General features: G+C 40.0%; 8 protein-coding genes across 8 annotated transcripts; 5 read left to right on the forward strand and 3 right to left on the reverse strand.

Moving 5' to 3' along the window:
* Nucleotides 1-10211: 10211 nt before the first annotated feature.
* Nucleotides 10212-29272, reverse strand: LOC310939374 (poly(ADP-ribose) glycohydrolase). Its single transcript, XM_083904111.1, has 16 exons — nucleotides 29157-29272; nucleotides 28240-28988; nucleotides 27620-27742; nucleotides 27136-27222; nucleotides 26827-26901; nucleotides 24038-24130; nucleotides 23163-23317; nucleotides 21212-21291; nucleotides 21037-21097; nucleotides 20789-20864; nucleotides 19459-19606; nucleotides 15519-15597; nucleotides 14905-15013; nucleotides 12619-12724; nucleotides 11519-11647; nucleotides 10212-10722 (listed from the first exon to the last, which is right to left on the reverse strand). Exons 2-16 carry the CDS (start codon nucleotides 28918-28920, stop codon nucleotides 10547-10549), a joined length of 2178 nt encoding a protein of 725 aa, XP_083760237.1. The 5' UTR covers nucleotides 28921-28988; nucleotides 29157-29272; the 3' UTR covers nucleotides 10212-10546.
* A 1738-nt stretch (nucleotides 29273-31010) lies between these two features.
* Nucleotides 31011-39546, forward strand: adam9b (ADAM metallopeptidase domain 9b; the record flags this gene model as incomplete). The annotated part of the gene is made up of 18 exons (XM_083903662.1): nucleotides 31011-31077; nucleotides 31436-31542; nucleotides 32160-32236; nucleotides 32585-32777; nucleotides 32891-32953; nucleotides 33052-33123; nucleotides 33211-33380; nucleotides 33464-33554; nucleotides 34080-34210; nucleotides 34673-34844; nucleotides 36305-36394; nucleotides 36486-36681; nucleotides 36807-36918; nucleotides 37622-37802; nucleotides 37979-38065; nucleotides 38160-38265; nucleotides 38501-38630; nucleotides 39429-39546. The coding sequence occupies 18 exons, from the start codon at nucleotides 31011-31013 to the stop codon at nucleotides 39544-39546; spliced, it is 2163 nt and encodes a 720-aa protein (XP_083759788.1).
* A 1329-nt stretch (nucleotides 39547-40875) lies between these two features.
* Nucleotides 40876-43573, forward strand: pstk (phosphoseryl-tRNA kinase; the record flags this gene model as incomplete). The annotated part of the gene is made up of 6 exons (XM_083903663.1): nucleotides 40876-41097; nucleotides 41841-42096; nucleotides 42682-42883; nucleotides 42979-43054; nucleotides 43147-43240; nucleotides 43323-43573. The coding sequence occupies 6 exons, from the start codon at nucleotides 40876-40878 to the stop codon at nucleotides 43571-43573; spliced, it is 1101 nt and encodes a 366-aa protein (XP_083759789.1).
* A 1008-nt stretch (nucleotides 43574-44581) lies between these two features.
* Nucleotides 44582-47442, reverse strand: LOC310938961 (zinc finger protein Pegasus-like; the record flags this gene model as incomplete). The annotated part of the gene is made up of 3 exons (XM_083903615.1): nucleotides 44582-45507; nucleotides 46058-46246; nucleotides 47307-47442. 3 exons carry the CDS (start codon nucleotides 47440-47442, stop codon nucleotides 44582-44584), a joined length of 1251 nt encoding a protein of 416 aa, XP_083759741.1.
* Nucleotides 47443-48053: 611 nt separating this feature from the next.
* acadsb (acyl-CoA dehydrogenase short/branched chain) lies at nucleotides 48054-54355 on the forward strand. Its single transcript, XM_083904112.1, has 11 exons — nucleotides 48054-48100; nucleotides 48625-48787; nucleotides 48871-48971; nucleotides 49127-49333; nucleotides 49487-49657; nucleotides 50354-50479; nucleotides 50556-50648; nucleotides 50735-50824; nucleotides 50925-51062; nucleotides 52740-52839; nucleotides 53268-54355. Exons 1-11 carry the CDS (start codon nucleotides 48068-48070, stop codon nucleotides 53342-53344), a joined length of 1299 nt encoding a protein of 432 aa, XP_083760238.1. The 5' UTR covers nucleotides 48054-48067; the 3' UTR covers nucleotides 53345-54355.
* A 3414-nt stretch (nucleotides 54356-57769) lies between these two features.
* On the forward strand, nucleotides 57770-58863 carry hmx3b (H6 family homeobox 3b; the record flags this gene model as incomplete). The annotated part of the gene is made up of 2 exons (XM_083903842.1): nucleotides 57770-58049; nucleotides 58268-58863. The coding sequence occupies 2 exons, from the start codon at nucleotides 57770-57772 to the stop codon at nucleotides 58861-58863; spliced, it is 876 nt and encodes a 291-aa protein (XP_083759968.1).
* Nucleotides 58864-60414: 1551 nt separating this feature from the next.
* On the forward strand, nucleotides 60415-63659 carry bub3 (BUB3 mitotic checkpoint protein; the record flags this gene model as incomplete). Its single annotated transcript, XM_083903357.1, has 7 exons — nucleotides 60415-60496; nucleotides 61218-61412; nucleotides 61837-61906; nucleotides 62034-62185; nucleotides 62731-62889; nucleotides 63073-63250; nucleotides 63439-63659. Exons 2-7 carry the CDS (start codon nucleotides 61218-61220, stop codon nucleotides 63657-63659), a joined length of 975 nt encoding a protein of 324 aa, XP_083759483.1. The 5' UTR covers nucleotides 60415-60496.
* Nucleotides 63660-77312: 13653 nt separating this feature from the next.
* On the reverse strand, nucleotides 77313-94898 carry LOC310939302 (uncharacterized protein). Its single transcript, XM_083904013.1, has 7 exons — nucleotides 94721-94898; nucleotides 94344-94477; nucleotides 93678-93778; nucleotides 93046-93194; nucleotides 91913-92141; nucleotides 90800-91020; nucleotides 77313-78567 (listed from the first exon to the last, which is right to left on the reverse strand). Exons 2-7 carry the CDS (start codon nucleotides 94463-94465, stop codon nucleotides 78400-78402), a joined length of 990 nt encoding a protein of 329 aa, XP_083760139.1. The 5' UTR covers nucleotides 94466-94477; nucleotides 94721-94898; the 3' UTR covers nucleotides 77313-78399.
* Between the last annotated feature and the right edge of the window lie 14477 nt (nucleotides 94899-109375).

Here is a 109375-nt window from a genome sequence, read left to right on the forward strand (position 1 = left end):
AAAAAAATTAAAAAGGTGTGCTTCGCTAAGTGCTTTAGTCCCTGGTGACCATTTGTCCCAGTAATATCGTCCCTGTGGAGCAGAGCTGTGTGAGGTGAAGAGGAGAACAGAGGCGCTCGGTGACAGCAGCAGCAGCAGCTTCCCGGAGCCCACAGCTGCCAGTGGCTTCATCACTCTCAGGACTCCAGTAACTTAACCACACGCCATGGAGCGGCGCCCGCTTACTGACTCCGCCAACTGCAGTGACCTATCATGAGGAACGAACGCAGCTTCAACAGATGGGTGAATGGAGGTGTATTCGCACGCTCGTTTTGATGAAAGGAAAGACAGAGCTTCGTAATTATGATGCTAAAAGTTGTTCTTTTTCCTCTGCGTTCAGGCGACACAAGAGACGAGCTTGCCTGATCTGTTCATCATTCTTGTTTTTATGTGATTTTTAAATGGCTATTTTACCAAAGTGCAGTTTTTAATCATAAGGTTTGTTAGAATTTGGATGAAATAGCTTCAATCGAGGAAATGCAGATGATTGAATGTTTCTTGTATTTACTTGTATTACATTGGCAAATACATTGTACTGTTTACATTGTATACACTCTGTAAATACATCCTTTACATATTTTGCTGTGATGTAAAGCTGTATTTCTATTATTCCACTCTTTGTTTCTTTAATATCTTTACAACACAAGGTGTTTAAAACTGCGACATCACGTGTCAAACTCAAGGTCCGGGGGCCACATGTGGCCCGCCACGTCATTTTATGCGGCCCGTGAGTGATTAACTGGTCTTGGTAATCTGTGTTAAAATAGGTCTGTGCTGCTTTAAGGCGTGCGTGGACCATAAACTACATTTCCCACAATGCATGGCGATTGCGTTACCCGCAAAGTGTTGTCACCGCCACTAGATCGGAATGTATCATTGTATATGCATCATGCGACGAGTGAAATTGAATAAGTAATAAATACAGAAAGTTATTTATTTATAATGGAGTAGTTACCTTTATTTTACATTATATTTGGTTACAATTAGTTACAATTATTCTGTATGACAGTTACATCTGGCCCTTTGAGGGTAACCATTATGCTGATGTGGACCTCAGTGAAAATGAGTTTGACACCCCTGTGCTTCATGGTATACCGTTTATTATTTTGGCTGCTGTTGTAACACCACAGATTATTAGAGTATTAGAGAGCATGATGGATTCCACAGAGTCTTCAAATGCTACTTTGCAACAACAACACACAGATCTAAACTAAGTAAATGAATACAGACTGTGTCACTTTTTTCTACCTCTGCTGGTGAAGCAAACAGTTCCGTGGGGGGGGGGGAACGCACACATCCTGATCAACAAACACATTCTGCTGCATGGATCACAGGGGACTCTCCTGTGAAAGAAACTGATCCCACCACAAAGAAATATTGTCAGAAGTAAAAATTAGAGACATTAAGAACTTAATGGGCCTCACAGCTGTGAAGTTACACTGTATGGCCAACTTTCACACTCAGATTCACTTCATGTACCTTCTGTACATTCTTGAGCTCATTTGTGTTTATTTGCTTCCAGGGGGGCTGTGGAGGTAGATGAAGGAACAGCAGAGAGGGAAGCGAACCGGAGCTGTGAAGTAATGGCTTCATTTTTAATGAGCGGCTGGGGATCGCAATATGTGGTGACAGAGAGGGTCCCTCTGCTGCGTCTCTGTCACAGTGGAAAGGCTCATCCTAAATCTCGCTCTTATTGCCTGGACCGGTGCGGCAATATGTCACTCCAGAGACAGAACTTCAGGTTTTTATGGGTGCTTGGGTAATTGAACAGCCAGAGGTAAAAAGGTCTAATCCACGTGCAGTGAAGGTGGAGAATCCAAGCTGAAGTACTGGTGAATCTCTGTTGCCTTTCATTCATAGTAGTTTGTCAATGAGATGTTGGCGTGTTTGGCACTGGAGTGATGATTTCATCTCGGCTACATGTGTCCTGGTGTAAATAAGCCTGTCAGTTTAGCTACTAGTTCATATGTAATAGAGGACGGGGACTGAGGGATGGTGGCGGAGCCGCTTTATGGCCCCTCACACCACCACTTGTCAGGGAAAGTGGCCGATGAGACATCTCGGAATGGCACGACGAATAGGCTTTGTCTCCACAGTTTACAATTACCCAACACGGAGACGGACTCTATGGCATCTTCAGTCTCTGAGCTGACTGAGAAATATGAGCTGACACAGACTCACTGTTGCTTTTCCTTCCACACCCAAAAAACTGTCCAGTATTTTTTTAGGAGCATGTTATTGGCAGAAATGTAAAACTCCAATAAGTGCGTTTGTATAAATATATAATGACATTTGGTGTTCATAGCCTTAAGGCCTTTGCACACCGGAGGAGTCTTTTTCTGGTAAAGCATTTTTAGGCTACGTTTACATGATGACGGTCTGAACAGAAGACGCAAAAGTGCCGTTGCGGCTTCGACAGGAAATCTGCGTGCATATGGTGATGCAAAAGTTTGTGGAATTCGATTGGGTATGCATGCCAGGCGGCTAGGTGGTGCTGTGATACGCCATGTCTGAGCGCATGCATAGAATCTCCCTTCTTCTCTTATCTGCACCGCGAAAACCAAAAACATGGCTCCCGCTGGTAATAAGAATAATTTCATCTGGTCAGGCAAAGAAGTGGACTCTTGTAAGATTATTAGAGTTGCCAGAGCAGCTTGAAGGTCCGACGCATGGAAATTAGAAGTTTATTTCCCTGTACTGGCGCATGTATGTGACGTAAATGCGTACGCGACGTGAGCAGATCTAAGTTTTGTGTCTTGGCAGTGTAGACGGAAACGCTACAGTGGAGCGTATTCAAGTTTTCCACTCTGAAAGGTGGTTTCAGATTTTTGCGTTTTTTAAGGCTTGTTATCAATTAACATTGTTTTTTAGTGTGTATCTGCGACATTACCTCGTTTATGAAGCCCTGAAGGTTCGAAACAAACAGTTCAGCCACTGCTGAGAACGCTTTGAGGTATTGTAATCTCGGGCTCAGCGAGATCTCTAAAAAAAAAATCTTCTGGTTACGTAAACAGCATTTCTCCTGAACAGCAGAACCTCCTGGCCTCGGATATGATTAGATTTCTACACATGGTAGAAAAATTGGGTAAATAAGTCTGAACTTGTTCATGTATTTACTTGTCTGTAGATAAAGTGCAGACTATTCCGTTGATTGGGCCCAAATGTCATTTAATAAAGGTCGAGTGCTTTTGGCCATTTTTCTAGAATAACTTCCAATATCTGGCAGTTTTTCCTCATTTTAAATGAGAAAAGACAAAAAAAAGGTTGCATTTTTTGAGTCTCTCAATGTTTCTTTGTCTCTCAATGTGCAAAAACAGGCCAACAATGTAAACTATGTGCAGGTGTTCTTCCCACTCTCTCACACAACGTTGTGTAACGTGTCGTCAGCGATACGCTCGGTTTTAAAGGGTTAAACACATGATGGGTAACACTTTCAGCACAATATCTACACAACATCTATATCTTATTACCTGTATATTAATTTGGAAAACAGCAATGGCATCGCTGTAGAATTATTGTAATGTCACAGGTTTCCTCAGTGGAAGTCCATCCACAGAGAGGAGGGAGCTGCCTGCATGTGCCTTTAAAGCTCTTCACTATAACATTGGCAGAGTGGACCTCAAGGCTCTGCCATGCACTGGTCTTGTTATAGAGCTGTCAGTGTAAGAGTGGCAGCTCATAATGCAACAGTTTTCATCTCCTGGACGAGGAACAGGAGTTTAAATGAAATGGTGTAAGGCTGCGAGCACTTGAGTCCATTTGCCTCCATGACTGTTATTCAGTTTGCTGTTTTTTCCGTGAAGCTTTAACAACAGTGTTTTTTAAAAAACTGTTGTTTTTTTCACCAGCCAGGCTGCACGGGGGGCTGAGGATTTCCTGGTTAGAAAGTGAATCCCTGCTGGGTCTTTATACTGAATGTTAATTGGATTTAATCTATGAAAGCCCTCCGGTCTGTACCGAGACATCCTTTTTAATCAAAACATAAATGAGACATGCGAAATAGAAAGCACATATCATCACTCTGGGGGATTAGTGACCTCTAATTAAGATGAAAAGTACACAGATAGATTATTTCATCTTTGCACTCTGCTTACTGTGTTGTTAATGATCAAGTACTTAATTCAGGATCAACACAATATATGAAAGCAAAAGGGTACATGGAAAAAATAGAGACAATAAATGTGTGTCAGGGTCTGTGCGAGGTACACACATCGACAAATTGGATTTTCAGAGAACTACGGTGGCCTGGTGGGTTGTTGGAGCGTGATCCTTGTATTAAGAACAAATGAAAGGGTTACTCTAAACGACTTTGTGCACTGGACGCGCTGTGACTATACTGGACAAAAGTGTGAATCCCATGCATATCAATCGCAATGTGAAGAAACTATTAAATTATGAGGACGTCACAACCTTTTTTTGTCTTTTCTCTTTTAAAATGAGGAAAAACTGCCAGATATTGGAAGTTATTCTAGAAAAATGGCCAAAAGCACTCGACCTTTATTAAATGACATTTGGGCCCAATCAACGGAATAGTCTGCACTTTATCTACAGACAAGTAAATACATGAACAAGTTCAGACTTATTTACCCAATTTTTCTACCATGTGTTGAAATCTAATCATATCCAAGGCCAAAAGGCAGTCTCCTTTGAAATGTTTGGGAAGCATCTGCCTCTGGCACCTCTGAAACCCTTAGAGAGAAAACAGTCTGATGTGATAACATGGCCACGTTCCCAAATATCAGCACCTGCATTCATCCAAACACACGCCCTTCTGCAAAAGCAATGCTAGACTTTAAAATATCTTGAATTAAAGACATTACATTGCATTTAATTCCCCCTTAAATTTGCTTAATTTTGAAGATTTTTTTGCCAGAGACCTGGGAAACTATTTTTCTCATTTGGAAATGATGATCGGTCTTAAGCGGACACGGAGCAGATGGCGTTCTGTGCCTCATGGGTGGAAGGATCAACAAGTGTTCAATTAAAGGCCTGAAGATGCTGTCAGCTCAAAAACAGATACCAATTTAGACATTCAGCACACCGCTAAATTAATTCATACCTGATACCATTGCCTGGAACTGTGTATTTGTTAAAATAAATTGGTTCAACCTATTTACATTTTCAGGAATATGTGGATTGTCCATTAATTAACAGCGTTTGCCACTACAGTACAGAGATTATCATCCCTCTACAATTGCCTGTCCAGCTTTTTTTTTCACTAAGCATGCTGAGGGTGCCAAGATTTTGACAGAATAATATAGTCTGAACTGAGGAATGATGGCTTGCACATTTTATTCCTATAAAGGGCTTCTTCTTCTTCTTCTTCTTCTTCTTCTTCTTCTTCTACTGCTTCACAAGCTTCTGTATCGCGATCCCTGCCACTCCTTTCCCTCATGTGTGAGCAGCAGTGGCCTTGCTCCATCTTTCATTCAAGCTGAGTCGGCATCAATCACGCCACTCAAATGATAGATAGGCAATCTAATAACACTAGAAGCAAAAATAACTTCACTCACTCAATCCTTGACCTTACAGAGCGGAGTCGTCAGTTTGGTTAAAAGCCACAGCTATCACATAAAAATGGATTTTTCTTTTGGATCAATTGCAGTGGAAACATTTGAACTAAAATGGCCATAGAAAGCTGTCTCTAATGAATAATTGCTGTTGTTATGGATTTATACACAGCCTCCGCCTCCGCCTCCGCCTCCTCTACAGCAGGCCATATTTAAAGCGGGCTTTCCGGCTGCAGGTTATTTAGACTGAATAAAAGACAACGCAAGCAGGTTTTTTTTTTTTTCTGTTGTTTTGGAGCAGTGAAGGAACTGCCTTTGGACGAGGAACCATCTCAGCATGTGTCGAGCTGGAGGGAAGACACAATTACCATCAAACGGTAGCGACGATGCCACTGCTGAGGCGCCACACAGGACACAGAGGAAGTGTTGAAACATTTAGGTCATGCCGGGTTCAAAGACTCACAGATGCAGTGTGAGCTGGGGACACGTTCATGTGACATTCACATTCAGACCTTAATATCAATCTGAGGCAATCTGATCACAAGTGGATAAAACACAGAGAAAATATTTTGATGTGATTCAAGGATGTTTATGGCTTTTCCTCCTGCGTGTGTGAACGTAAAATTACCCTCAGGTCGCCTCCTGAGCTGAGCTTTTTTAAACTTCTCATTGATTTATTTTTATATTATATTATATTTATATTTATAAGAACTGCCACTATTTGTTTTGTAATGGTAAGTAAAAAACTCTTGCATGTTTTTTTTTTTTCAATCTTTAAAGCGGCCATAAAGTGGTCTATCGCACATATATGTGAGTTATGGAGGTCTACTTACATACATGAACTTGTTTTTATGGGCAAAAACCTCCTAATTGCAAGCAGATAGAAATCTCACCCCCCCCCCCCCCGAAGCTCTCGTCAGCCGCGCTGTTTCAGACTGAAATCTCACCCCCATAAGACAGACTGTGTTGTGATTGGCCAGCCAACAAGAGTTTTCTCAACTGTATTGTGATTGGCCAATACCTGGAAGTGATATAATTAGCACACCAGCTTTCAGAAGTGCAGCTCCCCCTCTGGAACGGTGGATGCACTGCTACTCATTATCAAAACATGATAAAAATAGCTTCGTCACGACTCCCCGCCGCAGTCCCTTTTATGACTTTGACCCGGAGTCCGACACAGAGTCAGAAGACATTGTCGCTCGTGAAACACCTCCATAACAGACGTTCTTCTTCTTCTGCGGTTCAATGTACGCAACCGGATGTGCCCGAACTAGTGCCCGGAGCAGGAGGAGCCACTGTTCAGGAGAACTGCTGTTTACGTAATCGGAACGGGTTTTTTCAGACATCTCGCTGAGTCCGAGATTACAATACAACACAGTGTTCTCAGCAGTGGCTGAACTGTTTGTTTCGAACCTTCAGGGCTTCATAAACAAGGTATTGCTGCAGATACACACCTAAAAAAACAGTTTGAACTCAAAAGTCCAAGCCCCTTTCTTTAGACTTCCCTCCGAAGCTCCGCCTCCAGAGCACAGGAACGCGCAAGGAACGTGCAACGAACGCGGATTCACGAGTTCTGCGCGGCATCTGTAACTATCGGTACTTCTCTGTGACGCTTTTGTGATGCCGAAAAACAACAAATACATAAATTTAACCTAATGGTCCTGTAGAAACAGAGTTGTTGTCGCAACCGTTAAAAACAGCACCGATGTTCACTCTGGTCTTGGTCTTGTCACCTTTTCTGCCATAACGTAGCTTCAACTGTCTCGTTGGAATTTTTGTTTATAATTGACGTGAAGACGATGACAATTTTCCACATTGTGGATAATCAAGTTTAAACTAACCTAACTCAAAATCACATTTTGATTGTGTCTGCATCCAGATGCACTTGTGATGATGGTCCTGTCAGAAAAGAACTTGGGCAAGTGTTTGTTATTAATCAGAGTTGGTGTGAACTGTAACGATCGTCTTTGATCAGTTTGATGTCTAACATAAATCTGAGCAGGTGACTTCAGTAATGGTATCTAAAAGCATCTACGGGTTTATTTTTAAACCCGTAGATGCTGAACTGCTGAACCTAATTGAATATTAGTGTTTTTTTCAACTAAAATGTGAGCAGCACGGCCTTTTGATGACAATAACTCAGGACTAATGTTCCAAGATTAGAAGCATTTGCAAATTAGTCGGTGATGCCCGAGGTGTACGTGCAGCGTTCATCTTTTTTCATTGGATTGGATTTCACTGTGGAAGCAACAAAATAGGAATAATTAGCAGAAGAGAGCTCATGACACCGAGTCCTATTTCTGTCTCGTGTCTTCAGTCCAAACAAACTGTAAACCACAGCTCCCAGGGTTTAATCACACATATTAATATTCAGTTGATAAAGCCTTTAATCCGAGGCCAAAGGAACCTCGGATAACTCCTCCAAACACAACAGGGAGTTCCCACTGATGATCAAAAATGACAAGGAGAGTAAATAGCTGAAAATGAATTTAAATAGGCCTCCACATGTATAATAGAGCACAGAACTGACCTTGTTTTGATGCATAGCGTCAGTGTAACGTCTATATGTTCCAGCTTCAAAAGGAATGCAGTGAACTAGTTGCAAGCATTTTTTCATAATTTGAGAGCAGAGAGACAATCATTACTGTAATGCTCTTCTGTGTATGATCATCTAGTTCAAGTATTTACAACGTTCATCACTTGGGCTGTGATCAGCTGACTGCTGTGATTTCATATTCATGCCTTGACATCTAACTAGACTACGCTGAAGAAATGGCATTTAGCAAGTGGATTGTTACTGTAAAATGGACATTTAGCAATTTGTAGCAGAGAAAAAAGTTTGAATCTTCACTGGGACAACAGAGGATGCCCTGTTTCCCCTTCATAATTTGCCTTTTTTAATAAACATTAGCAGATGCCAAAGTGTTAAACACCTTGCTGTGTGCAAGCCATGAAAGTGGAAATGGAATTGAGGTAGGGCCTCGTGATTTTGGGGAAAATACATGCAACTTATCTGATGATTTAATTTGCCAATCGAAATATTGATCTCAGCATGCTGCACAGTTGAGAACTTAAATATATTATGATATAGATATAGATATACTGTATGTGTATCAATGTTTTTCATTTTCACATATCATAGATTGATCAAAAACACCAATTATTGCAGCCTTTGCAATTTATTTATATAATTCTGCATAGGATTGTTGGGATATTTCTCTGAATAAATGGCAAATGTAACCTGCTGGTGGCTTAAAGATAAAGTCAGGAGGTCACAGAGGTTCGGATGTCACAGAGGTATACGAAAAGTCATGAAAGGGAACGGAATACTTACAGAAAGTTAGTAAGTTAAAATACAGCGGAGCATTTAAAGCTCAAATCAATCATTGCTCTTCATTATTTTCTCCCGTTCTACTCTACTAAGTCATTAAAGTTCAGTCGTATCTAATATCGCTGCATTATTTGCTTAACTTTTCGATTCACACGCGTGGAATAGAGATGTTTAATACATTGTTTGTGTTCATGACTTTATCACAGATGTCAGCTGAAAGGTCAAAGACACACACACACACACACACCAGGCTCACTGCTGAGGAATCAATCTGTGATGAATCCCTCTGTGTGTGTGTCTATGTCAGATAGACACACAGTGAGTGAGACTCCACCAAAGGCTGTTTTTGAACTCAGCACGCTACAAAGAGAGACCCCCCCTTGTACAGGTCCTGATTCCATGAAGGCAGCCAGCACCAACATTAGGTACTGTATCCGCCTCACCCTCATTCACTCACTCACACACAGACTTCCAGGATAAAGCTCATCTAACATTTAAGCAAATTGTCAATAATCTCGTATCGACCAATTAATCTTTAAATGTGCTCATGAGGTTATTGTATGCTTTGGTTGTACATTAAATATGTTATATTGTGCCAATACCATTCAAAATGTCTAAAATGACCACATATACGTGACTAATGTGTCAAATGTCATCGACTGAACACAATCTTCTCCTCTCACGCAGCTTCTTCTGGATGCAAATGAAGCCGTGTTTTGTGTGAAATCACACAGGAGCCCCAGTGCCTGACTCATGCCTCTGACTGGATGTTCTATGATCTACTCTTTACTTAATGAGGTGCCATGTACAGTTTATATAAAAGCGATGACCTTATTAAACCGTGAGTGAAAGGGTGATAGCAGGGGGAACAATAAATGGCAAGGGCTGTATGGAAACTCATCTCGTCTGTAACGTCTATGGGACAAGAAAGCGGCGTTCTAATTGTGTGGAGATGTATCACTGACTCTTGTGCTTCAGAATGTCATTCGTGTAATAAAATGGGAATATTCCTTTAATGTGAAAGCAAGTCATTTTTATTAAAGTGATTTGAAAAACAAAACTAAACCCAATATCAGTTATTCCAACACAATCAAACAATTTAAATTATATATTTTAAGTGCAACTGTCTTAAACATTTATCATGTCAAAAATAAAAATAAAACGGCTTTACAGCAAAAGGAAAAATATTTTTTTATTATTATCATTATTCAAACCATTTTCTGGAGTCCACTTCAAGCTTTAGAAACCCTGCTCTTGTTATTCTTTTCCTTTAACTCAATTTCTGACAGACCAATTCAATTAGTCTGGATATGTGTGGGTGTGAAAAAAAAAAAAAAAAAGGCAGCATGACAAACTCTGAAGATGGATGGCAACCTTTGCTTCACCATTAAAATCACAATTGTGTCGCACTGACGCTCCATTCATTGGCATATTACCAGCGGCGGGAAAATGAACACAGCTCGGACTCCGGCGACAACAGGGTCACAACTAATCAACTTTTGCATTTCATTTGTTTCTGGAACACACCAGCCTTTGCCTTTGGTCTGGCTGTGGTGGAGACCACAGGAAAATGTTAAATTCAGCTAAAAGCAGAAAAAAAAAAAAGAGTCCAATAAGTGTTTCATTTTCCAAAGATAAGACTCGGTGACTCATCGTCCACCTGACCTTAACAGCAGTCTGTGGGGACATGTTGTCTGGCCAAGTGGCTGTCAGAATCATCGGGTTCCAGGGAGCCGCTGACCTGTTGGTAGATGAAGGAGTAGAGGCTGACGTCAGGGCGCCGGCTGAGGCAGCTCCTGCACACTGAGCTGTAGTACTGCCCCAGAAGATCATACACCTCTCCTGTGACGGAGAAAAAGAGACCGTTTATTAGGGCTGGCAAAGAAAATTGAATAATTGATATATCGTGATTAGGCAAAGTGGAAACTCTAAATTGGCTGTAGGTGTGAGTGGATGGTTTTTTGTCTCTATGTGGCCCTGTAATGTGTATGACACCATCTTTTGCCCTACTGGCATCATCACGTCTTTAACCCTTAGTGCAGGTGCACCCATGGTAATTTGCCATGGGAATAATACACAACTGATTATATGGACATCCTGGGTGTGTGTGTTTATAGTTCACATAAATATAGTATGTGGAACTTTCCAGCACTTATTGAGCGTGTGCAGTGCGAAATTAAAGCGTGATTGTCATCAAAGCAGTCATCATCAAAGCTTTGTTGACCAAAGGAAGGCAAGGAGAACCGGACAAAAAAATAAACTGTGGCTGAATTTCTTAACAAAGACAGACACAAATCTCACTTCTGCTCGGTGAGTGGACTTGTTACCATTTTAAGCTAGCGATCTTTATGCTAACGTGTTAGCAGACTTAATCGTCACACAAACAACAAACAGATGGATTATTCAGCGACAACATATTATGTTGTCTAACCTCACCACAGTGGTCTGCCATGACAGCAAGTGTTATTAGTGGTATCCTGGTGTCATGGTTTCAAATACTTTTTTTGGACAAAAATCCTGTGTGTAAATACTGACAGATAGTGTACGAGATTAATTAACTCACAAAATGAATATTCAGTGGTGTAAACACAGATGCGTATAAACAGAGAGCATGCGGGGATGGTTGTTATAGCCTTACCAACGCTGAGGTTCCTTTGAGTGAGGAAAGAGTGCATGTTGTGGACATCTGTCATGAGCTGGCTGTCACCAAAGGTGAAGTAGGCGACATCTCGACCCGCCTCAGCAGCTGCCAGCATCTGGATGAGAGCTGCAAGGCAAAGACACCGGTGTTAAATCTCTAACAGCACCAGAGACTGAAACTCTGCGTTTGAGATGCCGCGTTGAAATGTAGCGTCTTTATTTTCTAGATTTGCTCTATAATCTTCTCCTTTAGAAACACACTTCAGTTTAATGTAACGGCTCTCTGTGTGTGCCAGCCTGTACAGTAAAAGGTAAACAATCGGGGGAATAGGCCTCACCCCCACTGAGAACCCTGGATTAGTTACAAAGAGAAGCCAAGTCTGGCCCCAGAGAGCTGTGAATATTTTAAGAGACTGGAAATATGTCTGCTGATTAATGAAGGTTGGGACGGTGGCAAGTTAATGAGCAAAACTGAATCAACATTTTCAGAGCTAAGCTGAATATGTCAGCAATTTCTCTCCCCCACTTTTGTGCTTTCTACAAAAAAAAAGTAGGCGACAATTAAAAGAATAAGTGACTGTGAGAGGCCACAGAAGGTAAACCGAGGAGGAGATCAGCATCTGAATCAAGAAAGCTCCTCCCAGGAGGCATGTCATTAAGCAGACAGTAGGTGATTGTGCCTATGGAGGGCTGTGTCTTGCCTCACCTAATTAACAAATGTACAGCAATGTACACATATAAGAAGAAGGTGAGACGCAGAGCTAGAACTGCAAACTGTTATCGTAAACGATCCTTCGGCTCTCTGCTCAGTGACAGTGATACAAGGCACAGACAAAGCGCTGTGACTGACTGATGGACCTGAGCAGGCGATCAATTCCTCTATTAATGAAACATATTAACTTTGTCATTTGATCAATAAGAGGAAGGCAACGAATAGGCTTTAAGTAAAGGAATGCACTCCCGGAAGACAGATGGATGCCCACACTGATCTGCTGGAGCTTTTCAATCAGAAAGAGAAGGACTGCCTTGACTGCAAAGTGTGCAAAAATGATCAGATCGTGTTTCTCCAAAAGACAGAAGAGTTACGCCAGTGCTTACCTTTAAGTCGTGTGTCACCTCCAAAAACTCCACAGCCCCAGTTTCCAGTTGCCACTGCTGCAAGGTGTTGGCTTTGCTCCTCGGGACGAGCAAAGCCACAGTAGGCCTGAATGATGACAGAGTAAAAAAAAAAAGAAGAGGGTTGAAGGCAGTAAATCAGGTCAGGAAATTAAACACAGTTCGACATGATAGGACAAGTGTTCTGTAGCAATGGGATAAGCACATCATAAATTATTTGAAAAATGTTTGAATGAACAGAAAGATTCACACTACATGTAGTTTCACATAATTGTTATTTTAAAGGGGTCATATTTTACCCTATTTATTCAATTTAAACTAGTTCCCTGGTGTCCAAAATACCATAAGAATGAAGAACCACAGCAGTTCAATCACCCTGCCAAAACAGCCCTGTTCAGAACGCTCGGTTTAGTAGTATCTCTTTAGGTCCACCATAAAAAAAAGTAAAATGAAAATTGGAAACAGGAAATGACATCAGCCACAGAGGCTACTGGGATCTACCAGCAGTTAGCATTTGGAAAAGTGATCATTTGCAGGCTCTAGCAGGCACATTGCTGTATATAACGTATCCACTGGCCAGATAAATCGTCTGAGGCTGGAATTTTGTGTAGGACTCTGTGCTGCACTGTGGAGCCAAGAATAGAACTTTTCGCGGACTTCACAGACTTCCGGTTTTCGGATACCGTTGCCCACGCCAGCGCTTGCGTGATTTTAGGACAAATCGGATTTAGCGCGTGTTTTATCTCCTGTACTTAGACTGAGGAGGACCACAAAAACATAAGTCATCTTTTTTCACACTTTGCCGACTGATAGGACCTCCAGAGTCCAGAATATAAGGATTTAAATGATTAAAAAGTTGATTTTGCATAATATGTCCCCTTCCAGAGTCAAATGACAATGTTCATGTTCCTAAGAGTTTGGTCACTGTGTTAAAGACTGAGAACACAGATTCCGACTCATAATATCTGACCGTCTAAAAAACATAGTAGACACCGAGTGTATTTCTATTCATTATTTTAGATAAGACAGTTCCTTTGTCATGTTTCTGCAAAAACTGCACGTAGGTAACCAAGAGAATAAGACTTACATGGGTATAATATAGATGCAGATGGTGGTGTTCTTCCATCACCATTACACAGTTTTAATTGTATTTTTTTTACAGTTTTTATTTTAATATTAAAATAATAGAAACTCAAATGAAACAAATATAATTCAATTAGCTTTACAATAAACAAAGCCCTTCTGTTAACCTGGATGTTTCAGGGTCACAGAACTGCCGTCAAATGTAAAGGCTATAAACAAAGCAAAGTAACAAAAGTAATTTATTGTGCGTGACACTAACATTGAGCAAAATGGATTTAACATATACTTTTCAACATGGTGGACAAAATGTGCATGTGACCAGGTCCATGTCATGCATATGTTATATCACACGACTGGCACGTTATACACGTTATATCATTTTAAAGCGGCACATTTCTTAATGAAAGATTTTATTTGCACCGGACATTTATTTTCACGTTGCAGATGAAGTAAATTGTGAAAATGAATTGTAAGAGCCCATCCTCCTCCTGACCGGTCATAAATTCTCCATGTGAAAGGGCAGACATGACAGTCAGCTAAACAACATTGGAAACAGGATTGATCTCCATGTTGGTACATTCCTCACACGCCTGTCAGAGTTGTCAAACTCCTCCATGCTTTGTGACAGCAGACTTGACAACATTAACATCTTGATTTTCTATTACAAACGACCATCTATGACTGAAATAACAGCACATGCGGAAGGAGTCCTATTTGTAAGATATGTGTTATGTAAATTTTTAATAATTGAGATTAATCGCTCAAAGATCAATTATGTTCATTAAAATTCATTCTGGACCTAATGGACAGTGTAATGAATAAAATGAAGCTTATTCTCGACATAATATGACGACTCATCAGTCTGTATGACACATGGATGACACTCATCTATGAATGAAATATTTACACAGAGAAAAGTGAACATGAGTCAGTGTCAGTGTGTCTGTTGACATTTGTGCTCTGAAGACTGTTTTCTAATTATTAACACGACTGATTCACTCCAAAATCACAAGATCAGGATATCCCTGGTGAGATTAAAAGATTAGACAACATCCCCAAAGAAATCCAGAGGTCATGTGTTGTAACACGCATGAGTAAAGAAACCAAACAGAAAGACAAGAGACAAAAAACACAAATCAAGTAGAAAAGAGATTAAAAAGGAGAAAAAAAAATAAAAAAAATAACCTTGTTAAGTTCTCGGTTGATTCTCTGTGGACTAAATTGTTCCAGAAAGTTCCTGAATTGCAGCGCATCGATGGCAACGATCTCTGTGCATCTTCTCTGCCAGTCATCTCTGAAAATAATCGACAAAACAAAAGTGGGGATAAGTCGAGAAATAATAAAAAAGCAGAATATTAAGTCGTTTTCTATGGAGGCATATTTATTTGCATCGCATCGTTTGAAAAGCAAGGCAACTCAAAGTGCTTTCCACAAGATATAAAAAAAAGTAGTATGAGATATTTAACTGTTAAGAAAGTATCTTCGTGGTACTGTTTTTTTCTGTGTTTTTTTTTTACTTTTCGAGTGGACTGACCATTTTCAAAAGAAAATGTTGACAGTATTAATCATCCCCTTGTCTGAAAAAATGGCAGCATTTGCTAATTAGAATTAATTACAAATTAAAGGTCATTATCTTTGCTGCAATTACTCGCTCTTAACAGTCAGGTCATTTTCGCCAAATTCAATAGGTTTTATCCTCTGGAGACCACCGTGTCTGAATTAAGATCAAATGACCACTGACCTGATTACAATGTTACAAACCCCTTATGGACATAATTAAGGCTTTTGAAGAACCCTACCTTGGAGTAGTGTCTTGGTGGCTGCTCTCCCACTGGTAGGTCTGAGCGTAGCCTGTGTATTTGCTGTACTGCTCCGTGCCTGGTGGTTGAAGCAAACGTGGATATTGGTCACACACCATACTATTAGAAATAAAATTGATAAATAGAACCATATAAGGTTCTTTGGCCCTTTTTGGTTCTCCTATGGAACCCTTAATGTTACCAATAACACCTTTAAAACCCTTTATTCAGGAAAGGGGTTTTAAAGGGTTCTCTGGATCAAAATGGTTCTTACTGGAACCATTAGTTTTACCAAGAGCCCTTTCTTTGGGAAAGGGTTTTTCAGAAGCAAATGGTTCCAAGTAGAATCCCTTGTAGAACACACCTAAGAGTGCTTCCATCTTCCATCTATGAAAGTTTGGTTTAATGAATGAGTCAAAAGGATTTCAATTGTGCCGTAATGATCCCCATGTAAATACAATCGATGAGTTTTGACTTGATTAGATAGAGATTAATAACTTTGGAGGAGACTGACATTGATATTTTATTAGCAATGGAAAAAATGTGCTAAAAAGATGCTTGTAAATACTCAGTTCATGCAGCCATATGAACAGCAAAGAAAGGGAATTCTAAAATGATGCAAACTTTGTAATAAGAAGTGGTTTTTTTCGACAGTATTTCAGCCTCGTGTGATTGGATAAAACCGGAGCAGCTGTATTCAGATAAATGGAAGGTCAAGTTATCCCCCCCCCCCCAATTCAAAACGACCACCAGTCCACAGAGAGCACTCGACTCCACAGTCAAAGGGGAGCAGACGGTGGAGAGGCAACAGCACAGTTAAACAAATGAGGCCACATTATTAACTTCCCATTCATTAGTGCTCATTAGTACCTGGCCGTCAAGAGCTCTCTGTGAACTGCTTCACGCCATAAAGCAACTAAACCGGGGGATTAGTTGTGTGCGAGTGCTTTGGTCAGCAGATAATAGGAGCTGCATGTGGGGGAGAAAATCACAAGAGAGGACTCCACTTGACAGGCATTACACTAATTATCAGAGCCTCCCTCTCATATTTAGTCAGCCCAAATTAGACACTGAAGAATCTCATCTAGTTCAACAGTGTGCTACGAACAGATAACTAATGCCAATCATGAAAATATCATGTCTACAGTTTTTGTTTATTTAAATACAGAGGACAGAAATATTTTCTTCTACATTGTGCCACACATATATGGTTATATTGATTAGTGTATATTTTGTAAACTGTATTATTTATTTTTTTTTCAGTATAATATAGTCCAAATATTTTGTATTTTCAGTCACAATATCCCTTTTTCAGGGTTTTTTGTCTCATGATCATTACATTCACATTTTGGCTTTTTCCTGGTAGAATAATATACTGTCATCAAAAATCCCACATCCCACATTTGGTCATGTAAAATTACACATCTTGTTACTTTTTTCTTGTAAAATGCGGTTTAATTTTTGTTTTCGCTTGATCAAAATTAAAAATGAATCTTCACAATTTCCTATGACCACAATTCTTTAATATTCTCCATCGCTAAAACGACAAAGAGTTTGTGAAGTGGGTGAAATTAACCTACTGAAATTTGTGCCAAATGTCACTCCCACATTATTTGACAGTGTACACATGAGCTGGGTGAATGACAGTGAACTGCAACAGGACAATGTGAAATAACAGGACAGACAATGACATGGCCAGGTGCTGGTCTGATGCTCATTGTTTGCAGATTCATATTAGCAATGTATTATAGGAAACATTCACCTGCAGCTTTTACATGGTGCTGGTCATTGTCACTGTTTAAAATAACAGATGTAAGCATGCGTCATTGAATCAGCCGTTACTTATTAAGCCTGAAAGAGGGTGGGATGAGGGAAGAATCAGGATAATGGGATCCACATTGTGAGCAATGAGTCCGCGAAAACATATTTTGGAGCTGCTCTTCCTGGAGTCCACACATAATACGTAAAAATATAAAACAGAGCACACCACATTTAAAATACCTACAAAGCTACTGGCATTATCAGTAGTTCAAAAATATTTAAAGTGATGTTAGAAATGAGAGCGTAAACCATGTAAAGTAAAAGTAAACCAAGTGAACTTGTGTTTAGGACACAGACAGCCGACCTTTACAGTTTCTCCAAAAATATCGTACTCTATGACCAACTATATTTGCATCTGAAAGGAACAACCTTCAGGAACAATCAAACATTATGCTTTTGACCTGTTTGTCATTTAAATACTATTTGTGGTGGGAAGCAGATAAATATTGGCCAGGAAAATAAGTGTGTGAGATGATTAGGAGGTTGTTTCATTCATGTGCAAATTCATGAAAACAAATAAATCTCATATTTGTGGTGGACTATAGGCAGCAAAAAAGGTCAGAGGCACCTCTCAAGTACTGCGCATGAAAGTCGCAGCATAGTTTGAGACTTAGATCAAGGATTTGAACGTGTGAAGCAACTAATTAAGCTTATACAATAGATATGACATAGCAAGGTTAAATAAAAAATGTCCCTAAGTCAGTTTCTTCTTCTTGAGTTCAGCTTGCATCATCTTTACGAGACAGTACTTCCATCAATGAATAACATGGTTTATCCTTGATACTATATATAGATTTGACCACACACGAGCAGCCAGATACCCAGCAATCAAGGAAAATTCAATTTGGCCTGGCCACTCTTGCAAATTTCAGTGCAGAAGTAAAGGTCCATTAGCTTGCCTTCTGTATGCCAAAACATGTCACAGGGGAACATAATTCATCACATACCCACAGTGCAGCAACGACCTGGACTTTTACAACAAGAACAGCAGATATGGGCTGGGTTTAATAAAGATGATGGAATGGAAGAGCCCATTAGTGGAGTGGGTCTTAGGCAGGTCTTCCTGCTATAATTAATTCTGGGCCCACTGTAATAACGTTAAGTGGCGTAAGTGGTGGTGTGGGAGACGGCTGGCAAGAAGTCTGAAGGTGACTCCGGAGAGAGGACCTGCTTTCGTGATTGGTCATTGGGAGGGCGGAGGCTCTGTTGCGTCACTTCCTGTCCTAAGTCATGCCACTTGTTCAGCAGTGCTGAGGCATTTCATCTATTTATGTCTGACAGGAATTTGCTTTGTCATAGTGGTTTAAGTCATGGCTTTTTGCACTAGAGGTATAGATTGAGCTAGAGACGCAGTTGAAGCTTAGTGAGTTAATCTCACTAAATACTTTTACACTCAGAATGAAAGATCGAGGCTGATTCCCCCAGATGGAAGGTTTCTCTTTTCTGTTATGTCTGCAACATGGTGTTTTGTTTCATGCTGCTGCCTGGAAAAGAGGTCCTTAATGTCAATTGGACTTTTTCCTGGGTAAGAAAAAAATTAAAATAACATAACAAAGCAACAAACCATTGGTAATCCACATTAGGAGATGCCTAACCAAACAATCAAACCTGTACTGACGTAATTTGTGTAAGTTTTCTTCAGTTTTCATTCAAGACAATCAAGCAGGCAAAACACATACACAAAAAAAAAGAGCCAGACAGTCACCATCAACCTCCTGCTGGGACTCCGTAAGGCAAGCTCTTGTTACTCGGTCTGCTCGCCTGTCCCAATCTTGTTGCAACCACTCAATACTGAAATACATGTGAACAGAAAGACCCGACAGAGCAATCAGGAAAGCCCAATCTTCCACTCCCAGCTGACTCAGAAGTAAATGTTTGACAAGGACAAACACAGAAAACAAGGTAATTGCCATAAACAAGTCAAACCAGGATGGGGTAAATTGAAGCTGTGCCATGTGCACTCCATGCTGTGTGTGAAGGGAAACACTCAACACTTACAGGTCAAGGGAACTTCATTGTTCTCTTAATATCAAGTGGACTTCATCATGACCAACTGGAGAGTAGGATTCCTTCTGTGGAAATGATGGTTTAAAAAGAGTAAGACTTTCTGATCACTAACCTGTGATAATCAAACATTCGTTATGGTCCAGGGCTTCGGTGAAGAGGCGAGAAATGATGAGCTCAGGATTGATCAGAAAACGGATTTCCTCCTGAACCAGACCAGAACCGGTGACTCCTCCTCCCACAAACTGATTGGCGAAATCCACCTGCAAATCAAGACAGATGAATAAGAATTTACACACAGTGAATCACCCTCTCCACCTTCACCTTTGCAGATTGTTTTGCCAATAAGTGTGCATTACTGTGAAAGGAAACAACAACCAACACAATACGGATGTAACTAAGTAAACATTTTCTTTCACTAATACATAGCTTCCCTTTGGAGAACATGAAGGAAACACCTTGTGAAAGGGTTATTGCCCACTTTTTTTGTTTGTTCTAGACAAGCTGATGGGAAGGGTGGCCCAAGGTGCTCCTATTACTCAGACATCTGTCCCCAATGCCAAAATGAGCTCCACTCAGGAGCAGCACTTCAGTGTGCTACTGCCTGGAGCAAATATCAAAACAAGAGTGAAGAAAGCATCACCCTCCAGTCATAGCATGCTGCTAAATTGACTGGTGACTGATATCTGCAATATGTGTTCTTCCAGGTGCACAGATCTGTGGGTGACATTGATTCACTTGTTTATTTTTGTCCAGTTTACGATTCAAAGAAAAACACCGCATCTCGACGTTTGAGAAGAGACGCAGACGTGACGACTCATTGCTTTAGTCTGAAAGCAGCCACGTGGAACATATATATAATTCAATTTCGGGACTGACAGTTGTGGTTCACTGGCCTGCAGAAGAGCACAGAGCAACCCCATCACAACGACGGGAAGAGGGTGTTAAGGGTTGAGCAGCAGTCTGAGAGTAGATCTCCCCAAACTGGTCACTCAACTCTGGGACAGCAAGCCAGCCTCAAAAGTCCGCTTTGACAGGCTGTCAGCAACCCCCACCCCCCAGCAGAGCATCCATCAATCCAGGCCACAGTGTTCCCCCGGAGCTGGTCATGTGTGCACATCAACTGTCAGCTTGTGGCAACTGGAGGCAAACAAAAGGTGAAAGGCAAAGCGAGCCATCCTGACAGTGTAACAGGAAGCATGGCCGACACATTGAGAGGAAGAGGCTCAGAGGCCTCGACCCCGGTCCCGGCGCACACTCCCTGCAACTTGTCACAGACTCCCTCGGAGGCCTTTTCAGCAGTGGTAAGCAATCCGGGTGAAAGACTCCAGAATGAGGCAACTCAGTGACTACAATAAATACAAGGCAGAGTTTCTCTCCAACGCAGAGATCCAGTTTTGCAATTAATGACCAACTACAGTATATAATACTTGTCTGAGTCTTACCTGAAGCATTCCATAACCATCATCCTCTATGGTTCCCTCACATGTGATGTGGAGCCTTGTGAGCAGAGCCTCTGAGCTAAAACAAAGGATACATTGTTTTCCAGTTATTGACTCATGGGTAAGATGAAGGATCGTTAATTGCTTCCAAACAGTTTACTGAATTAAGACTATTGGCAGAAACATTTACGATACTACGGCTATAATGTTCTTTTACTGTTGGCTTTAATTGAAGTGTCAATATACTGCACCTTTTCCAATTTAAGGGTTTGTCCAAACCTTTCCTTGTGAATGTTACAAGTCCGGTAGGCCCTGAAAAGGAAAAAAAAGGAAACAATTTCAAAACCCAACTACTGAATTTCTTTTTATTATTATTATTATTATTATTATTATTATTATTCATGAAAATGAAATCTGAACACCTACTTTGCTCAGTGACACTTTTGAAATAGCACATCAGGGTTTTTAGCTTCTCAATCTTCTTTAAAGAGGATCCTTCAAACAGCCTGAGGAAAAAGAGAACATTTGAATTAACTTAAACTGTATAATAATTGTATAATCGTTTTTTAAGATAAAGATTATACATATATATATCACAGCCAACCACCATCTCTGCAAAAGACAAGACCCGCACACATTGCTCTCTGTAAAACCAGTGTCCAAGACACACAAGAGCTCTACTTTGGCCATGTGAGTTCAGTCATGCTTTAACTTGAATAGCTTGATATGAATTAGTTCATCTCTCACTCAGCCTCTCTTTCAGTCACTAGCCGATTATGCCGCAGCTCCTTCACCGTTACAACAATGGAGGTGCCTCGGGCTCGGCATCACAGAGTCACACTCGTGCCACATCACAGCACTCGCATTAAAAAAAAGGGAGCAGAGAAGGAAATGCTGCTCCCTCCTTGGGGATACATTAAGAAGCCCTGTGTCCCTTTTAAGCAACAGAGTCCTCGGGAGGCAAAAAGTGAGTCCCTATGAAAAGTAACACACACAAAAGCATACACACAAAAAAAAACTTCCGGATGTGAGTTGTAGTTGTAGATTTGAATGCACTTTCAGAGCAACATCTTCCCCTGAAGCAAACTCTGGAAACCCACAAGCCACAATAACATAAAAGTAATTTCACAAGAGTGGAATGAAATAAGGATAAAAGGTTGATGCACCGAGGGCCCTTCAGGGACTGAGAACTCATTCATCGAAGTCACTTTCTGCATTCATTTTTTTTCTTCTTTTTTTTGTCAACATGGCCTGTAGAAACAATTACACGTTGTGCAGTCCTCGGGGCCACTAGAGAGAGCAGGCTTTTAGTAACAAATAGCACTATGGTCCTCATGGAATACAGAATTAATACACAACTACATAACATCTTTCCCGCCCCCAAGAGATGTGCAGGAAGCTGTGATGTAACTCAGACTACAGTGGGTGACCACACTTAAAATGATGAAGTTTGATGAAGAATACTTCATCAAAAACAAAACTGTAAAATACAAATGTGTTTTAGCTACATCCAAATAAGAATCTGAATGCAATAAGAATCTGCAAATGAAAAGCTTTAACTTTATATTATTGACTTATCTTGAGTGTGTTTTTAGGAGATGATGAAACATTATAAAAAAGTTTGAAAGTCACAGAATATAAAGAAAAGGCAATAACTAATTCTGTCTCACAACAAATTGGTGATTCAGTACAAGTGTTACCGACAGGCTGAAAAGATGACGGCGGCTTTTCGTCCTCGTCGTAGCAAAAAACCTTCACGTGAATGAAATTCTGATGGGATTGAACTCCGTTTCAGCCTCCTGCAAAACAGCCAATGGCCTTCACCATTGTCAAAAGCAACCATCTGAGTCAGTGTTAATCTAATTCCCTCCTCCATTTAGGTAATTACACTATGATGCCAACAGAGATGGGGGGGACATGACTGAGAATAGATCTGCAGACTGATTTTGCGTTACACTACCCAGACCACCTGTCTCACTGATGGAAGTTTGCAAGGACACAAATAATTTAATAAATACAGCACATACCTAAATGTACTGCATCTGTATGCAAAGATGCAGGACTGTTTAGTGCTGGCTTATTTCCGTTGCTCTTTGATAAAAAGGGCTGACTCCCATGTGAACCTCCTCTTCAGTGTCCTCTTTATATGTGAACCATGTCAATTGTACTCGTTTTCAAGCTATAGAAACGCATGCCTTTTTGAGACAATACACAGCTGAGGTCAAGAATCGGATTAATGTCTATGTGCGATTGATCGTTGTCTCTGGTCTTTGAAGCATATACAGTAGTGCCCCCTCATGGAAAAGAAACTGGTTGTCACAGCAGTGTTGTTTGTCACCTTTAAAGATCATGAGTCAGTGTCACTTCTCTGCATTACCTGACAAAGTTGATGTCCGGGTAGTTCGCGTACACACTCCTCCTAAAGCTGCGTCTCGGGAAGGTGCAGAAAAAGGCATTGGCGAGCAGACACGCCACCTGCTCCTGAGACATGGCGATGGAGCAGTTCATGCCTCTCTTGAGGAGGGGGATCGGCTGGAGGAGGAACAGACAGAAGACCAAGGAAGGTCAAAATAATTTGTTTTGTCAATTTGTTAAACGAGATGGTGAAGTGCGCTGCATAAATGAACTCGCTGTGCACCACTCTACCCTTCTTGAATCAGCAGTCCTAATTACAATCAAGGCCCTTTATGCTCACACGTGATCCATGCGCCCAAATAAAGGTATTCTATTTATACATAAACAGTGAATCTGTGTGAACAATACTGTAAAGACAATAGAAAAAGCTTGCTGCTTTGCATCAATGATAGATAATACATTTGATTCAATTAGAAATTTCATACAGTTTTCTGTTTTTGTCTTTTTTTGCATATTGTATTTGGGTACAATTGTGAGACTTAATGCAGTTTCTTTTCATACAATCATTTCAAATGTAACTGTAATTGGATTGGAAAGATTTGTTATTGAGTGAGTGTTAATTAAGCATTTATATAGAACACACAGGAAAAAAAAACAGAAACCCTCATAATGAGTCCTTCTGGCTGCATATATGTGCCAAAAAATACAAGTGAACACAAATATCAATAAAACACCTGATAAATGACCATCAATAGCTAAGTGCCTTGACCTCAACATTTTTACTACCATTTCACAAGATTATTTGTCAGGTTGCGACCTTTGGGATTAACCTGCAGTCGTGATCTACTGTGTCACAGACCAGTGAGTCAGAGTTCATTGGTTAGTGATGGCTGTTACCTTGGTACAGAGCTCAGATGCTCTCAGTGCTAATTGTACCATGTCTGGCAGCAGGGAGTCAAACAGATGTTCGGCAGCATCAGGCTCCAGGACCTTGGAGAGAGCAAGAGATCTGTTTGTGTTTGTTGTTTTGCCACAAATCTCAGCTGTGACAGTATTAGATGTTTGGATTAGATTGTGATGATTAAGATGGACAGACAAAATAAAACCAGTTAATATAGAATTATATATAGGAACAAACATTAATGAAAAAGTACATTTTTGCATCAAATTATTTTGTCGAATTTAACAACATAACCAGCAAATGGTGCTACAGACAGATGTCTAACAGTGCAGGAGGGGGGAAAAATGCTGACTATTATCTTGTCTTTGACCTGTAAAAAGGAAAGTGAAATATATAGCTTTTTATTTTTGGAAGTCCATTTATGATAATATCACAAGAACCAAATATTTGAGTGATACATCACACTGTCTACGAGCAACAACACAGACAATATACTATACTTCTCATATTTACACCATGTTGGCTACAAGGCGTCACACTGATCAATCACAAAGCAATTCCATCAAGGTTGCAGGGCCATGCCAGCTGATTAAACAGTCTTCCTGAACGGATGCAAATGACTGGAATAGAGGAATGGAATAGAAAAGACGGTGTGTTCCCAGGATAAGGAGCCTTGACTGTTGATTTAGCCCAGGATATTTATATTATAGCAAAGGAAGCCTGACGAACCACTGTCATAAGTAATGACCTGGGTGACATCCTAAACTGCTCCTATGGGCGTAGTAAATGAAGTCAGTTGACAGGGCGAGATGGCGGATATAGCTGAAGTAGTATTAGCCGAGCTCTTTAAATCAGCAAAAGACAGTGCATCAAATCAACTGATCTAACTCTCTGTATGACATGATACCGGTCTGTAAGTCACAGCAAACTGACAAAGTAATCAAGCAGGATATGAGGGTGTGGACAGTGAGAAACCACAGATTTAACACAATGCTCCAGCTCCTATTCCCCCGCAGCTCTGAGGCAGCGAAGCAAACTGGTTTACTGCATCAGTGGATGTGTGACCATGTAAAAATAAAAGACCTGCATGCTCATAACCGTAAACACAGCACTGGTCTGGTTGGAAGAAAGAGACGTGAACAAAAGTGATGCTGTCCGTCAACAGCTTTTTTCAGATATTCATAAGGAGCGGGTGTGGAGATGAATATTCAGTGGAGGTGACCAGCCCGTCACTCTGTGCCATTCATGTCTACTTTTCTCTGACACTCAAAATCATCCAGCTACAGAGTCTCCAATCTGGCATCTCAGGGGAAAGTGACTGTTTGCTCACAGTTTTTTGTGTTGCACTTGAAATATAGCAAACATATAGGGTCTTGCTTTTAAAATCAAACTAATTTAAAGCAGTTCTCGGTTGAGCTCAGAATACATTTAATAAGGAACAGGCATAGTGTAAAATAGTCACAATTTTTTGTGTATTTTTAAATCACCAACGACAGCACCACAAAATCTCAATAAACATAACAGTGTGTGATTTATGTGACAGCATAAATCAAATCTAACTCTATTTCTATAGATGGTACTTGACATTTCACAGTCTGACCATAAACTAATTTTGCCACAGAATCCAGCGTCGACAACAGAACTTCGCCTATGGCTAAAGCCTCTTAACATGTTCAGATTTCATCTAATAAAACTCCCATTCTAATATGATTTATGGCATACATATGGAAAACAATTGAATCAATAGCACCAGGCTGGAGTAAAGCACTCTGTGATATAAAGCAAGCCATTTTCATTTCTGACAAGTTAGTAAACGTGACCTTTTGGCAATAGATTAAATTATTTCTCTCGGCACTCACTTTGCCTCTGAAGGGCTCCAGCATTCTCCTGCACAAAATCCATTACTGTTCTTGTGCAAAAATGACAGAAACACGTTTGACATACTGGCATCAAATGCACTTTTTTCCCTTAAATGCAAGATATCACAAATCACAACGCTGGTGTAGTCTAGATGATGCTATCCCAGCACACACTGCTTCCATATTCTATAAAGAAAAACAATGTTCATTCTTATAGGTTTTATTGTCCTTAAATCAAACAATCATGTCACAACATGGCACATCTCGCCAATTGCAATATTCCCATTCCCTTCATGAGCCAGACAATAGTGCAGCCCTGCTCGATTCTCTACACATACAGGATACAGCAGAGTGCATCAAGACAAAAGATGACGGATGGCCTCCAAATGAGACTGGAGACACACTGACAACAATGACCAATGAACTAACAGGGCTCTGACCATCATGACGCAATTCAGGCCTATTTTCAACCCCTGGCCTGTAAAGAAAATCACTTAGCAGGGACAAAAAAAAAAATCAGAGCTGTCAAATACAACCTTTGAATCTGATTAAGTCAAATCTAGTCTGGTCTTAAATGAGACATTTGTATCGCGGCGCCTTTTACAAATAAAAAATATTATAATCAGTAATTAACGAGCCATCTGCACCTCCACTGATCTGAGCTCTGTGAGCAGCACCAACACTGGTGTATGATGCCTTCTGCTGGGCAGTTAAGTGCCATCATTGGGCAGCTGATAATCATGCAGTTAATCATTTAATGTCTTCAACATGTGTTCCCATCTGTGATTACATGTCAGCAAGCCAATATCATTTCAATTCATCTCAATGACTAGAACATTAGATTTTTGAAACTTAATTAACATCTGAGTTCACTGAAATTCATAAAATGTCAGTTATGGTGACAATCGTGGATATTTTTTGCTTACCTTAGTGCCGTACAAATGCAATGCTGTGAAGTCCCACTTCTTAGCATTTGAGGGGTTGTATTTTAGGACTGCATTCTGTAACAAATTTGAATATCAGAATGACTGGCAAAATTATTCTGAGTTAAATTATTAAGTGACCATATACAGAATATGTTTTTTAAAGAAATATGAGACTGTGTCACATAGTCTGTTGGCTCATGGTGCCATCTTGTGGTTTTGATTGGTAACAACTCTAAAACTCTAATTCACAGCACATTCAGTAGAAAATATGTGGTTTAAGCAGCAAAATAACACAGATAAGAGACTTGCCTTGAACTCAAGTGAAGTATTAAAATTCTTCTTTAAAGTTTCTTTGATTAACTCCCACCGACTCTTATTCTGCACTTCCTGTGTTTCCTGTGGAAGAACACGCTTTAGTTAGATCTGCAGGGTGAATTCAGTTCAGGTCTCAACAATTTGCAGAAACACAGATAATTCTGTGTTGTTGCACCCTTTTAGCAAGGATCTCAATGTATTCAAAAAAAAAGCACTGTGCCCCAAAATATAAGACAGGAAAAATAAAAAGCTTCTCTGACACATGATAGATAATAAGCACCATAGTTTGTATAATGTATTAACAGTTTTAAAAAGCAATTACATTTTTGCATTAATATGACTGATATCAAATTACAAGTGTATACTTTTTGCAAGTAAAAGTCATTCATAAAATACTGTAATATACAATGTATGCATCTACATAACAATATCATAACTTATTTTGATACCAACAATTTTTTAACACTTGAACTCGTACCTCATCTTCAACAGGAAACAGGTTGCTGCTGGAACACGGCATTTTAACATGGACATCATCCCAGGTGTCCCTAAATCTGGCCGGATAAGGAACAGGAGCTTTGCCTTTGTCCAACAGGTCTGTCTGTCAATAGGAGAGAATGAAGATAACTGACATTAGTACATGCAACATTGTATTTGTATGTAATCCAAACATCTATGACAAACTCCAAAAAGTATGTTGTTGATGTTGTACTTTTTACAGACTTACAAATTATGTTTTAAAGCTTGATGAAAATGAATACACTTCCACTATGAGACAGTATGTTGCAAATGAGGTTTTCCAGGTTAAGATGCTCTTTGATAGAATTTGCACATTCAAAATTCTCATTTAAATAATGATATGGCTCAGTTATCCAACTCCATGTTGTGCCTGATTTTACATTAGACAAATACTTGGTTCAGCGACAACTAATACCGATATAGCATTCCTGTAGCAATTTCTTCTTTACAAAACCGGTGACTGAACAGCCTGCATGTTTGTGTGTGTCGTGTGTAGCTGTAGTAAATATGTGTTTTTAATGAAACATCTGATGTACTGTGAATAGTACAAAATACATTTAAAAAAAAAACAGCTCAAACCCTTATCATCACAGTGTGCTGACCGGGAACATCCTTCAAAGGAGGAAGCTGTCCACCACATTCAGGCATTCTCTTAAGCTCAGTGATTGGCGTCCCCAGCCATTTAACTCCAGCATATGCGGCTTCCTTTCCCGCACGTTTTTTCTCTGGAGGCTGTTTCACTGGAGATGTATGTGGCCTCTTCCGTTTCATAGGCGTGAGTCGTGGCGATGAGATCCCCGAAAAGAAATGTGTTATTTTGGTGTTGTGCCTGACAAAGCCCTGTGAGCTTGCTGAGCATGTCTCCATTTCTTGGTTTTCTAATCCTGTGTCATCGCTGGCACATACAGGCCCACTCTCTGACGAATCCTTGGAGGCTGGTGACACTGGACTATCTTCCTCCAGGTCTTGTGGTGTCATGGGCTGGGTTTCTTCATCCATGTTATATTCTGCAGATTGTTCAGCATTTCCACAGTCCACTGACTGAGCTGATGTGCCTTGAAAGGCACCGTCATCTGAAAGGTCGACATCATCCTGGGTTTGGCTCACTTCATCTGTATTTAGGTTCTTTTGGGGCTTAACCAACCAACGGTCAAGTGTATTTTTGAGCTTCTGATGCTGAATGGGTCCAATTCGTTTACAAACAGCATTTGTCTTTACACTTTGCAAACCTCTGGCTCCAGTCTTTGGCTGTAAATCCATCTTCACCGCTGTGTTGCTTTTTCTTTCCACTTCATCTACTATCTCTGTATCACCACATAAAGCTTGGCCTGAAAAATAAGAGAAAAACATGATTTCCGTATCAGGAGACTGACTTATAATATGCCATACAAGTACAAAGTTCAGTTATTCTACATTAAGAGGGTAATGTTATTAGTGTTATTATGAATTATAGAATAAAGCATGAAAATAAATGATATGTGCAGCAGCCTACTCACAATACAACTTGAGCTGACATCACCTGAGTCGCGTTTGTCCACACTTGCTTCTTGAGCAGTCCTTTCTTCAGTAATTTAGCAACACTCAACCTATAATATGCATACATACATGGCACTACTGATTAATAGAGAGCACCATACCGGTACGTTCGTAAATGTGCTATTAAACGCCGGGACGTCCTTAATAAGTGTGTAATAATACCGGAATTGGATGTTTTTCTTGGGAGACTATTCAAAAATGAGTTACCCAGTCATTGTTTATTAGCCTACATGCTAACAACCTTTGGACCCTGCGAGCCAAATACATTACAATAGCGTGTGGGTCATGCACGAGACAACGACAACTGTTTGTTGAAAATAAATTCAGAGTTTACTATGATAACATCAGTGTTATAACGCACAATTGTACTTGTTTTTTGCTGATGTTTGACCTGTAGTGCAGTGTTCGATGCTCAGCGCCCGTACACTTCCGCAACGCGAGTGACGTAACAGCCACTAAAGTCACGCGATAACTCGGGGCTCCAGCCAGACAGATAGAAAACATGCAAGACTCAAGTCAGGCCAGTCATGGGACATTTCTTGGATGTTGATGCACTGGCAAAAAGCGATATAAATCATACAAAAATACAAAATATAAGAAATTAGACTTGAGAAAAAAAAAGGAGTTCAATGTTAATCCAGTAGTTTTAATCTACATTTAAAGGCCTAACCTGGAATGGGAGCATCTTACATATTCACCAGCCACTTGATAAGGTACAAATGACACCAACCAAAGTCGCAAGAGTGTTCTATCTTCTGCTGCTGTTGGCCATTTGCTTCTAGGTATGATGCACTGTATCATCAGAGATGGTCATTTCAATAATTTACCTTCAATAACAAATGGTTATTTGCATTTACTGTTGCATGTAACGATTACAATTGCCCTTTTGAGCATTTCAAACCCTTGTGACCATTGAGTTTTGGCATACTGTCTAACATTTGCCAGGCTAGATGTTTATACTATGTAGATCCTGTATGACAGAATCACTTATTTTTTTATGCTTTTATGCATTTGCTCCATCATTATTATTTATAAATAATTATATTTTTAAAAATGCAGAGGTGTTCAGGTGCATGGGTGTCCTGCAGAGGATAGTGAACTGAACAATAAATAAATATATACAAATGTGTGCTAAATTTAATGTAAATATTAGGGTTGAATTTAACATATATATAATGTGAATTTTCGCTTCTTTTTTTTTAACTTTTTGCAAGAAGGTGAATTTAAAATAATGAATATTTTGATTGAAAGATTTACATTGGGACGAGCTCAATGTGTTAAATCACAGCGCCACCACTAGAGGGCAGTCATATCCATGACAACCACATGAGCCGGTTGAACCAGGATTTCAGGTGGTGATGGTTCAATGACACGAACTATGGTCTATTACTATAACTCAATAAGTGAGGGTCCAGTTTTCCATTACATCATAATAATAACTGTAATAATAATTATGATCACTATTATCATGTTGGCAATGATTATACCTATCATAATAATAGATTTTTTAATACGTTTTTAAAAATTTCAAAGAATTAAATATGTTCTCTGTGACTTAACACGTCACTTAGTAAACGAAACAATGTTTGCTGCAGTCGAGAACATACGACATTTCCAAATATTTGAAGTCCACCTGTTCTGTTGTTTCCTTTCAGCAGAGCTCCTCCTGCTGGGTGGGTGTGGCTACCTGTCTGAGGCCACACCCACCGAGACACCAAGCCACCTGAAGGAACCGGAGTCACAAACATATCGTGCCGTGGAATTTTGACAGCTCTAATGGGGACATAATCATCGAAACACTGTCTATCGAGATCATGGTCATAAAATACGCCTTCTTCGTCTGTTTTTTGCTCTGTCACATTTCTGGAATTGACAACAAAGGTGAGTGAGACACAGGTGCCTGTTTGTCCTGCTGCATTTGTCCTTCGGGTTGCTTCATTCGTTTGTCACGTGATTTTTCAGGAAGTTGATAATTAAAAGCTGAATGATGAGACGACAACAGAATTCCCTCTCTTTTATTATTATAGTATTTATTTAAAACAACAACCCACATTTCTCTGTATTTGTGTGTGTGTGTGTGTGTGTGTGTGTGTGTGTGTGTGTGTGTGTGTGTGTGTGTGTGTGTGTGTGTGTGTGTGTGTGTGTGTGTGTGTGTGTGCTTCCCTGTGGTAAAATGGCAGAATAACCTCTCAGTATTTCCGTGTATTTATTTATTTGTTTTCTTCATTGCTATTCCCAGACTTCCACAATGAGTTCACATCACAACTTTCCAAGTACTCCATTGTACATCCTCAGGTGATAGAAAGAGGGAAAAGGAGCGTTGACAGGCTGACCGAGTCACAACAGGTTGGTTTTGACAAGGATCGTGGCACAATGCCACTTTTTTTATACCAATATCACAAACTTGAGTCCCTCCTTTTTAAACGATGAAGCTGTTAACACATTTGTGCCATTTCAAGCTGTTTCAAAGACACAATTCTCCAGTTGTATAACAAATATTACTCTCCTGACATCCGATCCAGTGATTTTTACCAGTCTCTGACCCATACTGACTCTCTTATCGGCTCATCCCTGATAACAACTCTGGTTAAATAAAACTTTCACCGATGCTTTAACATGATTACACTAATGATGCACTTTTTGCATAATTACAGAAAGATGGAGAGGAAACAATATTGTATTCGCTTAACATAAACGACAGGCATCTCCTGCTTCGTCTAACGCAAAACAGGTATCTGAACAGAGTGAATTCATACTTACGTTATAATCGTTTCCTGTTGTTGTCCCAATCGTCACGTCTCTCATATTTATTCTCTTCCTGTCAGAGATTTTTTACACCCTAACTTAATCAACTCATCGCTAAGAAGACATGTAAGTCGCCATATGCTTTTGGGGGGGATTTTTTATTAAAAAGCTGGTTTGAACATCAACCCTGAGTGTGTTCTTTCTTACCCTTCTCTCAGGTGCATTGCTATTACCATGGAGAGGTGGAGGGATATGACAATTCAATGGTTGCCCTCAGCACTTGCTCCGGCCTCAGGTTTGAATTGACTCTGGATTGACTTCCTCTATTGAGCAATGGAAAGACAATGTTTGGACAGTTTAGTTTGCTGTAATATCTAACTCCGTCAACGCCCTTTTGCTTTCTTTATGTATGATTTTAAGTATTTTCCACACGAGAATACACAACACATGAGACATCCTGTCTTTGTGCTGTGTTTTTTTTAAACTCTTAAGTCTTTTTTTAATTCTCAAGCTTGTAACACAAGTATTCTGCGTCTTCCTGTTCCTCAAATATTTTTTGCCAGTTGCAACACCACACCTTTTTCTTTTTCGTGGTCATGTATTTACTGTTATGGCGTTGCTTTCCTGCACTGCTTCCCTGTAGGGGTGTTATCATGCTCGATAATGAGACCTATGGACTTGAGCCTTTACCACGGTCGGCGACCAACGATCACATCCTGTACCTCCTGAAGGATGTCCAGACTGAGCCTGTCACCTGTGGCGTCCTCAGCGAGGCGGAGTCGGTACAAAACCATGAAGCCTTTGACCCCGGTCATTCGCTGACTTCACTGCTGCGGGTCAGGATGCTCACTGTGATCACTGTGAACAGTGTGAAGATATTTTAAAATGAATATTGGCTGAGGGTTGGGAGTCAGTGCTCCTCCTTATTTTCTGTTTGTTGTTTTAACAGAGGAGGCGCAATTTACCACAAACCAGTTATGTGGAGTTGGCCTTGATAGCTGATAATCTCAGGGTGGGTTTGTATATCTATCTATGAAATTCACTGTTGTGTGTGGCTGAGTGAATTATCTGTGAAGTCATAATTTACGCATGTGTTCATTTCATTGACAGTATAATTTATTGGAAAAAAATGAGACGGCGGTACGAGAAGAGTTGGTGGAAATGGCTAATCTACTGGACTCGGTGAGATTTTGTAAACAAGAAACAATAAACGTTTCATTTATGGATGTTCTTTATAATCAAAGTCTTTTAATTTCTCATCTGTTCCAGTATTACAAACCACTAAATATCCGTGTGGTGCTCGTGGCCCTGGAGATTTTTAAGGACAGCAATCCTTTCAGTGTGGATGGCACTGCAGGAGATGTGTTGAGGAACTTTGTTCAGTGGAGAAAAAGTGTTCTCATACCAAAGATCAGGCACGACATCGGTCAGCTCATTGTGTAAGTGAAGCCGTCACATGATGATGTTTGACAAGCTGCATTCTTTGTGTTCTGTAATTTGCGATTTGTGTCTTATTTGTCAGTGGTCAGCCTAGGACGTATGAAGGCGGAGTGTTGGGAATGGCTTTCGTTGGCACCGTCTGTTCCGTGGCAACCTCTGGAGGAATCAACGTGGTGAGTCCGTATCCCCTTTACCGTCTTCACACCAGCTGACACTGTGGTGCTTTGGCAATCGCGAGCGTCTGTGTAGAAACTGACACCGTGTGCATTATTCATGGGAAGATCTATAAGTGCAGCTCATTTTCAGATGCTCGGAATAAGACGGGTAGTCGAGTCAAACAGGTAAGACTTGAACTCTGAAGTCTTAAAGATCTCCATGACGCGACGTCTTCCTTTGTGTGACTGGATTCCTGAAATTCTTGTGATTGTGTTATAATTCTATTTTTGATGTGTAAAGAGACTGTGATTAAAAATAAATCTAGTCACATATTTTGAAGGAAGTGCTCCTCTTTTCCCAGCACAAAAAATGTTGTTTATGATGTCCCATCCATTTGGATCTCAGTTTCTTATTATCAATAACAGTGTTTTTTTTCCCACTTGTTTAAGGAATTTTAAGGTGTAGCCTAAGCCGTTTTAAGTTAATGTAACAACACCGATTTAATAACTAAGCACTGAATGGACTTGGGTCTGTTTTCACAGTTCAGCAACAAAAACCTGCCTTTTATATCCACTGTTGTGGCTCACGAGATGGGCCATAACCTGGGCATGAATCATGACGACGGCTGCAGCAGCTGTGATGCGAAGAGCTGCATCATGTCAGCCGGTGCCAGGTAAAACATCTCCCATATAGACAATGAAATTCAAGTCATAGTCCATTGTGTGTCGTTTCTGGTTTAATTAAATAATCCACGTGTATACACTGTGTTGCAGAAAATGAGCCCTTTTTACAGATTTGAACCTGAGAGCCTTTACTAGTTCTATGTTATTTTATTGACTGTTCGCTGCTAGTGTTTTTTTACATACCTGTCTAAACACAATTACTTTGAATGAAGCACATTTTAACATGGGATTAGAGAAGTCCTCTAATTGCATGTTGATAATTGTTGTGTTTACTATTACTACGATGTTACAGGTCATTCATATTGCGCTACAACAAAAACTACAGCTGCATAGACTCGTTTCAGTCAACAAGGGGATTATAAGGAGCAAATATGACCATGTCAAAGAGTGTTAAGTCATAGCCAAATAGACATTTCCATTGATGGCTTTTTTCCCCCCCTTTTACCTTGCAGTGGATCCACCACTTTCAGCAGCTGCAGTGGACAAGACTTTGAGAGGTTGGTCCTCAGGGGAGGAGGCGTGTGTCTGCGAAACGAGCCCTCGCCATCCGATGTGATCGGCACAGCTGAATGCGGCAATGGGCGGGTGGACAAGGGAGAAGACTGCGACTGTGGCAAACCAGAGGTAGAGTTGTTAAGTCTTCTAGGTGAACAGAAGAAGTTGCACAACTTAATGCTGTTGCGCAGTTGCTCTAATACATCATTGTTACATAATAAAGTTTCCACTGTTTTTAGTGGTAAAGACACACCTAAAACAATGTTTTTATGCCATGTTAGATGTGACACCAAGAAATATGAAAGTCTTAGGCCATTGTTGTTTCAGCAGTGCTATAATAATCATCTAAGTATTTGTCAAGCAACAAGAGAAATATAAATATGTATGCTGCATCAAAGTAACATACAAAGTTTTTTCTGCTTTGCTTCTGCGGGCTTAAGTGTAAAAAGCAGAGCAGAAAATCCAAGAGACTAAAGGTATTTTTCCTGATAGTTTGTCAGTGGTTGCAATCCAAAACTCAAAAATAAACTGTTAGAATTAAAAATAGACATGTGCTTCTCCAGTAAGTGACAGAAGACGCATCTTCTCCTGCTGTAGCTTTGTGACACGCAGACAGACGGAAGCTGTGTTCACGAGTCAGGACTATATTAGGATTAGGAGGAAACTTTTGTGAATGCTTCTTAGCGTTTTTACAGTGAAGGAGGCAGGCGGTGACATCAGACTTCCCACGTTCCACAAGTGAACCTGCAGAGCTTTCTGAAAGGATGCCCGAGGTCAATTCCATATTCCGACTTTTTTCAGTGCCGCCTCACTTTCGTAGTGTTGCTGTTAAACTTTCACTTTCCCAGCATCGATTGTGATGTTGAATGCATGGATTGTCACTGGGATACAGGGAATCAAAACACTGCAATAGAGAGACACAGTGTCACTGTGTGTTCAGCAATCTGGTTTTAATACGACAGACATTTGTTTATATTTAAAACTTACAAACTACAGCTTTCAACCTGGAATGGAACTCAAATTCCTATCACTGGTTACACCTGTGTTTGTCCTGTTATTTCATGTCCAAAATGGCTGCTCTCAAAAAGTTACAGTATATATTATACAAGGTTTATTCAAGACATGCTTCATCACTCAATTTAAATCCTGGCTAAAGAAGACCCACCTCTTCTCTTTGGCTTGTAATCTGGTCTTCTTGGTTGAGGATGTCTGTTTCTTTCTTTTCTCTCTTTGATGGTTGTTTTATCCTGTTTTTATCCATTTAATTCATTGTCTGATCGAACCTGTAAAGCACTTTAGTTTAAAATGTGATATACAAATACATTTGACATTGTTTTGTGCGCGTATTGTATGAGTTTAACTCTTTGGAATCTTGCTTATAAGACCAACTTTTAGTCACCTCATCCCATATAAAATGTCAAAGATCACAGAATTTAACAGACATAAAATCCTAATTTTGCATCAGCAAGGCCAACAACAAAGTTGTTTGTATAATATCAGTATGTGTAAAGTAAAACCTTTTGGTGTAACATGAATGCAAGTCTTTTGAATGTGTTGGAAATGATTGTTTTTGCTTTTATTTCATACAGGAATGCAAGACAAAATGCTGTGATCCCGCCACCTGCAGATTTACAGTCGGCTCCGCTTGCGCTCACGGAGAGTGCTGTGACAGATGTCAGGTCAGCACACGAGGCTGGGGTTGTATCTATCTATCTGTATTCATGGGAAAACATTCTCCACACTTACATGTGATCTATGCTTTTGTTTCAGATCAGAGTGTCTGGAACGCCGTGCAGAAAGTCTGTCAACGCCTGTGATCTTCCTGAATACTGTGACGGCAAGGGAGCGTTCTGTCCCAACGACTTCTATATCATGGATGGCCTGTCTTGTGAAAACGACGCTGCCTACTGCTATGAAGGCAGATGCCAGACATATGATTCCCAATGCAGACATCTCTTTGCACCAGGTACATTCACTTATTTCTGAATAATATGTCATCCCAGAGTTTACCAGGAAGCTCGCCTCGCAAGTAATTCATGAATGTCTCCTGTAATAAATATATTATTTATCTCCGCTATTTTATCTTCACAGATCCCGCAACAAAGGCAGCAGATGCTTGTTTTACACACGCAAATGTTCAGGGAAACTTGTTTGGAAACTGTGGCATCATCAGCAACGGAAAGTACATCAAATGTGCTGTAGAGTAAGTACACATCACTTTTTTTTAATTCATAAATAATGGATCGATGGAGTGTATCCCTCCGCCTCTGGGGGAAAATAAACGGCAGCAGTAGCCATGTTACAATGAGGATTAGTTTCACAAGACTGAAACTCTTGAATCATTTATTGCAAAACACTGCTACACAAAGCCCACCTGTTCAAACGCTCTATTGCAAATTTAAGATGTTCTTCTAATCAGGAAAATTAGAATAATCTACCTTCTCATCTGATTTGGTCTTATTCGACTCATGGATGCAACTGTCTTTCTATATTTCATTACATTTGTAATGTTATTAGTGTACAGACACATTTTTAGCATTTAGTGTGGCATAAACCTGAGCTGTGTTTATATGTTTTACTGTACATCGATAGGGAATTCATACAAAAGTGCAAATTGCAATTTACTCCATTTTCTTGTAAATCTTAGTGCAATCTCCTTATTTGTTGATATTGGTGCAATGTCCGTGTACATTTTTCTTGTTTTGTTGTCGTTTGTACTTAAATATTTTGTCTTATTTCGTCAACCTGCCCAGATGTAACAGATGTACTGTAAATCAACCAATAAATTAGCTATAATCTGGCATATTTACATGTTGATGGGCATTAAAGTGCCTCATCGATAAATAAACAAATCTGATGAACAACTGCAGGGCATTAACTTTTTCCTCTTAATTCCGACACCACAGACATGCTATGTGTGGAAAGGTGCAGTGCACTAACGTGGACGTCAACAACCCCCCACCCGGTGCCCATGTCAGTATCCAAGTAGTTAACGGGTCAACTTGTGTGAACGCAGACTTCAACCTTGGCACGGATGTGTTGGATCCTGCCTATGTTAACTCTGGCAGCCCTTGTAGTGCAGGAAAGGTAAGCAGGGTTTGAAACTGGGAACTATTTTTAGAAGTGTGCAAACCAGAAAGGTGGAATGTGACCAGGAACTTATGCAGATTGATTTAGTTCCATGACGGTTCTTCCATTGTGAAAGAAACACAAGATGACTCGCAATGACTCATTTAAATTAAGTTATTGTACCTCTCTTGCAGACCTGTGTGGATTTTAAGTGCGTTAATGCCTCTGTTCTGTTGCCCAACTTGGACTGTAATGCAGAGACCACCTGCAATGACCGAGGGGTAAAACTGCATCTTTGTTACTTTCTTTAATTTCTTTACTAGTAACCAGCCACTAATAAAATGTCTGACTTCACTGCAATCATGTTTTCTGCAGTCATGCAATGACCAAGGACATTGTCATTGTGGAAATGGGTGGGCCCCACCCAACTGTGCCAAGGCAGGGCGAGGTGGCAGCATAGACAGTGGTCCAGCTCAGATAGGTGGGGTTCAAGTTATTCTGTTTACTTTTCCAAACAAATGAGGTTCTCACTGAATGTGTGTCACCTGTAGTATTGTATTGAAGCCCTCATACTGTATGTTGGTGTGTTTGGCTTTGGAATAGTTTCATTAACACCAGTGGAACAGAAACCATGAACATCATTTTAATTCACAGTTGTTTTTTTTTGTCACTGCTGAAGTTACATGTATTGATGTTTTTATTCACATTGACCTCAGACTACTCCCTGAGGGACGGCCTGCTGATCTTTTTCCTGTTGGTGGTTCCCCTCCTGGTCCTTGTCATTCTGGTGCTGCTCTACTTCTTTAGGAGAAGCGCCTTTGATCCCTGTCTGAAAAAAGGCCGCAGGTAAACATCAATGTTGCTGGGCTGTGGTGTTGTAGTTTTCTAGACCTGTCTAAGGTCTCATTTTCGAAAGGTCTCTTGGTCTCGTCTCTACGTTAAACACATTTTTACTCTGGTCTTATCTCGGTCATATAATAGAGGACTATGGATTTTAAATTAAGTCGTAACAAGACAACTGATTTAATTGTATGAATCGTGGTATGAATCTCTTGATGAAGAGGGGTGGAGAAGTAACAGATTTTTATAATCATTGCTTTATTATTACTTGTCTTTATTTGTATTTGCAAAGTGTTCTTTGTGATGTGATTTTCATTACAGACTAAGATTATTAGTTGATTTATTTATTAATTTATTGTTGCTTTTACAGTTCAAATGGAAAAAATGGAAATGCTAATGGACAGCCTAATAGAAATGTTGAAACAGGTCCTGGAAACCAGCCTCCAGTTCATTCTCCCCCTGTGGTAAATGTATTGTTTCTTATTTTACAGTATTGAAACCAGGTTGTCATTACGTGAAAATTAAATCACAAATGTAATAGCAGTAAATCAATAATAACCAACACTATACTAGGGTTTTTTTTCAGTATATCCTTTGAATTTGATTATAAGTCCTTTTTTCCTCATTGTAGCCTGGGAATTCAGCAGATACTTCACCTCCAAGCGACAGGTATGAACCGTTGTAATTTCCTATTGCCCTCACACATGCACAGGAATATACACTTTTGCTTCGTCTTGACTTCTGCGCAAAAGCAAACCTGCAACTGTTTTAACATTATTTTTTGACATAATTGGTCATTTTCAGATATGGAGATCTGGACTATTGGAATATCGATGAGAGCATCGTCACTAAGCAACCAGCAGTACCACGGCAGGGACCCGGAGTCCCCAAACCAATACCATCCAAGCAACCGCATGAATGATTCTCTTCTTGCAATAAATTGTGAATCCATGAAGTTTACTGTAGGTTAACACTAAATGAAGAGAGGGTTTTAAATCGCTGTGTTGAAAAATAATATTAATATACTCTCTGTAACTTGTCTCTGGCACCTTTTTTTTTAAGATGTACTGTTGTCACACGGTGGTGGACGACGCTGGGAAACGTGTATTTATTCACGTGTATGTGTACTGTATATAATTGGATACCTCTTTATGTCTCACTGCAAATATGTGCAGATTTAATATTTTGTAAGTCTATTGTTTGATTGATTTCTGCTCCTATTTTTAACATATTTGATTGCCGGTTGATTGTAAGTATAAAATAAAAGCAACGTCAGATGTTTTAATGTTTACTTCGTATTTATTTATTATTTGGGAAAATAAATGTCAAATTCTGTACCGAGTAATGTATTGACACTGTGTTTGTCTTTAGATCCCCAGACTGTGTCGAGCCTGTGGCTGTTGTTCCCAGGGTCCTCGCAAACTTTTAAACACACAACAAAAAATATGTTAAGGAACATGTATGTCCTTCAACCTAACAGGTGACAAAGTCTGACTAATGTGATGCTGAAGAAATGTTAGTGCTTGTGTCCCATTAGTTACAGTATCTTCTAAGTATGAGGACATCTCAACTCTTAGTTATGAGATTAGGATCTTGATCCTAAAATAATCCTAAAAATAAAATACAGTATTTGATAATTTGATTGATTGATTTAATAATAGGATTTTTTACTGATCCACATGAAGAATAAATTGCTACTAAAAGAAGATGCTAAGAAGAAGGAAGGTAAGATAGTTTAAACACACAATTCATAATAAATATAGTACTGTAAAATCTTGGCGTTCCCTGACCATGAATAAGAGTTGGCAGTTTCCATGTTTTATATATTTATTGCTCTCGTGTGTTTTATTGGTTTTATGTTGTTTTATTGTTTTTATCTTGCTTTTTCTTCCAGATTACATTGCTGTGTTATGTATTTATATGCACTTTGGTCAACTGTGTTGTTTTTAAATGTGCAGAGATGTTTCAACATTTCGTTGTTTTTGCAGAGAAGTTCTTGTAATGTGAGATAAATGGCTGGTTATTTTTAATGAACGTGAAGCGTTTTCCCACTCCTTAACCACAAAGACTTGTTTTTTTTTACCTGCATGCTCTCCTTTGTTGGCTTTTATTCTGAAAGAACTGTTGCCGGAAGTCTCGTGTTTGTTTCCTGTTTCGAACGCGGAAGTCCGCTGTTAACTGCAGTAGGCAATGGCTAGGAGCACAACAGAGGGAAATGTTTGAATATTTAATGGGCTCTTTCGGTTAGGGCATGGCAGCAGAGGACCGGACAGGTGTCACTCAGACTCCGGTCTGTCTGTGTGTCCTCTGCGGGCTTCCTGCTTCTGGGAAGTCCACTCTGGCCCGCACGGTTCTGGGCAGCGCGGCACAGCTTGGATGGAGAGCCACTGTGTTGCCATATGATGACCTGATACCACAGCATGCTTTTCAGATTAGAGCCGTCCAGAACAGCGGTGCTGAGCTCACTGAGGTGGTAAAGACAAATTGTTACGTTCTGGGAATTCAGTTTTCACACTGAGCCAGTCTATAACAATCAAAACAAAAGGGTGTTAACTATAATATGAGGATTATTTGAGAACTATTTGTTTTTATTACCTCTCATAGTTGATAATTCTTCAATTTAAAAGTGTGAATATGGGACATCCAAGTCGAAATTCCTCTAAAGCTGTACAGTAAAAACAAAATTCTGATATCCATTGCACTAATAGATATCATAACTTTTTAACTTTTTGTGCTTTCAAACAATCAATCTGTGAATTATGTTCTTGATAAATTAAGTAGTTGTATGGTCTGTAAAATGTCAGAGTATAGTGAAAGATGTCGATCAGTGCCTCTCGAACCTCAAAATGAAAAACAATCTCTGAAAGTTTATCAGTTTGATATCAGTCTATTTTAGAGACATAATTCTCTACCTGTGTAAAAAATATTCTGCTCACATGAAGAAATAAGCAGCCCACAATATGACTCAGCTAAAAGGACTGTTGATAAGTTTTATTTACATTTTTACACTCTGTAAATAGTAAAGTATGCAATCTTTCACCGTCACAATTAAATAATCAAATATGTCGGTCACATGTGGTATATTCTTCATAAACTGTGACAATGAAAGTTATTGTCCTTGTTTGGATTCCTCTGATATGTTCATTTTATTAAATATTCTCAATGTGTTGACATTCATGTTTTTCAGCATTTTAATTGAATAACTTCTTCTTCTAGCAAACTGAATGGAAGTTACACAGACACGCAGTGTTGCAGTGCATTGAGCTGTTCCTTAAGACACGTGAAGTGATGTCAGAGCCGCCGAGCAGATTTCAGATAAATGCTGCTGCGTGGGAGCGCTGTGTCCGTGATCTGCTGCGGCCTGAAACACTGGACCACTCTCAGACCGACCGGACGCCACTGCTCTTTATTCTGGATGACAACTTCTACTATCCCAGCATGAGATATGAAGTGTACCAACTTGCAAGAAAGTGTAAGCACCTTTGTGTGTGTGATACCAAAAGTCAAACTTGACATCAAAATGTCCAGTGTGCAACGTTGAGGAGGATTTATTGGCAGAAATTGAATATACCAACCCAAAGTAAGCCTTTTATATGTACCTTTGGAAGCCAACATCTTTCCCTGCCACATTTGTACAGCAGCCTGAATGGACAAACCAGCAAGGCTCGTGTTTGTTTGTTTTAATTGGAAGCTTACTTTGCAAACATAGAAGAACAATATCCTTTCTTTGGAAAGGGAGGGGTGGATGGAGGAATTTGTTCCAGTCTGCAGTCTTCACAAACTGTCACTCACTGGACCTTTAAATTCTGGAGATTCGAGCATATTACAAGCACTTGAATGCACCAGGAAATACAGTATTATCAAAAGGCATCATTTTGCATTAGAACAACATAAAATTGGCACTTTTAAAGGCAGCTACATGTTGACTATGATAAATTGGTGATTCCAACCACTGAAAAAACTCACCGCCAAGATGAGAGATCAGTGTAAAAATGTGTGAAGACAGAAAATTAAACCATCATTGTGTTGTGCCCAAATGTGTGGGTTGTCATTGCAGATTCACTGGGGTTCTGCCAGGTGTATCTACACTGTGATTTGGAGTCCTGTATCAGTAGAAACCAGAGTAGACCTGAGCCCGTTCCCACTGAGGTGATACTGGACATGGTGAAGCGTTTGGAGTCCCCAAACCCAGAGAAAAACCCATGGGAGGAGCTGAGCATTTTGCTCAATACTACAGACAAATTATACACATGTGACATGTAAGACATTACACTGAGCAGATGTGAATACTTACTATTAAAGTGATGCATGAATCAGTTATTAATGAATTGCCTCTGTCTGTGCTTGTCCTCAGCCAGAGGGTGATGGAGTCAATCTCCTCTTCCCTGAGAAACCCGCTGAGGCCAATTGAGGACAACACCGAACAAAAGGTGTGTCAATCCTCTTTGTGCAGGTGAATCTATTCTTAAATATGTGAATACAGGAGTGGGAAATTGAGCTGTATATTTGTCACACTGTGCAGGAAGCTGACCGTCAGAAATGTGCCACTAGCGTTGTTCACCAAGCTGACCAGGCCTGTCGACGCCTGATCTCAGAAGCCATGAAAACAGCCAAAGGTTAGCTGAGAGCTTTTTTTTTAACCTCATACACATACAATTTGCAGGCCTGTGTGATAATGATGTCTCATCCCGTCTTCAGAAAATCATGTGTCTTCTGAGTATATGAGGTCTTTGGCCACGCAGCTGAATGAAGCCAAGGCGACATTACTCTGCAGCCTGCGAGAGACGGTGCTGCAAGAAACGTCCCTCGCTCAAGAAGAGGACATTGATGTGGAGCGTGTAGTGCAAAGAGCAGTGGATGTTTTTGACCGTGACAGAAAGGAAATCTTGATGAGAATCATCAGTGACCCCGAATTATTTTTTTTTCACAAAAAACACATTCAATCATGAGGTACCACACACAGCTTTGGAGACTTAATTGTTTACATTTAATCGTGTTTTTTCAGTGAGTTGATCATTGTGGCAGAAACAGTCTAGGATTATTTCATTCCTTTATTTGAATTGAATAAGCAACTGTGTAGTATGAAATATTGATCAATCATTTTCATTTTGTTAATCAGGATACATGATACACTTGAGATTAAGAGGGTTTGTATTGCAGTTATTTCATTCAAATCACATCATCTTGACATTCAACTACAACTTAAAAATAAGGTGAAATAAACATAACATCACAATAAATCTTTAAGACACAGGGTTGTGAATCTTTACAGTGCCTCAATAACAGCTACAGCACTGTGGCTACAGTGACATTTTATTATACACAAAATATAGATACAGGACCACAAAACTGTTCAAGACTGCTTAAAAATGTTGGGTTTTTTTGTTTAAAAAAGGTATAAATATTTCAAAAAAAAGTCTATCTAAATTATTACTGACTAATGACACTGAACAGTTTATCAATTGAGGTATCGGTAAACAAAAGAATAATGAGTGTGGCTGCAAACAAACTTCACCTCGTGAACATCACACCTGCAAAAATCTGTCTAGCTTATTCGGTGCGCAAATAAAGAGTGTGTTCATTTTCAATAAAATAATTGATGTTTGATTTAAAATATTATGTTTAGCTGCCTATGTGTTTGGAGGATTTTCCAAGACATTGCAAACATATGAAAGGAGCATATAACTGCAGCAACACAACATAAATTGCTATCAGTATAAACGGGGGGGGGGGGGGGAATTCAATTAATGTTCATTGTACAGTATAAAGAAAAAGGCCTTTTTGCAGACTGCATTACTCAAGTTTCTCAAGTCTGATTCCAACCGCATTTGGAGGTGGTTTGAAAGCCACGACAAAAAATAGATGGGTACACCTCCGTGGTTACCAAACCAATCCATGCAGAGCAGTTAGTTCTATCTGGATTGAAAATATCTAATCAAGGAATTCTGAACAAGGAATCACTTTTTGTGTTGGCCCCGGGCAAAATGGCATGCAAAGTCGTATTTGTCTACGCACGCGTGTCCACAGATGTTGCACTGGAATGGGTGTTCGTAGCCATGACAGCCCATGTGAATGGTGTAGAGGATGTTGTCAGGAAAGTTAATATCACAGTGCTGGCAAGTATGCATGAGCTGTTGGTCTGGAGTGTTCAGGGCAGGGGTGGGCGTGCTTGGCTGGCTGTTGCTGACGCTCACAGAAAGAGCATTCATGCTGTTCTCGAAGCCGAGGCCAGGACCAGGACTGCCATTTTCGCGGCCCGGGGTGAGAAACACTTGTTTTGATGCCGACATCTGCACGCCGTTTGAACATGCTGCAACCTCTTCAGTGGAGACCTGATGTATGAGGATGGGTTTTTGGTCTTCTAAAGACTCTCTGTCTGGGGACACTGGAGTCGGAGACTCAGGGTGGAGGTCGGCCAATTGCCCAGCAAGTGTAGACAGTTGGTCCAGTGGGTTACTAAACGTCAAACCGTTGGAACCCCTATTATGACCTTCATTCTCATCCATCTTGGGAAGGTTTTTATATTCACCGCCGCTCAAATGGGAGTGAAATTTGTGAGACAAGTCATTTAGATAATCCGTCTTTGGCATAGAGTTCGGGTTCAAATTGATGAGCAGTCGTCTGCTGAAGCCCATCGTGCTTGTCCTCTTTTGCAGGGTGCCCAGCATCCTCTTATTGGCGAACGCGGAGCGCACGACCCTCGTGGGCAGGAGTTTGTGGCGGCGGCGGCGATGGTGCGACAGGTTGCTGCGGTCGCTGCAGCGGAAGGCGCAGAGGTCACACTTGTACGGCTTCTCTCCTGTATGCGAACGCATGTGGGCTTCCAAGTGGCGCTCATACGCCGAGGCGAATGGGCACAGCTGGCAGCGGTGAGGTTTTTCTCCTGGTTTATGGTAAGAAGAAAAAATGCAGTGAGATAAAGACAGAACAAGATCTTTTTACTTGTCTAGTTTATGTAGACAATATTCTGTAAAGCCTATTTGACTTCAACAGTAGATTATTTTTAATCATAATTTGTATATGTTGAATGTAGATAACTCGGCCCTGTGATGGACTGGTGATCTGTCCAGGGTGTACCCAGCCGATCGCCCTATGTTAGCTGAGATGAGCACAGTGCCCTCTCGCCCCCCTCATGTGGAGGATAAAGCTGTAGAAAATGGATGGATAAATGTAGATGCCTCAAATTTTGCTTAATTTTTGAGGAAAATTAAACTAATTTAAGGGTTACATGAGAAAAGTCACAATGACAATGATGTGTGCACAAGCCTGTTGAGCAAGCTGGTGAAGTATTACAAAAATAGAATAGAATCATGCTTAAGTTTTCTCAAAGAAGCCACTGGTATGTGACCACTCCTTCAGCACCTGTAATGTTTCTAATAAAAGTTCTTGGGCCTGGCGTTGTCTTAGTGAACAAATGCAAAGGAAATACTGACCCGTGTGGATGCGGATGTGCTCTGTTAAACGAGCGACGCCCTTGTTGGTATAGCTGCAGTAGCTGCACTTGTACTTTCCATCGAAGGTTCTCTCCAGTCCGTCCATCTGCACGTCGGACCCTTCCTCCATAGACAGGTTGACCTCTGCCGACGGAGGGTCCAGACCATTCTGTTCACTCCTGGGTGCAGCTAGAAACAAAGACATCAGGACTTTATCGTCTTACCGTGTAGAGGTGGAATATAAGAGACGACACTGTGATGAAGTATTTTTTGTGCTTATTTCCGAACAATTTCAGTAGTTGGCTGTAAAATGCATGTTTCACCTCTCATTTAAGAGGCTTCTTCAGTTCTGACTGCCTGGTGGACAAATTCTGTTTTTTTAGCCTGTGTAGGCTAGATACCCGTTTAGAGAACCGTTAAACAATTCAGGACATTCTCCCTCTGATCCAGTTTCAGGATGTTCGTTTCACCCGAGTCAAGGTGTGAAATTTATATTCAGGAAACCAAACAACCACTGCATAAATGCATGGCACAGCACAGAAGTGCCAGTTCATCTGGACAGGACTCAGACAAAGAACACTCTTTTAATGCTGAGAATTTACGCATTCTGGTCAGAGAGGACAGATGGTTTGACAGAGAAGTGAAAGGAGCCCTGTGCATAAACCTGGAGAATCCATCACTCAACAGAGGAGAGGTCCTAATACACCAGCTATCAGCTACATCAACACTCACACGCAGAACAACAAAAGGTGCACTCCAACACGAACACAATAGCACACTGTGTTTCTCAGGTGACCCTTACGTCCCTCTTTCACACCTCGACTCAGGTCAAATTAAAAACCTGAAACTGGATCACAGGGAGAATGACCTGCATTGTTTAATAGCTCTCGAGACAGGTATCCAGCTTACAGAAGAAGTTTATTGGATGAGATGTGTGGAGTTTTATTTAACTTTAATGCACAAAAACAACATAATTATATGTGGGGCTTGGTGGGGCTAATTAATTACATCTCCCTAAATGTTTGAAATGTCTGTCAACGTGTTTTCTTTTGTTATTGCACTTTAAAGAACAATTACTTCACAATTAGAATGTATACCCCTCTATTATTTTGTGCACTACACAAGATGAACTTCTTTTTAGACAGGTCATCAACCTAAGTAAAATAACATCAAATGAAAATCAGTTTTCCTTGATTGTAATATGTTCCACCTGTGATCACGGTATGTATTTTAATATAGTCCATCTCACCGGCTTGAAATGTCTCCACTGACTCTTTCTCTCCACAAACAGAGCCCGAGATCATGTTGACATGTTGAGTTTGCTGTGTCAGGTACTCCTGAAATTCCTTCACAAAATCCACAGGCTCGGTTTTTATCTCCTCCATTTCGACCTAGTGTGTAGAAGCTGAAAAAGATGAACAAAGCAAGTCGGTGGTCAGGTCAGGCATGTGATAACTTAGCTTTCACATTTGAAAACACATAACATAAAGTGGCTAACGAAACTAGCCGTCTTTGAAACATTAGCTCACAGGCGTGAAAACAGCACCAGGCTCTGTCTAACACCGACTGTTTGACACCATATTCAACAAATTCTATAACTACCCTTTCAGCAAATGAATAACAAGAACGTTAAACAGAAGAGAAACGCGGAAATCAAACCCTAAGTATAAATGGTCAGTTATGTTACCAGGTGAACGAATGCCTGGCCGATTCAGTTGAGGCGTCTGTGTTCCGTGTGCACATAAACGCAACTGTTGCATTCGCGTACCGTTGGTAAAACATACCCTAAAACCAATCCAGGTGCTCGCGGCTATCGCCGAGTAGTGTATCTTCCCTGCATATAACATAGTTTTGTTCGAACATTATTAATAAATATAATAAGTGACAGCTCAAAATAGCTTTGCATCTAATAACCATATATTATCATTATTGACATCGGTACACGGATGTCTGTGAATCTTACAGGAGGTCCTTGAAGGCAACATGTAAACATTGTGTAACTTGCTCAGTATGGCTGCCCCGTTGGTCAAGAGTTTCCTAAAGGTGAGGAAAAATCGTCTTATTCATGATGAAATGTTCACAGTTAATGCACTTATTGTTTACGTTTGCATATTTACCTGCACTTTATATTTGAGTAACCTATTTGGCTCTTCTTCACGCTTGGTTTCAAGCTAACAGCGTAAGGGCTAACATTAGCAGAATCACTCCAAGCTATGTGTTTAGTTTCTGTCCTCTATAAAAAAAAACAGGCAGTGCTGTTGTCAGTGGCTTAATAAGTTGACTAATTTACTTACAGTGAAAATATTTATTAAACGTGTGTAGGTCGGGTAGTTGACCTAGTAGTGATGTGTTTGCTCTGCACTTTCCTTCTCATTGTGAATTCTAAATATATTCATATGGCTCTATTTTTAGGTTTCAAATTCCACATTTGGTTATGTTAAGACATAAACAGTAGTTGCTAACTTAAAAAAATAAAATACATTTTTTATGTCATGTATATTTTACCTATTGGTGTATGTTTAACAGTCTGTTTTCTTTTTTAATCTTGTTCTCTGTTGTGATTTCAGTCTTGCAGACAGATCTCTCGGCCATGGGGAACTTGCCGGACTGGATGGAGGAGAATGTCCAGCAGTTCTGCCCCAGATGTGGCTGCGCACCAGGCAGCAGGGCCAGTGTCTTTCCCTCCTTTACAGTCTTATTCAGAGGAAGAGAGCATGATGAGGGAAGCAGGTGAGCTAGTCAGTGTGTTATCATCTCTCCTGTTGATGATAGCTAGAGACTGAAAACTAAACATCTGTGTTTTTGTCTGACAGTGAAAAAATATGCACAGGAGCGCATTGCTCCATTCGTGTCCAAGATGGATGAGAATTCCGCCATGGACAAGGAAGTGATCGACTCTCTCTTTGAACAGGGTGTATGTATTTCCTTATGTATTGCATGCATTTGCTAATTGTGTTGTTTCCATTTGTGATTTCCAGCCTTTGTAATTGCTTGTCTTGTTTTTTTTTTGTTTTTGTTATTTTATTCTAATCTATAATAAAAAATTACTCTGTTATTGAATTTTCACAGCTCATGGGCATTGAGATTGACCCAGAATATGGCGGCACTGGCTCTACATTCTTCTCCTCCATTCTGGTCATCGAGGAGTTGGCGAAGGTGGATCCTTCCGTGGCTGTTCTCTGTGATATCCAGAACACACTCATCAACACACTGCTCTCCAACCTGGGGACACCAGCACAGAAAGAGCAGTACCTCAGCAGACTGTCAACAGACATGGTGAGCAAATAGACTTCCTCTGAAGTGTCCTCGAGAGAGAGACATTTCAGAAAATCACTTTTTAAAATCATTTTTTTCTGTGGGTTTGATCATGTTTGTGCCACAACAAAATGGTGAATATTTAGTCAATTTGATCTCCATCATGTCTCACAGATTGGAAGCTTCTGTCTCTCTGAAGCAGAGTCAGGGAGTGACGCCTTCTCTCTGAAGACGCGTGCAGAGAAACACAAGGACTATTACGTCATCAATGGATCCAAGATGTGGATCAGTAATGCGGAGCATGCAGGCATATTCCTGGTGATGGCTAACGCTGACTTGTCTGCCGTGAGTAACTGACCACCTTGTTATGTATTTTGTTGTATTCGTTATTTCTCCATCTCATCTTATTTGCCTACATTCATAAAAAGTAACTTTGCAAATTATGATTATTCTCATTATTAAAAGATCTGGAAATCATTGTCCTGCATATCCACTCTCATTTTTACACACTCTTGTTTGCTTCAAATGGCATGTTCTATTTAAATCCAACTACAATATTTCTAGGAGATCAAGTGTAGATGTTATTTCATCCAGAGTAAATTATCACAAAAAAATAGATTTTTACTGAACAGAAGAATTGCAATTTAAGACTAAATATGTCCAAAAAGATTGATAAATATCAAATGTAATTGCACAGAGGGTAATATTTTGTCTTTATATGTATTAATTTGAGGAACCAAAGGTCTAAAATTCAGAGTTTCAGTATTCAACAATAGAAAACAATGTAAAAGAGTAAAAACATCACATTTAATAAGCTAGTCTCAGATAGTGTTTGATAGTTGTGCTTTAAAAACAACTTATAAAATAACTGATGACTAGAACAAGCTTAGACTCGGGTAGTTTTTAATCACAGGCTTGTAAATAACAACTATATTACTTTTTATCAGTGTTACGTTTACACACTGTTGGTCAAATGCTTGTGAAACCTTTTATTGAGATGTGTGCTTCTATAATTCAAAATGATTTTCTCGTGATAAACAGGGATACAAAGGCATCACCTGCTTCATCGTGGACCGAGACACTGAGGGGCTTGAGATTGGCAAAAAGGAGAAGAAGCTCGGCCTGTGTGCGTCCTCCACCTGCCCGCTCAACTTTGACAATGTCAAGGTGCGACCGAACCCATTGTGATTTACTGGATTAATGTGAAACAGATGACACACTGACTTTCTGCTGTACGCTGTAGGTACCAGAGAAGAACATTTTAGGACAGATGGGTCACGGATACAAGTATGCTATCGGAATGCTGAATGAGGGTCGGATAGGGATAGCCGCTCAGGTAAACCATGAAACATTTTGTGAAAACAAGCCAAATGTGCTCTATGAAGATTACAGTGGGTAAAAGAAAAACTTTGTGTATTTCAGATGCTTGGCCTTGCACAGGGTTGCTTTGACCACACTATTCCTTACACTAGACAGCGAAGGCAGTTTGGAAAACGCATCTTTGACTTCCAGGTGAGCGCGTCTTATTATTTCACCATAACATGTTTGTCATTATCTTCTTTTGCAACTCTCAGTAAGTGCTTGTGTTGTTATGGCACTCTTTGAACTCCAGGGCATGCAGCACCAAATCGCCCACGTAGCAACTCAGATCGAAGCAGCCAGGCTGCTGACGTACAACGCCGCTCGTCTGAAGGAAGCTGGGAGACCTTTCATCAAGGAGGCCTGCATGGCTAAATACTTCACTTCAGAGGTGAGCTTCCTGATTCACAGACTAACGTTTTTTGAGACTCTTTATGCAGCTACTGGATATGCACCTTGTTCAGACTTGGTATTAACATCTGTCCTGATCATATGGGGCAAGCAGACAAGATTCTATTCCTGCTCTGAGAAGCAAAATAGTTTAATTCAATAAAAATATGGTCAAAGATTGTCGGTCAACCTTTGCAGAGCCTAAATGAATCAGCCTATCATAACGACATTGTCTGCAACATGAATTAAGCCATAGATTCAGGGTTTGTGCAACTAGATAAGAACAGATTGAAGCAAGCTCTCGTGAAAAACATAAATCAAGGCCAAACACATGATGACAGGTTTTTCTCTCGTTGCTGTGGTTGTTTTGTGCGGTTAATTTTATCATGTGCTCACTTTTAATATATCTAATTGTATTATGTGATTCATCTCTAGTGTAACATTGCAAATGGTGTTGCTATGGCAAAAAAGATGCTCTGAAGGTTTTAGGCATTTGTCCAACAATTCAAGTATTTATCTTTCATCTTTATCTCATCTCTGATTTGGTCACAAGTGGACAAGTACATCTATGAACGCACACCAGTGTGTCGACCATCCATTCATCCGTCATCTACCACTCAGCTGACATAGGGTGATAGGCGAGGTACACCCTGGACAGTTCGCCAGTCCATTGCAGGGCCACTCATAGAGAAAAACAACCATTCACACTCACACCTACAGTCAATTTAGAGTGACCAATTTACCTAATCCCCATAATGCATGTTTTTGGACGGTCGGAGGAAGCCGGAGAACCCGGAGAAAACCCACACACACGGGGAGAACATGCAAACGCCATACAGAAAGGCCCTTGTTCCAACTGGGTCATACCCAGGTCTTCTTGCTGCAAAGGCAAGAGCGCTAACCACTACGTCAACCGTGTGGCCCATGTGTCGACCGGGTTTGAGGATCCACACTCTTACATGTCTGGACAGAAGCCTGTCCGCAGGACACAGTAAAGACCATTTCCTCAGCTCATGTCCTCTGATCCTCTGCAGTTTCACTTCTAACAATAAATACCCTCATCACCTCATGATTTATTTTTTCTCATGTTTTTCACTCCTTGTACATTGCGTTGAAACAATTCGACGATCGCACACGAAAACACATTTTACGAGGGACACATCTGTACAGCCAGACTTGTTAAAAACACAATGTTGCTCCCATGGTCGACAGACATGACATCTGTGTGTATTAGCGCACACTCACAATTGCACAAGTAGTCAACAGAGACACAGGGAGGGATTTTAATGCCAGTTGTGGACAGTTGTACTTAATTTACACTGTCCAATTGTGATCCTGTCTCTCATGTCGGATGTGAGCGCCAGGTCTGAACAGAGCCAATATTATCATAATGAGGTTTATTTGGTTCATGATTCTATACATGTATAACGCCCACCCTGTCACTTAACATTTACATATATCTGCAGTTCACCTGTGAAGTGTGGCTGGTCAAACTGCTCAAAATTATAATGAGTGTCAGAGAAATGGCAGTAAAACTACTCCGGAAAATCATATTATTTACAAATTTGCTCTGGTTGCCATAACATTGTCTTCAACCTGTTTAACAGGTGAAGTCTTGTAAGTAAAATGTGATGACTGTCTTTATACACTGTTGTACGTTATGTTTGATCTTCCTCAGGTTGCAACACTAACCACCTCCAAGTGCATTGAATGGATGGGAGGGGTGGGCTTCACCAAGGACTACCCCATCGAGAAATACTACAGAGACTGTAAAATTGGTGAGATTATGAGCCACTGAACAAACACTGTTATGGGCATTTTTGTTTAGATGAGAGTTGTTTGAGGTAAGTGCGATGAAAACTACAAACGTGGGAAAGGTCACAACTTACGAGGGCTGTGGGAAGGTCAGGTGTGACTGTCTGTGATTGGATCACAGTGACTCTGCAGGAATTCTCCCATCAAAGTGTCATTATTCCAACACACAGCCAAGGAAACTGTCAGGGCAAAATGCTACTTTCCCTTTCATCACCTTCATTTCGGCTCCTCAGCTGTCCAGCTGGAGCCATGGCGGAGCAAGCTGCATAATAAGCCTGCTTGTGTCACGATAGTGAAAGCTAAAGGATTGTCAACGGGGCAAGGGAGTTTGACAAAACCCGACCTTGTTGTTGACCTTTGTTCTCATGTTTTATTTTGCTCTTCTTTGCAGGCACCATTTATGAGGGCACATCAAATATCCAGCTCTCCAGTATGGCCAAGTTCATTGACAAGGAGTATGACCACTGAAAGAATCCGACCAGAGCTCGGTCAATTGCACTCTGATGTATTACACTCCATATTTGTTTCTCCACGATGACTTTGGGGGTGTTTTTGTTGTTAACCCTGTTTCACGGGTGATTCTGTTACATTTAGAACTAGTAATATAGTTAGTGGTGTTTGTTTCTTTTGCCTTCTGTCACCTTAAAAATGTTGATTCCTCTCTATTACTTTTGGCCATGTTTGTCCTAGGGATGTCCTATGTTTCCTTAAATTATTAAGTGCATTGGACGGTTGGTTATGACTGAGATCAAGGACTTCAAAGTGTTATATTTGCAATGATCAGAGGAAAATATCTCATTGCAATTTTTTACTGACGGACTGACTACAACTCAATTAGCCTTATCGGTTCAAGTCCAGCTGCAAGAATCAGAATGTTTCAATGCCTATGAAGTTGTTAACAAGGAGTTTTTTGAGGATGTTTAGTGTGTAATAGATTTAAAACATGACATGAGATAACATCAAACTGTGAACAAATTATGTAATAATGTCCGACGTGTGGATTAAATATTTTTAGTTGGCAACCAGTCAACACCTTTTTTTTATTATTTCAGTAAGAAAATAATGGTTTTAAATTGCAGCCTTTGCAATTTTTTTGCGACACTTCAAATTGCAATTCTGATTTTAAAATGATGACGTGATGAGCCCTGGCGCTGAATTTCATCACCTTTGTGCTCGATAGTCATTGTCGAGTGATAAAATTATTGATTCAATCGTCATAATTTCATGTTCTTTCCATTTGCAATTTTCTGTCACTAGATGGCAGTGTTCTCCTGAGTGACAGCAGCTCCATTGTCTGATGTGACGCTGCGTGTGCTGCTCACAGTGCAAGAGAGCAGTCATTTACCATAACACATAACAGCCTGTCAGCTCTAATGATATTTAATACCAAATTCATTATGCCTGCAGTGCAGGGCATAACTGCTTTACTGATCATTTTTCAGATGAGATAATGTTTGTAAAATAAGGTCTATTGTTCTGTACTGTCCAAATTACAGACAAACCTCAGTTGTTCCTGTCGCTATATACACACACCTATATGTATATACATATACATTTAAGTATATATATATGTACATATGAATATATATGTACATATATGTATATTGATATGTAACTATGTATATATGTGTAAATGTATGTGTGTATATGTATATATATGCACATACATACACGTGTGTGTATATAGATATACATATGTGTATATCTATATGTATGTATATGTATATAGATATATGTATGTGTGTATATATATATATGTATTTGTATGTAGATATCCACATTAATGTATGTATATATGTGTGTATATATAATATATATACACTCATATTATATATTATATATGTATATATATACACACGCATATTTGTACACGTGTGTTCTGTTTATTTATGTTGAGACAGTGATGAAAAAAGTCAGCTTGTAATTGCTGCTGTGAGATAAATTGACAGTGTTGAGACCAGATTTAGACATGTTAAAAATCCCATTAACTTAATAGATATCGCCATCATCATCATCATCATCATCATCATATGAATACATAATAACCACAGAAGATTATGTCATTCATCACACGGGTTTAACAGGGAAACAAAGCTCTTGTTCTGTACAATATACCCTGAATGTATTTAAAAAGAGCAATACATTCTATTATTTCTATTTGTTGTTAATTACCGACACTCTAAAACGTGCACTGACAAGGACTCAATCTCATTTGAAAGAGATTCTGATGTCAATTTGTCTTCAAAATAAAGGTTAAATAAAAATTATAATCCAAAAACATGGTACATAAAGTAATTTGTCTGTTTTGGAAATGCCGTTTATGTATGAATTATGTATGTTTATGATGTGTCATCTGGTTGCACCCTTTCAAGGAGTGTTTTCCATATATGAGAAGTTTATGACGTACAGATATAAACCTATACTTCTGATTAACATGAAATCAGTGGTGTTTTCATGACTGAGGTGAACAGGATTGAAATGGTTCCTCAGACAGACATGTTATTTAATATGCCTCATTAGTAAGATCAGATCCATGTGTTCGAAATCCCTTTAATGACAAAGATGTATAAGGGGAAACAGAGGCCTGTGTCTGAGTGTCCTCGTGTTTTCCACCTCTAACCCACTCTGACTTGTTCTTTCTGTTGAACGAGCCCCTGTTTAATGAACACAATCTGATGGGAAACCACAGCTTTTCACTTTCGCTTTTTTTTGCACGCTTTGAATTGGCAAACACAGCTCGACCAGCCTCCTTCTCCACCCCCCCATCTTTAACACAGCCATGAGACCTCTAATTATGCAGGGATTCAAGTGGCTTTCCACAAAACACAGTGTTGTCCTTCAGAGGTGGAGAGCGCTCCATGAGCGGAAAGGACAGGCTGCATGTTTGCAGGTTGAGCAAATTCAATTTGTTTGATTACTTCACTGCATCTGCTTCAGCTTTGGTTGATGAATGATGAATCTTAAATGAAGCCCATGTTGTTTGAGTTTTATCAATATATTTTGTTTTAGTGTTCTCCTGATTTCTGGCCGCACATGTGAATTGTGTGTGAGAGCCAACTTTCACCCAAAGATGTGTCCAGAATAGTGCCTGTTCATCACTGACCAGGAAAGGAGGGTTTTATTTTTTGCAACACACAGACAACAAACAGCTAACAAAGGAAATGCAACTCCGAATGAAAATAACAGAATAAGAAATAATTGTGCACCTGTTCTACTGACAAATGAATGCTATGCCTGCCCTAAATATAAAAAAATGACATTAAAATGTAAGAAAAAAACCTGATAAAACCAGCCCTCAAACCAGTACCCATGTGATTGATGCTGGGAGTTTGACACATTTGGTATTTCAGTTGTATTTTAGATACAATAGCCCATTAAAATATAATAGAATTCTATTTAAATATGAACAATACAGTTTGCATATAGTTCCAAAACAAATAATGCAACTGATGTGCTATAGAGTTTGCAACTCTTGTCCCTATTGGGTTCCAGATGAACAGTATAATAACACATGATAGAACATGTTAAAACACCAAAACGCAGAACTACATGCAACAATTACATAACACATTAAAATGTAAATGCATACACTTGCATTACACACAGTAACACGTGTCAAATGTTAAATACAAAACATGAGTACAATCAATTATTCTAATAAAACTACACTTGATAATACACTAAAACACAACTTACAAGTCAAATAAACCTAAAACGACCCTTTTGTGTCCACATTTTCATAGTAATCCGATCACAATCGTCCCATAACCTGCTGCGTCCACACACCCTGCGTTATTATGACAGTGACATGTGACAGTAACAAGGCTCGTTGTTTCATTGCATGACACCACCTGCTGCCTCTGTGGCTCTGCAGGCTCCTCTCTGTTCAGAGTTGATTTGAAAAGCCTTTATCACAATGGTAAGCATTCAATTTGATGTTGCGCCTGTGGCACTTCCTGCCTAATAACATTACACTGAAGTCAATGAGCTCCGGTGCAGGTGAAGCGCACAGTGCATGTGTTGCCTTCCTGTTGCGCGTAACACCCAGTAACGTTCAATACAGAAGATTGGTGACGTAATGCATCTGTAAATAATGCTTAAATAACACGCCAGTGCTTTTAATGAAATTCCTTGTATTTTATTACAGCTTTAATAATTTACTGGGATTAACAATATTAATGCGTAAAATATGCGTCACATTTGTGCCAATTTGCGTAAAGCGCCGCCTTAATGTGTGAAGCTCTGTGGACCATTTATTCAATTTACTGACCAGTGATTTCGCCCAAAGCGCACGTCCCTTAAAGACAGCTTCCTCTTTAATGTAATTGGATGATAAGTGTGTCTGTGTCTCTCTCTCTCTCTCTCTCTCTCTCTCTCTCTCTCTCTCTCTCTCTCTCTCTCTCTCTCTCTCTCGCTCTCTCTCTCTCTGTGTGTGTGTGTGTGTGTGTGTGTGTGTGTGTGTGTGTGTGTGTGTGTGTGTGTGTGTGTGTGTGTGTGTGTGTGTGTGTGTGTGTGTGTGTGTGTGTGTGCCGCTGAGCCCGGTGCCAAAACGCTTGCGCGGCCTTTCTCTTTTGAGTCCATTCTCGTCACAACCCCCCGAGGTTTCATCTCAAATCCCATTTGCTGTTTTACCTGCCCAATAGCCGAGACCGAGCGCGTTTTAACTTGGATGGCATCTTTTATTCTCATCATTAGTCTGCATCCATCCGGCGCGCTCATGACGCACTCATCTCTGCGCTCTCGCTGATCAGGAGTTGGACGCGGCAGCTTCGTGCGGCTTTTAATCTCACCTCTGTCTCTGTTTTTTTTTTTGCTAAGAAGAGCTTTTTGTCAGCTGTTTTTTTTTGTGTTGTTTTGTTTTGGATGGTGATCCAAACTGGACAGTAAACGGTGATGGCGGAATCGGATGCGCAAGAGACCCGCCAGCCCGCAAAAGAATCGCCGTTCTCCATAAAGAACCTGCTGAACATCGAGGACAAACCCACGAAGCCGAAAAGCCTACTGGGTTCGACCAGAGGAGTGTTTGAAGGCAGCATCTTCTCTCGCCTCGGTGACTTACCTTTCCCTCGGTTTGAGCTGCCCACGCAGAGGATTGGACTCTCGGGACAGTATTTGGAGAGAGCTTCCACCTGGTGGTACCCGTACACGCTTGGGGCTCATCTGAGAACCAGCGGTAAATAATATTAAGTTCTTAATCGCTGATTTTGAATTTAGATTAATTTTAAAGGCCATTTGGAAAGTAAAATTGCAATAATTAGTGGCTAAATTTCCAATAAGCAACATAACATAAAATCACATGCATATTCAGGAAAATACAGAACGAATTGTTTAGATTATTAAATTTACTATATCAGCTGTCACTAAATATTCTAAATAATATTTTTTTTCCAGGGTCTGAGAAGGCCAACCCGAGGGAGGCATCCCCGGCACCGGACAGGCGCTCCCCGGATCTCCACAAAAGTGACCAAGATGTCAAAGAGGAAAGCGCAGACGACGACATCACTCTGGATGAAAGTGACGCGGAGGAGCCAAAGAGAGAAGTGGACCACGGCGGTGACGAATGGAGGAAAAAGGCGGACGATTTGGACCCGGATAAGAAGCCCTGTCGGAAAAAGAAGACGCGCACTGTGTTCTCCAGGAGCCAGGTCTTCCAGCTGGAGTCCACCTTCGACATCAAGCGCTACCTGAGCAGCTCGGAGCGCGCGGGCCTGGCCGCGTCCCTGCACCTGACCGAGACGCAGGTCAAGATCTGGTTCCAGAACCGCAGGAATAAGTGGAAACGGCAGCTGGCCGCGGAGCTGGAGGCGGCGAACCTGAGCCACGCGGCGGCGCAAAGGATTGTGCGCGTCCCGATACTTTACCACGAGCACGGAGCCGCGGAGTCGAGCGGGGGCCCCGCATCACACTCACCGGGCAGCCAGTCACTGCTGCCGTTTCCACACCACATGTACTATTCCCACCCGCTGCCACTGCTGAGGCCTGTTTAACACTGACTCTGTCATGATGAGCTGTACATAGGTTTTTAAGTCAGAGAGAGACTTCGTGACGAAATACCATTTTGTATATTTTGTACATTCAACGGACCAAATGTTGGGTTATTATTATTATTATTATTATTATTATTATTATTATGATTCACTCTTTATTCTGCTGCATTCCCTATTACAACACACTCAACAACGTTTATTATTATTATTATTATTTTAAAGGAAGTGAATGAATATATTTAAACATTTTCCGTTAAATAATTGATTTGTTTACTGTCCCAGTGTGTTCCACAGAGATTTGTGTCAGTGTTCGTATATATAGCAAAAACATGTGGAATTCAATATTTTGATTTTTTCAATATTGTGCAATATACTTCACGTCAGACTATTGCATTCACATGCGGTTTTATTTTACAGAATCCATCCCTTTTTTTCTCTGTAATGTAATAGTGAGGACAATCATTCGATTCTTGAGAAAACGGGGGAAAAAAATAGCAGTTTTGTTTTTGGAGGACACTGTTATTGTTTTCATGATGCAAATATTAGCCATGAAAGAGCCAAAACAGCCTTTATGTGTGTGTCTGAGTGTGTGTGTTTTTTCTCCCTCCTCTGATATTGTTATTGAAATGTGTCTCATACGCTCAGTAAAAAAGATCTGTTCCAAACCAGAAATATGTATATACTTTATATGTCACAGTGATGTAAATGTTCATTTAAGAAATATCGTAAAATAATCGTTTTGAGGATGGAGTGATTTTATTTTTAAAATATTTGAGACGAAGCAGTGACACACAGTGATTTTTTTCCCCAATAAATCATAACAGTGGAGTCCTTTTAAAATTCGATGGTCGTATATCATTTTGATCTGATAAAAATACATTTTATTTTGAAGTCCTAATTCATCTAAAGAGCCATTATTTGTTATTTCTAACAGTAAGATAGTGATGGTGATATTATTTGAATGTTATTATTATAACAATTGGTTTAAATTAAAAGACAAGTTAGATCAATTAAAAAGAAAAATATGATTTTATTTTAAGTTTTTTTTACATGTGTCTAAGAAGAGGACTGATATCAGTACTACATGACATACTAGTCCATATTTTTTATAATTTTATTTTGTAATAGAACTCTATAGCCAAGGTAATGATAAAATTACACACACAATAAAATTAGATACGTTTCGATTATACAACAGCTTAATAAAGACAGCTACCATAACAAGCTGCTGTAGGCTAAGTAGCTGTGTTTTTATTGTGTTTTTTCACAAGGCGACTTTTAACTCAACTAGTAATTTGTCACTCAATCGTTAATGTGTGTGCGCGCGTGTGTGTGCGTGTGTCCTCCGTCACGTGACCTACGCCGAGGAAACGGAAAGTACGTTGAGCTCCAATCAACCAATCACATCGCAGGCGGGAATTCGAATATTCGTTTGGACCAATCAGCGCCCTTCCCTGCCGACAAGCAGCAGCGATTCTCCTCAGAGGAGTGTTAGCTTCACGTAGCCACGCTTTGCACTCTGACTTTGTCTGTCCTGTGTTTGCGAATATTGTCGTAATACAGGCATACTAATAACAATAAGGCTAGGGACACAATAGAATACATTTCCTCTGATTCACACCCGACCTAAGCGGTAAGTGAAACGAAACTGCGACGCGCACAGCTTATAGTCTGCATTGTGTTAGCAAGCACCACCGGTAGCATTAGGAGGGGGCTCCGTGTAGTTGCTGGATGGGAATAATGTTTCTCTCTCTCGTTAGTTAAAAGAATTAAGAAATAATTTCAGGGAAGAGCGACACAAAGTTACGCGACATCTAGCGCGTGCGACTGGAATATTTAATGTGTTATGGATGTTATAAGCGAAGCGCTGTGTGTGTGTGGTGTTAGCTTCACTTGCTGCCACTATGCCTGGACATGGCTAACGGCTAACAACAAGCGGTAAAGCTATTCATCCTCAAGCTAGCTAGCTAGTTGTTTGAGCGTGTTGTTGACAGCATCTTTGAAAATACCAATGTACATTCATCCATGGTATTGATAGAGAATACATATGGAGATATTTATTCATGTTTATGTGTATGGCGTTTGTGTATGTTTTCTCATCAGTTGCTGTCTGTTAATGTGAAAAATCTGTAATAAATGGTTGTAAAATGACTGATGATTTTATTTTGTGTGTGAAAAGTTTGTACTATTGTAAACATCATCGCTTGCACAGTGTCTGTCTTTCTGATTTTGTGATTTTAATGTTCAATATGTGTGTGAACCATTTAAGTATTGCATATTTGCAGTTGATAAATGTGCCTAAACCCTGTAAATTACTCTTTTAGTCTTATAATTGGTATGTTGCTCTCCTGCAGATGACAGGCTCAAATGAGTACAAGCTACACCAGGGACCAGAGGACAGCATCTCTGCTGTCAAGTTCAGCACGAGCACAACTCAGTTTCTGCTCGTCTCCTCATGGGACTGCACTGTCCGTCTCTATGATGTGGGAAGCAACACCATGCGGATGAAGTACCAGCACACAGCTCCAGTGCTTGACTGTGCTTTTTATGTATGTCATATGCTTTTGTTTACTACTGACCTCTCAGTCTATATGTTTGTTGAACATGGGTAATGTTTACAGCTCCACAATTGATTGCTTTCAAATCAAAATCATAGCAAAGGCTACATTTAAATCATTTGACTCAACATGACTGTTTGATGTCAATTTTGAAATTGCACTGCATAAATGTTATACATATCTTTGGGTTCCTGTCTTTGTATTAGAATAGAGGAGTTCATATTTTGATGGTATCTCATGGTAATGAGCCATATTGTTTATAATCTTTAGCAGTGTACATAGTAAATATTAACCTGAAGCTTGACTTAACTTAAATTGCAATAAAAGCTTTTAAGTTGCAATATATGTCAGAAATATCACTCTTAGATTTTATCCTAATTGTTCAGACCTGTTAATGTGCTCCTTTTTCTTGCAGGACCCAACACATTCCTGGAGTGGAGGATTAGATGCACAATTAAAAACTCATGACTTAAACACAGACCAAGGTGTGATCCAGTGGTTGCAATAAAAGCTTCCCAGCATTACCATGCTTGTGAACAACTGGGAGTTTCATGTGCTAAGCATTTTAAATGAATAATCTACTGATCTGCTTTAATATTTTTTGTTTAACAGATACAATAGTTGGAACACATGATGCTCCCATTCGCTGTGTGGAGTACTGTCCCGAGGTTAATGTCATGGTCACTGGCAGCTGGGACAGATCGGTTCGACTGTGGGACCCAAGGACGCCCTGCAATGCTGGCACTTTTACTCAGCCTGAAAAGGTAGAACTGAAGACTTATTTATCTTTAATTCCTTTTCTCGTGTTTATTTCAATAAAATTATTCAAATGACATCGTATCTATCTATCTATGTAGTAAACAAGTGTAGATATTTGAGTCGGTCACAGTAAGATTTAAACTTGCCCACTTCTTTTCTGCTTTATTGGCTTTCGTCAAATTGTTTAAAAATTACAATGAGGTGTCAACCAGTTTCCTGTTTTTTTTTATTTCCTGTGATTGTATTTATAAAGGAAACTAGATATTTGGAAATCACATATCATGTTATATACTCATTCAAAAGAATAAGCAGGAATAAGGTTCCTAGAGTATAAAAACACATTTACATGTCAGGTATATTTATTGCTCTTTATTTCACAGTACTACTTAATGTTACATCTTAATAACAAAGTACTTGCATGTTTGAGCTAATGTAATGTGATGATCGTTTACGCTATCGTCTGAATAATGTGATATTTAACTGTATGGAATGACACCTAAACATTGCTAATTTTAAATTTCCCCTTTGTCCATTTTCTCAATTTCAAAAGGTGTATACGCTGTCTGTGGCTGGAGACAGACTAATTGTTGGCACAGCTGGAAGAAGAGTCTTGGTGTGGGATTTGAGGAACATGGGCTACGTACAGCAAAGGAGAGAGTCCAGTCTCAAGTATCAGACTCGCTGCATTAGAGCTTTCCCCAACAAACAGGTACACATTGAAATACAATCAACCTTTTTTATCAATTAAAGCTTTACACGGCTCGAATGAAACGCACAGTTTCAACCTGTCTGGAAATGTACTTCTAATAGAGTTGTCATGTTACAGAAACAGTTTCCTGTATTAATGTGAAGAAGTTGGATGGTAACTGTATATTTTCTCTCTTGGCTTCAGGGCTACGTCTTGAGTTCAATCGAGGGACGTGTCGCTGTGGAGTACCTGGACCCAAGTCAGGAGGTTCAGAAGAAGAAGTACGCCTTCAAATGCCATAGACTGAAAGAGGAAGGAATCGAGCAAGTTTACCCTGTGAATGCAATCTCGTTCCACAGCATACATAACACCTTTGCCACAGGTAAGACACAGGCATCGTTAGCTCTTGGTAAAATCGTTGACATTTCTAATTTTTCCCCAAAACTATTCACCTGTTAACTGAAGCATTGAGCTAGCAGGGTTGCAGGTGGAACAGTGTTAGATCAATATCTCAGCCGTAACACAGTCCCATGTCTTTTGAGGTTGACCTTGAGCTTCCCCTTCTACCAGGTGGCTCCGATGGCTTTGTGAACATCTGGGATCCATTCAACAAGAAGCGCCTGTGTCAGTTCCACCGCTACCCGACCAGCATTGCGTCGCTTGCCTTTAGCAACGATGGCACCATGCTCGCCATCGCCTCGTCCTACATGCAAGAAAAAGGAGACAACAGCCACCCGGAGGACGCAATCTTCATCCGCCAAGTCACAGATGCCGAGACCAAGCCCAAGTGAGTCTTCCTCACCCCTGTGGTCTGCAGCGCTGCATATTATATAGCTACTCGCTGAATCTGTGAGCAGCTGCGTTTAAAAGAAGCAAGTCCAGCTGCAGCTTATGCTGATCCATATCTGTCTGTCCACTTTTCAATATCCGACAGTTGAAAGATGCACAGATGAGAACTTGGAAATGAGTCTGTATCTGTGCTGACACTCTGACACTTGGTTTATTGACCAGAAGAAACTGGCTATATAATGTAATGTATTGTTTGTGAATATAAAGTAAGTTGAGGTTTAAACTTGAACACAAGTGGTAACATTTAAGGCTGGTGTCTACCTTTTAAAAATGTGGTCATATTTTGGTTCTTTAAATAGTTTGGCGGGAGAAAATCAAATAGTTAAAATACTGAAGTATCACATTGATTTAAAAAAGAAAAAAAGGCAGGTGGTGTTTTTTATTAAATGCCCCTCCTGAGTTCCTACAACTAAGGATGACAACTTAGTTTATCCAACAATGGGACATACAAATCTGTGAGGAGGCACTTTTTTTTTAAGTCTTTAAAAATTGATGTACAAAGGTCAGCAAATCGGTTATGTGTAGGCTTATTTAACTTGAGGTGAAAATTCTGATCTTGATAAAATCAAAAAAATTTCCCTCAGTGGGAGTTGGAAATGACTGACAAAATTCATAGTTTTTGTACATGTCTACAAAGTGCTCCCACTTTTAGGGCTGCAACTGACATTTATTTTCATCATTTTCTCGATTAATCGAGGACTTGTTTGGTCCAAAAAATGTTGAAAAATGCGGATTTGGTTGATCCTGGAAACGATGATGTTTTCGAATGTCTTGGTTTGTCCACAAACCAGAACTGTGCCGTTTTAATGATTTTTTTTTTGTTATATGGTGCGAAGAAACCAGATAATTTTCACATTTAACTCATTGGCTGCCAGCCATTTTCAGTGTTTTACAGCATTTTGACTGATTTTCCAAGAGCCACAAAACGGTGTGGGCTGTGACGATGTAAACACAGACTCTACCAAAAGAAAGAGTAGCGTTTCTTCTTTCCTCAGATGTCATTGGCAGCCAACAAGTTAAGAAGCTGAAAAATCAGAAAGCTTGTTTTTATTCCTGAAAAAAAACCTCAAACCGATTAATTGTTGTTGCAGCCCTACCCACTTTTGTTTCATCAACCTTAGAGCGATTGACCTTCTTTTATTATTGGTGCAAGTGGGATAATAATTTAGCAGATCTTTGTTTCATTATGTTAAACATACTTGTTTGGCAGTTCAGGGAGTTCATATAATCTATCATAAATGATGACTTGTTCAGTTGTTCATGAAGGCTGTTGTCTCCACCTGCATAAACGCAAAAGAAGTAAAGCGGTTTTCTTTTTTTGACTTATGTGGACTTATTTAAGCCATATTTATCATCTGGCTTTTATTACAAAGACTTGAACCTCACACTGAATGACACTTTTAAAGAAGTAGGGTAGCACTCAACAACATGCTTTGGTACAGTGATTGCTCTCAAGCTGATTGACAGAATCTTTTCTGTTTTTGTTTTTCAGATCAACCTAATTTTACCTTGGAATGGTTCCCTGTGTGTGTATAATGAAGCCTTTATCACATTCGGGTTATCTGCTGGCATCCAGTGTACGTTTATATACATTTGTCTCCTGTCGTTTCTTTCTATTCCAAAACATGTTTGTCTCTCTTTGCAAGTAATGTATGTAAAACTCTCTTTCTCGTTTCTTATTCTGTATTTAATTGTTTCATGTACATTCTGTCAACTAAGTATCTGCTTTATAAAAACTTTTTTGACATTTATTGAAAGGGCTTTTTGATTTCCTTAAGATTGACTTAACACTTTTATACATGACACTGAACTGTTCTTGGATCAGTCTTTTATTGCTTTGAGTAAAATAATAAAACAAAAATGGACCCAACAGCACCTCGAGCTCAAAACTTGTGTCACTTTTACTACCTGTTAGAACAAACCTGAGAAGTTCCAAGAATGTGTCGGGGCAGGAGAGGTTTTTCTCTTCACGATGTGTTGAGAGAAAGCGATGATCCGCTCCTCTTGCTTAGGGCTCCACTTGCCCCCAGACACTGACCTGTGCTGATAGACATCAGAGGTCTGTGGCCTTTTACCAGATCTTTGCTTTATTACTGGATGAAATTTTGGAGAAAACCATTAAACCGGGTGAAGTGGCTGTATCTGGCAGACTGCGACGGGAAGTGAAACGTTCAAATTAAATGACATTTTTGACATTTTACGTACTTTTTATGACGCATTTTCATTTAAATTAAGGTTGATCTGGTTTGAAGCACAGCTAACGGTTTCCTTGCACTGTCGGTCTATTTCTTTATTTATTGATTGATTCAAAATGCATAAAAAATAATACTTTATCATTTCATGATTATTTTTATCATTTTTGCTGTATTCTGTAATTTACAGGAAAGAAGGAAATGGGCATGTTTTTGTTGGGTCATTCGATGTGGTTATAGCCGGATTGTATTTGAGTTGTTAGGCTGCTGACGGTCAGATGTAAGGCAGACCTTTTTCCTGCAGTTTTGACTGTTGTATGAATGGGAACAATGAACACAGCGCTGCCCTGCAAAAGCCTCAAGTGGCGTCTTTTCCCCTCAGTTCACATTTTCAATTGCAACTAATGTGATTTCTGAAGCCCTTCAGCCAATGCAGCAGAGAAGATAGAGATGTCAATTATTCTGTTTAAGAGCTCCAATTTTTTCTAATGGCTCTATCTGCCGCTGTGGTATCCTGGAAATGATTAGTTCGGTTTGGTTAAATGATGTAACTCATTCCCATGATTGCTGATAATGAGTCTGTCTTTGACGTTGGATTGTGACTGCAGCTTAATATGAAATGGCATTCATTTTGGTAGATAATTACTGCTCATGAAACAGACGCAGAATGGCCGGGGGGGTTGTTGTTGGGGCTACGGCGAATTACCTTTTGCTTCCTGTCATCTTTGGCTTCCGCTAAATTGGAAAATTGAGTCCTTTGAGTGTGCATTAAAATCGTTATGGTTTCCTTGTTTGTAGTGGATAGTTGTTTTTAGAGGGAAAAAGTACTTTAGCTGCCAATTTGTCAGGTGCATTCGAGCAATTAATATTTGAGTGACCTCCGCAAAGCTTGCAAAGTGTACTTATTTTGTTCTGTACCACAAAGGATTTAATGAATGTCTGTAGTTAAACAATTTGCAGCAGATCCTGTACATCTGTTGCATTATCAGCATCTTCCCTCACGTCCGTCTCCCGAGAGCTTCTTCCAGCTTCTTTTTTGTTCCTTCAGCTAAGGCCCAGTTAACCACACGTGTGGTTGTGTGGCCAGGCTCTGGTTTCCAACCGCTGAAGTGTTGCAGACAGTTTGGCTCTACATGAAACCGTTACATGACAATTAAAATGGGTGATTGTGCTCCAACAGCCTGTCAGGTGCATTTAACCCGACCACAAATGGCTCTTATGTTCACTCAAGAGGGCGTGGGTGACCTTCAACCAGACACCTTATCTCTCAAGACCGGTTTCTAATATTATATGGAGCTGATAATACCGTCCATGTGCTGAGAAATGAGGAAATCACATGATGCATCAGGAAAACATTGACACCGTTTTTTCTTTTTTTTTTTCTTCTCGTTTCATATTATTGACACCATTCTGTGTTCTGGTTTTGTCTTCAGTTTCACTGCAACATACTGCGGACTGGAGCTGAAGACCGTCACACTATGCCCTTAATATGTTCATTATTATATTCTTCATGAGCGTAAAACACCTTTTATTTTATTAGTTCTCACCAAGAATGAGTAGTAAAACTATGGGATGCAGCTGTTAACGATGGTGTTAAAAATCAATTCCTGTTAGTGGCAATTGAGCAGCTCTTTGTGACATTGATCTCTGTCAGAAGTTTTTTTTTCTTCTCCCTCTGTGTAACCTTAGGAAGACTCAACGGATTTCTTATAATTTATACATTAAAAAGGAGCTTCAACTATAAAATCCAAATATTTCCGGATTTTGTAAAGACATTTGTGGCTCATGTCTCACCAGTAACAGGGATAGTTTGTAATTTTGGGATGCGTTTCCTGCAAGAGTTAAATCACATTTAGTCTCATGAGCAGCAACGTTCTCATTTATTGTTACTGGGGATGTTAACAATTTATATATATTGACACTGGAGCTGCTTTTAATGAACAAAATAGAACAATTAGCCAACTGACAGATTACACTGGTCAACACCACATTTATTGTTAGTTTATTTATTTTGGTGATTAAGGATAATTGTGATGTGCTGAATCCAAATATCACATTGGTTTTGCTCAATCAGATCAACTTTCTGAACAAAGCTACATATATATTTATTTTTAACGTTTTTGTTTAAATGCGGGTATTTTCACGTCTCATGATGCAACATTCTTTTATATTTCTTGCAATAAACAAATTCTGAAGATTTTGCTTGTGCCAACTTATGACTAATTATAATATAATAATATAATATAATTGTTTTTTTTATATATATATTACAAATGAGTGAAATGGCTTCGACTAGAAGATCTCGCAAAAATAAGCCTGATGTATTCTGCTACATCTGCGGTGAATGCACCATTGTTCCTAACAATGTCACAAATGTTTCATAAAGTGTGCTTACCATGCTTATTTTGGTATTAAATGTGTTGTAATGTCACACAAATGTAATCAATTTAGCCAGAAGATTGGATTTCTCAAAATCAAATTTGCTGAAAAACCAGCAATAATTCAGTTGAAAAGACATAGACAATGTAAAAAAAAAATGTGTAACCCGGTGTTATCAGTGCACAAATGATGCCAGAACAATTCTGTCATTTGTAAAAATAAAAAAAACATTTTGAACAAAATATTAAACCCATCATTTAATAACCGATTGATAATGAAAGCAATTTGTGGGAACCCAACCTGGCAACCCAAAGCTCCTGATACGTTTGTTACTCAGCCATTAAAACAGTCGGTATTTCTTATTAGAAGCATCAGAGAATGCGTTTTTGGGAGAATTAGTGTGAAATTAATCAACGTATGAAGATTTAAAAGGTTTATAACTGAGTATTTACACATGATATAATAACTATGAGACAGTTTGAACATGGTGCATCAGAGCGTGTCAGAATAAAGATCCTGGACCTGTCAGTGTCCTGTTGCCGGTCCACCCCGGCAGGGAGGGTGAAACCTGAGCCTTTTCAGTTGGATGTGGCTGTCTCCTGCCACTGCACCTCACTCCAAGCTGCCCCTGCAGCCTCCGGGGAGGCTTTTAAAGAGCTGTGGTGGGCAAAACAGCATCTCCTTGAGAGCATTGTAGTTACATTAGAGCCTAATTAGACGGTGAAGCTCAAGGCCATGTAACCGACTGCTAGGTTTCACACTCGGTCATCCATCTCTCTGCTGGTTCGGGCAGTGAGAGAGACTCACCTGGGAGCCGGGTTATAGTAAATCAAAAATCTCTCGGCGTGACAGCAGGGTCAGAGATTTTGGGGCTTGAGGTTCTGTGTTTTTTTTTTGTCACATATTATTCATTTATAATGAATCACAAGGCGTTGGTGTTTTTACGATCACGCCAATAAAACTATTTACCAGATGCGTTTGTTGGTTTTTGAGGCTGTAAATGACACAATGTGTGATCTGCTGAATTTGGGATTCCAGGTCCTGACCACAAAGACAAAAATATATATAGTGTGAATATATCTATATATATATATAAGATAAGATAAGATTTCAATTCACTGCTTTGGTCCAGAGTACAAATATTTTATTGGTTTGATTCTGTTTCATAAACAAGTTTCCCCTTGAACTGATATGGTAAAAACTATGTCATAGATTGTTGCTATCAATTTAAATATTTTATTAATTATGGTGCTTAATAATAATTGAATTGAATTGTGCATATGTCCCCAAGGAACACATCAGAAACATGGCTGACTGATAAAGTAACAGTAACAGATGTTTCCTGCGTCTTTCATCTGAAACCAGGCTCTGACGAGCAATAGCGGTGTTGCCTGACGTGCGATAACTATCGCATTTGTATGATGATTTCACCCACTGTCCGATGTGCGATCGTTAATTTGGCCGTTTCATTGAACGCGTCGCAAACCTTGTTTGTGATTTGAGAACAAAGAACCAATCTCGTCGGCACGCCTGTGAATATTCATGTAAAAGACATTGTCGGTTGTTTTTACTGACTTGAACCGGTTATGCCCCTTCCTTTGGCTTTTATTTTGAAAGTATGATCGGGTGTGGTTGACCTGTGACGCGATGAACCATTGCCATCGATTCAAATGACTAAAGCTCCGTGTTAATTGCGTGGTTTTGCTATTAAATGTAGTATTCTGGCACTTTGGCGAGTTGTCCCGGTTTGTACGATAATATTTGTCAAAATACGATCGTTTTAACGTCACGGTACGATAGTTCGGTATTTTCCATTTGGCGACAGTGAGCAATACTATCAGACCTGACTTGGGGAGTGTTTGTGTCTATACACATGCGGCATCAAGAAGTATTTATTCCCTTTAAATCTCAAAGGGTTGAATTCTCTCCTGAAACGATTCCTGGATGCTTCTTTGGCCCCCTTTACACTGGCATTAGAATGTGTTTTCTGTGATCAGATAGTGACTGAATAGCTCTTCGCCACATGCATTTACACCTGGAATTAACATCCCCCTCTTTACATTACCTCTCCCACTGTGCACTGCTATATCAACAACAACAAGAAAATTAGCCGTATGTGAAGTCACGCTATTGTACGGGCTCCACTTTGCTTTGCAGAGCAGGGAAGGAAAACTGACAAAAGCACGGATCCTCCAACGTATTTTCCACTCGCATCTGCTTTTACTTACCTGTACTTACAAGTAGCCAGTCACTATCTGATTGCAATCTGATCGCAGGAAATGCATTTTAATGCCAGGCGTACATGGGGCCTTTGTCGTCTCGCTTTACTCGAGCAATGTAGCTGTTGCCTCCATCTGTACAGAAATAAAACAAATCACTTTCTCTCATCGGCTTAATCAGCATCGTTTCAGTTCGTTTGACAATTGAATATAAAAGTTACGCCCCGCAGTTTTAAAGTTTTGACGCGGCTCTGGAAGTCGGGGGTAACAAGATGCTGCGCTAAACTAAACGCCTCAAGAAGCAAACGATGGAAATTGGTGCTGAAGAAAGGGAAAGACGAGCAGCAGTCATGTCGCCTGTCAAACTGATGAATGTACGTGTGTTTTTAAGGGGGTGAGGGCAGTCGGTGCATCTGGGGTCGTGTTTGAAAATGTATGGCCCGCGGGGGGGGGGTCACCAGAGTTTTAGAGGCTGTTTGTGATATCCGTTTGCTCGGACAGTAAAACGGCTCCGTAAGTGCAGTATGGATGGATTTAAAACTGGTGTAAATGGTGTTTATTGCTTTTAAAACGAGCAAATCTCTGCGTTTTGACGTTCCCACGCTACAGTAAAACGAGACGCCTTGCACACAGGTTGGAGTAAGACCGAAAACACAAAAGAAGTGAGTTCTGCTCAACGAAAAAAAAAAAATTCCATTTGTTCAGCAGTTTGTTGCTGCAGCTCTCAGGTGTTGCCTGCAGAGCTGAAAAGATAATATTTAGTGAGTCCCTACAGATGAAGGACACTCATCCATGTATTGGGTGTCATTTTGTTTCATGACTTGGGCTGTCAAGTTCCTCCAGGGTTTGAAACCACAAGCACTTAAACATAACTGATCCTTGTCCTATAGAGAGCCACCTGTCAGCCTCTGTGAGAACTGAATCCAGGTCCGCGGATCACACCGCATATTCCACTTGAAGACATGGAACCTGTTGCATTGTCGTGGTGATTTGCGGTGCGCTTTGGATTGACGGCAGTTTTCTTTAAAAAAAAAAAAAAGAAGAAAAGAAACGATGAGGGCAGATCCCAAGGGGAACTTTTGTAAAACAGTAACTTGTTATCCCCATTTAAACTGAAATCAGATTGCAGGCCTTTTGAGGGCAGCCTCTTTGTGCGCCTGCCTGTGTCTATGAAACCCTCTGTGCTGTGTAATGGACTCATGGCCACGGGGCAAGGGTTACAGTTTGTCCTTCCTGCAATTAGCATTCACGGTTAGCTTAGCAGAACTAATGCACCACATCTTTGAGGCTCATGTTCCCTGTGTGCCTCTGAGTGACTGCGGGCGAGATTTAACCGGCTCCTTGTATCCATTTCAACCTGCTTTATTCGATATTATTGGCAAAATCCCCCTGAAAGAATATCATTTCAAGCCAACTATTATCTGCCGATTAAGCGTCGGTGTTGCACCGTTGTTCTTCGGAAAAACACAGGTGAAGGACTGTGTCCGGCGTCACTTGTTTTAGTCCTTATTTACACAACAAAATGACAGAGCCGTTGTTTTTGTCTTTACTTCTTCATGCCCCTGTGACATGTAGGTCAAGACGCTGTGATCTCATGGCAGTTTTCGGCGCACAGGAACATTTACACCGCAGCTATTGTGGAGGCAGTTGTGGGGCCGTGTGGATCTCATGGGTCTTATGTGACACGTCTTGCTACAATGACGCCGCTCGGAGCCATTTTTCTGCCTGTTGGGTTTTTCTCTTTTTTTTGCGCCGTGTAATATAACATAGTTTATGTAGTGTGTATGTAGGTTAACTGCGAGCATTGTCCGAGAACTATAGCGAAATGTGTCGGCTGTAATGAGGACTGTGGGACTTTTGAGAGAGCGAGATGACAGCACGCATAACTGTGCAAACAAATGCTTGTATACTGATTTAAAAAATTGCACATGGTTACATGCGGGTTGGCTTACAAAAGGACAAACTCAAGTAAGAAATCATTAAAATGTACAAATGCAGGGAAAAATCCATGCAATTGAATATTAAACACATTTGTCGTTTCCTAAGTGCATCCTGTCTGAGTGATTAGTGGCTGCAGTGCATTACAGAGTCGAATCAATGACACAAAACAGAGGTGCTTTCATAAGAACTTTTTGGATTATTGGACATTATTAACTTTCCCGAACTCGGTGAAGTGAAAACAACGCCTTTTCCCATTGACTCAAACGCAGATTAAGCAAACAAATGTGAGCGCGGGGGATCAATGCATTCATCCCCGGTTATGTTTTCGTGTGCGTGGACCAGTGAGGCACTGGGAAGTCTGGCCCTAATTCATCATCATCCACACATTATATTATTACTGATGGCTTTTGCCTCTGGCAAGTCCATTTGTTTGTTCGGATTTGTGACAGGCAGCAGCAGCAGCAGGGTGGAGGTTTGTTCTGCAGCCATGCCAGCAGCGTCACACACACACACACACTCTATTATTTATCTATTGATCATCACACCTCTCAATAATCTGCCGTCTGACACGTTTGACAACATTATGTGATATGGGTCAGGGGACAATGCTAATGAAAGTGAATGATAGATGTTAGTATCCGCAGCATTAACCTCGCTCACAGTTGTCACAGGCAGCACATTAAATTTACTCAGACGTCCATGTGGCTGCAGCCCTGCAGAGTCCTGCTGGGATTTCCGTGAAAATGAAAATAAAAGAGCCTGACGATATTCAGCGAGGAGCTGCAGTGACGTGTGCATGAAAAAAAAAAAAAACATTTGCTGTTGAAAACTGGGGGAAATTTTTTTATTATTATTATTATATAAAGTTCTATTGTGTAATATTTAACCCTTTAAGATGCTACTCAACCATTTGGTAGACCACACTTTAATAAGTCACAATATCTCATTGAAAAATGCATCAAAGCTGAACTCACTAACACTTAATGTCACTTGTTCTAAATGTTGTACTTTATGAATTAAGCAAACCAGGTTTATTATGAACAGACATCTCAGCCGTTTGGTAGACGACTGTATCTGAAATACTGTAGTATTTATACTGTAATAAAAAGAAAAAAAAAATATATATATATTTTGATTGTCGTTATTGTTATTGATGATTTATTAACAGAAATTGAATATACGACCCAAACCAGTGGTCAGCAATAGGTGGTCCCTGGGCCAAAACTGGCCCACCGGCATCAATATCTGGTCCGGCATTAAATTATTTATTATTATCGAGTTCAGCGCTTTATTCTAAAAGAAATAGAATTGACAGTTCACCAAAATTAAATGTTTGGTTAGAAAAATAAAAACACCGCTGTTGTCATTGACAGCCAGGTTTGGGGAGTAAATGTCTGTAAAATAACTGCATATGTTAGGCTCAAAGAAGACGCTGTAATTCTTCAAATTAAAACGATGCACAATAGATAACAGCACTAGTACGTACAGTATTTTGCACGCATTTGTCTTCGTAACAAGCTGGTGTTTAAAGACGACGTCCTCATTGTTTAAGGCAGCAAATGTGGGTTTTTATTTCTGACCGAAGACGTTTTAAGGCACTTTTTTGTGTTTTGGCCAGCGTAGTTCTCTGTCATGTTTATCAAAGGGAGGAATAAGTCAAGGAGTCCTCCTTTTGTTATAATCTGCAGTCTCACCATGAGATGTCACTAATTCTTACATCCTTTAAATTGCAATATTTCACTGTGAAGCAAACAACTAAAATACACATGCACTAATATAGCATACAATATGTTGTGTTTTTTGTGTGTCTGTGCACTTTCATTAGGGATAAGCTTCTAAACCTTAGGGAACTCACTTTCGACGTTTTTCCTATGTTTGTATATTTTGCTTGCTTTGCTTTTGTTTTTGCCCCATTTCTCACTTTTTATTCCATAGTATGATATTTTTGTTCACCAGAGAGACAACAACTGCTCTCCAATTAATTCCTTGTATGTGTCCACGTACTTTTGATTATGATTATGAAATGTCCAAAAAATAGCACTGTGAGAGGGAAGAAAACTGCTAATTCATTTCATCACTTTATTTTATCCAAAGAGGAAATAACAAGTGAACATGTTTTCCATTTTTTTTTTTTTATATATAATGGAGTCAAGGTAGAAATCACATCCTGTGTGAGCACTGTGAGTGAAGTCATAGGAGCACTGCTTCTCTCCTCTACATCCACCGTCCTAATGCATCACTCTTAAAAGCTGGGGACAAGAGGAAGAGGAGCATAAAAAGCTCCTGTGCGGCCATTTTCCACAACAGTAACTGATAAGAGAACCTCATTCCATTCACTCCTGTACATCTTTTGTTGACCTGCAGGTTTTCTACAAGTGCAGTGCTTTTAAGAGGTGGCTGATGTCGCCCCGTTGTTGCCTATATGCTCATTCATTTAGTGTATTTTTGGTGAATTAACAATGGAAAGATTGAGTGCTCAGTGAAGTGAATGAATAGACATTTAGCAGTGAGTCAATGACGCTTCTGAGGACTCAACTAAATTTTAGTTAAACTGCAAAATGTATTAAAGCGGACCAAGACCGGAAGTTCCAATTAACACAGTTTTTTTAGTGTGTATCTGCGTCATTACCTTGTTTAAGAAGCTCTGGAGGTTCAAAACAAACAGTTCAGCCATTGCTGAGAACGCTGTGTTGTATTGTAATCTCGGGCTCAGCGAGATCTCTGAAAAAACCTGGTCCGGTTACGTTAAAACCGTTCCAGAGGGGGGAGCTGAGCTTCCGGATATTGGCCAATCACAAGACAGTTGGGAAGGCGCTGTGAGATTTCAGTCTGAAATATCGCGGCAAAAGATAGATTTCTATCGGCTCGTTTACAGCAACTAGGAGGTTTTTGACCATTAAAACAAGTTAATGTATGTAAGTAGACCTCCATAACTAACATATATGTGCAACAGGACCACTCTATGTGAGCTTTAAAACTGTGAGGGAGAGAAAGGTCTTCTGGGAATATTATATATCATGTTACTTCATCCCACAGAGTTGGTGTCTGTTTGTTTGTTTGTGCTTCCACACTTGCACTTGCCAATATGGCCAGCAGTGGCCGCCAGAGGCTTGTTGCGCGAATGGAGTGAAGTCTACCATCTCTGATTACCTTGTTGCATTCATTTCAGGTGTAATCCTGTTACTGTTTGCATTTTACAGCATTATATAGCATATATTTGACCTCCGCCAGGAGGTATACGTTTTCGCCGGAGTTTTTATGTCTGTCTGTCTGTCTGTTAGCAACATAACTCGGACAGATTTGGATTACATTTTCAGAAAATGTCCGCAATAGGACCAGGAACAAGGGATTAAATTGGGTGTGATCCGTAGACACTATCACTATTTTTATCGCTATTTTGTGGGGGCCTGAGCTGCCTTGGCGAAGGTCTGCACTCTCCGAGTGCTTTTCTAGTTTTTGTGTGTCAATGTATTCTGGGATTATTATGTATTCTGTTCTCTCTACAGCAAAAGCATTTTTGAACGACAACAGCTCTCAAATTAGTTTGGATTGAATGAATTGACCCTCTAAGCTGCACTAACAGTCAAGAGCTTTTAGTTGGGGAAATAAACTTTTGAATCACTTAGATCTAAGCTGCTCTATACAAATATTCAGATGCTCAGAATAGTCAGCTGCTGGATATTAACCAGTGCTCTGAATGTTTCAGTGCATTGTGGTGTTCAAATTATGTTTATATCGGGGGCTCATTCCTAACTCTTTCCCCCTCTTACAGTAAACACAGCCTTTTTTTTTCTGGTCTATAATCTCATCTCTCGGGCTCTTTAGAGACTGAACAGGCTTACATCCCAGAGAAGATGAAGAGAGGGTGCTGACCTCCATCTGAAATTACAGAGGAGGAGATTCGGAGTTTGTTTAGCTGTGAATTTCAGCTGTCGAAAAACAGCGTCTGTGGTCAAGTAGGTGAGAGGAATTGTTGCAAAACATTGTGCAGAGGTAAGAGCAGCTGATGTCCTCGGGTACTGACCCACATGAAAACACCAGCGACCCGGTGCGGGCTTTCCAGCTCAATGACTGCTGCTCAGACGGCCGCTCATTCCCTTCGCGCATGTCGTTCAAAAGCGATCCGTCTCTTGTGTCCACGCTGTTCTACGTGTCCATGTCTTTTACAAAGGAGAGGTCAGACGAGTCACCTAACCTGACAAAACTGCAGGGACCGAGTCGAATGGCAGGAGGGTCAGAGTTGGACACCCCCGGCTTTATTGCGGGGGTCAAGACTTGTAGTTCTTCACTTACTGGATGAACCAGATCACAGAGTCCTTCAATATGTCAAAATAAGCAACTAAAGAGACAGGTGGAGGATATCTCTATAGGTTAAATGACATGCATGCTCACTGCAGAGCACGGCTGATTGTGTTTTACTATAGATTCACTTTAACTCAATGTCTGGATTTTAATAGAACTCGCATTGATTCAGTTTCTAGAAGAATTGCAGCCTGGATCATTTTACCTTGTTACCTTGTCACATTATGTTCTGGTCTGATCCCCATGTCCATTTCCGCTCAGCAACCCCCCACCCCCCCCGCGATATCCCTCAGTCACCGCTACACCAACCAACAGAGCTGGCTTTGTCCCTCTGGCCAGTCATCCATATCTAATCTTCAGTGTGTCTTACTGCGCTGAAGACTTGTTGCATGCTTTCAAAGAGCAGAGTGAGCTGTTGATGCCTGCCCTCTGTCTCCAAACTGAAGCAGTGAGAATATAAGAGGCAGCGTTAGAGATCGTCAGCATCGCTGCATATCTGAAGGTGATGGGAACATTTTGGGGCGAGGACGATGTATTTGAGAAAGAAGCATTGAATCATTAACTCAGTTTATTATGACACAATGGTACAAATACAAAAAAAAGAAACCAACATGCTTAAATAAATCAACTGAAGAGTAAAGGAAGCAATCATATTCACTCTTATTCTTTAAATATTGTGTAACAAAAATACAGTCAAACCTGCATGCACAGCACTAGTTCGTCCGATATTGTAAACATTCGTGATCAATTTCTTTGTTTAAATACACAATGAATTCATCAGAACACCAAAGTCGACTGTTTAAACTGTTTAAAAAGCAACAACCAGAGTCTATAAAAATGTGCGTCCACTGCTGCAAACAACACCGGGCTGTTTGTACGACTACCTGCGATCTGTCCCTCAGGTAAAACAGTAACCAGACATTTGAAAAAGTGAGTATCGTGTAATGATGTCTCAGGTAGAGAGAGATACCATCGACACAGAGAGCCTCCCTCTATTGCATTAGCTAAAGGCACTGATATCTTGATGGAAATAACTTCATTTTGGCCACTACCAGGCCCAGTAAATACAATTGCTAGCTGTTAGCGCAGCTGCGCGAGCCTGGTAACTGATGGAAAGCGACTCAGACACAGTTGTGAATGGTGCTGCCGGCTGCGCCTGTGCGCTCTTGAATGCGTTATCGTCCCCCCTGCTGTGCAGTCGAGCATATTAATAAAGCACCTTACAGTTACACCGTGGAAACAGGCCGTAAATCACTCCCCATTAAAACCCCAAAGAGGCAGTAACACACTCGGGCCCTCGTCGTAGCAGAGGCCACTGTTTTTTTTTGTTTTCTGCCACAATTAACACATTAAAACACTTGACATCCTGAATTGATGTGACACAATCAGCTAACGTAATGATTCATTAATGGATGTGCAAAGTGTGGGCTCGCCCCCAGAAATTCAAAACAAGAGAAACTTAATCAGGCTAATTGTCTGGAACAATCTTCATTAACATAATATTGCAAGTGAGGATCAGCTACTCAGGAAAACTGGCAAATTATGCTCCCCCTCGTCTTTCCTTTGCTTACCTGCATAGAATAAGGCACTGTGTATGAATGGATGAGGTTGGAGCTAAATCTAGAGTTGTTGCCCCAAAAACACACAAGTTAAATGCTCAGCGTGATGCTGTGAATGGTGCTCGCTGGGATTTTAGCGTCCGTTTCGTCTCCGCTGATCCTGAAGATCACAAAGGTGTTGGACGGGATGGTGGTGGTGGCGCTCGGGGACTTTACCAGCCAGCCATGAGATCCCCGCTTATACATTTTAACAGTTACCTGCAAAGTAATGGAGGAAAAAAAAACGGCAAATTATTCACTTTGTAAAAAGAATTAGAAGTGCACTTTATTGCACAGGTGGAACTGTTTTTCAGTACATATACCAGTCATATCACACACTGTTGGTACATGAAAAAGCTCACTGCAGGTGGTCACAGAGCAGCGCTGCACATATCTACTGATTCAGAAACAATCTGGTCTCACATTGTTTAAAACAAGGTGATTTCCTTGGGGTTACGACCCTGACTCTGACCTCCTGACCTGGACAGAACTAAGCAGGCACTCATGACTTTGACCTTTGACTGCTACACGTTAACAAGCTGCTGCTGAGCTGCTGCGTTGTGTGTCGTAGCTTGAAGAAACCCACAGATTATGGCATTACAAGTGGCAACTCTGGGCTAATTTGAGTGTGAGAGTTTCTCAAAATGACACATTGTATCTACGGCAAGATCAATAACACCAATAATATAACACCTCGATGCTGAAATGACTTTTTGCCAGCAAATGATCAAATCCATGATTTAATGCAGCTAATATTTATTGTCATTAAAAAAAAGCAAAAGCTTATTTTGCTTTAAAACTCACTCAATGTGAGTCAATATTTTTGACAAAATGGATTATATGGTAATTCAAACAATATGAAGCATATAAGCATTGTCTTTAAAAAAATGTTTTTTGGATTGTGGATACAACAAATTTTCAAATTTCCTCTAAACCTGAAAAGCGTGTGCGTCTCTGTTGGAGAAGTGATGTGACAGCAGCCTGGAAAAAACCCAGAATACATTTGAAATTAACCTTGTTCTCTCTCTCTCTCTGAGCTTTTTTAATTCCCCCTCACATCTTGAATGGAGTCATACCTCTCTTGATTCTATGTAGGTTGTAGGGCATAATACGCTTTAACACTACATCAAAACGCCCTGTTATGTTTGAGCCTGACAATGGAAGCCTTAACTAGATTTAGACATGCAGGTAAGTGAACCACATCCATTTCAAAAAGAATGGCTCGCTGCATCTCTTGTTTGGCTGCATTTACGGGGGATAACAGAATATTACAGTGCCTTTTCACAGTTCCATTTTCTTTCACTTTAGCATTAGGCAATTTTTCAATTATTTTTTTTTTTTCCATGTTCTTTCATCCCCGGCTCTCCATAATGTCTGGGCCTTTTAGTTAATGGTAGTGACAGTCAGAGCCCAGTATATCGGCCCTTGTCCATTTTGCAGGTCATTGTGGAAGCCCAATAGGCCTTTTATTACGCCGACATCAAAAGGCAGATAAGCATTAGAGGTGGGGAAAATACCCTGCACTAGATATGTTCCCTCTTTCCTTTGTCTGCTATTGAAAGTGATCATTTTAATAGTGAAGAGGTTGCTGAGCTTTGGGGGCTGATGGGAAGTGCGACACCCCTGACAGCCTCCGAATATGAGCAAGTCGGCAGCACAACACGAGCGCACAGCACACCCTCAACACCTGCACACTCTTGCTGCTAACCTAATTATCTCCAACAAAAGCCAGCGCGATTCCAGACACACGTCTTTGCACCATTTACTTACTTATTAGTGTGCATTAGAACAGGGAGACGGTAGGGGGGTAAAAATAAAAAACCCAAACAACTGCGTCTTATAGCGGCTGAAAGCCACATGGCGCGTATTAACAATGGCGTCAGACACTTCAGAGTGAGTGAGTGTCTATTAATTTGGGATGCATGAAAAAAATTGCTTCATGACAGCTGGTGGCAAAGAATCATGTAAACCAACACAAAACCACCATAGAGGAATTAGTTTAATAAATCATAGTGGATGTAATGGTCAATAAACAAGCAACTGAATATGTTAAAGGAAATAAAGTTCAGTGTTTCCATTTCTCTATCTTGGTATTTTCAAGCCTGAATAAAAAAATATGTAAAATTCCACTGCCTATGCAAAAAAAATAAAAAATCAAGGCTGTACAATCTTTTAAAGGAGTCATATTATACCCTATTTCTCCAAGTTAACCTAGTTCCCTGGTGTCCTAATGAACATGTCTGTGACATGCTTTGATCAAAATACCATAAGGATGAAGCACCACAGCAGTTCAATCACCCTGCAAAACAGCCCTGTTTTAGTAGTATCTATTTAGGTCCACCTTAAAAAAAAGTGAAACGAAACTTAAGGGACAGGAAACAGGCAACAGGGAGCTAACAGCAGTTAGCTTTTGGAAAAGTGGTCATTTGCAGGCTCTAGCAGGCACATTGCCATCATATATAACATGTATCCACTGGACAAATAAATCCTCTGAGGCTGGAAGTTTGTGTAGGACTCTGTGCTGCACTGTGGAGCCAAGAATATAACTTTTCGCGGACTTCCAGTTTTCCAGAGTCCCAAATATAAGTATTAAAATTATTAAAAAGTTGATTTTGCCTAATATGGGTCCTATAAATATCAAAACATGTATAGTAGACAATCAGACAGATAAATATCACAGAAATGGTGTGGAATTCAACTGTGTTGGATAAAATGAACATACCAACAGATGATATAGGACATTTACAGATCTACGGTATGTTTAGAAATCCAAATCGCCCCAAAGTAGTGTGATTTACATTGATCTGATGATGCCACACAGGAAGGAAGCTGCCATCTTTGGCATAAAATCAAAGAGAGGGGAGTTGTGCGCAGTCTAGACGAGCCGCCTGCCAGGTGTTGTTCTACGGAGATGATGTGTCAGGTGCAGGAACTGTTACCACATGTTACCCTTTCAGCCACTTGAGCCAAGTGTCTGAGGGTGAAGACGATACGGCCTGTTACTCACAGACAAACGCGTGGAAAGTGTGATGAGCACATTTTCGATGAGAAGCGACGTGTCACATCCAGAAGAGATCAAGATGATCAGATAAAAAAAAAAGTTTCTAAAAATGTCTCACTTCTGACTGGAGATCGTCCACAAGCTTACGAGAATCGTTACTATTTCAAGCGCAGGCAGGCCTGACTGTGTGAGTGTGAGTGTGAGCGTGTGTGTATCACACTCACTTCATGGCCAGGATAGGACCCTTGGGGCTAAGGTTGGGTGTCACACAAAGGGCTGAGAGCTCACCTAACAATGTCTACCATGATGAGGCACTCACTTTCGATGTTGGGGGGGGGGGGGGGGGGGGTTGTGTAAATGACATGACATCACTCCTCACGTTTCAACGAGACCAAACCCTACTCTTCTTATTTACCTTCTTCTAACGATCGTAAATCCTGGCTCTCGGGTTCACCTTTTAGCCTCTTAAAAGCAACACAACAGCTCGTTCTCCTTCCAGAACCAACATCTCACTGCAGATACAGCAGGTATCAGTCTCTCCACAGCATTCCTTCTCTTGTAGGGATGTGTGATTGTCAACCAGTTGGGGTCTGAAATCCTGAAATCACTACTTTGATTAGCAAAACCAAACTTTGCATTGTGTGACCTCCTCTAATTGCCGCAGTATAAACATGATTATTTGCCATTGACGGTCTGACAGGTGATTTGACGAGCCGGAATAATGCGCGGAGCGGTGTAATTGGGTAGGGACGTGTCACCACCTGCGTGTATTGCCATTCACAAAGTTCAGATTCTTCCCGTGATAAAGTCAAAGAATCCTAGTCGGGTATCATTCAGCAGGGGCTGTTACCTGGAGCCATCGGTGCAGTGTTTCAGGTGAACTCTGAGTGAGCGTAACGCCACACCAGCCTCAGACGACGGGCTCTTTGTTCCACGCCGTGTCTCACCAGACGCAGATGGTGGGGAGGGTGTGTGTGTGTGTGGGGTGGGGTGGGGGGGGGGGCACTAAGCAACACACCTCTGACTCACCAAACATCTTTGTCCATGAGCCAAACGCAATGGAATCAGACCAAAAGTGTTTTGCTGTCGTTTGAGCAGGATGTAACGGGGCAATTACATCCACGACGTGCGATTTGGCTCACTGGGTGACTACATTAACTACCGGCGAGGAAGGTGTAATCACTGGATTATCAGCGGACTGATTCAGTTCATGTCTTGAATTGACAGATTAATGGTTTGCCCAGATTGATATTAGGTTTGATTTGCTGACACAGGTGCATCTATCTATAAAGTAAGTTGTGTCTGTGACGGGCATATGTCGCTGACAGTTAGTCAGATCGACCTAAGATGTGGATATGGGTTGAGCATGGCCCGATGGTGTGGATCCTTGATTTTCACATTTTATGGAGTAATTTCAATTTTCGCTGATTTATCACGCTACACCAGGCAGGGGGCGCCGTCAGGATTGTCTTTCATAGTAAGCACAGTCCTGCCCCCCCAGGCTACTTTTAAAACAATGCAATCTGCAAACACTGTGTCAAAAAATATGTGTTTGTTGTACAGACATCGTTTACAAGCTCATAACTTTAAGGACCGATGAGTATTTTATTGTGACAAAACAGTTTTACAGTGAGTGTTTTAAAAATGCACGGTTGTGGACACAATGGACGCGGTTCTACAGGTCGCTAATAGCCTACTGCTCTCTTCATATTGGTGAAATACCCTGTGATAATGTAGACAATAGCCTACTGGAAACAAATAATGTTTGTTAATGTATTGACGTGTGTCCCGACAGTTTTCATTAGCCCAAATAGCTCGACAGTTGAAGATTTTTGAATTCATCTCCATTTAGCATGCCAAGACCACTACAACGTCTAAAGCTAAATCTCCGCTTAGCAGGCCAACGTCTGCAACTCCATAAAACATGTACTTTTCATAAGGTACGCACACCATCCAGCACATACACACTGGACTAGTTTGGGTAATAGTAATGTTTCATTTTTTTTAATCCTCTGTCAAAGAGAAAATTACAATGAAATGAAACAATACAAACCAAAAGTATAATACCAGACACTGCCATTGGCTGACTTTGGTTGCACTTTCACTGACTGCTGATACAAATCAATTTCCATTATTGTCAAAGGCTACATGACTAACGTAATAGATTTTATCTTCTGAAAAGACTTTCATTTCAACATTTCAACGGTTCCTGAAAGCTGAGAAGTTACACGTCAAAGCCAACATGTGGTTATTACAGTAATTTCACTCGCCCTGATGCAGGAAGTCGTCGAATCAGAGTGTTTGTCACCAGAGAGGAGAGAGTTGATACAACACCTCTGCTTAAGTTTCCATTTTCACTTCATCCCACGAGTGGGAGTGAAGTATTGTTTTTAGTGGCTCTGTGTGTCCGTCTGTCTGTGTTTCTGCACTTGCCAATATGACCAACAGAGGCCGCCAGAGGCTTGTTTGCGTGAATGGAGTGAAGTCTGACATCTCTGATTGCCTTGTTTTTGGCCTGTTTTTGGACATTGAGACAAAAACCTCAAACAGATGTCATTTTAAATATGTTGTATACTGTTCAAATTTCTGGTGTTCATGTACAACTGCAGTGGCTTTTCTTTTATTTTAAATTGTTAAAACATGCAGTAAATTGTAAATAACGGCCAGATATTGAAAGTTATCGTGGAAAAATGGTCAAAAGAACGTATTCACAGGACATTTTCTTGCCCTTTGATGGTTAAAATAAGCAAAAAGGTCCAGACAGACATTTTGAAGCTGAGGTGTTAAAGGGTTAAAATTAAATGAAAATCTATAACCACTGTTTAAAGAATGCAAAGAATAAATCGTTGCATGCCGAAGTGCTGGAATGACCAGTCAGCTTTGGATATTGATTGATGTATCTTCTCCTAACACCTCGATCATGAATTTTGATAGTGTCAAGAGCTGCAACTAATGATTATATTTGTAATCGGTCAATCTGACGATTATTTTCTTGATTAATCATTTGCTAAAAATATTGAAGTTCCCATAGAGTTGTCCTATCGCATATATATGTGAGTTATGGAGGTCTACTTACATGCTTTAACTTGTTTTAATGGTCAAAAACCTCCTAGTTGCTGTAAATGAGCAGATAGAAATCTCTCCTCACTGAAGCTCTCGTCAGCCACGATGTTTTAGACTGAAATCTCACCCCCAGAAGACAGACTGTGTTGTGATTGGCCAGCCAGCGTAGAGCCTTCCCAACTGTCTTGTGATACACCTGGAAGTGACGTAATCAGCACACCAGCTCTCAGAAGCGCAGCTCCCCCCTCTGGAACGGTGGATGCACTGCTACTCATTATCAAAACATTGTTTTAACAGTGTTTAAAAATAGCTTTGTCACGACTCCCCGCCACAGTCCCTTTTTCGCCTTTGACCCGGATTCAGATGATTGTTTACGTAACCAGAATGGGTTTTTTCAGAGAGCCCGAGATTACAATACAACACAGCGTTCTCAGCAGTAGCTGTTTGTTTCGAACCTTCAGGGCTTCATGAACGAGGTAATGGCGCAGATACACACCAAAAAAAACTTGTTAATTGCTACTTCCGTTCTATGGGCGCTTGTTGATCAGTGTTTGTCAAAACCTGGAAATGATGATGTTCTCGAATGTCTTGTTTTGTCCACAAACCAAAATGATTCAGTTTTAATTATTTCTTTATGTGGAGCAAAGAAGCAAAGGAAATTTGCACATTTAAGAAGCTAAAACAATCAGAAATCTTGACTAATAATGAAAAAAAGCCTCAAACCAATTAATCGATGATCAAAATAGTTGACGATTAATTAGGTAATCAGTTAATAACCGATTAATTGTTTCAGCTTGAGTAGTGTCTGATTCCTTTCATAGTGATACAGGATGAAGAGCAGTTTTCCCTCCACTAAAGCCTAAAACAATTAGCTAGTAATTAGCAACAGGTGTCTGTCGAACAACTAATTCATTTACTAATTGCATCAGTCCAGAGACTGAAATCCTCGAATGTCATAACTCAGCTCTTCAGCGCTGCAGCTATGGACTGTCCATTAAGATGCCTTAACTTAAGTTTAGTGGATGTGAACGTCCATATACATAACTGCATTTATCTAAAGACATGGGGGGAGAAAAAGGACTGGTTAAGTTCTGATTAGCTGCATCTCTGCTCCCAAACAACCTGCCTCAGCTAACAGGAAGCCATTAAGACTCTCTGCAATGACTATTTACATCCATTCACCCAGCTCTGACTTTATTTTCATCCGCATAAGTGCATTTTCTGCGAGAGGTTAAAATATGAATCCCGCTCCTTTTTCTCCTCAATGGGTCTGGTTGTCTGGCTGACTTGAGAGGGCACAATCTATGACTGATTTAATTTGCTCTTTACGAACATCTCTAACAGCATTACCCCCGGAGCATACACTGACTGTCCCCATCTAACTCCATTAACTCCCAAATCAGGTTTAAAGACCATATTGATGCCGTCCGTTATTAAGGGTGATTATCAAAACAACAGACAATGGGCCAAAGTGTGTGTTAACTAGTTTATCCATAATTTCACCTAACTGTAACAGATGGCAGGGCTGTCAATTACATAGTGTATCTGCTGCACACACACTGTCTGGATATGCAGCATATTAGGCCTCACATTAAAAGAACGATAGTCTGCTCACAGGTGGTCCGAGGAAATGACCCGAGAGCACAAAACAAACGATGACGTTAAGTGACAAACACAGAAATGCACCAAGACGCAGGCCAGCTGCTGCTTCATAAACCGCAACTTCTTCCCTTTCTTGTATTTAAATAATAATTAGAACAATAGAGAAAGTCGGCGTTAAAAAAATTCAGTCCACTTCACCACCTTTATTCTCCTCAATTAACGGGAATGGCTTTTGAAACTGTAATTAAGTGTCTCTGCTCCAATCGGCCTCTTCATTATTCATGAATCCCTATTGATCATATCGTACAGCCCATACAGTGGGGATCACCGTAATATCCTGAATCCCCAAAACAAATAGCTGAGCTCACTGAGATAAAATGAATATCTTGGCTGGAGACCAAAAAAATAACAAATAAAAAAGAAAGAAAAAGAAAAAAGTCTCCATTAGCTCCTAAATCAAGCATTTGGTGCCAAATTAGTTGCTGACAGACTCATTAATAGGAAAATTCTTTACTGAGCCTAAACAGTAGGACTGTAATTAGTAGTAATTCAATATTATTGGTAACTGACTTGGAATATAATCCTGTCATTGTTTTTTGTTGTTGTTTTTTTTACATCAATTTCAACCCAGAGTCTGTGGTGTTTTCATTCAATTGCTTGTGTCGTCCAAATCTACATATTTTTTATCCTACTGCACTGATGATATGAAGTTGGAAGGATTTAAATATTGCTGAAACTATTAATTATCAACATTTTTATATATACATATACATGTATGTGTATGAATATATGTATATATGTATATATATACACACATAATTAATCAACATTATATGTGTTTGTAAATATGTATAGATATATGTGTGTGTATAAACGTATACGTATATATGTAAACATATATACGTAAACAATACATATATATGTTTACGTATATACGTATACATATATATGTAAACATATATACGTAAACAATACATATATACGTTTACGTATATACGTAAACGTATATATGTTTACATATATATGTTCTTCATTTTATTTCATGTTAAATTTAATATTAATTTAATTGTGTAGAAACAGGATGATGCTCTTTGTGATCCTTTCCTTGCGTGCAGTGTTTATGCACATCACCGATATCACCAACAACTGCAGTTCCTTCCATATTCAAAGAGATTACCCCGTAATGAATATTAATGGGCAGGAGCTTTATTTTAAACATGTATTCAAATTTACTCAAACTCAATCTCCACCTGTGTTAAGTAGGAATGTGTAAAACGTGAACTCTGACGGTTGATGTTTAACTAAATTAACAAAAGAGCACTTGAAGAGCCCTCCAAAATGACTGGTACTGCATGCTGGGTGATGAATTGGGAGGAAACACATTGAGTCATCCTCAAACTGACAGATGCAGAATCTCTCCACGGGACTCTTCACTGTGGTCTAGTGCCCGAGTGAAAAAATAGATTTTTACCAAGTTTAATCACAGGCTATTACAAGGCAGCTTTTATCATTGCCTTCCACTGTGTAAGTGCTGGTGTCTTCACTAGTTCATTACACACACTTGTGATGCCGCAGCGCTCTTCTCGTGTGTAATTGCACACGCAAGCTTCCCTCCGTTGCATCCTACACACACTCTGGCGCAAATTATTTCTAATTCTACTTCCCTGCTTTCCTAAGAGCGACGCCGCAATTACGGAAATCTGAACATCCCGATAATTTCCCCGCAGTTTTCTAGTAAAAAAAAAAGAAAAAAAAGAAGTTATTTTCAAGTATGTGGAATTCTTCGAAAAGGTTTTCTTTAAAACCTACGCTTAGAACGTCATCCTTACACAACTGACCAACTGCACTCACGGTGTTAGACTTATCTTGATTTGTATGAACTAAAACATTCACCCATGTGTTGCCTCACTAAACACTTATATAAAATACCTAGACACTAATTATTACTTCAGCTTTTCTTCAAATGGCTAAATGCATTCCCCCCCCACACACACACATAAAAAAGACCAAAAAGCCACAGTGGTTGTCAATATTATCTCTTTAGGCAGCAGAATGTGCCGGCTTTGTAAAATGCCCAGCTCCAGGCCTTTTGTGCGTCTCCATTCATTATCACCACAAAGCAGTTGATGTCTCCCCTCTTTGCCTTCTTTCTCTGTGCAGAGCACGGGGTGCACTCGCCTGTCCATTACAGCCCTGCGACACGTGCAGCCTGGGAGATGGCCAAACAGGCAGGAATGTGTTAAATTAACAAGCTGACGTCTATGTGGAATCTGTAGGCAGCATCGCAGACGAGATATATCTCGTCTGATTATTTCTTAGCTGACATGTTTACTGGCGAAATCGCAGCTTTGTGGCTCTGCTGCTCTTAATCAGCTAATAGGCCGGTGTCGTCAAGTGACCGTCGGAGGGCTGCTTTTTTTTCTTTTTAAACTTCATTTACGAGTCTTCTGAATAACCCGGTTTACGTTAACTGGCACTGAAACAGTCCCATTTTTCGGGAAGATGAACATAAGGATGAACAGCGTAATTAACCTGCACTTTAAACGACGACATGAATAGATCTTAAGGTCTTTCTCTGTCCCTAACGCACACTGTAATTACCCCCTCCATCCATACAAATTGAATGAAGCCAGAACCGTGGTCTAAGAATATAGACCATAATTAATAAATTACAGCCACTCCACTCAATCATTCTCTACTTTGGGGACATCTCAAGATCCCATTCTCCGCAGAGTAATTGACCGAGCTCACAGAAACACACCTACAGTGGCTCCGAGGTGGCTTTGTGGATACATCTGGTGCCACTTCTTACAACCAAACAGATGCCCCGAGTGAGACTGCTGGGTCATATCACAGATCTTTCCCGTCTGTGTGTTTACAAGTAACAAATCAAAAGCGTGCATTATATCTGGGCCCTGAAAATATGCCTGGGGGAGCTATCGGGTTTCTCCGCCACCCCCCAAGCTTCCCCTCACAGCTGCTACACACGAGCTAGGATTCTTCTTTTTTCCCTTTTTTTTTTGTTCGAGGAAGACTGTCATGAGGTTCAAAGAAGCACAATCTTTAAATATTTGACTTAAGTTCCATTTTCTTGATTCATATCGAAGCTGTATAATTGGAATCTCATCATGGGAAACAAACACACACACAGGCAGAAAAATAGGATGTTCACCCATCTGTTTTCATACAGTCACATATTTTTGTGAAATATGTGGCGGGACGTGCACAACGCGTCGCGTTCATTTGCAAATATTTCTTTGAAAAATAATAGATTTTGTCGTCGTCGTCGTCGTGTGTGTCCCCCCGGGCTAGAAAAAGGGCCTGCTGAAGACTGTCTAATGATCGTCGGGTCATGTATCAAATGTACAGCAGCTGGAGGCGAGAGGGGGGAATACATATAGTCAGGGGGTTGGGCTTGGGGTGTGTGGAGCGTGAGTGTTTGGGTGCTGAGAGAGTGGGTGTGAATTTGTAATGGCTGCAGAGCGGGGGGGGGGGGGGGGGTCATACACATCTGTGACCTTTAACATTTCATTCATGCAACACATTTATTTAAGCCTCGACCAAAGCACGGTCTCACAGAGTAAGAATAATTAAATATTTGATGTTTTTAGGTTCAAATATCAGTAAATATCATCATCATATTGCGTTATATTCATGTTCACTGCCACAGTGACCGTTTAGCCAAGTGGGGACAAAAAGCCCAAGTACCATTTATCAGCTTGCACTAAAATAAACAACAATAATCCCAAAATGTCAACTGCTCTGAGGATGTGAATAGGCTCAGACTCATTTTTTTCAATTCAATTACAGAGCAGAACCCAAGCGTGAGACTGAGGAGTTAAATCACTAATTAACAAGAGGAGTGTGAATGGAAATTATCAAGGGAGTGCATTAGAATGAAGACAACTCAAGTAAAAAAAAGAGGATTTTCAGCATTTTTGTCAACGTTTTTTTTTTTTTTTTAACCAAAACACTTCTTTATTGCTATTTTACATCTAAATTGATAAAAACGTTTAGTGAGTTGAAACTTGATTGATACTTATAAAGGCTCTCTGTGAATAAATGAATTGCTCTTGGCCAGCGCTGCGTTATAATCATCACCTACTATGATCGTTTTTCAGTCACGGTGATGTTTTTTTTTCTCCTCCCAATTAGACATGACCCTATTTGTTTTAAATGAACTGTAAAAGTGCTGTCATGTTCTACTAACAGCCATTGTTCCAGTTCCTTTAACGTGTGAGGAACGGCTGAATATTCACCAAGACAGTAGTACAGTAACACTGCCACCTGCTGATCGTCTAGTTCGTGCTTGCCTCACGTCAGAGCTTTCCCACAATTCAGGAGGATGGATTGCAAAACTTCTAAGGAATGAAGCACAGATCACATTGTTTTTTTTTGTTTTTTTTTATATTGCTGAAATTATTAATTATCAACATAATGTATATATATATATATGTGTATATATGTATATATATATGTGTATGCATATGTATATATATGTGCATGTGTATGTATATGTATGCTTTATAAGCAACAAATAATCAAAATCTTAATATTGATCAAAATAAGGATGATTACCCTATTATGTATTGACATAAAAACATAAGAACTTAGTGGGATATCACTTTTATATGTTAATATCTCTCCGTATGTTTGGTAAATGGAAGGATTTTTTTACTTCCTGCTCGACATTATTATTATTATTGTTATTTGGAGCCACTGACACAAGTGTTCATGACTAGTATATGCGGACCATGTAGGTCAGATCCAGTGAAGTGCACTGACCTGTGGAGTGTGTCCCAGCAGGGCCCACAGTGAGTCTGCGGACAGCATCCTGACCCTGGAGAACTCCAGCGTGTCCATCTCCTGACGGTTGACGGCGATGTACTGGCAGCCCTGATAGTCTCCTCTGAGCTGGTCGCCACAGTGCAGCCTCAGCAGATCCCACGTTCCTACCCTCCTCAGGACCTCGCGCACTGTCTCGATCTGCCTGTACGACAGGTGACCTGCAGGGCAGACGAAACAAAGTGACCCTGCAGCATTCCTGAAAGACATCTGCTTCTGGTGCATATTGAGCTAAGACCTAATTTTTCAAATTTTTAGAACTTAACACAGTATATGCTCTTCAACAGAGCTATATACACTTTGGACATGTAACATAGTGTTAACCCTTTATCACCTAAGCCTCAAAATGGACTTTTGTTTGCATATTCGACCTCCGCCAAGGAGGTATATTTTTTTCGCCAGAGTTTGTTTGTTTGTCTGTTCGTTAGCAACATAACTCGAAGATTCACGGACGGATTTGGATGAAATTTCCAGGAAATTCATAATGGGACCAGGAACAAGTGATAAAATGTTGGGCGTGATCCGTGGGGGGGGCTGAGCGACCTTGGCAAAGGTCTGCCCTCTCCGAGTGCTTTTCTAGTTTAACCATAAAAGGGCCAGAAAATGATCATGTGAGTGCTTTTGCCCATTTTTTATTCAGAATACAGCAACTTTCAATATCTGGCAGTTATTTACAATTTACTGCATGTTAAAATAGTGTATTAACAATTCAAAATGAAGAAAAACGAACAAAAAATCCACTGTAGAACACCATATAGATTTTGCGTGTTAAATTAGAAATTTTAACAGTATACAACATATCATACTTAAAGTAGTTTGTTTGGTTTTAGTAATGTCATTATTTTATTGGCTTATTTCACAGCTGCCAATTCTGTCAATTTCTGGAACATTTGAACAGACTGAAAATAAACTGTAAGTACAAGCACGTTTGAGGCCACAGTCATGGAGAAAAGTTATACGATGATTTATATTATATAAATACAGAATGTGTTTGGGATGTATTAAGGCTTTGATCAAATTCTTTGTTAATCTTTGAAGGAGCCACTCACTCACCAGAGAGCCAGGAGGGAGTCAGTGCATCTGATATCCAGGTCATGTAGCCTTCCCTGAAAGATCTCAGGAAGTCATCTATCTGACTGTGTGAGAGCAGCTCCTTCCTCTTCCTCAGCTCCTCCTCCAGATCACAGTCCGGGGAGAGGAAGATGACCCTGGGGAAGAAAAGGTTTTGGTGCACGGACACTCCACTCCTCTTCAAATGGTTGCACAGGTTTGTTGTTTTGGTCTAGAGAGGAGGAGAAGAAGAAAGTTCAGGGATGCAACTGATGATTACTTTGACTGTATTGATCCTTCATGGTGTCAAGTGAAATGTGACATTAGCATTGACTTTCATTCATCCGTCATCACTCTCCGATTGTTATTACTTTGTCACTGCTAAACATTGTATTTTGAGACATAATGTGTTATGTATTCCTTAAATTAAAAGTATGAAAAAGTGATTCATTGAGCCATTTTTGTTTCTTCAAATAACATCTTTGTATTTGTCTTGTGTGTATTTTTGCTTCGTTATGTCTGCGCACTGCTGTCATTTTGAAAAAAACAACTAAATCTTTATATTGATATTACATAAGAACAATTTATCAGCAATATCCTGTTGACATTCACATAGTAAGATTTTAATCTGTTATAGAACTCTTTTGAAGAAATTATGCATCCTCAAATAGGCCCAGCTCGATCTCCTTTGTGTCGATAAATGAAGTTAATAGATCCAATTCAAGCAACTATTTTTAAAAAATGCAGTGTGTGTTTGCCGTCAGTCCAAACTGAGTATCTATAGAGATGCTAATGAATGACTCCAAACAGACCCAGGCCCATAAGGTGACAGCTGTGTTTAGGCACCTGCCTGCTTTCACCCCCCCTTCTCTGAGCATAATTATGTTCTTTCAAATGAAGAGTGGCCACTCATGAAGTTTAGGAAGCCCCACTCTAGTGTTTGAAATTTCCATATAAATTGTTCCGGTGACTCATATGCTCTTAAACCTGCCGGGATTTAGAGGAAAACAATGTAGCGGACAATTGATTGGACCTTGGACCTAAATATGCGAAACAGTTTGACATTTAGGTTTTCATGATGCTGTTTTAACATTTCAGTATTTTTCGCCCTGTGTAGTATTTTTTATTTTTTTTACCATGATGGCTCTCAGGGGATCTTCAGTCTGCTCAATGCAGGTGTTGGTAAAATGTTGGTCCTCTTCTTTCACTTGAACATGCCAGGCTTGTTTGCGAGCAGACACAGTGCCTCTCCAGGTTTTTATGTCAATGCAGAAGATCCCGTGACCTACGTAAAAAAACAAAAAGGAAACATTAATTCAGTGCTTTTCTGAGAGTATCAACAAAAATATACTACTTTAACTTTCAGTTCATGTATTACTTGACAGCATGAAATAGCAATGGATGATGGGGTTAAAGTATAAGGTCACGTTTTGTGACAATAATAAATTCTGTAAATTCATTGTATACAGTGTATAAAACAACTGTACAACAGTTAACATGACACTGATGGTATTAACTGAATCAATAGCATACCAAGTATATATATATGTATGTATATATATATATGTAAACAAAAGCCTCAATATCAGTATGTAAGCAAATGTCATAACCATGAAATGGTTAAATCTACACTTACATGTAAAGTAACTCCAGGAAAAGCCATTTTCAGATACTAGATCATCACATTATGACACATCTCAATATGAAAGTAATATTTATTTATTGCTCAGGACTCATTAATAACTCTCATATGACGACATATCCAAACCTGTGAGGATAACAACGTTGATGTCATCTTTGGCCGTCTGAACCTGATCGGGGATTCGCAGGTTGCAGTAAACATCCTCTTTTCTCAGGCCAGTGAGTTTCCTATAGGGAAACGTTGAAGGTTATATTTCAGTCAAAACACACACAGAAGTTAGGTTTGCATAAACTTATCTATTGTAGGCCACTTGGGGGCAGTGGAACAAGCTATAAACACGAAAGCATGTGTGATGATTAGAGTTGGAATTAAACAGAAGATTCGTCCCTCTTCGACTACTTTATCCTCCACATGAGGGGTCGCTGGTGTCAATCCCAGGTGGACATAGGGGCGGAAGGCCGGGTACGGCCCTGGACAGGTGGCTAAGTCCACACAGGGCCATACATGGAGACAAACAACCATCCACTCTCACTCACAGTCACACCTACAGGAGTGTCCAATTTGCCTAATCCAAATATGCATGTTTTAGGACTGTGGGAGGAAACTGGAGAACACAGAGAAAACACACACACGAGAGAACATGGGCGACAAATGGCAGTATTGCTTTGTACAAAAATAATAATAACGATCCAGTAATAGTAGTTCATCTATGCTACTGTGTTTATCCTTATGCTTTGAACACATAATATTATCTGCTGTCACTATAACAACAACATAAGTGAGTGGACTCACCTGACGTGCTGTATGAACTCGGGTAGTGTCTGTGTGTGTGGTGGTGGGCTCTGGCCTTGGACACTCTCTGAAGCTTTGGAGCTGGGATGGAAGTGGGTGAACAGGCTTTCGAGCTGAAGCATTCTAGTCTTTATCTGGGGGGGGAGAGGATAAAGAGGCAGTTTTATACAGAGATAACATTTGTACTGAAAACATATTATGTAAATGTGTTGTTTGAGCTGTACATTTAAACATAAAGTTGAACTAAACACACTCCAGTGTTCTGGAAGCATCCTGCTGACAACATGCTAACTGCTACATTCACTACTTGAACCTGAAGTTGAGAACAAAGAGCAGAGAGACAACAGAGAGGCTTCACTCTGACAGACGACACATACCGTGAAAAGGTCTCGCGCTTTTTGAAGGAAAGAGCCGGGAAAAAAAACACACACACACGCACGAAAATGTCACTCGAACATTATCCTCCTGTTGTCGTTGTTCTGCGGGTCCTTTCCCAAATGTTGAGTAACGTTAGCTCCATGTGAAGGAAGACTGTTTCACAATGTCACACGCGGCCCCTCCTCCTCCTCCTCCTCCTCCAGCACATCCAGCTCTCCAAGAAGTAAACAACAGACCACGTGCACCAGCTGCAGCATCATATTTCGTCCCTCCGTGCGGTGACGTCATAATACGTTGTTGTTGCTGCAGGTTTTTGTTTTTTTGCCTGATGCGTTAAAGGAACGATTGCGGCTATTTCCACGTGATGTCCAGCTGGTGTTTTGAACTGAGGATCAGCTGGTGGAAGAAAATATGACCCCATATGAAAGATAAAATAAAATAAATAACTACAGGAGCTGTCAGTAATGGAGTAAAAACTCATAATTTATTCATTTAAATTGTACTTAACGTCCAATCCGAGCAATCAAGTGAACATGTATTAATTCTAATTCTGATATTATAGTCAGAATTCTGAGATTAAAGTCAGAATTCTGACATTAGTTCTGAGATTAAAATCAGAATTCTGAGATTAGTTCTGAGATTAAAGTCAGAATTCTGAGATTAGTTCAGAGATTATCATGAGAATTCTGAGATTAGTTCAGAGATTAATGTCAGAATTCTCAGATTATAGTCAGAATTCTGTGATTAGTTCTGAGATTATCGTCAGAATTCTGAGATTAGTTCAGCGATTAATGTCAGAATTCTCAGATTATAGTCAGAATTCTGAGATTAGTTCTGAGATTATCGTCAGAATTCTGAGATAAATTCTGAGATTAAAGTCAGAATTCAGAGTTCTGAGATTAAAGTCAGAATTCTGGATTAAAGTCAGAGTTCTGAGATTAAATTCAGAATTCTGAGATTACAGTTTGAATTCACATTTCTGAGATTAGAGTCAGAATTCTGAAATTAGTTATGAGATTAAAGTCAGAATTCTGAGATTAGTTCAGAGATTAATGTCAGAATTCTCAGATTATAGTCAGAATTCTGTGATTAGTTTTGAGATTAAAGTCAGAATTATGAGATTAGTTCTGAGATTAATGTCAGAATTCTCAGATTATAGTCAGAATTCTGTGATTAGTTCTGAGATTATCGTCAGAATTCTGAGATTAGTTCTGAGATTAAAGTCAGAATTCTGAGAATAGTTCTGAGATTAAAGTCAGAATAAGTTCTTATGATATAATATCTAGAGGATAAAGTGGTATGAGATGGATGGATGATAATATGACATAATATGATGTGATCATATCACACCATAATAGATTAAAAGAACACATGATGGACCTTAATCTTAATCTGTAAAAGGACGTGAAGCCTGATTCTACCTTCCTGTATTGTTCCTCTGAAAATAAAATGATGCATCTTAAGAGGTTTATCTTTAATGTCGTGTAAACATGAGTGGATGCAGTTTGTTTAATGGTTGCATTTTTAAGAGAGATCCTCTGTCCTTAATACTAGACATTGACGACACTTTCCAGATATATAATGCAAAGAAAAAGGAAAAAAAATGTGACAAAAGAAGTAATATGTAGTGTTGAATCCAGCCTTAAAAGACAGATATGGAATCATTTTAGTGTCTATAACTAGGACTAAAATATTCATGATTACAGGTGACCTTTGAGAGCACACAAACAAACTCTTGCAGTGATACAGTGAGGTTTGACCTGGACTTGGCTGCAAATAATAAAATGTGTTTTTGCATTTCACATACGCCATATCAGAAGACACAGGTGAAACATATTGTCCTTTTTTTCTGAACTCATCGATAGACACCCGAGGATTTTCATGCACATTCACCAGGATTCTCACATCCTGCGCGAGCATTCGGAGAGGATATTACAAAAGTGATGAAGAATATTTAATTCAACAGTAAATACACGGCGAAAATCTCAATGTGGTGATAAACAATATCCGGACAGCACAAAATACTGTGAAAGAGTTTAATATCAAGAGCAGATAGCCAAATCAGCTCATATGGGCTGAATGGAAGCCAATAAACAGAGGCACTCTGCCCCTCCTGACCTTCACTTCTGGTTTAGATGGAGGGGATAAAGCAGGCGCAACCTCAATAAAACCCGTACAATGGAGTAAAATAAATAGATATTAAATTAAAGCAGAGGCAATACTGGCTGAACTGCTGGTGGAATTTCAAGAACAAAAGCGTCTTTGTGCACTTTAATATTGTCCACAATCACCACCTCGTGATACATTTCCAATCATTTTCATCTCCGTATCGCCACATATGATCATCTTGTATTGGAACTTGCAAATGACTTTTGTGTGAGTGTGTGTGTGTGTGAGAGTAAGTTTATACTGTTTATATTAAATGTGCTTCATGCTTTCAGTTTGGCCTTTAGAGTTGGAGTTAATATCAAACCCATAATCTGTCTCATCTTTATGGTGTGACCGAGTCATGAGGGCATGTTTGTCTTGCACAAACTTTACCCGGCATGAAAAAATAATACTTCTTTAGTTGCGGAATTAGCATCTGGTTATTTTATATTTAGGCTACTGCTGCTGCTACATGAGCCATGCTGTTTGCTTCAGCCTTTTGTCACAGACTATTGTCTGTGTTAACGTCATTTACACCTAATGCACCTGAAGAGCCCCACCGTGTGTGTGTGTGTGTGTGTGTGTGTGTGTGTGTGTGTGTGTGTGTGTTCTTGTATTTGTTGCTTTGTGAGGACGAAAAACAATGTAAACCATACAGAGTGAGGACATTTTGGCTGATCCTCATGTCTTTAAAGGGCTTTTGAGGTTTCCGGTTAGAATTGGGTTTAGGTTTAGGTTAGGGTATGCGGCTAGGGAATGCATTATGTCTATTAGGGTCCCCACTTCGAATGCTGGGCAAATGTGTGGGTGTGTGTCTGTGTGTGTGAGGGTTTTCAGCTCCCCTCTTAAATGTAATTAGGCCTCAGGATTCATACTTGGGGAGCTTATCTACCACAGAGAAGCTTGGTGACCATACCAGAAAGAAAGGAGCTTAATCTGGAGAAGGATAATGGCACAAATTTTCGTGTATTTGTCAGATTCTCACGAACAAGAAGATGATACTCCATACAGCATCCAGTATAGCCGCACCAAAAAAAAAAGATATCTCAAATATCTCATTTGCAGAAGTAATGGTTACAGAACGTCGCCGACGCTCTGCTCGCTCATTTTTGCTCATTTCCTTTGCATTATTAACACGAGAGATTCTCCATATGCTCGTGTCCATTCGTTTTGGGGGGGAGAATTAGCATTTAAGAGTGAGGAATATAAAGAGCTTAAACTGCCCCAATCAAAGTGTGTGATTCAAATCCTGTCTAAGCAGCAGGTTTAATAGAGGCTGCAGCTGACTGACCTCAAGAAAATGGCCTCTAAGTGATCATGGGTCAATCACCTGCATAATTAGGATGAGTCAACTTGAAAATAAAACGAGAAAAAAAGCTTGTCTTTTATGGTGCCAGTTTATATCACTCATAATATAATACATGTAGATGATGGAATTAAAAATGTTGCGTGAAAGTGTGAAAAACAGTTTTCTTGTCACCCTGTAGAACCCTCCTTGTGACCGGCCTGTCTCAGTAAATCTCAGTCATGACATATGAAGAGGTAATTAGAATGCTAAAGTTTAATTGTTCAATTATCACGAATGCGAGAGGAGGAGGAGGAGGAGGAGGAGGCCTGGATGCCATTTCACCGTGTTGGAAAATAGTGTTGAACTCCTCATGTGCGGCACACGCTGTAATTGTTGGCAATTACAGCCAGAGAGCCCTCTCGCTAAGCGGACACGTGCATGGTCGGCACCTCTGATGAGCCCGTGCTGTACTCTGTCTGCCTGGTGCAGGCTTTCGCAGTGAAGAGCGAGGTCCTTTCAGTCCGCAGAGATGAACCTGCCGAGCTCGTGCTCGTGGGACGAGGACCTGCGACGAAACTGCTGCAAGACAACACAAACACCGACGTGCACAAGTACTGCCGTGGAAAACACGTGTCATGTCAACATTATTGCAGAGTAAACAAGACAGACCTGTCGTGACCCTCAGGGTGTACGTTCAATCTCGCAATCATCATCAGTGCATTGAATGCTGCCCTGGTCAGGAGTGTAGGCCAAATAATATAGGTTAAATGTAAATAAAACCGTTCAAATGTTGGGGATCGCCTATACAATTTGTTGTGTTTTCGTGTTTCCCAACGCGATTAGCAAACACAATGTACCATTAGAACACTGGAAATGGGCCTCTATACACATATTTCATTAAAAAACAGACGTTTGCAGCTAGAATAGTCGTTTACCACATCACCAATGTATAGGGTGTATTTCTGATTCATTCAAAAGTGCTTTTCCTTCAAAAATAAGGACATTTCTATGTGACCCCAAACTATTGGACAGTAGTGTATTGATCAAAATTACCAAAGGAAATAGGGCACGATATTTTACTTTGAAATTACAGTTGCCAATGACCTGAGATGATGACCACTCATAACTCGTCCATTTCACATTTTTCAGAGGGACCAGATGGGGAAACCAAGGGAGCCGACAAACGATGCAGTGTCATTTTCCTATGCGGCGGCTTTTCAGGATGTTCATTAGTGAGCCGAATGAAACCATATGTATCCAATTTGTTATCAGCTAATTCAGGATGAGAGGGAACATCTTTGGGAGAGAAAAGGTCTTAAAGTGAGTGTGAGAGAGAGACATTAAGTGAGTCTCTAGGAGTGATATTATTTTGTGTGTGTTGTTTAGATTGAATTTATGATGTTGTAGTATTTCGAGGCTTTATCAAATTCCCTGCAAGTTTGCACATCAAGGGCTGTTTCACCCATTTTTTCCCACTTGGTCAAATGAAGAAAAAAATTAAAATCATTATGATGATGTTGTGTTTGTTTAATTTGACCAGTTTTTTTTTTATATATATATTTAAAATTTTCATATCTTTAACTTGACAAAATTTGTCACAAACACAGTGAAGAGCAGTGTGGGACTCTTATCGTCTTTGAAGGAAGAGATTTTTTTACAATCCCAACTTCCTCTGTTGCTGTGGGAATGAGACATGTATCTCAGATGATCAAATAACACATTTATCTCTGGGAATGAGTAAAAAAAAATATTTTTTGGGTGCCCTTTAACAAGTTGCCCTTTAAGGAGAACCACTTTAACTACATGTACCTTTTATGCTTTAGTTTACCCAAGCCCTTTGACAGAAACACCTGTGTGTCAGTTTATGGTTACACTCACTGCTCAGATGACTTACAGTGCATTCTTTGATTAAAGATGAAAGAATCCCCTGCTTTGGCACAGAGAGAACACTTGTGTTCAAACTACACACACTCAGACGTCTCTGCATGTGCAGTACAATATAGTGCAGTTTTTCTATAATGTACACACACTACAATAATTTAGGATAAAATGACTTATAGAATAATACACTTACAGCATACATTTTTTAAAATGTGTTTCTGGTTAACAGGTCACTTTTTTAAACAGTCCTTTTTATTTGAAAAGCATGTGGCAGCAGCAGACATGGCCCCTTTGATGAATGATTTGTAAAACCAGAAGTATAACAGGTATTTTCAGCTCTCCCCCAAACAGAAAAAAGACCCCTTTCATGTTCCTCCACCTCGCTACTCACCAGGAGAAACAAGGGTGCAATTGTGGTTGTCACCAAACAATGACATTTTTTCTTTCGTTCACTCTCTAAAATTCCCCATATCATCTCTGCACAGATGAGCCATTTGTCTGTCATGAGGTCTGGGGCCATCAGCCCACTCTGGACCCATTTCACTGACAACACTGTTATTAGCTGTAAGCCGAACCAGTGGCAAATGAATCTGCCCCACTGTTCGGGAGGCCCGGGGGCTCTTTTCAGCGATTAATTTGATAAATATATTAATTATGAATCTGGACGACAGTACAATCAGATTGTCAGGCTTCCAGACTTGGCCTTTGTGATAAGTCAGCTTTGAGATCGGGGGGCTCCTCAGGTTTCAGGAGCTGTCATCCTCGGGGCTCAGCCGCTTATCAGCGCCTGACCCATTCACTCGGTAATTTCCTGTGTGTTGTAATTAAATGGAGGCTTTCTGATTGCAAGTGACTCTCTTTAAGAGGTTCTTCTTGGGTTTCATGTTGAAAGGGACGGCCAAAGAACTCAACTGTCTCTCCTGCCCTCTGCAGGACTCACCGGGCACTGAATACAAACTGCAGTAAATAATTAATTTTGCCATCACGGTTTGAGACAGACATTATGTCCTGGTCATATATCTGAACCCATGAATTAATAAAAGCTTTTCTGATGAAAAATGTCCCAGTGAAGAAGGTATTATCACTGATATACCTGAAAAGAAGAAGTGAAATTTACTCTCAGTTGTCATATATTTATGATCAAATGAGTAGTTTTTGTACTTAAATCAATGTTTCTGAGATTTGCCACAGTTGTTGTTGCCGTTGTTCACTGGGATCTTTTGGCTACTGCTCAGATATTTTTAGTGAATCCTGTGCTGGCTGTTGACAGTGAATTATGGACATTTACTGGAGGTGCTGACTCGACCCATCCATTTCCACCCAGATACTGTTACAGACCTGATAGACAAGCATCCTGAGCCTAGTGCAGCAGCAGCAATCACCATCAGTGCTGTCTGAGAAATGGCAGTGGAAGAAAAGGAAAAACAGTCATGTAAATGTGCTGTTGAACCCAATATGGAAACGTGCAACTTATTTTCCTGCTTAAAGAAATAAAAATCATTAGAGATACCAAAATGAAGTCTTTCAAAGTTGTCGTTTAAGTGAAAGAACAAATATTGACTTTGTAATGTTAAGATAATTAATTAATTAATTAGATGCTTAAGTGATTATTCAAGTTATTATGTTTTCCATAGGACATAAAACCTTATTTAAAAGTTTGATCACTCCATGAATTTTAACACAGGTTGAGTTGGACTCCCATTGATTTTGTTTGTTTGATTTGCTTCTTAAGGGTTTTTACTATCCTCTGTACCGTTCTTAAAGGCGCCATATGTAAGGATGTGGCCAAAAACAGTTACTACACTCAAATTCAAAATACCGAGGTCTTTTAGGATTCGTTTTCTCTGCCATTGTGGCTCAGACGTACTGTAACTGGCAACCCGTGGTTGCTCGGCAGCTGAGACTCTACTGACTGCAATGATTGGTAGATGGCGGTAGGTGGCGCCACATGCCAAAACATGATTTCAAAACATAAACATGATTTGCAGTCTGCAAAATATTTTTTTTAATGCAAATATTTTGGCTGTACTGTTGTTGTTGGTGAGTTCAGTTTGTTATATGAACATTATTCCTGAGTCTCTGTGACATATTAGGAGGATTTTATGGCCAGTTGCTTTAGATTTATTACATCATGCACCTTTAAATGTTTTGTTTCTATGCTTTCTATTTTTACTGATTTTATTTAGTTATTTGACGTCGTTCTGTACAGCACTTTGGTCAATCTCGGTTGTTTTTGGTTTTTACCCGTACTCTATAAATACATTTGAGTCACGTTGAGAAGTGCAGTACAATTTAAATCAACTCATTTACAAATTTTATAACCCAGCATTAAAACTCTTCAGCTCTTGAGCGTGATCCAATGAAAACTTGAGTTGGGTGAATTGCACTTCCTCTGGAGCCATGAAAGGTTTTCCCTGCTGCCGTCTTTACTTCTCCTCCCTGGTGTCACGCCACGTCCCATAATTAAAAATTGTGTGTTTTTTCATATAGGAGTGGCGAGAGCTATTAATCCAGGAGCCATTCTGGGGCTTATAGCTTTAGGGGGAAGAGGTGGGGCAGTAGCTTCTCAACTTTAATGGCCCATGTGTGTTCCTGCTATTAATCTCAACAAGGAGCCAAATGGCTGGATGTCAGCTGCAGGGGCAGAGATGACAGCCCCCAAAATATTGCCTTAATTGGGTGGAGTTTTATCTTGGACTCTTGTGCTCATACCGTTGACCTTTTTAAATAGCCTTTACTTGTTAGATGGTATAAAACCAGGAGTATTATTCTGTTTTAAATCACTTTTTATGAAGAAGACAGAAACTGACTGAAGGCACCTTCTAACATCTTAATGTAACCTTTGTAACGATATTTCAAACGGTAAAACAACCTCTTAATGGTAAAATGGAGCAGACCATTTACAGATGCCACCGGGCCAGACATGGTTTATTGCAGGAAAATGTCAAAGTAGCACTGACCTTGCTTTTCCACAAGGAGGAAGCACTGATTAGAATGTGCAGTGATGATTATATATATGTCAACACAGGCTTTTTGGTTGTAATGTTGCTTTGCTGCACTAGATGGCAGGAGTGTATAGTTAAATGTCTGTGTGTGATGTCACCGTGACAATGAACAGAGAAGATTTCTGTAATATGACAACCACCTGAACAAACAGCACATTTGGCCGCCCTCAGTGATGGCAAAGCTCTCATGTATCGTTTCTGTACAAAATGACTTGCTCATAAAGCAGTGAGGAAAACATTCCCTGAGAAGAGAGTTAATGGATCTGATCAAGATCCATCAAGATGTGTGAGAGCTGCATGCTCGAGAAGGGACATCAGAGGTTAATTGCATTCTCCTGAAAGCTGGATATGGCAGGGGAAAAAAAACTCCCATATTCGTGTAATTATGCTGATATAAAATCAATTATCTCAAGCCAAACTTGCAGCGATGCCTTCGATTCCTGCTCGTTTCTTAAAGCTACAAATAAAAGGAAGAATCAGGCCTGAGCGTTTTTAATTACGGTTGCTCTCAAAGGTGAATGGAACACTGGTGACTTTTTTTTTCTTTTCAGGGAGGGATTTATGGAAGTATTGTGGAATCAAATTAGCAGAGCAAATTAATCCTCACAGTGAATAAGATCACTCCATGAGGAAATTGGCTTTCCAGCACAAAGCAGGGGATGAGTATTGGTATGAAACTCTGCAGGCCGATGAGCTCAGGTTAATATGGAGGGAACCAACTCAATTAATTAAAACAACACAAGTTGTTTCTTTCATCTCACATGGCTTTACTTAGCTTCTCACACACCTTAGTTTATGTATCAGAGGCCTGCAGACATGATGCTCTCACTTCACGTGGTTATATTCCCACAATGTAACCAGGAAATTGATATATTTTTGCAATATGTGCACATAATTTTTATTATATTATTTTAAAGCACTAATTTCTTCGTCCTAAAACTGTTGTTGCTTCAAAATGATGGCCAGACACAAGCAATACTCACATTTTAATTTTTATTTTCTTCCTTCATAGTTACTGAAGCATGTTTCAGTTGTTGTGAAGAAGCTTCAGGTGAGAAATAGTTGATAAAACTGCTGCGTAACTTTTAAATATCTGTTACCGCTGTCAAATGAGTTCACAGAATGCTGAGTAAGCGTATCTATCAGCTCTGTGTTTCTCAGTATTTAGATCTTGTGTTGCCCGGCAACATTCCTGCGCCTCACACAAGAAGTGATTCGTTTTAAATCAAAACAGACGGAGGACAACAGCCAACACTGTGTGAGTAAAGCGAGACGGCGGCAAACAGGTTTCGAGGGAGGCCAACCAAAAGTTTCAGAACTGCTTTCAGGAGTTTGAGAGATGCTGCTGCTGCTGTGTATTATAACCCTCAATCAGGTCTGATAGTGTTGCTTGACAGAGCCTGTTTTCAGATGAAGGACACATCGTGCAAATAATGTTACACCATTGTTGTCCACAAAGACCAAACAGAGGCAGAAAAATAACATCGATAACAAGAAAAACAAGTTATGCTCCCTGATAAACAACTATTTTATTCAAACTATCAGATTTTTACTCATCTACACACAGTATTGTACGGCAAGTTGTCTTTCAACTGAAAGGTTGTGGGTTAAATTCCTGGCTCTGCAAGTCTATGTGTCCTTGAGCAAAGACACTTAACGTTAACGTTACACTTAATGTTGCAGCGTATGACTGGGTATGAAAGATGTGTGAATGGGTGAAAGCTGTCATGTAAAGCAGCTCATCAAGATGAGAAAAGCTCTATATAAATACAGACCATAATGCCAACTCTTCTTCTGCTGATTTTATTTGGTAGTAACGAGTAACAAAGATATAGGAAATGCAGTGCAGTAAAGGGAAAGTTACAAAGTGAAGTATATGAGAATGTTGTACTTTTTACAGTACAGTACAGTAACAAAGTATTTGTACACTGTCTATACCATGTAACGGTATATGAGCTAACAACTGCTGTCTATCTCCTGTATCAAAGTGAAAACATTGATTTTCTCTAAAACATAATGTTGGCAGAACCAGTTTTGGTTTCTTCCCACACTGGAGATTTTAAAGTGGATATATTATTCAAAATCATTTTTAAATTATTTAACTCCTTATATTTGGGACTCTGGATGTCCTATCAGATGACAAAGTTTGGAAAGAAATTACTCACTCATGTTTTTGTGGTCCTCCTCAGTCTAAGTACAGGAGATAAAAGACGCGATGTTGACTTCCGCACTCATTGGGACGTCACAATACGCTAAATTTCGAGATCAGCTTTGTCCATAAAACATGCGAGAGATCTGGCGAGGGCAACAGCATCTGAAAACCAGAAGTCCGCAAAAATGTCTATTCTTGGCTCCACAGTGCAGCACAGAGTCCTACACAAACTTCCAGCCTCAGAAGATACATATGATGGCAATGTGCCTGCTTGAGCCTGCAAATGATCTCTTTTCCAAATGCTAACTGCTGTTAGCTCCCAGTAGCCTCTGTGGCTGATTTCCTGTCCCTTAAGTTTCGTTTTATTTTTTTTAAGGTGGACTTAAAGAGATACTACTAAACCGAGCGTTCTGAACAGGGCTGTTTTAGCAGGGTGATTGAACTGCTGTGGTGCTTCATCCTTATGGTATTTTGACCAAAGCATGTCACAGACATGTTCATTAGGACACCAGGGAACTAGGTTAACTTGGAGAAATAGGGTATAATATTAAAGTTCTACTCTCTAAAGTGTTGAAGGATACTCTTGTCTTGTGTTTATTTGTGTTTTATAGTTGTTCTTTGTCTGAAATATGTTCAAAAAAGTAAAACAAGATTTAAAAGAAGTTGTGTTTTCGGCTTCATTTGTTGCCATTTGCTGTACAAAAACCCCACGGCTGCATGTTTATCTGAACGTTACTGAATCCAAACCCTCTGCTTCACACCACGTCTCACATTCGCAGTTCATCGCTGGAGAATCGCTAATGAGATGATCAATACTTTACAAATTGTGTTTGCTTCTGCCGTTTGATGTGGCAGAGGCCTCAGAGAACCACTGATAATGACATTGTGAACTCATCTGTGAAATAAAGAGATGAAAGACAGATGGCCTCGTATTTGAGTGCGTACAAGAGTGGGATTGACATCGTCAAGGGTGAACGTGCAAAATCATCTTTTTTTTTTCATGCCTGTAATGGGGCGAAAACCTCACTGGTGTCAAGCTCAAGCTTTTTCCTCTGTTAGCATTAGACGAAAACTAATTTCAGCGCTTTTCTGTGTAAGATTCAACAGTTTTACCTAATTAAGCAGCGCAATAGCGAAGACTCTCCAGTTTCAAGATAATTATTGCAGTCTACTGCTTTATAATAACACACCATAAGAAATAGGACATTTGTGGAGCTGAAATCCACCAGTGTTGTGTATGAGAGTTAATTATTTGCGGCCGTGAGTTTGTTGTCACGCTGCCAAAAGAACAAAAAGCCATAGACCAGAACCATGGACCAGAGCCTTTTTGCAGATGATTATTTTCTGATGGTGAACCCAGGCTCTGTGCAGGGTTTCCTCCACATCACCACGACTAATGTGAAAAGACAAGCAGTTTTAGATTGTTCTCAGGCGAGCAGATACAGATGGAAGACGTGAGCGTTTAAACGCCTCACATCAGGGAAGCTTTTCTAGCATACAAACACAACTTGCTAATGTGATTGAGACAATTACATGAGCCTTTTATGTACGAGTATAGTTAAATGTTGTGTAGAAGTGGAAATAATGTTGTAAATAGAGTACCAAAAGTGAAAATATTGATATACGACACTGTAGTATTATATTGACACGAAGAAAAGGCATCAAGACTGTCATTTTAGCACTTTTAGGATCATAACCTTCTGTTAAAGAACTGGTCACTGCAGCTGTAAACTCAACCGAGTGAAGTAGAATCTCTGCTGTATCGGTCCATGTAGTTCTACTGTTGCGTTTTAAAAAAGTCACACCTGGAGAGACATAAGTCAGCAGAAACGTTTGTGTAAGTGTCTCAGCTCCATAATCAGATCAGTCGATTATGGCGGCTGTAAACGGTGAAAGTTTTTTATTTATGATGAGAATTTGCAGCCCCCATAAAATGTACTGCCTTACTGTAGACTTTGCTGATGATGCATCATTTTAATATACATAAAGATTTGGGCTGTTTAGCCCCTAAGTTTACAAAGTGATGGAATTATTATTTTTTTTCTCAACCTGGAAAGTAAATAGCAGCGGCTGAATTATGTCAGGTGATGTTGGCGCAAAAATGATGCAGTATATTTTACAAGCAGAGTTGAAGGATGGAGATGAAAACAAAAATGCAGGGGAAAGCTCAGTGAGTAAAAAGTTCAGTAACAGCGAGTCAAGGGAAGCCAAATTATATCCGCGCTAACATGCTTGATCTTCAAAGCACAAACCTGTCATTACACAAAGGACGCCTGCATTGTTCAAACAAGCAGATGTGGTTGATAACGTGATGTAATTGCAGACGAGAGATAGAGAGAGAGAGCTGAGCAAGGTTTTATTTTTAGCTCTCCATTTTCAGGCGGTTTCTCGTGATGCCTTCGGCTGTCATCGTCTCCTTTTGACTGAACCGCTGACTAATTATAGAGTAATAGTCTGATTAAAACAGGTGGCTGAAGATGCTAAATACAAGGTGACAAACGTGATGCTTTTCATTAGTGTATATATATATGTATATGTATATATGTGTGTATATATATGTATATATATATGTATATATATATATATATATATATAGTCTAAGAAGATAAATCAGGAGATAAAACGTGAGAGTGCAGGCGAGGGCAATGGTATCCGGAAAAGAGCGGAAGTCCGCTTAGTGTTCTATTTTGGCTCCACAGTGCAGCACAGAGTTCTACACAAACCTCTAGCCTCAGAGGATTTACGTGTCCAGTGGATGCATTTTATAAATGACAGCAAAGTGCCGGCTTGAGTCGGCAAATGATCGCTTTTCCAAATGCTAACTGCTGTTAGCTGCCTGAGCCTCAGTGACACTGATGTAGTTCCCTGTGTCTCATTTGCATTTAAAGGGATAGGCACTCAAAACCGAGCGTTCTGAACAGGGCTGTTTTGGCAGGGTGATTGAACTGCTGTGGTGTTTCATCCTTAAAGTATTTGGACCAAAGCATGTCACAGACCTGTTCATTAGGACACCAGGGAACGAGTTTAACTTGGAGAAATAGAGTATAATATGTTTCCTTTAAAGGGTTAATCTGGTTACTAAGTATTATCTGTTTATTGCCAGTGATACTGAGGAATAGATTATGCACCAAACCTAAATATCTCAAGAAATATTGGAAACATCTCATACTCATGTCTCTGACCATGTAACTGTTCCTTCGGCGCCACCCTGAGGTTAACGTCTATATGTCAGAGTGAGTCACTATGAAATCTTATATACGCATTCTATACTTGTTAAGCTGATTGTCGTCGCTTGCACTCTCTCAGACTTTTTTTTATCTGGTGCCATCATATTGTGCAGTATTTACACCAAACAAACGTAAATGTTTGATACAACAGTGACCTTTTGAGGTGCTGAATGGATCTTTATAGTTTTGCTTTGAAAAGAGCTGGTTTCCAGTTTCACAAGGTTGCTGACCGTCATTTAAATATCACACCATTTGTGCGGCCGTCTTTACTTTTGCCCTGCATTGTTGAATACGGTCAGACTGGTTTTCAGTGGTGATGAGTAAGTCAGGGGGCAAAGTGATGCTGGCTACGTGTTATTGTTAGCACTGTCAACACTTCCCCTTCCCCTTACTTGCAGGTTGGCATTTCACTGTTTTGTATTAATGCGTCTTGTGTGAGTCAGTGTCCTTCCTGTCCTCACCTATGAGACCTTTACGAGCCGTTCAGCAGCTGTGCTGCACCGCTCACGTCATATAGCAGGGGTGTCAAACTCATTTTCACTGAGGGCCACATCAGCATAATTGTTACCCCCAAAGGGCCAGATGTAACTGTCATACAGAATAAATGTAACAAAATGTAACCAAATATAATGTAAAATAAAGGTAACTACTCCGTAACATATTGCTAAATAACTTTCTGTATTTATTACTTATTCAATTTCACTCGTCGCATGATGCATATACAATGATACACTGTGATCTAGTAGCATCCAGGATGCCGTCACTTTGTGTGTAACACCATCCCATGCATTGTGGGAAATGGAGTTTATGGTCAACGCACGGCTTAAAGCAGCATAGACCTATTTTAACACAGAATTTTAAGACCAATTAATCACTAGTGGGCCACATAAAATGACGTGGCGGGCCACATCTGGCCCCCGGGACTCAAGTTTGACACGTGTCATATAGCATCC

This window comes from Microchirus variegatus (assembly GCF_963457635.1).
Source record: "Microchirus variegatus genome assembly, chromosome: 17".
Classification (NCBI taxonomy): Eukaryota; Metazoa; Chordata; class Actinopteri; order Pleuronectiformes; family Soleidae; genus Microchirus; species Microchirus variegatus.

Coding starts and splice junctions, on each gene's coding strand:
- LOC310939374 (XM_083904111.1), bottom strand. CDS start 28,920: ATGGATTTACAGCCAAAGACTGGAGCCAGAGGTTTGCAAAGTGTAAAG. Junction 27,223..27,619: donor TGTTTCCTGTTGAAGATGAG/GTACGAGTTCAA, acceptor GTTCTTCCACAG/GAAACACAGGAAGTGCAGAA. Junction 10,723..11,518: donor TCAAAGGAACCTCAGCGTTG/GTAAGGCTATAA, acceptor TCTCCGTCACAG/GAGAGGTGTATGATCTTCTG.
- acadsb (XM_083904112.1), top strand. CDS start 48,068: ATGGCTGCCCCGTTGGTCAAGAGTTTCCTAAAG. Junction 48,101..48,624: donor TGGTCAAGAGTTTCCTAAAG/GTGAGGAAAAAT, acceptor TTGTGATTTCAG/TCTTGCAGACAGATCTCTCG. Junction 50,825..50,924: donor AACGCATCTTTGACTTCCAG/GTGAGCGCGTCT, acceptor TTTGAACTCCAG/GGCATGCAGCACCAAATCGC.
- LOC310939302 (XM_083904013.1), bottom strand. CDS start 94,465: ATGCTTCAGCTCGAAAGCCTGTTCACCCACTTCCATCCCAGCTCCAAA. Junction 93,195..93,677: donor CAACGTTGTTATCCTCACAG/GTTTGGATATGT, acceptor TTTTTTACGTAG/GTCACGGGATCTTCTGCATT. Junction 92,142..93,045: donor ATCCCCTGAGAGCCATCATG/GTAAAAAAAATA, acceptor CCTCCTCTCTAG/ACCAAAACAACAAACCTGTG.